The 144,179-nt window shown below is 35.2% G+C and overlaps 1 protein-coding gene and 1 pseudogene across 3 annotated transcripts; one reads left to right on the forward strand and one right to left on the reverse strand.

The window, feature by feature from the left end:
* Positions 1–1,991: 1,991 nt before the first annotated feature.
* UBE2E3 (ubiquitin conjugating enzyme E2 E3) lies at positions 1,992–83,917 on the reverse strand. Of its 3 annotated transcripts, none has more exons than XM_021668948.2 (6): positions 83,547–83,917; positions 82,278–82,496; positions 80,479–80,529; positions 7,648–7,780; positions 4,562–4,709; positions 1,992–2,622 (listed from the first exon to the last, which is right to left on the reverse strand). In XM_021668948.2, exons 2-6 carry the CDS (start codon positions 82,469–82,471, stop codon positions 2,525–2,527), a joined length of 624 nt encoding a protein of 207 aa, XP_021524623.1. In that variant the 5' UTR covers positions 82,472–82,496; positions 83,547–83,917; the 3' UTR covers positions 1,992–2,524. The 3 variants fall into 3 exon arrangements, with proteins under 3 accessions (XP_021524623.1, XP_012326876.2, XP_012326875.2); XM_012471453.3 differs by lacking the exon at positions 83,547–83,917 and adding an exon at positions 83,039–83,459; XM_012471452.3 differs by lacking the exon at positions 83,547–83,917 and adding an exon at positions 83,131–83,252.
* A 46,041-nt stretch (positions 83,918–129,958) lies between these two features.
* LOC105730332 (large ribosomal subunit protein uL15-like) lies at positions 129,959–130,408 on the forward strand (annotated as a pseudogene).
* The last annotated feature ends 13,771 nt before the right edge of the window (positions 130,409–144,179 follow it).

Consider the following 144,179-nt stretch of genomic DNA (forward strand, 5'->3'; position numbering starts at 1 on the left):
TTAAAACAAAGACTTGCTAAAATGCAATACTGTACTTTGTAATTTCCAGAAGTTATCATCTACGAATATCTACTTTTATAGGGAACAGTTATAACTTGTGTGTGTGTGTCTGGGTGCATGTGTTCAATATAAAGTTGTGACATTAAAAACAAAAGCTCTTTGCCTAGTGGGAAAGAATGGAGGTGCAGGGGGAGAGGGAGTATTGTATTGGCTGTGTAATATCAGGCATGTTATTTAAACCTGTCTACGCACACTGCCAGCTGTCAAGTGAGGATCATCAGTGTCTGCTCTCCTAAAGCTCTTTAGGTGTCTCCAATGAGGTAAGGCACATTTGTGACTGAACAGTGCCCTGGCATGCAGTGGCTCTCATGTCAGAGGTTCATCTATCAATTAGAACACCAAAATACTATTAGTCCATTTCAAAGAGTAGCCTGTTCCCTCTAGAGAATGCAGGACAAGAACAAGAAAAATTTACAAGATTAAAATTATTGAGCTTGAGGGCTAATAGAGAAGAAGGAAATGATCAAATTGATTCTTCTGTATAAACAAACTACAACTCAAAGAGTTAAAGTGTCTTATTTAAGGCCACAATGGTAGTTTGTGAAAGAGCTGCAAATCCCAAACCAGTACAGACACAGCCTACAAGTCAGCAAAATAGGTTGGTGGTGGTAATCGGGCTCATGGTAACTAAAGGAAGTCTAATCACAGCATTCCTTAACATCCTAACGTTCAGTATGATAAAAGTTTTTCTAGCACCAAGAGAAAAGTTTATTACTCTAGGATGTAGAATGTACAATTTTGGCAGTGGAGGAAAAACTACTTTCTACAGCTCACCCATGGTTGATAAAAAAACCTTACAGCTTAATAAAAGGTCTCCACTTGTATCACATTGACTTGGACTCCATTATAGATTATTAGTTAGGTTTAGGTTTTCATAGATGTAAAGTCTGAAGTATTCAAAATAGTTCCTTCATATGGTGTTCCTCTGTAATAATGCTGGGGGGGAGTTTAAGTGAAAAAGAGATATACAAGTGTAATTTTAATTTTACTCTAAGACTGCTGACAAACATTCAAGTAGGAGTCTATTTCTAGTGATGCACACAACTACACGTTTCACTTATCTGGAAGCAATTTTTATGTTAATATTTTCACTCTATACATTTTAAGATGATACTTCATTTCCATATTGAAGACCAACCAGAGAAGACACTGCCCCATATACCACAACCTTGGCTATATGACCAGAGATAATTACCTTAGTCATCAGGAAACAGAACAAACAAAACCACACACAATTATACTCTGTTTAGCAAATCTAAATACTGCAAAGTAATTCTAACTTTCCAAAAATCTAACACTTTACAATTACAACTAGGAAGAAGAAATTTAACCTCTAAAACATCTTACAATTTTGCATTTTATCCATTGAGAAATAATATCACATCTGTACAGTAACACACTTCTATCCTACCCTCAAGGCAGACAAAGATTTCTGTGTTCAACTCTGCCTCTGGCTATATTTGCTGGCCACTTGCCATAGTAAGAATGGTTATACACACCACGAAAATTCAAGACCAGGATTAGAAGTAAAAAGTGCACCATAAACTAGCTACCACATCAAAGTTACCATCTGACGATACTGCCCAATGCTGAACAAAAAACACCAATTTGGAAGCAACATGTTACATAAGACATTACCAGACTCCTAAGTGAGTGAACCAGGATTTCATGTTCTTTTTGGCTTAAACATTGTATTATCAAAGTACAGTTTTATGTGTTTGAGACTAATGGGTTAAAATCCATTTTTGAATATTTAAGGTCATTCTTTCAATAAAACGCATTTAATAAGATTTTAAATGTTTTCAATTTAAGAATTGGTTTATTTGTGCTAGTCTTTAGTAGTCAATCTTCATAGCCACATTTTTATTTCATCAACAATCATCTCAGACACACCTTCTAACAAGACTGACTTAAATATTACGACAGGAAACTATGCCTTCAGGAGCATGTTTATTGTGTTTGAGATGATACATCAGGTGCTCTCTGAGCTACAAAGGGTAAAAGGAAATCCTCTCATTACAAACTGACAAAGGTAAAAGGTAAAACATTTTTCACAACAGCATGAACCACATACTCAGATCTGGATTTAATACAAATGACGTAACTCCTAGTCATCTACAGCTACTTTTATAACTTCATACAGATAATGAATTAGGCTAAAATGCACTATAATATTTGGTAGACTTCAGGACCAGTATCCTTAGTACATCACAAAATACATTTTGATATCCCAAAGAAGCAAGACTTGCAAGTAGGCATTTTAAACATAACTAATCTACAGCTACAAAGTTCTACTCTTGATAGCATTTACCTTTTTGGGGAGTCTCCCAGGCTCCAAAGGATAAAAGCAGAGTAGAATCAGTATAACATATACACAGAAGTCCGTATTGTAAAGGCTATAAAGATTTGCAGCACAGTGAGAAGATGCCTTCTGCTCCTTCGCACTGCATACAAATTACGTGAATTATGTTGCGTATCTCTTGGTCCACTGTCTGGCTATCCTGTCGTGTTCTGCTCTGTTGGTCAAATACTGAGTGGCTATGCTTCCAACCAGAGGATCCGCTGGAAAAGTGAAAACAACATTAAAGCTATTTTGTGGTATCTTCTTCAAAGTACAGTTCTAAATGTCTACTAAAATGAAATGCTTATTTTTCAGCAGTATCTTCATGTTATAGCTAAATTTTCAAAAGAAAAAGCTTAAAGTAATATGATCATATGTATATTTTAATATTCGTTAGGAATACCCTCTTCAGCAAAAAAAAAAAAAAAAAAAAAAAAAAAAAAAAATTGAATTTTGAGCTGTATAGCTAGATTTGATTTTTATAAAAGATACGTCTTCAATAAACAAAAACTATTTTGTAATTTTGGCCTTTCATTCAACAATGGAAGTATGCTAGGTGGTTATATTTCTGCTTGTGAAAAGTTGAAAATGGTAATTTTTAGATAAAATCCCAATCTTACAATACAATGCTACTTCAAATAAAATGCTTCCTTCATTCTGTGCCCAATATGACTCTAATCACTATCCATAGTTCCACTTGAAAACTTACTTGCAATTTTGTTTTAAGTAGAATTATGAACTAGAGAATGAACCTGATATAAATTTTTGTTCTTATTTTTAAAAAGAAAAAAATATGTACATATGGTACAATATTTTAATTAACCAGTAAAAAGAAACTCTTCCTTCCTGACTCCAACTATCCAGAATTTTCTTTCCCCAGAAAATAATTGTTACAACATTACTTTCCACAGTTCTTACATGCATTGACAAGCATTTAGAATATTATGTTGTGTATATGCATTTTTCTTTTGAGACAGAGTCTCGCTCTGTAGTCCAGACTGGAGTGCAATGGCAAGGTCTCGGTTCACTGCAACCTCTGCCTCCCGGGTTCAAGAGATTCTCCTGCCTTGCCCCCCAAGTAGCTGGGAATACAGGTGCCCACCACCACGTCCAGCAAATTTTTGTATTTTTAGTACAGATGGGGTTTCACTATGTTGGCCAGGCTGGTCTTGAACTCCTGACTTTGTGATCCTTCCACCTCAGCTTCCCAAAGAGCTGGGATGACAGGCATGAGCCACCATGTCTGGCCGTGTCTATGTATTTTTTCCAGTGCTTTTCATATTTAATATATCTTGAACATATTTTCCTATTAGTTCATATAGAGTTGTCACATTCTTTTAAAAAGCTACATCTATTAATGGGCATTGAGGTTATTTCCAATACTCTGCTTTAATAAATGATACCACAATGAATATCCATCTCTATCTATTGCATATGTATCTCTGCTGAGCACAAGGTAACAACTCTAAGAGTCTTTAGTGACTTATCAAATATTTAGAAAAAGGAAGTGAATTAAAAAAAAATGGCCACATAGTGAAATAAAATGTGTGTGAAATTTCAGGTCTAAACATCACTTTATCAAGTCAGCTACCAGAGTTTCTAAAGTTCACATGTGGCAGTTAGGCATTTTTTAGAGTTATGAATTATACACAAATGATTTTATCTCTGAGTTGATATAATCATAACCTAGTTCAAGTCTCACTGGCTATCATTATAATATCCATTACTACTATGTCTAATATAACTAACCAATTCAAAAAGGAAGGGAGAATAAGAAGCCCTCCATTATTAAAGTAGTTGCCTAAAAGCATATGGCACCATGGAAGAAGCAGGAAAAGGAGGCATCGGTGTCAGAGACATTGCTTCACTCTTGTTAGACGTGGTCTGTGTACCTACATAATTTTAAAAGTAGAGAGACCATTAATGATGGTGACAAAATAATTACAGAGTACCATGCTATTAACAAATTAAATGAGGGTATTGAGAAACTTTTGACCTAGTCTACTTGAAATGGCATTGGTAATTTCCTCACAAAATGTTTTACGCTGATTTTTCTATCAATAGCATTTACCTCTCAATCTACATTTAAAGCTAACTAAAAAAAAAGTAATGCACTGGTTTTTGTAGTCTTAGTGTATGTGTCAATAAATATTTGCTTACCAGGGTTGCAGTCTGTCAAAAGGGAACAAATAGACAGCAAAACCTTTGAAATAGTCAAAGCGGGACTCCAGTTGTCTTTAAGGATGTCCAGACAGATGACTCCCTGACTGTTGATGTTGCAGTGATAGATTCTGGTGCGGAAAGTAACCTAAGCACAGTCACATTAAAAACAGAAGGAAAATCAATGTTTTATTAACAACTAAAACACTAAAAAAAATAATGAAGGGTAATATATTATAGATGATACTAAATGATTTAACTGGAGCTAACCTTAGATTAGGTTTAATAACAAAATTAAATGGTTTTATTTGACTCAGTTGAAAAAAGTTTGTTTTTACTCTGTATAGAAAGAAGTAAAGTGAGGAACTGATCAGTTACACTTAAAGAACTGATACAGTAATTCTATTTATGTGTGTGGGTATGTGTGTTAGCATACACACCCACATCATAAACAACTGTGTGTGTACATACACATACAGAAAGACAGAAAGTGAGGAAGAAGAGAAATGTTTTGGTGCCAAAGGTAAGAGAAACTGATGACAATTTTTTTAAAACATAAAAGTTACATCAGTTTCTTAGTATAAAAGATCAGTATCAACTCAGCTAATTTCTTACCAAACATTAGAAAATATTGGCGGATGTAGAAGAAGGTTAGTAAAATCATTCACACTACCTGCCTTTCTGTTTCTTAGCCTTTCATTTCTACAGCTGGTTCACTGTCTTGTTAGACTAAATTATTAAAATAAAATAAGCAAAGTTTTTAGCTACTGTATAAAGGAAACTAATATATCCCTGAAATGTGTGAGAAAAGAAGATAAATCATAAGAACAAACACTACCAAGTCCCAAAATAATCACAAACACTAACTGGATAGTTAATTCGTAACTGGGAGCTGCCGAAGAAAAAAACAGACAATTTCTGATCATTTGACACTAGCAGTGTACTGTGAGCACAAAAGCGGAATCTGGGAAGAAAATATTAAATGCTCTCAAAAGTGTCTTTCTGAAAAGAATGTATGATGGCAAGGGGTGGTGGAGCAACACACTAGTTTAGTAGAAGAGGAAGAGAGTATGCCCCTCTAGAACTGCTCTGACCAATATAGCATATACTAGTTACTTGTGAATATACTACTCTTAAATTGTGGTGAGGTGAATTGAGATGAACTAAAAGTATAAAATAAATACCAAATTTCAAAGAGTTAGTACCAAGAAGAAAATGTCTAAGATTTCATTAATAATACTCTTACATTGATTACATGTTAAAATGACAATATTCTGAATGTTAGGTAAATAATATATTATTAAAATTCCCTATTTCTTTTTGCTTTTTAATGTGGCTATTAGAAAATTTAAAATTATACATGTAGATTTTACTATATTTCCATTAATGCTGCTCTAGAATATAGAACTAATGTATGTTCAGATCACTGACATGACTACTCAATACACATGTGATTTACAAATACAGTATTTTCAGCTTTAACTAGTGAACAGAATAGCATTCATGAACAGATTTCTATTAAACTTTTACCCTTCAAGAAGTTCAACATTTTCCAAACTTCAAAAACGTTTAGCACTGTAGAGAAATAATTGTTTCAAACACCACAATCATACCAGAAATCTTATTTTTTACTTGTCCAACTATAGATCTTAATAATGCTTAATACTATATATCTTAGCAACAGAGTGAACCAACACTAAAGAATTAGAAGATTAACATATTACAATTTCAGCAGAAAACATGCTAAATTTATAATCATTAGATTAATCAAAATTATTGGTAATCATATACAGTACTATAGTGTGAAATTCTTATATTAGTCAATTTCCACTTTCCATTAAAAGGTGTCCAGAAAAACTTAAGAGTCATCTTCTGCAATTAATCTTCTGCCATATGCAAAAAGAATTTCAAGATCTTAGATTCTGATGGGACCACACACTAAAGCACTTTACACACTAACAGCTGTAACTGATAGTAAATACCTCCAGGTGTAAGGGACCTTGCCGTCTGCGATTTGGGGTAACTACCACTAGATGGAACTGTTGGAACTGTTGTTACCTTGTTAGACAATACCTTCTTAAGAAATAATCCTCTTTTATTCACAAAATACATTCATTTTTGTGCACATACATACACACAGGCTACATAAATTTTAAATGTTATAAATTGCAATATAAATTTTAAAAATATAGAGAGAACAAAAGTTACCATGTTGAAAAGAAAAATATTTTACCACTGTTAAGGGCTACGGACTTGAAAATACACTTTCCCCTGTATGTCAGACATCTCTGTATCAGGAGCATAATAATACTCCATGCTTAATTCCAGTGGTTTTTACCTGCTGGCTTGACCACTGTAGAAACAGAAGTTAGGGGAGGAAGCCATTCAAGTAATTGTTATATTTAAGCTTTGCAAAGTTGAAGGTCATTACAAGGCACAACTCATCCCGTTCTGTTATCCACCTAATTCATACTTCCAATGAACTCAGAGCCAACAAACAGAGAGAAGGTACTCAGGCACTCTGTTTCCATTACTACATCATACTCACAGAGGGTACAAAATGAGTTTACTAAATATTATTAGTAATATTATTTCCCTCTTCTTGGCTATGAAGTTTTTGCTTATCTATAAAGATAAGGTATTTGGCACAAAATTCACATTAAACCCTTCTGGAAGTTGTCAAACAGTTTTACTGTTTATCCTAATAAATACCTTCATTAATAATACCTTAATTAACTATTAAGATATTTTTATACATATGAGAGAAATTTTATACTTATAAGGGAAAATACCCTATGAACCTTCATTAATACCTTCATTAATAATACCTTAATTAACTATATTTTATACGTAGGGAAAATACCCTATGAATCTTCATTAATAATACCTTAATTAACTATTGATTACAAATTATTTGTGAAAGGAGTCAGTTACTCAGTTTTAAAATTCTTGATTACGTGAAAGTTTCCATATCAATCCATGAAAAACAATGAAATCAAAATAACTGCATTGACACACATTTAAATTCTAGAGTAACCAATTTTGAAGGAGAATAAATATTAAAGAACGCACTTCTAGCTTCTTACCTTTGGTGGCTTAAATGGATAATCTGATGAAAATGTGATATCCAGAAAAAACACACCACCTTCATATACAGAACCCGGTGGACCAAGTATAGTTGATCTCCATTCATAAATGTTATCTCCTTTAGGCCCAGCACTATTTAAAAGAAATTAAAAATCAGTATATACATATATTAGCAATGCATGTTAATATAACAAAACCAGATAAGTATTAAAGGTAAATTAGCAATCCTAGAGTAATAAGTGAAGTAAGCATAAAAGAAATAAGTCCCAATGTGTTTGCACATGCGTGTGTGTATGAACTTATTTGGAAATACTACAAATTTACCAGAGGAAACGCAAGGACAGTACAAAGGAAGTTGGTAAAACTTTGCCAGTCTCCATTAGCATTCTGCACCTTCTGCTCCTCTCTCCCACTGTAACACGCACCCCTCTAACCCGGCAAGCGTGTATAGAGACATGCTTTTTTCTGAGTCATTTGAAAGTTACACATATCATGGCCTTTTCCCCATAAATACTTCAGTGTGCATTTCCTAAAAATAATCTCCTATAAATCACAACACAGTTACAATTTCAACAAATACATTAATAGAATTATTTAAACTACAATTTGTATTATAATGTTGTCAACTGATTCTGTAATAACCTTTAAAAATTAATTTTTCTCCAAACACAGGACTCAGTCTTGGAACCATGTATTTCTTGTGTCTTTATTCTCCTTTAATATGGGTTCTTTCCACCTTTCTTTAAATTTTATAACATTAACATTTTTTGCAGAATCTAGTCTTTTTTAAAAAAAAATGTTCACCATTTTGAGCTTGCCTGACGTTTCCTCATGATTAGATTCATGTAATGCATTTCTGGCTGAAATAATATGTAAGTGGATGTGTCCTTCTCATGGTATCACATTTGGAGGCACACAGCATCTACCTGCCTGTACCTCATTGGTAATGTTAAATTTCATCATCCAGACAAAGTGCTATCCAATTTTGCTACTGCTTAGTTACTATCTTTTCCCTGCAACCAATAGCAATCTTTGGGCAGATACTTTAAGACCAGGCAAATACCCTGCTTCTCATTAAAGTTTCTTCCCAGTATTTAGTATCCATTTGTGATTGCTATGGTTTGATTTGTCCCTGCTAAAACTCATGCTAAAATCTGACCTTCAAATGTGGCAATGCAGGGAGGTATCTGGGTCAGAGGGGTAGATCTCTCATGAATAAATTAATGCCCTCCCTCTGGGATGAGTACTCACTCAAGCAAGAACGAATTAGTTCCCAAGAGAACTCGTTGTTAAAAAGAGTCTGGCTTTCCTTAAGTTTCTCTCTCTTGCTTCCTCTCTTGCTATGATCTCTTTGCACATGATACTTGCCTTTCCACTTTCCACTGTGAATTGAAGCAGCCTGAGGCCCTCACCAGATGTAGACAGACGCCCTTCAAATGAACCGAATAAACCTCCTTCCTTATAACCTACTCAGTCTCAGGTATTGTTATAGCAACAAAATCATGATTGTTCATTTCTAGAACTTTCTCTACACTTAATAGTTACCCCTTGAGACCTTTCTCCTGACTGTACATATAGAAGTGTTATTGGTATGGTCTCATTTTTTCCCAATGCTTTATAAGTCATTACTGCCTTTAATTATTTTGATGCCCAACTTATCGTAGATTTGGCCAATGGCGAACACTTTCAAAATGACTCCCTATACCATTGCAACATGCTAGAATCTTTTTTTTGAAGCATTTCCTTCCTTTGTCATAAAGAATCCCATCCTTGGAATCAGCCTTTCTCCAAAGAGCCCGGGTTCCTTTCTGTGGGAATGTCAGAAAAACCAAGAATCTGAGTCCTAGGTGCTACTAAGTCTTAGTTACATTTTGGTACAATGTGCTCAACATCATCGCTTTATAAAATACAAATGAGAGATGATTCAAATAAAATCTAAACTCACAATTACTTGTTGGTGACTCTAATATGCCTTAAACTCTTCTCAAATTCATTTTACTGCCAGTTGGTAGAAGAGCTTGGATTCTCCACACCCAATTCTTAGTTCTTAAATGTGCTCTCTTCTCACTTATCATACTATTTGCCATAGTGAGGGAATGTATTCTCTTACCCCTGTCCACAAGGGGTAGTAGTTTCAAAGGCAAGAACTTCTCAGCGCCATACTTCCACCCACGTCTCCATACAGGATCTTAGAGGTCTTTAACTTTTGTGCCCGCGGGAAGAAATCAAAGATCAATCACTCAGGCAGAGGTTTAAAGGAATTCCTTTCATAGGCCAGAAAACTTAAATGGGGCGGGAATTACTCCCAGGTTAAAAGTCCCCTTTTCTCTCATCCAGGCCGATATCTGGATCCCCTCCCACGACCTCGTGGGAGCTCTCGTGCGCGCGCCCCCGCTTGCTCGCTCTCTGCTTCTCTCGCTCTCTCGCTCTCTCTCTCTGCCTAAATAAATCACTTTTTGAAAAACTCTTTGGGGGTCCGATATTTACTCAATTGCTCACCGTGCGGTGTGTGTGTGGGGGGCGGTCCCTCCCTACCATTCTTGGGTAAGCGAGGGACCAAGAGTAAGAACACATTCTCTCGGGAAGCTGAGCCTCCCCTGCGACCGGAACCCAGTCTCAATAGGACAAAGTGTACATTTAACTATTACAGCAGGATAGTAAATAACTTTTCCTATTGTCTTGGATTAGACTAAACAGAGAAGCTATAGTATTGTGATTACTTTGCTATACCCAAAGACACTTAGCTTAAGGCAAGTAAGGGCTAAAAATCCAATTCTAAAATCCAGGCAGTGCTGGCTACCTGTCTGGAGTAAGGGGCCTCTTCTCATTCTCATAAACGTACAATCTGTTAGTGAAAACATGGAATGAGAAGGGAAGGAATCAGGAAATGACATGAGCAGCTGCAGGACTGAGTCCACTCTATTTTAAAGAAACCATATTAGAGGTTAGCAGATGACTGACATAAACTCTCTCTGTCTCTGCCTCTTTCCAATGTCTTGAATCATTCATTTTTCCTTCTCTGGTAAGTGATGCCAACAAGAATCCAACAATGCTGTTTCTCCCAACTTTATTATTATCATTTTTAAATCTCTATTTCTCTACCCCTTCCAGCTTCCATCTCAATCATCTTTCCTTTATAGCAAAACTCCTTGGAAGTCTTATCTACACCTCCTATCTTCAATTTCTCTCCTCCATTGTTATTTGAACTCTTCCAAACAGGCATTTCCTCCCGTTACTCCACTGAAGCAGCTCTTATCCAAGGTCACCAATGATCTACATAATCACTAGACCCAATGATCATTTCTGAATCTTCTTCTTATTTGACTGGTCCAGCAACATTTGACATAGTCAATCACATCCTCCTTGATACATGTTCTCTTTCATCCCTAGAATAATATACTTTAATAGTTTTCCTACATTTCCTGACCCCTTTCTCACCCTCTAATCCTATTCCTTCTCTCTCTAAGCTTTAAATATTGCCAGTCCTCCAGAGCTAAGACCTAAATAAACTGTTTTGTTATCTTATGCAGTTTTATGGTTCCCAATGGCACCAATATGCTCTTAACTTCCACATCTGTAACTGGCCTAGATTTTTTCGCGCTGCAAGACAATGTCAAGATAGTAAGAAGACAGGCAACAGTCCTAGAGAAGATATTTGTAAAAGATATATCTGATAAAGAACTGTTATCTAAAATATACAATAAACCATTAAAACTCAAGAAAATGAACAACCCGATTATAAAATAGGTGAAATACCTGAACAGATACCTCACACCAAAGATAAACAGATGACAAGTAAGCTTATGAAAAACTGTTCAGTCTCATGTCATTGGGGAATTTCAAGTTAAAACAAGAAAAACCTACCACTACACACCTATTAGAATGGCCAAAACCCAAAACACTAAAAACAAATGCTAGCAAAAATGTGGAGTAACAGGGACTCTCATCCATTGCTAGTGGACAATACATAATGGTACAGGAAATGCAAAATATCTAGATTCATTTTTATGCATCTGGATGTCCACTTTGGAAGACAGTTTGGCAATTTCTTACAAACATAAACATATCTTACCATAAGATCTAGTAATCACACTCCTGGGTATTTACCCAAATAAACTGAAAACTTATGTCCACACAAAATCCTGCATGCAAATGTGAATAGTAGCTTTATTCATAACTGCCAGATCTTGAAGGTGACCAAGCTGTTCTTCATTAAATGAATGGATACCTAAACTGCAGTATCTCCAGACAATGGAATATTATTCAGTGCTAAAAAAAAAAATGAATTATCAAGCCATGAAAAAACATGGTTGAAACTTAAATGCATATTACTAAGTGGGAAAATCCAATATGAGAAGGCTACATACTGTATGACTCTATCTATATGACATTCTGGAGGCAAAACTATGGAGACAGTATAAGTATCCAGTGGTTACCAGGGGTTAGTGGGGTGGGAGGGATGAACAGGCACACACACAGGATCTTTCAGACAGTGAAACTATTCTGTATGGTATGACATGGTGGATATGGCATTATACATGTGTAAAAACCCATAAAATGTACATCAAGAGTGAACCCTAATGAAAACGAGGGACTTCGCATGATAATGATGTATCAAGGTAGGTTCATTGATTGGAATGTAACAACTATACCACTGGAAAATAATAGCAGGGGTGGTTGTATGTCTGCATGGGGGCAGAGGAACAAGGGGTTTCCACTCAATTTTACTATGAACCTAAAACTGCCAGGAAAAAGCCATTAATTAAAAAAAATACAAATAAAGTTTAGAACAAGCAAATATATACATATATATGTATACATATAAATAAAACAAGCAAATATTTATATATTAAATATTTATATATTAAATCAAATATATATACTAAAAAAAGAAGTCAATGTTTCTCTAAGTATTGGTTTATAAAAAGAGTTACTAACTTGTATAAACAAATATGTTTCAAAAATTTGTTTTAAAATAAGGTACTTTGAAACTTGGAACACATTTTGACCACAGAAATAAGGTGGATTAAATCCTGGTCCACAAAATTTATATAAACTATTTCTTCCATAACATTAAATAAGGTACTGTATATCTGCAGTAAAAAATACTGAAAAGCAATGCTATATTTTATTTACCATGATAAATGGTTAGACATTTTAAAAATACATAACCCAGAGTGCCTTCAGCTTGACCACTCTGGCTCTCAAAGTTCATGTAGTTGGCAGGTAGTCACTCTGGGCTCTGATCTTTTCCTATTCTTTCAAACACATCTTTATAAACCAAGGAGAAAAGAGATGTAAAAACAAGGAAATTCTGGTCACAAAGAATGAGAGGAAAAGAAAAGGATTATTCCTGCAGACTTAAAGGGTGCTGAAATGACCAAGAAATGGAAGACAGAGGAAACACAATTGTAAAGGTGATGGTGAGGTGTGTCCTGTACACAGGAAGGCACATGGAAAGCCCACCAATCGGCCAGATAAAAGAGATATAAGTGACGGGATGAAGGCAGAAAACCAACAATCCTGCATGATGTGCACATGTATGGGAGACAGGGGGAGGGGGAGGTAAGAACAAAAGAAAATCAAGGTAGGAAAGTGACCAGCAAGCATTTCACAGCAGATAGGAAAATAGAGACTTTGCTGGAACAGCAGAGGCAGAAGAACAAAGGAAATAAAACAAGAAATCTACCCTGGCCTTAAAAAGTGAGCAGACCTTTTATCAAAAGTGGTAAGAACTAGATCTTGATATGATCAGAAACTACAAACCAAGAGGTAAACAGGAAAGGAGAATTTCTGTAGCTATTACTAGACAATAAAAAAACTGGCCAATGCTGATGGTGTTAAAATGTGTGAAAGTCAGGTGTTCTCACTGATAAGCGTCTGCATTGTTAACTTTCAGCACTCAACCATTTTCAGGTATTTTTAAAATTGAAAATTTCTGAAAAGCAATGAGTGTATACCTTGAAGAGTTGGGTTAACGAAGACAGTTAAATGCCACACAGACTCTAGCAAGCTTGTCTAACATGCCTTAGTTTGCTGCTGTTGTTGTTCTGATTTGTGTTATGCTTTTAGCAGTCTAAAGCCATGGTTTTTAGTTTCTGCCTAAAGTGATATGAGGAAACAAGGATGAGGAAGGGGCTTTACTGGTCTAACCAGAAACAGAAACTTCAAGAAACTATGACCATATTTTCTCCCCTGGACACCCCTGCCAAGTGTTTACATTAGTTCTTGACATCACCAACATGCTAATTAAATGTGAGAATTAGTTACACCTTAATGATTATAATTTAAGCATTACATTTTTTCATAGGATGTGACTGTGTCAGCCACCTTTCTTTTCTACAATCTTAACAACTAGATAAGATTCACTCAGATGAATAACATGGCTAATGAAAGGAGACATTTCAGCACTATGATTCAGTCATAATTAAGTTAAATCACACAATTTTTATATTGTGCCAAACTATATGGAAATACCTCAGTGATTCAGAAATATATCTAGTGTCTGCAGACTCTATACAAAATGATTTTATTTAGAAAATGTATTTTGACTTAAAAACAGAGATACGAAATTTCAGGTAAGATGCCATCCCCCATAAAAAAGAAGCAATCTAGAAACATAAAGAATAGCAATTATAAAATGAGCTCATCTATTCACTATAAATACATATTTAAAAAACAATTACATACAAAAGTTTACTCCATTAGGTTGGATTAAGTACTGTAATAGTCATAAGAATATGCATGCATATTCTATTGCAAAAAGTATGCTTTAGAATTTGTATACTTAAATTGCATAATGTTAAAAATTAAAAACAATCACTATTAATATCTGTAAAATAAGCAATAATATGACTTTTCCCACAATGAGGTTATAAACTTAGCATCTCAGTATGAGTACAGGGGGAAAGGGAGATTAGAAAGAGGAGCCCTTAAATTAGACCAATCTTTAGAAAAGAATGGAATGAGTTAGGTAATTGAGATTATAAATAAGTTCATTTATAAATGAACTTTTAAATAAATAAGTACACTATAAAATAAGTTCATTTACAAATAAGTTCATTATAAACGTTTGTAGGTCAGTAATGCACCTTTCAGGGATAAAGATGGGACTCAGTAAGTACACCTGAGTACTAAGAAGAATATTAAAAATACAAAGATACCCAACCTAGCATTGTTTAAAATACTGAAGACACACATAAAGCCAATGTCCACCAATAAGGAAATAGATAATTATACAGCAATTAAAACGAATGAACTATATTTTTCAGCAAGAGATCTGAAAAATAATGCTAAGTGAAAAAAGTTAAGTTGTAGGATTAAACATGTAATTGAATACCATTTATGCAAGTTTTAAAAACATAAAAAAGATCCCACATATTGTTTATGAATGCATACACACACAGTGGAAGTATGAAAACTTACACAGAAATCATGGACAAAAAATACAGGACAGTCATTGTCTCTGGGGAGGAAGGAAGAGGAATGAGACTGGGAAGAAAGTATGAAGAGACTTCAACTATATGTAGTTTTCATTTCCTTTAAATAATATGTTCAAGCTAGAATATATGAAAGGGTTATTGATTATTACTTAAGCCTTATCTACTGGTGTACATTGAAACAAAAAAGAAGGAAGTTTCAAAGTATACCAGAGTTCTATTTTACTATTAACATAACTAAAGAAAGAAAGAACATTTTATGGAGTGTCCACTCTATGCCAGGTGCTTTATATCTCATCTAACTCGGTAGTAGTAATCCTGTTCGAGTATTTTTACCAAAATTTCATAGATGAGAAAATGAGACAGAAAGGTTAAGTGACTTGCCTAGGGTCATATATGCAGAGCTAAGATTCTTTTCTAAAATGTCTTCATTACAAATTTTAAAGCAATAAATCCATACAAATATTTTTCATTACCCAGCTCCTGCCAAAAATTAAACGTTAACAGATTCAGAAATAAAGGTATCTAATGACATACTAAAGGTGATTCTGTAATGGCTTCTACTCTACAGACTTTTAAATGCTTCATATAATTTGGATTATTAATCCTCTGTTCCATCTCTGTTTTAAGTGTCTACTCTAAGAGACCCTCCTGAACTTGAGGGATCATATTTCTGAAGATAATCCTGTTGAACAAAACAGCAGGTGACAAGATGAGTTTTAGTTTCTTTATGTTTAACACTTAGGATGTGGGGATGGGAGGAAAAACAAAATGATATTAAACTCAACTTTTTAAAGAGTAGAAGAAAACCCACAAGGTATCACCTTCAAAGCAAATATGGTCATTTGCATTAAAACTCTATACTAGAATATAACTCTTTCCTGAAACATCTCCAGTAACTGTTCAGGAAACAGCGATCAGAGAGTACTGTCCTATAAAGAAGTGAACTCTTTTCCTAACATTCGTATTAAGTAGATTCTGATTCTTAAGTTTTTGAACCATCTTTTACCAGCTTCATATCTTTTACATAAAGTACTACAAATGCTTGTGTAACTTCTTGGCCCTTTTCTAAGTTATGTGATGTGGCCAGGCGCAGTGGCTCACGCCTGTAATCCCAGCACTTTGGGAGGCTGAGGCAGGCAGATCATGAGGTCAAGAGATCGAGACCATCTTGACCAACATGATGAAAGCCAGTCTCTATTAAGAAATACAAAAATTAGCTGGACATGATGGGGTGTACCTGTAATCTCAGCTACTTAGGAGGCTGAGGCAGGAGAATTGCTTGAACCTGAGAGGTGGAGGTTGCAGTGAGCAGAGATGCGCCACTGCACTCCAGCCTGGCGCCTGATGACAGAGCGAGACTCTGTCTCACAAACAAACAAACAAAATTACTGTGATGCTTCAAAGTATGATTTTTGAAACCTACTCTTCTTTTCATATATTGAGGGTATGGCAAATAAATATATTTTTTCTTTGTGTCCAGCCCTAATAACCTTACCACATGGTCTACAGAAAGTAAGTAGTATTTATTTTCATAATCTTTGGTTTAAAGGAATTAGATTGAACACAAACTTAAATTGGCTGGGTGTGTGTGCCATATACATACACAGAAATTCAGCCTGCAAAACCATCGTCATTAAAGAATCAATAACTATTTCTGGCAGTCAGGTGTACATATGAAAATACTGATGAAGTAAAAAAATTATTTAAGGCATCTGCCTAAAGACTTCTGTCTGCACAGATAATGCAATAATGCTTTCTTGATCTAGTAATTACCATCTAGTCTTTCTTTAAAACTACTATAAAGTTTGTGCTTTGTCTACCTTAAGGCCTATTAAGACGTTCATCATCCAAATGCAGTCAAGTCTATTGTGTATAATCATAAGAAACATTTCGTAAGAGAAGAATTCTGGTACAGGTATTTTTCATTGCAAAGTACTGTACACTTATCCAAGCATAGGTGAAAACATTTCTAAAAGTACAATCATACACAAGTGAAATAATTTAAAATATACACACAAACACACATCCAAGTAAGTCCAGTCAGTTAAACAACATTATAAACAACAACTATGGACCAGGCATTGGGATGCCAAGATAAACTGTGGGTGTGGTAAAATTAAACATCAACATCTATAAGTATATTGTCTTTAACTAATACTGTGGTCACAATTTCACACTTAAATCCCTTGTTTTTTATATTCACATTGTGGTGTATAACACCAGACTTAGCTAAAATACCTACACTCAAAAAGTTGTTCTGTTCAGAAGATCCTTGATTTCTCTGCTAATGGTGACATAAAGAATACCTTTATTCTCTGAAGCTTCTCTATTCCCTCAGCTGAAACCTCCAGAAATCTCAACCCATCACCCTTTCTTCCCCAAGTCGCCTCTATTCTCTCTCTCTCAACTGAGTTCTATCTTCACTGCCCAAGAGAGAGAAAAAAGGTAATGTTAAAAATGAGTTGTTCATTTTAACAACAGTATCAATGGTGGTTGGGGCTTAGGAAAATCCTTAGCACGCAGAACAAATTAAATTATATGAAGTACATCAAATGCTAATGGGCATTTGTCAACTAGGCTGAGAATGCAGGCAACTTCTGTAAATTTTTCTAAAGGAAAGCCATACCTCTATATTGCTTTCAAAACTTCAAAAACTGCTCATAAGTGAACAGTTGTTATTCCTGAATGTTTTCGAAAAAAATCTTATTTATTTAGTTTGAAAGCAATTAGGAGTTCACAATTTATTAGGGAAAGCTATAATACAGACAATTAGGGTGAGGGGAGTGGCTGGGGAAATAATACAGAAAAATAATTTTACTAACTAAAAGGGTAGACCTAGGTATGTGCTAGCAGGTCCAATGATTTTATCTTCCTATTCCTCTCCCCAAGAATGGCCTCTTTTTGGTAAACGTGTAAATTCTTAGGTAATCTCTATTACACCAACCAGGAAATGGTATTGCTTATTAATCCATACTGTGCCTTGTGAACATATGAATTCACTTTGAATTAAAAGTATTTACAATATACAAAATATAGTACTTGCTAGATTCAATAAAGAAAACATTCATTCATTAAAGAGTTACTGAGTGTGTACAATTTGGGGCTAGGGATCTGTACAAGAAACTAAAGATACAATGGAGATTAAAGCCTAGCTGAGGGTATAGATCTTAATCAAATAAACTCACAAAAAAATATAAAACTGAAAGTGCTACAAAGGCAAGGCATTCTTTGTTGAATGCCAGGGAAATGTTAGAGAGATAAGGGAAGAGTCATAGAAAGCCATACTTAAAAGATTACTTGAAATACCCAGTGGGGGTTAATCAGAAGAAAGTGAAAGGGCTGGGAAAGAGGACTTCACAACATATGCAAATGCCCCGAGGCTACTGGGAACAATGTAAGTAGCAGGGCCTGGAAGGACAATGTGGCAGAAGCAAAGAGAACACGGGAAGTACAAGGAAACATGACCTGATGAGGGAAGCCGTAACAAACGTCTCAGCAGGAACTTGTCAGGCTACATGAAAGATATTTGTCTTTAGATTAAAGGAATAGGCAGCTATCAAAAGATTTTAAGCAACGAAGGGGAGTATTAAACTAATATGGACATTTTACAAGGCCTCCTCAGGTTGCTCTGTGGAGAATGGTCTGGAAGAGGCCCGGAGGGTCTGTGGGTGGACCACTGCAGTAATCTAGGTGAAAGATGATGACAGACTAGACTAAGGCAATACCAGAGACAAAGAGGAGACACTTGAGAGTTATTTACGAAGTAAAAGGAAAAAAAAATTAACCAGACTTATGTTTTGAAATAGGGCAAGAATAGCTTACAGCTTTTGGACTGTATGACTGAGATAATGAATGTATATGCCATTAACTAAGATACGGATGTTGAAAAAAAAGTTGGTTTTGGGCACACTGGGACTAAGAATATTTTGAGATATTCAAAAGATAAATATGCCAGAGACAGACAAATAAGGTAGAGGGGCCTGGTCCTATAGATATAAATTTGTGAGACCCTGATACACAGGTCCTTAATGTCCTGCAGGTGGGATGGGCCAGGCTAGGCAAAGAGCACAGAGTAAGAAGGCGAGATGAGGCCTAAAATGAGACCACCACATCTAAGTCCCAATACTATATGTCAGACCTGTGACAGGTGTTTAACAGAAGGACAAAAAAGCAAATGGAAACAAAGCAGAGGAAAGATTAATTACATGAAGAGATACGGAAAGAAGTTGGGTTTGTAAAGTGTGTTAGAAACTAAAGAAGACATTATCTGGTGATGTGCGGATCATACCAATAAACTACAAAAGCTTAGGCCGGGCGCGGTGGCTCAAGCCTGTAATCCCAGCACTTTGGGAGGCCGAGGCGGGTGGATCACGAGGTCAAGAGATCGAGACCATCCTGGTCAACATGGTGAAACCCCGTCTCTACTAATACAAAAAATTAGCTGGGCACGGTGGCGCGTGCCTGTAATCCCAGCTACTCAGGAGGCTGAGGCAGGAGAATTGCCTGAACCCAGGAGGCGGAGATTGCGGTGAGCCGAGATCGCGCCATTGCGCTCCAGCCTGGGTATCAAGAGCGAAACTCCGTCTCAAAAAAAAAAAAAAAAAAAAAGCTATCGGCATGTGTACACCAGCAACATAAACTAACTTTTTCTGGAAAAACAGAGAAGGAAATGCTAATCATGGTTACCTCAAAGAAGGATGTGGTACTCTGGAGTGAAAAGGAAACCTAGTTTTCACTGTATACTCTTTGAAAAATAAGAGGGATGGAGGCCCAGTAAGTCAAAACTGGGGCTATGGCTGAAGCACTCGAGAACTGTTGTAAAGGCACTACAGAAGAAAATCTAAACCATAAAGGATTTTTCGTAGGCAGAGTAATTTCTATAATATGCTTTCTTGTCAAACTCCAAACTGGAGAACTCTGACAACACAGATTTTCGAATTCTGAAAAATCAAATTATTAAGAGCTTTTATATATCTTGGCTAAGATTACCTACCCCTTCTTAGGTATCTTCCTTCCCCCATTCTTTGAATACTGTACAGTTTAAGGGCTCATCCAAAATTGAAGCCATTTTGCCAATATATTATAAATCTGAATTACAAGTTAACCATATGTGACAGATCATCTTGTTCTCATTTTCTACCTTTAACTTTAAGACAGGCTATGATTAGGTAAAATAAAACTAACAGTCAATAAATGTGTCAAGCTCTAGTCCAGTTTATCATGAAGCTTAAACTAAGCATAGACTCTAAAAGCACCCATTTGTTCATTAGTTTTTTCTGTATGTTTTGCAGTTTGATATACGAGGGCTAGTATGGAAATATATCTTCTACCAGGAAGTATTTATGTTTTGTGCTACATTTTTGTTCAAACCCTTAACGCCTACACAGAATCCCTGACCTGCGAAAGACTCAAAATTCAACAAATCTATTTCCTGCTTATCTTTGGCTTTATGGAAGATCTTTTTCCTTGATGGACAATGTAATTACAAAGCTTCATAATATAGTTGGTACATATGTGAGGTACTCCCAAAACTCAGTGTTAATGATTCACTCTTCTAACATTTACTGATTATCCACCATGTAGGAGGCACTAATGGGTACTGAAAATACAGTGATGAACAGAACATACAAGATCTTTGCCCTCACAGTGATTATGCGAATACTGAACTAACAACACAAAACTATCCACATAAAATAATGCTGGATAAATACAAAGTCACTTAAATAAGCAGGCTATATTTCAAAGACTGTAGGAAAAACAGTACTTAACAAAGTGATTGTTGTCTTTTTTTTTTCTGTCCCAACTTGTGTGTGTGTGTGTCTGTGTGTGTGTATCTCCAAGGGGTGTGTGTGTGTATGCATTTCCATTAGTTAACACTGGTTTACTAAAGTAATAAAGGTAGAGGGAGCGAGGGAACAGTGTGGAGAAAATCTCCCAGGTTATTCTAATGAGCAACCTTCTTAAGAGGTACTAAATTAATTGATGTGTGGTTATGACATCTGAAACCATAGGTCCCAAACTTGGCTGATCACCTGTGGAGTTTCAAACCTTGCCCAATACCAGGTCCCACCCCTAGAGATTTTGATGTGTTAATCTGGGGCTGGGTCTGAGCTTACAGAGGTTTAAAAACTCATCAGGTGATAAAATGCTCAGCCATGATTCAAAACAACTGGAGACGGGCGAGAGCAGATGTGCAGAAAGAATGAGAAAAAAACAGACTGAAACTAAGAAAGTATTCCAATCTTCAGATATGACATAATTGCCTGGGCTCTGTGACTGTTACTAGTATTGTGCAGAAAGTTGTAAGAAGCTATTATAACTTTTGCCAAAACTCATTAACATCTTTAGATTGTGGTGAATTTATTAAGGTAATGCAGCTTTGTTGGGCTCAGCCAGGAGCACACAAGCCTTCTTGGAAAACTTCCCTATCATCACCTCAAAAAGCTGTAATGATAATCAGCATAATGTAATAGCTTTTTAAGACTTATCAAATGAGAAAATGTCTCTACAATCTTACTCATACACAGCACAAGTAATTTTGCCTATACATTTGTCTTTAAAAAGTAGATTATGACAGTTTTTCTCAGCTCTTCGTGCTGTACGCTTTTTTGCCATTTCCCTACACCTCTTTCTGATTATAAAGCAGCAGACTTAAAGGCATAAACACTAGGTATGCTATTAGAGAAAGGTAAAATCTTATTTTAGTATCCTGTGTAAACATTTAGTAAGTTCTCTGACTTTAAATTCTGGCATTTAGAAAATTCTACATAATAAGAAAATAGGTAAAATATTATTCATTATCATTAATTTTAGAACATTAACCAGTGCACCACTGACATTATATGACTACCAAGCTGTAAAATACTCTTAAAACAGAACTGAACAGTTCCTGGAGAGTACAGTAAGCTAAATCAGAAACTAGTGGGGTAATTAGGACTTTTAACATACTGGTTAATATAAGAACCATTCACAGGGACTTTAGGAATTACGTTATCACTTATAAGCATGCAAAAGATGCATTAAGAAGATCAATACACTAATCTAGTGACATAAAAAATTACATCGGCATAATAGTGGAATTACATCATAAATCTTGAAATTATAAAAAGTAGTTTCTACACAGTAAGTTAAAGCTGAATCTTCCTTAGGATAAAGCCTTATAGAAAATGTAATCTCCTATTAAAGTAAACCTGCATTCCATCACCTCTAATATTCTCTACTACCACTCAAGACTTTTTCTTTTTTTGACTTCTATCCCTTATGATCTGGGTTTGCCCTGAAGTTGTCTTTGGCATCCTTCTTGCTATACATAATGCCATAAATGATACAAACTATACATATTTATTGCTTAGAGACTTCATCCTGTTTTACATAAATGTCAGTTTCTAAGTCTTTAGTTGTAGCACTGCATATTTTGCACTATTCACTTTTTAAGAACTTTGAACATTATACTTTTCTGACCAACCATCACCTCAAACTCAACAAAATCAAAATAATCTTTAACATAAAACCTGGCCCTGCCAAAGACCAGAAACTATAGCACTTGGGAAAAAGGTGGAGGGACAGTCATGCTCAAATACTACTAGATCGGAGGAGAAATACTACTTTTTAAAGATTCCTAGCCACGTCTATGAAGAGCCATTTGATCAAGTAATCCCACATCCAAGAAGCTATCCTAGGACAAAAAATCAGAGATATGAATGAAAGTTTTTGTATAAGGAGGCTCAAAGCAAAGTAACAATAGTGGAACTCAAAATAGTTTAAATGTCCAACAAAATTATAATGGTTAGATCACTCATGGTTTTCAATCAACCATGATGTAGGCACTGAAAAAAAAAAATCAAGATTCTGAAGACTGTTTAATGACATGGAGAAATGCTACTGACAGATTAAGATGGAAGAGTAGATCAAAAAACTATACATACACAGTAGTAATTATATTGCATAAACAATTTGTATATGCGTACACAATATGTCTGTGTATTTTAAAAGAGAATAGGTTGAAGTAACGGTGGTTATGTCTATGGTGATTATCGTTAATTATTATATTTTACTTTCTTGTGTTTTTGTCTTATCAAGCATTCTACAATAATTCAGGTTAAGTATCCTTTATTGAAAATGCTTAGGACCAGAAATGTTTCCATTTTTTTTTTGATACTTTTGGATTTTGGAAGATTTGCAGATACATAATGAGATACATTAAAGATGAGACCAAAGTCTAAACACAAACCTCATTTATGTTTCATATACATGTTACAAAGACTGAAAGTAATTTTATACAATATTTTAAATAATTCTGTGCAGGAAAAAGGTTTGCACACACTAAACCATCAGAAAGCACCGTATCTCAGCCACCCATGCGGACAATCTGGTTGACTGGCATCACCATCATTCCTGACTCTTGAATATATATGCTACTGGTAAGTACTCATTTTCTTACATTTATTCACACGTAAGTATTTAGCAAAAAATAGAACATACCACGGATACAATGAAAAAATGTGCTCAGCTTAACTTGTGGCATCACGTTGGAACTCAGAAAGTTTCAGGTTTTGGAGCATTTCAGATTTCAGATTAGAGATGCTCAACCTGTTATACTTTGATTTAAAACAATTTTTTTAAATTGGTATTTTCTTTTTCCAGTTACACAGGCATAAAACTTGACTTTTAAGCTTCCTTGCTCACCAGGCATCCTGAAAGTTCTTCTGAATAATCTTTCTTATAAAAATAGAGATGACGCAATAAATTTTATTGAAAAGGCTTGGAAATCACACAAGATCTAAAATCTGGTTGCATTTACCAGATGTGTGACGTTGAGTGAATTACTCAATATTTCTCCATCCATATGTGATGGCACCTGCCTTGGGGGTTAACAGTGAAGTTGACAGCTCCTACTATTATGTAATTTTCTTTATCACTACCTTCCAACCCAGATACTTAGCGCATTTGACCTGGGATTCAATTATGGATGTTTAGAATTGACAGGTCTTTATATGTCATTTAGTATGAGTCCCTGGTTTTACAAATGAGGAAACTGAGGTCAGGTGCTTGCTCAAGGCACAGAGCTAGTATGTGGCAGAACATGAATTCTAACCTGTTCCTTGACTTCTAGTTCAGCACTCTTTCACCAGCATCCTTAGAAAACTCCTCAGGATTTTGCTGCCCATGCCATTTCTGAACTACCACCCTAATGACTACTGCCTTTTGCAATATTCCTTATCTGAACTCAATTAATAAATAGAAAGGTCTTCCCTAATACCAAAGGGATTTCTCCCTCTTTTTGAACTCTAGTACAGATTGCCATTTGGCTTTTAGACTAGGTCACACTAATGGAGAGCCAATCAGAAGAGCATAGACACTTAAAGTTAAGTCAGAAAATATAAAACATGTAAATAGCCCCGAAGGGGACAGGATATTAACTGAAGTTTCACAACCCTTGAATTAAAAAGGAACGACTGAGCTGAGCAATGCTCAGTACATATTCTCTGATTCCTAAGACAGGCAAACATTAGTTTTCAAGCATCTGGAAAGCTTAGAATGACTGATGGGGATAGGGTAGCCTTAAGAGATGTGACAATTAAATGCAATGTGATCTCCTGAAAGGGACACCAGTGAAAAAACTAATATAACCCCAAGAGTTTAGTTAATATTAATTTGCCAATATTAATTTATTAGTTTCGACAAATGCAGAAGGCTCCACAATAACATCCTCATTTACACTTGCTTTCCATTGTCTAAATTAGGATACATATTACAATAATGTTTATAATCAACAGTACTAAGGTCTGCTGACATGACCCTCCATATTCTGTGATGGCAAGGATGAGGTGTTTTGACTCACACTCCACTGCTCTTCCAGACCACACTGCCTCCTGACAGTGGTTTGGTAGTAATTCAATTCACCTAGTGAAAGTTGTATTTGACAAAAGCTTACCACAGTTTCTGTGAGCAGTGTGCAACATCACACCTGTAATCTCAGCACTTTGGGAGGCTGAGGTGGGCGGATCACGAGGTCAGGAATTCAAGACCAGCCTGGCCAATATGGTGAAACCCCATCTCTACTAAAAATACAAAAATTAGCTGGGTATGGTGGCGTGTGCCTATAATCCCAGCTACTGGGGAGCCTGAGGCAGGAGAACTGCTTGAACCTGGGAGGCAGAGATTGCAGTTAACCAAGATAGCGCCACTGCACTACAGCCTGGGCGAGAGAGCAAGACTCCGTCTCAAAAATATTAATGATAATAAAATAAAGAATCCTTATGTTGCACACTGCTCACAGAAAATCCTGACATCCATTTTAACAATTAAAATAGACCTATAATGATCATCTATATAAAAAGTAGAACGTTTTAAGCTTCTATTATTGTTCAATGCCCCCTATGAGGAGAGGTTCAAGTGCTATTTGACACTCTACATGAAGACTATAAATCTATCTTAAAAAGGAAAAAAAAAAATCCCATGGATCTTTGAAGCATTTTTATTTTTTGAGACAGAGTCTCACTCTGTTGCCCAGGTTGGAGTGCAGTGGCACGATCTCAGCTCCCTGCAGCCTCTGCCTCCCAAGTTCAAGCAATTCTCCGGCCTCAGTCTCCCAAACAGCTGGGACTACTGGCGCACAACACCGTGCCTGCCTAATTTTTGTATTTTTAGTAGAGACGGGGTTTCATCATGTTGGCCAGGATGGTCCTGATCTCCTGACCTCATGATCCACTGGCCTCAGCTTCCCAAAGTGCTGGGATTAAAGGCCTGAGCCACCGCGCCCGGCCCTGAAGCATTTCTTTAGAGAAAAGGAAATGTACTGAACCATCAGAAGGAACCTCTAAGAGTCTACTTAGGAAAATTCAAGTCTTCTTCTAAAGTAAAAAATTAGCTCAGTTTAACTCTCTGGATCTAACAATATAAGAGTAAAGAGAATGATTTTATAAAAATTCCAGGAACTGTTCTTAAATTACATTTTAAACTATGATTATTTTGAATGCCACAGCTACTAAAAAGTGATTTCCTTTGTCATCAGACTAAACCAGTTTTCCAGTATTTTACCTATGATCCATCTGAAATCTCTAGTGATTATCCATCTTCATCCTATAATTTATAGTATACCTTATACTAAATAGAAATTACATTTCATTCTAACCTTAAATGTTTAGATATAGTTCTTTTATATATCCCAAAGCAGCCAGATAACGCTTTCCACTTAACAGTTACTCAATAAATGCTTGTTGAATAAACATCAACCCCGATAAAATACACTGTGGCACAAAATTGATTCTATATAAAAAATTTTCCTATCCACTAATTTGTATTTTATGTACATCATAAGCCAGGCACTGTAGTAGGGATAAAAGGAATAAATGCCATCTAATCAAATTTATTGTTATGAAAATGGCTAAATGCAATACAGTATAACATGTGCAGAACTAGAGACAGGTCAATGTCCCGTGGAAGGATGAAGAAGGATGTATCAACATTAACTGGGTAGTGGGTATATCAGAAAGCTCTGTGAATGCATGACTATAAAGCAATCTTCCATTTACCCACTAAGAAGAACACAAACATTTTTTCTTCCCCAATTTAAGTATACAAAGTTTTAGGAATGTCAAGGAAACAATCAAATGGCCACTTAAAATACTTATTTGTTTAGATATAGCCATTAAAAATCACCCTGTATAGTAAGTTATAAATACAATAAACCCTCTGTACCACCCATAGGTTCTACATACACAGATTCAACCAACCACAAACAGAAAATATGCAGGAAAAAAAACTAATAAAAAAATACAAATAAAAAACCAATACGGTTTAACAGCTATTTACATATAATTTATATTATATATTGGTATTAAAAGTAATCTAGAGATTTAAAGTATACCAGAAGATACCACAATATACATAGATATTGTGCCATTTTACATAAAGGACTTGAGCATTTTGAGGATTTTGGTATCCACGGGAGTCCCAGAACCAATCCCCCAAGGATACCACAGGATGACTATAACACCTTCTCTATAATCACATCTTATCAAAATTTTATTCAACTCCGAGACATCAGTGTCTTTGTCATTACTAAATTATTGAGATGAATTTTTTGACTCTGCAATTGACACTATTAGAAATTTTATCATAGCCAAAATTAGCAGTTGTACACTTGTTTAGTTTGTAGTGATGGGAGTCTCACCATGTTGCCCACGCTGGTCTCAAATTTCTGACTTCAAGCAATCCACCCGCCTCAGCCCAAAGTGTTGGGATTCCAAGTGTGAGCCACCACACCAGTCCCTGTATACTCTTAAGACAATGTTTTTACATTTGATCTAAAAGTATATTCATTATATCTTCAATGTAACCATGTATTTTATTTTGCAAATGGTTTTAATCAGCTTTGTTGAAGTATAATTTATTTATAATAAAATTCACCATTTTCAAATAAACATTGGTAAGTTTTGAAAAATGTACAGTCCTGTAACATCACTACAACCATGATATAGAACATTTCCACCACCCTAAAAATGTTTCCTCATGTTCCTTTAAAGTCAATGTAATCCGTCCCTATTCCCTACTGTGGTAACCACTGATCTATTTTCTGTTACTATAGTTTGGCCTTTGCTAGAATGTTGTACTGCAGAAGCATATAGTACACAGACTTTTGCTACTGGATTATTTTATACAGCATAATGCTTTTAGACTTATATATGGTGTGTGTTTCATCAATAATTCATTCCATTATATGGATATAGCACCCAACTGCTCAGATGACAGACACTGGGTTGTTTGCAGTTTTTCACTATTATAATCACAACCATATAAACATTAAGGTACATCTTTGTGTGAACATGTTTTCATGCTCTTGAGTAAAGGCCTAGAGGTAGTACTACTGGGTTACTGGTTTCCTAAAGCTGTCATATCAAAATATCATAAACTAGATGGTTTAAAACAATCAAAATTTATTTTCTTGCAGTTCTAGAGGCAAAAAGTATGAAATCAAGGTGCCAGCAGAGCCATGCTCTCCTAAATCACCTAGGAGAGTCTATAGAAAAGAATGTTCCATGTTTTTTTCCTAGCTTCTGCCATTGCAGGGATTCCTTGGCAGTCCCTGATTTGCAGCTGTATAACAACAATCTCTTCCTCTGTCATTATGTGGCATTCTCTTTAAGTCTCTCTTCAAAAGGCCATCTCTTCTCTGTGTCTCTCTTAAGAACACAAATTCTACTGGATTAAGAACTCCCTACTCCAGTATAACCACATCTTAAACTATTTATAATGCAATGACCCTATTTCCAAAAAACGGGTCACATTCTGAGGTACTGCAGGTTAGGACTTAAACACACAATTCTGGAGGACATCACTCAACCAGTAACACTGAGTCACATGTATGTTTATAATAACAAACTGCCAAATTGTTATCCAAAGTGGCCGTCCATTTTGCCTTCTCAATGGTAATGTATGAGAGTTTCAATTGCTACATATCCTTCCTAATACTGCTTTTTTAAAATTATTTTAACCATTCTAGTCACTATGTAGTTGTATCTCATCGTAGTTTTAATTTGCATTTTTTTAATAACTAATGATGTTAAGCACTATTAAAACAGCTTCATCAGTAACATGTCTATTCAGATCTTTTGTCCATTTTAAATTGGTTTGTCTCACTATTAAGATGTAAGACTTGTATGTTAAGACTTGTTTGTTCTGGATACAAGTCTTTCATCAGATAGAGGTTTTGAAATTATTTTCCCCCTTTCTGTGACTTGCCTTTTCATTTTCTCAGCAGCATCTATATCACTACTGCCTTCCACCACCACATCTTGTTCCACTTAAGTTCCTCAGGAGCAATAACATATACATAGAGCTGTCATCTCCTTTGATAACAATGCCTTCTCCTAAAACGCCTCCTGAAAGAACTGCCTGAGGCTGTTTAACAGTTAACTTAAAATAAATAAGGAGTACACTCTAAAATAATAAAAAGTACAGTAAATACATAAAGCAGGAACACAGTTACTATCAATTATGTACTATACATAATTTTATGTGCTATACCTTTATACAACTAGCAGCACAAGTTTGCTTCCACCAGCATCACCACAAACACGTGAGTAATATACACTGTTCTACGATGCTACAATGACTACAATCTCAATTAGGTGATAGGAATTTTTCAGCTCTATCATAATCCTATGGGACCACCATCATATATGCGGTCTGTCGTTGATCAAAACGTCATTATACAATGCATAACTATGGATGATGTGAGGTAACAATAAAGGTTCAGCACAGTAAGGCTTCGCTTAACGTTGTTGGTAAGTACTTGGAAACTGCAACTTTATGTGAAATGACATATACTGAAACCAATTTAACCATATGCTAATTGACATAAATAAGACTTAAGTTCCTATATCATATTTCTGGTCACAAAAACAGCACCAAAATTTACTGAAGACCAAAATATTTCTAATATTAATAAGCACTGAAATAAGTGTGAGCTACACATATAGTTAAGAAAGATTAATAAAAAAGAAGACTATCGTTTACCCACTTATTCTAGTTCAAGCTGGAGGGCAGCTGATGAGTTCCAGCAGTCCAGGGCACATGGTGGAAACCATTCCTGGACAGGATGCCCCTGCATCACAGGGCACACTCTTGCACACCCCCCACACCCACTCATTCACTCAGTTGGGGACAATTTAACACACAAATTTACTTAACATGCACATCTCTGAAATGTGGGAGGGAACCGAAATGCACAGAGAAAGCCCATACAGACACAGAAGATGCAAACTCCACACAATGGCCCCTGCCAGAATCAATGTTTTTCCTCATGAACGTTATAACTACAACACAATGTTGAATGAAACATTATTCAAGAACCTTCTGTATATTGAGTATAGATATTCAGTTATTCTAACACTTTCTGTTGAAATACTTTCCCTAATGAATTACCTGGCATTTCTCCTGAAAATCAACTGACAATTTATGTGTGGATGTATTTCTGGGCTCTTTATTCTGTTTCACTGATCTATATGCCCATCCTATCCCAATACCACACTATTTTGATTACTGTATGTCTATCTAGTATGTCAGAATCAAGTAGTGTGAGTCTCCAACTTTGTTCTTTGCAAAAATTGGCATGTACAAGATGTTGCCTGTTGCCTGCTGTGATCCAGGTCCTTCACCTGTCCATTTCAATTAGAAATTAGACAGTTCAAACATACCTGGTAACTCAAGAAATCCAGATTATGACTCTACTATTTGAAGAATGTACTGTACTGACATTGCTTACCAAACTGGAGGCTTACTTTAATATATACCTATAGAGTCCAACATCAAACAAAATAAATCTTAAATTCTAAGACAGCTGGCCATTAAATTATGAATAAAATTCATCATCAGCCTATATTTCCTATTATGTGACCTTCCTCTGTTCCCATGGCAAAAACCCTTGGGAACATATGAAGTACGACTATATATCAGAGGTGTCTAATCTTTTGGCTTCCCTGGGCCACGCTAAAAGAAGAATAATTGTCTTAGGCCACACATAAAATACACTAGCACCAATGACACCTGATAAGCTTAAAAAAATTGGAAGAAAAAAATTACAAAAATATCTCATAATGTTTTTAAGAAAGTTTTCATATTTCTGTTGGCCTACAAAGCCATCCTGGGATGCATGTGGCCCACAGGCCATGGGTTAAACAAGCTTGCTATATATTATTACTAATATATTACTATATACTATTGTTAATAAGCTTAGTATTACATGTTTCTACCTGTTTATTAACATATAATATTACTACTAAGATAATATATAATGAATCTACTAAGAGTAATATACATGACTAGTAAGAGCAGTATTAGAAATAGCTATTACTATTTAAAAACTCATATTTTTTATAAATACATTTTAAAATAAAAATCAATAAAATGGTAATTATTTCCAAGGCAATGACAAAAGCTGCATTTAAGTTCAAAAAGAAAAATTAGTAGTTGAAAGAACTACTGCAACCATAAAAAGAATAGTTAAGAAAAAGTAATAGACAACTATAGCCCTGAATCATGCAAATCAAAGTACTACAGGTGTAGGTTTTACTTTGTTGGTTTCACTTTTTACAATTCAAAATGTTGTTGTCCTTTATATAGAATGCATATAAATATTAAAACAAAAGTTATTCTGCTATAACGTACATTAATTTTAAAATATGAACACTAACCATAAAGCACCTAAGTGATTTGAATAGTTTACAAATGACATGTACATTATATACATTATGTAGTTTTCCAAGGCAGATTTTACCATTTATCTCAATAGAATCACCTAAAATATTAGTTGTCTTTCTCCTTTCTCTAATAATTCCTAAATTAAAAAGTATCAAACTAATTCTTTCCTGATGTTACTATTTCATATTCTTCAAATATGTTAACTTTTTAAATTCTTCAAATTTTTCAGATTCTAATTTTTTCCATTACTCAAATCATTTCACCTGTTGAAAGCCACATTTTGCTCTATGAAACTTTTGTTCTTTTGAAATTTTAAACAGAAATAAAATTCAATGTATACACTAATGTACACACTAAACTTTAAGCTAGGTGTAAAATGGTATTGTGACATGCTAGTTCCAGAAAATTTCAGACAGTGTTTGATAATCCTCAATTAAAGCACTTGCCCATTAATTGAAATTAATTGAATCAGTTGGGAATAAGGAGGCATATTCCTTATTCTGAATAAGTTGTTCTGAATCAGTTGGGAATAAGGAGGCATATTTAAAAATTAAATTTTTTCAGCTTTGTTTTCTTTGCATGTCCAAGTTACAGTGGTAAAATTTACTTTTTCAAAGAGACTGCAAATTTTTCTTACTTAGAAACAAAAGAATACCAAGTTAAAATATCTAGAGTTAAGAATAAATGGGTCAAATGAGACACTAACAAATGAGAAAGTCCTAAGATATAAAGAAGATATTCAAAAATGCTAAATGACTCAAATGTTTCTTTGAAACTTCATGATCATATCCATACTGTCTACTATAGAGGTTCCTTTAAATAGGGGCCATTTGAATAAGTTAGTCAAATGACTTTTTTGTAATCCATATATATGAAAGGATAAAACATATTTTTATCAGATTGAAGCTTGCTCTCCAGAGGAAAAAATATCACAAATTAGAAGCTAACGCTGAATACATTTTATTTCATGCAATTGCTTCCAGGTGAATAAGACCATATTCTATTTTACGTTTCCTCTGAAATAATGATGTTCACTTTAGCTTTCATAATAACATAATACTTCAACAAAAAAAGTTAATTTTGTCCTCTAAACCCAAGGTAAGCTAGGCATAAAATTTGTTCAAAGCGAGACTAGAAACTTCTGCTTCTTCAGAGAATATAAACTTCAGAAGAGCGATCATCCACAGTTTTTGGTTTCTAGGTTTTCCTAACGTAGCACCGCCCTGAAGCTGGTTTTCCATTGAAGAAAAGGTTTAGATTATAAGAACAGGTCACAAGGCATTTCCAAAATGGCATTTGTGAGCCTAGCAAACTTTCTGAGTTAAACAGAAACAACTAGTCACTAGTCTGGAAACATTTAAATCAGAAAAGGAGCTGATTGAAATTAAACTGTTTCACAATCATTGTCATATAGGAGACTGAGTTAAGATATTAACTTAAGACTTCTTTTTAAGTAAGCACAGTAAAACTTCAGAAACACTAAGAATATAGAAATAGCGTATATCCTCCAAAAACGGGTGTAAAGGAAGAATGGAATTACAAGGAAAACAAAACAAAACACCAAAACTAATAAGCAAAAAGTCCTCAATCAATCATAAAGGCAAGGAAAGGAGGAGGGGCACAGAAAAAGAGAAAAACAGAAAGCAGTAATAAGTAAATGGTAATTAAAAACCCCTATCATAATGAATACAAACAGACCAAACTCTTTAAAGACTGCCAGACTAAATAAATAAAAACACAGAGTAATGTGGTATTTTAAAATGACAAAAACAGTGGTAAAAATAAATGCTACTAAAACATTGCAAGCTTGCTTTACATAATAAAATCACCTCAAGGGATAGTAACACAGCAAAGATTAGACAAATACACACATTTCTACATATCTTGTTTTGTTTTTGATAAGCAGGGGGAAAATAAAGAATATTTGAACCACACAACAAATGAACGTGATTTAATGGAAACGTAGAAAACTCTATATATAATAATTACAGTAGAGATATTTTTCTCAGGCACACAGGAAATAGGTATAAAACCTAGGAATACATTAGGTCCAAAAGCAATTTTCAACAAATTTTTAAAAAAATTAGTAAAAAAATTAAAAAATCAGTATTGAGAAGTAAATGTAGAGCTTTAAAGCTAGTATTACAGGAGAAAAGCTAAAAAGTAAGCACCGAATCTAAAAAGTTACAAAAAGAACAGCAAAATTAGCTCAAGCAAATAGAAAATGTAATAAAGGTAATAGTATAAACTAGTGAACACAACACAAACACAAAACAGAGTATCAACAAAGACTGAAAGTTTTTTTAAATTTTTGGGTCAAAACTAATAAAACATACAAACCTTGTGACAAGACTGAGAGAAGACAGAAACAACAGACATAAAAAAATAAACAAATGCTCTAATTCCTTGAAAAATTTAACTGACTGAAAGGAACAGACTGTGAATACTGGTTATACAACTTAGAAATAGACTGGTAGTTAATTTCTATCTCTTCCCTACCTTATACCAAATGCAAAACCACCAGGTCCAAGTAGTTTTATAGGAGACATCTATCAAATTTCACAAAAGAGATCATTCCACTCTTAAAACTCTTCTGAGAATCAAAAATAAAAAATAAATTTTTTTTTCCTCTGAAGTCAATATTTAAAACAGGCTAATTAGGTGTAAGAAAAAGTCAGAAGCCAATCTCAAGTCATGAACATTTATGTAAGACTCTTAGCAAAAAATCACCTCCAAGAGTGTTCATATTTAAAAAGGGTAATATATATTACCAAACTGGAAATGCAAAGTTAGTCTGACATTAGAAAAATATACACATTCTAATTTGTCATATTAATAGATTAAAGCAAAACCAAATGATTATTGCCTTAGTAGATAAAGTATTCGTTAAAATTTAATGCCCAAACGAGACTTTACATAACGCCACCACCACCAACAAAGACAACCGAAATACTTTCTTGGAAACATAGAAAAAGAAAGCGACTGAATTAACTGATAAAGAGTACTCCTTCAAACACCCACACCAAACATCAATATCAAGGACGACAAGTTTATACCACTCCATTTAAAATACGGAACAAGAAAGGAAGCCCAATTATGTCTTAGTGGCTATTCTGGACAGTACAGTAAAGTAAGAAACAGAACTGAAAAAAAAAAAAAAAAAGAAGACAGAATTGTCTACATATAGAAATCAAACAATGTATAAGCAAATTATAAGAATTAAAAAGAACATTTATACAAGGTTGTTAGATATGACAAAACATAATTTTTAAAAACTGAAGTTTTTAGACAGTAAAATTTACAATAGCATCAAAAATATTAAACACCTAAGAAATCTGGCAAAAGATGTATAATATTTATATAAAGAAAATTACAAAGCAAAATCAGAATTAAAGAAATCCTAAATAAATGGGGCTGATATATTATGTTCATGGAAAAGAATATCCAACATTTTTAAGAATTCCACTTCTAATTTCTCAAATTCAATAAATTCTAATTAAAACCACAAGAATACTTTTCAAGGAATTTGATAAGCTGATTATCATTTTATATGAATGAGTCAAGCAGTTCCTAACAAAAATACAGACACTTGTCTTACTAGATATCAAAGACTCATCAGAATTATAGTAAATAAAACTATCATATAGTATTTGTGCAGAGATAGACAACTTGATGAACACAACGGAAGAGCCCAACACAGAACCAGGCAAAAACAGAACCATGAAATGACAGATGGCACTCCAGCCACTGGACTATTCAAAAAGTTACTAAAACGAATAGTTATCCATATGGAGAAAATTGAGATTGGAATACTACCTTACTCTGTTCAAAGAATTAATTCCAAACAGATTTGAAATAAACATGAAGGGCAAGCCATTGAAAACAAAATAGAGGTATCAGCCTTAAGAGCTTGGGGCAGAGAATAATTTCTTAACCATGACACAAAAAGTGCTAATCATATCAGAGACTGATACATTTAACTACCATTTAAATTCAGTTCTTTTCAGTAATATACCAAAAAAAGAATCAAGTCATTAACAAAGAGAAAATTTTTGCAACATATATAAACAAAAGGCATCTGTGTCCACAATACATAAAAATTCCTAATAAAATCAGGGAAGGGGGGAGAACAAATAACAAAAAATAAGCATTTCACAGAAACAGGAACGTAAGATAAACATAAAAAATGTTCAGCCTCATTAGGAAAATGCAAATTAAAACCATGATGAGATACTATTTTTATACCCATAACTTAGGAAAAATCAAAAAGTCTGAAAATTGTCAGAGCTGATAAACATGTAGAGCAAAGAGAACTACTGCACTTTGCTGGTGGAAATGTGTATCAGTGTATCACCAATTTGGCATTATCATGCATGGTTGAATACACACATACTCTGTGAGACTCATCTATTCCACTCTTAGATATACAATGAAAGAATTTACTCACACATACTAGAGCACATGTTCAGTAATCTTCACAGTAGAATTGTTCATAACGACAAAAAATCAAAACAAACATGAACACCCAACATATCCTACTACAATGCATCCAAGTATATCCACATAATAAAATCATATAAAGCAATGACATTTAACTATAGCTACATGCCAAGACTCAAATAAATCTTAAAACAAGATTTAAGAGAAAAAAGTATAATTATATAATAATTACAATATATAATTACATTATGTCACATATAATGTTCAAAATTAAACAATATATACCGTTTAGTAATATATTCAGAAACTATTATTTTTATAAGAAGTAAGGAAATGAATGAAAACGTCTTAGAATAATGATCACATCTGAGTGAAGGGAAATAAGGTGACTGAATAGGGACAGACAACATATACAGAGATTCAATAATACCTTCTAGTTTTTAAGCTAGGTGAGAAATCATCAGTATTTGTGTTACTGTTACACTTTACAAGATGTTATATGTATTCTTTTCTATGCATTATGCAGTACATGATTGATGATAAAAGTATACTTATGTAATAAAAGGATGTACTTTTTCTGTACAATCAAATGACTAGGAAAGTAGAGTCATACCAATGTTAGTGTGACAGCTGGCTATATTCACTGTCAATACTTGATTTTAAAAACGACACTAGCAGAGAATGTGGGCTTTTCTGTTACTCACAAAGATCTATAAAAGATTCAACATGCTGCAGCACTCTTGCTTCTAACAATTATATACTGTTTTTAAAGGACCTTCAAATAAAAAACACACAAATTTTCTAGTCTCCATACATAATGCTTGAAAGACAAATTTTTAAAAAATTCTACCCATAAATAAATCATTATATTTTTAAGTCTCAAGAATTAAATAACTTCACATCTAAGAATTCCTGGTAAGATATTATTTAATGTGTCAAATAGTTCCTATTTCAAATTTATTTAGCATTTTTACTTATGGTTAACTATGTCTCTCATTTAAAACCAGAGGTTTGGATGGCCATGATGCAGCTACCAAGTTCCTTACAAAAAGTCCCAAGCAAAAAGCAGGATATTCTAACTATACCACTTTCCCACACTTGTTGTTGTGGTCCATCTTTTAGTCAAAGATTTAATTTATGCACATATGCACACACACAAATATACATAGATATATACGTTACAAATCCGAAATTCACTTGTTATAAAATAGAGACCCTTTATTTAAAAGGCTATAGACTACATTTTAACAATAGGTACAGATAATTTTAGAAACTAAGTAAATTTTTAATAAAGAAATGTCAACTTTTAGTGATTGATTAGAGAAGGCTAGGCTGAGAAAGACTGACCTGAGAGATTGGAAGAAAACAAAGAGGTTATTTGTCATGGAAACCTGAGGCAGAAAATGTTTCATAGGTGTGCCACGTAAGTTTGGGACTGGATAATCTTATTGATTTTATCTCTTGAAGGTGACTTCAGCAGAGCTGTTTTATTATTTTTTAAAGTTTTTATTGATACAGTTGTACATATTTTTGGGGTACATGTGATATTTTGATACCTTTATATGATTTGTGATAATCAAGTGGGGATAATTGGGATATCCATCACCTCAAACATTTATCTTTATGTTGGTAACATTACAGATCTTCTCTTCTAGCTACTTTGAGATATGCAATAAATTACTAACTATAATTTCCCACTGTATTTTTGAAGTGGAAGTGAAGTCAGTTTAGAATGGTATGAAAAGTGAGTGGGAAGGAAGAGAATGGTGATGTCTGGTGAGGCAGCAATTTTTTTTTTTGAGGCGGAGTTCTCTCTCTCGCCCAGGCTGGAGTGAAGTGGTACAATCTCGGCTCTCTACAACCTCCGACCCCGGGTTCAAGCGATTCTCCTGCCTCAGCCTCCTGAGTAGCTGGAATTACAGGCACCCACTACCACGCCCAGCAAATTTTTTTTTTTTTTTTTTTTTTTTGAGACAGTCTCGCTTTGTCGCCAGACACCAGGCTGGAGTGCAGTGGCGCGATCTCAGCTCACTGCAACCTCTGCCTCCCGAGTAGCTGAGACTACAGGCACACGCTACCATGCCCAGCTAATTTTTGCATTTTTAGTAGAGACAGGGTTTCTCCATGTTGGCCAGGACGGTCTCGATCTCTTGACCTCGTGATCCGCCCGCCTTGGCCTCCCAAAGTGCTGGGATTATGGGCGTGAGCCACCGCGGCCGGCCCAAATTTTTGTGTTTTTAATAGAGATGGGGTTTCACCATGTTGGCCATACTGGCGTCAAACTCCTAACCTCAGGTGATCCACCCGCCTAAGCCTCCCAAAGTTCTGAGATTACAGGTGTGAGCCACCGCGCCTGGCCGAGGCAGCTCTTAAGATGTTTGGTCAAGCAGGCGAAGAGAGACTGAGGCCAATAGCTGCAAAGAAAAATGAAGTAAAGAGTTGTTTTTTTCTTAATTAATATATATTTTTTTCTTTTAAGATGGAAGGGTTCAACATCTTTAAATGTTTATGGTAAGGATCTGGGAGAGAGCAAAAAGGGTATAATCCTATACATGTGAACCTACTGTAAAACTCAGGACATGCGATCGAGACTATCCTGGTTAAAATGGTGAAACCTCGTCTCTACTAAAAATACAAAAAATTAGCTGGGCATAGTGGCGTGTGCCTGTAATTCCAGCTACTCAGGAGACTGAGGCAGGAGAATTGCCTGAACCCAGGAGGCGGAGGTTGCGGTGAGCTGAGATCACGCCACTGCACTCCAGCCTGGGTAACGAGCGAAACTCTGTCTCAAAAAAAAAAAAAAAAACTCAGGACATGCAAAAACATATTTAAAAATTGTAACAGTATTTATGGCCCTATGTATTAAGTCTGCATATAGTCACATTAGGCTATTTTAATATGCAGACTTTATTATGTAGCTTATTTGTGCTCTTTGTGAACTAAATTCGTGACTTGCATTTTTTAAAAATTTCAATACATCTAGAACATTTTGTCAATAACTACAGTGTTTATTGAGACAAAAATGATTTTTGCAGTAAAGACTTAAGAAACACAAAAAGACTTTACTTATTAAAAAGACCAAGTGGTTAAATAAATGATAAAGTATAATCTAGAGGAAATGTAATATTAAAATACAATGTCAGAATTCTTGGAAAAATGAACAATTTTCATTATATGATAAAGTCAAGACTATTTTTTACTTTGAATTTTTTATAGTAACAGATAAGAATGAAATAAAAGCAAGTTAATTGGTTTTAGGAAGTCCCTAGGAAATAATCGATGTTAAAAAAAAACAAACCACAAATTCCATCAAAGCCGAATGGTAACAGAAAATTGAGATGTACTTAAAAGAATGCACAGAAGCCTGGACTATAGTATAATCACACGACCCTTGTCCCATATACGAGAGTTAAGACCCACAAATCTTAAGTCACTAACTCAGTAATTTACAGTTAATTATATTGCAAGTGTCCAAACTAGAAATTGGGTACTCTTCTCACCAGCAAATTCTGTTGTATAGTACCATAGAGCACGTTAGAGCAGTGAGACTGAGACCAGAGTAATTAGCAATGAAGATTAAAATTTGCTAAATTCAACTAGCTTTATAAAGTTGTAGCAGATTTTAGAAAGATAAAATAACCACATGCTACCGCTGGCATTCATATGGCAAACCTTGAAATAAATGCTAGTGAACAATGTAGTGGGCCTGGTGTCAGAAAACTGAGTTTTAACCCTATAACTGCCACTGATTTAACTTTGTGACCCTCGACAAGACACTAACCTTTACCTTCTTTATACCTTTTTGGGGATTTATTTGTTTGTTTGTTTGTTTGTAGAGACAGGATCTCACTGTGTTGTCCAGGCTGGTCTTGACCTCCTGGGCGCAACGATCCTCCTGCCTTGGCCTTCCAAAGTGCTGGGATTTCAGGCATGAGCCACCATGCTTGACTAATACTGTTTTGTCTTTATCAATACAATGATAGGTTTGGAGTTAGAGGTATGAAAAAACTCATGTTTATTGGGCATCAACTATGTGGCAGTTAGTGTCATTTTCTTAACATTTCTTATTTAATATGTAGCACCCTATAAGGCTGCCTGTGTCAGACTCATTTTATAGTTTAGCTTAGGTAACGACAGTTATTACCTTGCTTATAAGTAATGGAGGTAGAATTCCAGCTCAAGTCTACTGACCCCAAAATTTTTTGGGGTCAGTAGACTTGAGCTGGAATTTTTTGCACAGCACCAGTGTGTTCCAAACCTCATTTTTATACAGCTTTAACAACTGTCACCCTATCAGTGTCATGACTACTATGATTTACTAGAGATTTTTCTTTAAATCTGTATTCATATATTTTACTTGAATTTATTTTAGAAGGAAACTGCTTGATAAACAAGAGCAAAACTAAGCATAAAATGGGTATGAAAGTCTGAAAAGATAAGGCACTCTTTCTTCCTGAAAGGCAGTGGGGTGGATATGTATGAAAGATAGGAGGGACCAAGGGCCCAGAGAGAGGGAATCTCTTGGAGTTAGAAGCCAGAGCCTGGAAATGCCATAACTTCAAAGAATTCTGCTTGAGATTGGCAATTTGATCCCATCTGATTGAGAACTTCGTATCGCAAAGTATGAAGAGTGAGAAGCAGCTGGATTTGATTTAAAAGAGAAAACTGGAGGTGGCCACAGAATTGGGCTAGGAATGGAACCTGGGTTATAGAAGGGCCTGAGACTGAGGACAGAACATTACCCGGGAGTGAGGAGAAGGTTAGCACCTGAAGGAAGGACATAGGGATTGGGAAGTGTGGAAGAATCACAGGAGTTGGAAGTTTACATTAAAGTGGGACACAGTGGTCAGGACTTCTGGAAATAGATGTGTAAAGGTGAAGGCTGAAGTCTAGGAGGGGCCAGTGGGACAAGTTTAGAGCAGGACCAGTGAAGGGGGCTCAGAAATGAAGCCTTAGAGATGGGTGCATCTGAGGTTGAGATGTTAATTTTTGAGTTAGGGGCATGAGAGAAGGGGAACCAAGCATGACTCCCTCCTGGATTAAGCTCACACTTTTTCTTCTGAAACTGGACTATAGATGTGACAATCTGAGCAGTTTCTGTAAGGGAAGACTCTATGTGCACTGTCTGAAGTCACCTCATGGAAATGCAGTAGTATGCATACCATCCTTTTGCGAAATGTAGCTTTTTCTAGACTGGATTTATCTGTGCCTTCCTACTCTGGACTCTCCCTCGATCCATTTTTTTTTTTAAACATATATAGAAGTGTCATATGTTGCTTATTTAACAACAGCATAAAGTTTTCTTTTTCTAATTTGTTTAAGTAATAGTTAGATCTAGTATATTTTGGACTTGCCTTGTCTTTCAGCTCTGAACTAAAATGGGACTCTGCTAACTATAGGATAGGGGGTTTAAGATGCTTTTTTAAAGGGAATGATTGACTGCAGCCTTGTTGCTGCAGGACTTTTTGGTTAGAGGAATCTCAGCTTCATGTCAGCCACCATCTTCTAACTCAGTATTCTGAGCTTAATTCACTTTTGTCTGTATTTCTTTTCACAGTGTCTTGTCTTTCTGCTTTCTCTTTCTATCTAGAAGATAACCCTGATTTTGTTTTTGTTGTAGTTTTTAACCTAGCTCTACATTATGAGACTGCCACAGTGATTGTGCTTTGGTTTCATTTATGCCTTATGGACTTTCATTTTCTTTGCTCTTCTTGGTGTTTTGCTGGCTACCTTCTAAAATGAATAATCTCGAATATATAAAATGGTTATACTCTAGTAGCAATTTATGCCAATAAAATACAAAGAACACTACTTATATTTAGAGATTCTGTCCACCTTGGAGGAATGCATTCTGGTGATGTACATGTATACATAAATACACATGCACATATACAAGCACCTGCGTTTACTCATGTGGTTAATATTTTTATCTGTATATACATATATATTTGACCTAGGATTATATGGTATATCTATCTGGGTACAGAAACCTATCTACCTTTCAGTGAAGATAATCTACTCTTGATTAACTTTTGTGCCCAAGGACTCAGGGAAGTATAGTAGTAAAACTGTGTGCCCTTTTTATTTGCTGATCTCTCTGCATTTTGTTTCAAGTTGTTTTTTTTTTTTCGCGCGTGTGTGTGTGTGTTTTCACTAGTAAGCTGATTCTGAAGAGCTTAAAGGAAGTAATTTTAATTCAAAAAGTTAGGGCTTTTTCCTTACACTTTCCCAGTCCACCAGGACTTGTCATCTTTGATTTCACACAGTTGGTAACACCTTAACAAATGGCCATAGTATAATAATAAACATGTATAATTATTTTCTTCTGTGTCTGGAGGGTCTAGAAGAGCTCATACCTTTTATATAGGGGAGTGTTATTTTCCTCACAAACAATTATCTGGGCTGGATGTCAGGACAGATCTAGGTTCCATGCTCTCAGATTTTTCACTGTAAAGTAAGAAAGTTGGAAATACTAGAACTCTGAAGTTCCTGTCTAGCTCTAATTTTTTTTTGGCCAAGTTTTGGTCTTGTCGCCCAGACTGGAGTGCAGTGGTGTGATCTCGGCTCACTGCAACCTCTGCCTCCCGGGTTTAAGCGATTCTTGAGCCTCAGATTCCCAAGTAGCTGGGACTACAGGCATGTGCCGCCACACCTGGCTAATTTTGTATTTTTAGTAGAGACAGGGTTTCACCATGTTGGCCAGGATGGTATCGAACTCCTGACCTCAAGTGGATCCCATGCCTCGGCCTCCCAAAGTACTGGGATTATAGGCATGAACCACTGCTCACGGCCTAGCTCTAAAATTTATGAGAATATGAGTCCCTGAAATTCTTAGTTGATAGCCAGTGCTCAAAATGTGCTGTCCATAAATGTCACTCAGAAGCATATTAAGTTTGTATTAATCTTTTTTCTACCTATCAACTTTCAAAATCCAGTGTTCAGTGTCATTTTTAATTTGGTGGTTGTTTCATCTTGTTACTTTGGAAACCACAGTATGTATTTTACTTTCTTTTTGGATTTTGAAGGAATAATAGAAATAGAGAACTCTAAGGAGATGGGAGCTTCATTTGTAATTATGTCAAAAATTCTTTTCATTGGAGAACACAAGGTACCAGTGATTTAAAGTCTACTTACTATTAGTTTCTTTAAAACATAAAAAGTGAGCTTTATTGAGATAATTGACGAATTTAAATATATATGTAGTTAAGGTATACAGCTTGATATTTTGGTATACATATTTTGGTATATGTATATATTGTAAAATAATCACCATAGTCAAGGTAGTTAACATAGCCTTCACCTTACATACTTAACATTTTCTTTTAATTTTTTTCTTTTTTTGTGTGTTGAGAACATTTAATAAGATCTGTTCTCTCAGCAAATTTCAAGTGTATGATACAATATCGTTAACTCTAGACACATTGCTGCACATTAGATATTCAGAACTTACTCATCTTGCATAACTAGAATTGTGTACCTTTTGATCAGTGTCTCCCCATTTTCCCCTTATCTCAACCCCTGACAACTACTGTTTTACTCTCTGCTTCTATTTTTATTTCCTACAAGTTTTTGTGGGAAAGTGATGTATTGTTTTCCTGGGGCTACCATAACCAAGTACCACAAATTGGGTGAATTTGAACATAAATTTATTGTCTCACAAATCTAGAGGCTAGTTCTCCATAAGGTGTGGACAGGGCCATGCTCCCTCTGAAACCTGTAGGGGGAACATCCTTCCTTGTCTGTAACAGCTTGTGATTTTGACATTACTCTACATTGTCACATGGCTGCCTTCTTCCTGAGTATATCTGTCTCTCTTCTCTTCCTGTAAGGAAATAAGCCATAAAGATTAAGGGCTACCATACTCCAATATAACCTCATCTTCACTAATTACATCTGCAGTGACACCTATTTCCAAATATGCTCACATTTTGAGAAACTGGGGGTAAGACTTCACCATTATCTTTTAGGGGCATACAATTTAAGCTGTAACAGTTATGAAGAGATTTTGATCTTAAATAATAATAATAAAACTAGAATTATTTTCTTTCTTTTAAATTCATTGTCATTTCAATAATGCCACTACCACTTTTCTATCTGCTGAGCAAATGTTATTAAATACTTCTTTGTTTCCTGTGTCTAAAATTAAATAAAAGTCATAGTGTAGATTTAGAGGGAATGCCTAAACAAGTCTTTATATAGAGCTAAGGGAAAGAAGGTGGACAGTTAAAATGGGGTTCATATGTAATGCATAAGAAAAATCAGGTAGTCATAAGAAGTAGACAACTTTAAAGTCATCTCATTATATCTGGATTTCCCTGACGTGAGTAAATCTAGTGATATGGTTGTAGATGACTGGGAAGATTACATTTTTGCATTAAGTTTTTAGAGTTAGGGAATGGTAGAGGATAGAAAACGGGGAATTTTATTCTTCTTGTTTTGTAGTATTTTAGTTGGACATATTTCAATATTTGTGTATGCATTTAAAACTAATGAAAGGGTTATTACATCTTTGTCAGTGATTTCGTAGACTACCATATGTGAAAAGTAATAATTATTCAAGGGAAAGGTGTTTTACAGAAATAGGAGGTAATTGCTACAGCAATATACCAGTCTTTGTGGACCTTCACATATAGTTACATATGCGACTACAAAACATGAGATTAGTCAGGATTGTGTTGTTTTTGCTGACAAATAAGATATTAATCCTAATGGAGTATTGTTTTTCCTTGTGAAGTTGTATATTTATTTAAGTTATATTTTTCTGTCTTTATCCAGGTTTTGTTAATTTTTGAGTTAGAGGCATGAGAGAAGGGGAACCAAGCATGACTCCCTCCTGGATTAAGCTCACAATATGCAATCTATATTCGCTAAACAACTTAAAGTATTAGCTTCAATCATTATTTTCAAAATTTAACTTAATCTTCCAAAGGATTATTTTTTTCAGCTTTTCCTGCTGTTTTAATTAAAATTATTTAAGTATTCATTATCCCAACACATTTGATTCTATAGCAAAAGCCTCCCTGGATCTACTGTCATTGTATTAACTGCTCTGTTGATTATCCAGATAACCTCCCCATTACAATGTTCCTTTTTTCTTCTGTTTACAACTTTTCTTTTAAATATACTATATCTATTAATGTAAGTAGTCATGGAACCATATAAAGTAATTTAGTAGTTTTTGACGAGTGGATTTCTTAACACTTTTGCAGACTATTTGCTTTTATCTTTTTTTCAAGGATGATATGTAGGTTGGAAAATGTTTCTGGGTTTTGGTTTCTTAAGTGATTTTTAAATGCATCTAAAAGGTTAGAGTAAAAGTCCTCAGAATCCTTGACCTTAGTCTTCCCTTATATGTGAAACCACCAATTTTTCACTTTTAGTCAGTTTTTTACTGTTAAGGGTAAAAACTGCTCTCCTGCCTTACAACTGTGAAGGTGAAATAATAATGTATGTAATATTTTAGAAATTGTAAAATGCAGTACAGATGTAATAAAATAGCATTAAGTGTAATATTGGAATGTAAATGGAGCATTAAACTGATGTCCTCTGATTAATATTGTTATGGCAAACATAGTCTAAGTTGAGGAGTCATAGACTACCATTTTTTTATGAATGTTAATAGTTATTTTATAGGAAATTTAACCTTTTTGGTAAGATTCTTGAAAATAAGATTAGCATTATTGCTAGCTCTCTATTTCAGGAAGATTGATCAAACGTTTAGAAAAAATAAACACAGTTGATTCTCATTCTCAGTGGTGGTATGTTCCATAAAGTTGTCAAACACTGAATTAGTGAATACTGAACCATTACTCCTAAGGGAAATAAAGGATTATCTTTTTTGATCTTCTAGTCAGAGCATTGTTTTTAAAAAATTAATACATAACCTTTTTAATGTTTCTGTTGCAAGACATCTTACTTTTTAATGTATATTGTTGATTTTTTAACATTTAACTCACGGCCAACAGCACTATAACCATGCCTGAAGGAAGCTTATCTAACGTGTATTTTCTCAGTAAAGCATGTCACAGCCTTCTTGCACTTAGAAACAGTAGATAGCACTTTAGCACTCTGTTGGGGACCATTTCAAACAATGAAACTACTAATAAAAAGCACAAAAATGCAAAAAGCATGGTACTAAGTAGGCTGCAAAACACACACAGACACACAGACACACACAGACATGTTTACAGAATGAGAACTCAAACAGAGGGAGTGCTGCCTTGTTCAGCCCCAGCTGGGACTCAAATTTTTCTCTGCATATTGTCTGCAAGTGACTTCAAAAGCCCCTAGTATCGATTTTTGGTTTACAAATACCAAATGCCCCTCAACTTACAATGGGGTTATGTCCTGATAAGCCCTTATTGGAAGTCAAAAATGCCGTTTAATGCTGGTAATAGAGCAGATAGTCCCTCACCTACAGTGGTTCCACTTAATGTGTTTTATGATGGTGGGAAAGCAATACACATGTAGTAGAAACCACATGCATTCAGCAGAAATCATAATCCCATCATAAGTAAATTGTGGAAAGTTCCTTACTTACAGTGGGGGCTATGCCCCAATAAACCCATCATAACATCTAAAAATCATTAAGTAGAAACATCAGGGACCAACAGTCTCTATACTTTAGGGAGTAGGTCACAGACACAAAATCCCCAAATAATGAGAATTGGCTTAACGCTGAATAGTGAGAAAATGAATTGGGTTAAGTTACTATTTTACAAGTTAAAATAGATTTAGATCTATTTTATCTTGAATTTCTTTGTTTTGATTTTTTTTTTTTTTTTTTTGAGATGGAGTCTTCCTCTGTCATCAGGCTGGAGTGCAGTGATCTCAGCTCACTGCAACCTCCTACTCCCTGTTTCAAGGGATTCTCCTGCTTCAGCCTCCCTAGTATCTGGGATTATTAGGCACGTGCCACCATCATGCTGAGCTAATTTTTTTGTAATTTTAGTAAAAATTTTGTTAAAATTGTAACAGAGCTGTAAATTAGGCTTGGAATGTTTTCTAAATTTATTTTCCAACTTGACTTTTAATATCTATGATTATAAAGATGTAATGGTGATGTGCTGTGTAGATATGAATCAGTTACAGTAATCTGTTTTTCTCTAACGTTATGAAAATGTGTAAACATACAGTAAAGCTGAAAATTTTAGTGACTACTTACATGCTCATCATCTAGATTCTGTCCTTGAGCAATCTATTTTTATAAAGGTATCGATGTTACTATTTTATAAATGAAAAACTATACACTCTAAAAACCAAATATGTGATCTGAAGCATCACAGAAATGAAATAAGGATTTTTTTTTAACTTCGGGAGTATGTCTTGAACTGTAATAATTCAAATGTAGTAACTTCAAAGGTAGAATTTTCTAATATGTTATCATATTGCTTCACATCAACTCTATTAATAAAAGTAGAATAGTTGCCAAGGAACTTTTGTGATCTCTTTGCCAGGACAGACAACTTAAAAAGTTGTTAATAAAGGTTTTTAGAATTCACTATAAGCCTTTCATGTGGCTTTTGTTTGTCATATGGGGATAGGTTCTGGAATGAAAGTTGGAAGTATTCTCAAGAAGTAAAAAACACCAAATAATTTATAGGGTACGAGTTGTGTGAGGTAAGTTTAGAATTAGGATGGGTCTTGACGTTATCCAGAAATCAGACTACTTTGCACAATTATACTTGAATTCCTAATTATATCCACTACCCTACTCTCTTAAATAGACCACAGAAACCTTGCTCTTAATAGCATGTAAGACAGTGAAGTGTCTTGCTTTCTAAAAATGCTTTTATTTTTATTACCACTATGCAAATAAATGTAATTTTCACATTGTCATAACATTGATTTTGTCACTGAAGATATTACCAATTTTCCCATGACACTTCATGTTAAAATAAATTTAGCTTTGGTAGGTAAGATAACTTTGATAATTTCTTTTCATATTTATTGTGAAAACAGGTAGAGTTGCCTGGGATATATGGCATTTAAGGGCATTCTTTTAGAACAGTTGTCTAAGTGGTTAATAGTTGTTAACCATAAGTGTTAAATACCACACGTTTTTTTCCACATTTAAGTGACCATTGTCCTGTGTTACTAGACTTGTCTTGGAAATGAAGGACATATAGGGCCATTATATTAATTTGTATTTGAATCATATCATTGGCTATTAATGTCTGCAGTCACATCTACATATATTAGCAGTGAAGAATCATTTTAGTGACAATTTGTTAGACTTAAAAGAGAAAAAAAAATCTGAGTTCATACCTAGTCTTCTATAAGAACAATTCTAATGTCAATGTATAGCCCTTTTTTGATTTTAAAACTCTCTAAGATAGTTCTACTTTATACGGAAGCAATTTTCTAAAGAACAGGCGATGGATTTATGGAAATTTGCACATAAACATGTAATTACATTTTGTGTAAAAAGTGTAAAAATATTTTCTTAATGTTGTTCAAAAAATGTTAAATTTTGAATAATATCATGAAGCAATTTGATCTCATTTGCAGGGTCAACAGAGCAGTTAATACAATGACAGTAGATCCAGGGAGGCTTTTGCTATAGAATCAAATGTGTTGGGATAATGAATACTTAAATAATTTTAATTAAAACAGCAGGAAAAGCTGAAAAAAATAATCCTTTGGAAGATTAAGTTAAATTTTGAAAATAATGATTGAAGCTAATACTTTAAGTTGTTTAGCGAATATAGATTGCATATTCTATAGATTGTCTTGGCATTTTCTTGTAATCTGATTTTTTTTTTTAATTTCAATTTTTTATTCAATAGTGAATAAAACATTGGTAACTTTTTGAGTTCCAGTCTCTTAAAAAACTGTAGTCTCTCATAGACCATTTTGATACCTACTGGCTTCTCTATCTTGTTTGTCTGAAGGTAGAGCAGAGACACCTCTGTGTATTGAATTTTCTGTCAGTTAGTTCTTAGATCTTTCAACCAGTTTTAAAAAAAATAATCCTTGATATATGATTTCCAAAGGCTGAGGAAACAAAGTGAGAGAGGGATGAAAGCAGTATATAATGGGGATTAGCTGGAGATTAATGTCCTTCAAGTTTCAGTAATGCCATTAATTTAAATATTTGACTCTGGCCCTTTTGTGTATGAGATTTGTTCCACCATTATAGATTTCGTTATTTCAACTGGACTGCCTGAATACAACTTTCCTGTCAGTCAGTATGATTATGTTTAATTTACACATGCTAATGGCAATATTACATCTATTGAACATATATCATGAGTAAACTTGTATTAGTTAATGATTGCTTTTCATTTCCAACTTTGATTATTGTGCATATAATATTTTGTGTAATTTCTATGGTGATTATAAAGATATGATTGATAACCAGTTACTCAGGCAATTTGCATTAAATTTTTTTTTAACGTGGATTTTACTAATCAGCTAGAAATGTCTCTTCATGAAGGTAAATACTAGTAAAAAAAATTTGTGCAGAGAATTGCGTAGAGTGTTATTTATTTTTCTAATTTATTCTAATCTAAATTATTTATTCTAATTTACCTATTAGGAATATTCTTAATGTTCTCAAAACATTTTCCCCCTCTTTTCATCTTCTCAGTCTACACTCACCTAAGTAAACTTTATTCATACCTATTGCCATCTATACACATAAAATTCTCAACTAATTTCCAACCCAGGCTGCTTCTCTGAGCTGTATCAGAATATAGCAAAACCAGCAACATTCCATTTCCACTGAATATCCCTCAAGTACCTCGAACTCACTTTGCTTGCAAATGAACTTAAAATGTTTCCCCACCCACCACAACCACAGAAAAGAAACACTTCCATCTTCATACCCTCTGGAATTTCCTATCTCAGAATATGTCACTGCATCCATTTATACTCATGTCAGAAACATGGGGATCATCCCTGACATCTCCATCTCCTTTACCATCCACATCTTTTCAATCAATAGATGCTATCCATCCTCTGGCACATCTTTTGTGGTATCTACTTCTTACTACCTCCACTTCCACCACCATCAAATCCTTCCTAGGCTACAAGAAACATGTTACTGATCTCCCAGCATCTGCTCTTGCTCTCCCTTCTGTAGCAAACAGTATTTTCCAAAAATGACCAAATCAATACTATTGGTCCAAATGCTCTTCCAGCACCTGCCCATTCCCCATTAAGAAACACGGTCTATTTCTCCTCCCTTTGAATTTTGGTGGAACTTTCTGACTACCTCCACCAACAGCAGCAGAAGTGATGGTGTATGAATTTCAAGCCTAGGTCAAAAAAGGTAATGAGGCTTTCAATTGCTGCACACATACACACACACACGAGCTCCCTCTTTTCTTCCCACTTCCCCTGCTTCAGAATACTTGTTTTTGAAACCCAGCCATGAGGTTCAGAGAAGTCCAGAGTACATGGAAATGTCCCTCCCTCCCTCCCTCAGATCACTTACTCTAGAGGAAATTAACTGCCACTTTATGAGGACATTTAAGCAGCCTACAGGTAGGCCAACATGGCAAGAAACTAAGGCCACCTGCCAACAGCCAGTGAGGAACTGAGACCTTCTGCCAACAGTTTTTTATATGACTGAGCCACCTTGAAAATAGATCTTTCAGTCTCATCAAGTCTTCAGACAGCTACAGCCTGCTGACACCTTAACTGCAATTTCATGGAAGACTCTAAACCAGAACCACCCAGCTACCAGCTTCTCCTCTCCCAAACTCTTGTCTTACAGAAAGTATGAGATAATAATGTTTTCTATTTAAAGTCACTAAATTGTGGAGCAATTTGTTAAGGTAGCAATAGATAACACAACTCCTATGGATCGCTATCAGAGTGCCCAGTATTTTTCCTTTGTTGCACTTAACATATTTGCAATTTTAAAAAATTACTGTAGCCAGCCAAGGTGGTGCATGACTGTAGTCCCAGCTACTTGGGAAGCTGAGGTGGGAGGATTGCTTGAGTCCAGGAATTTCAGGCCAGCCTAGGCAACATAATGAAACTCCCATGTAAAAAGAGAAAAAATTAATCTGCATATCTTCCTGATTCCTTGTTAGAAAGCAGTATATGGGAATAAATAAGACCTGACTTTGTCCACTGGTATATTCTAAATACCAAGCAATGTCTAACACATAGCAGGGAATCCATAAATATTCAATATGAGAAATATCAATACACACACACACACACATATATATATATATATATATCCATGTCTATACATGTGTTAGATAATAAAGCTTTAGTCTAATGTGTGATGTCACCAAATGGTTTAACACCATAATTCAAAACCTAGCTTTTAATTACAACTAAATATCTATATAATAACAACTAGGTATATGGGACATACGTATATTTCAAACTATTAGTTTACACAGAATATACTGCACTTATTTTACTTAGTCAGACAGTCCAAACTGGCTTCACACATAACAAAGAGATTACTTTGTAGCCATTACATGTTAAACCTCTTGTGTGCTTATATGACAATGTGTGGTTGTCAAATAAATGACTCAAAATCATTTACACTCACACACCTAAATCCATGAGTGACCTCATGTACATGTGAGTGTGTATGTCTATACCCACCTACCTACACACATCCCTTGATCTTTTTAAAAAATTTAAAGAGCTATTAAAATACCTAAAATACATAACAATCCAGAAAATAATGTAAATAAGACAGCACTGATTCAAATGGCAACTGTAACTGAACAAATACCCTGTCAACTGCGTAAGACAAAATATTTGCTTGAGTTTTATATTTGAAAATTTACAGTATATACTAGTACATGTATACTTTCTTATATATATAGATTTGTTGAAATTAATTAGTGTTGCTAATCTATTAAGTGTTGATGCAAGAAAGGAACATGTATACAATTCGAAAATGTTATCACAACCAACAAAAATCTGGAATTGCTGACCCACACATTGCCTTCTCTCAAAAGAAAGTATCAATTAACTTGTTTCTTCCCCACCTAATACCTAAGCCATCTACCTTGCAGTAAAGCAAAGCAAAGCTGTGTTTCCACATAAAATGATGGTTTAATTATGAGACACTAGAGTGACAGGAAAATATGATACATTCTATGGAGTCCATTTTGTCTAATAATTCTCACTCAAGAAAATTTAAAACAAATAAATAAAAATCACCATAATTAAATAACTGGAAAAAATGTTACAATCCATCCTTATTATGTGCTCTTCCTAAAAGTAGTTAAAAGGAGGACACATGGTTCATTCATTTTCAAAGCCAAAATAAAAACAATAAATAATGATATGATCCAATTTCTGTAACACTACTTTCCAAATGACCTCAATGATTAAACTGATACAGCTCACACAAGGTTGGCATTAAGCCAGAAGTTAAAAAATGGAAAGGTATTACCTAGCAACTAACAGTTAAAATGGCACTTCTATACTATCATTCTTGTGCAGCCAGTGCATTATTTTTCTTAAAATTTTTTGGCTTCGTTTTGATTTCGGTGCCCTGGGAAGAGCACTAGACTTATTATATGGGTCTCTCCCTCCTTATCATCCCCCTTTATGCTCATCACCTCTCCCTCTTGAACTTTGCCATGGGATAAGCAGCATTCTAGCTCTCACTAGGAACTTCTTAGGTCCTGCCAGCACCCTGATACTGGATTTTCTAGCCTCTAGAACATAGGCCAATTAAATTTGTCCATTATAAATTACTGTTTCAGGTACTCCATTATATCAAAACAAAACAGATTAAGACAGGACTGAAGCCTAGAAATCTGAATTTTTGTTCTGGCTCTAACTAATTAAAAAAAAAAGAGTCAAGACCCTGTACCCAAGTCACCTAGACTCTCTTTAATTTTATTAAGTGAAGGGTTTATATTAGGTAAGTCTGTGAAAGCTCTGGCTGTTGTATGATGTGAAGTTGAAGCTGGCAAGTCTTCAGCAGGAAGTTTTAATTCAAGACACTCACTAGTAAAGAAATCAGCAGGTTCATTTTTGCAAAGAGGTATTCAACACACACAAAAAAGTCCGAGGCAGATTTGAATGTTGTCAATAAACACAACACATCCATACATCCATGTAAAATGTTTAAAAAAAAAAAAAAGGAGGATATAACAAAAACAACCAACAGTAGGTAAATATTTTCAACCTTCTGTAACATCAGACCTCTTCTTAGCAAAGATTTTTGTCCCTAAATTGATTTCATCAGCCATAGGCTGTTTTAGTTATTCTGAAGTCCCACCAGAAAACACTACAAATGTAGAAAAAGTAAAGTATAAGATGACATTTGGAAAAATTCTGCTAGTTACTGTTTTCCTTTTGTACCTGTGAAACCCAGTTCATATGTAACTTCTGAATCCACTTTTGGTAGCCATAAAACAATTACCAAAATCTAACTAAAACAGTGCCAATCCTGCTAGAATTTTTACATCATAGTAAGGAGAATTTTCAATCTGATAGAAATATTAAAAGCCTGCTTAGTCTCTGCAGATCATCTTTCTTACATAAGAGAACACAGACTCAGGTAGATAGGCAGAACCTAAAAATATGCAAATATCCCTTTGATTTCTCTGATTTCTTCTACAGCTAGGAATATCAACCACTATTCTTCATATTATGAGACTGACATGCTGCCTGCTGCACTAAGAGGGTGACTTGTACACCCACTACTCTTATCCGCTAAAGTGACCACCTTAAAAAAATGATCCTTCAATACAGAATGAGACTGACAAGAAATAGTATCACAGTAACATATTAACCCTGTAACCAGCTCTGACACATGTGAAATTAAGCCTTCTGCTGATTTATCTGAATAAAAAAGAATTATATAGAGAATGACAATAATATTAAATAAAAAAGCCTAGTACAAATATATATTTTCCAATTATTACAACATTACAGTAGGAGAAGTAATATGAGGAGGACTTTCATCTTACTTTGCCTTCTGGTTGGTAAAACATTACTGTAATCAAGAATGAGTAAAAACCGCATGTGACCAGACTCTGTTTATACTTGCAACCACCGATCTGGCTAGCATAAAACAAGGCAGAAATAGTATTTAAAATATCAAAATACAAATACGTTTGAAAAGAATAAATGGAGAGTAAAAAAAGTATTTAAAAAACTGGAAAAGTTAGCTTATCAAGAAAAATAGGCTATACATTAATAATAGGAAAAGTATTTATAAAGTATATAGCTAAGTGCCAATGTGCTTTATTAATACCACCTTGCCATTCTAGTTATCAACAAATCCATAAAATAGTACTTTTTACATTTCATAAAGGAATAGTCTTAGCTTGTACTTTACAGTACAGGAGTCGGAAGGAATTGCCACAATTACCACTTAAGAAGGAGTTAGAAAAACAAATACTAAAAGAAACAAAATAATATGTTCACTGACCCCAAGCAGTGAAGTGTTTATTTTGGTGTATACACCAAAATAAATAAAAATGATAATATAATTTAATAATTCAAAGTTGGTTTTATAGCTAAAGGGTATAAAAGGTCACTTATTTTTCAGTTATTTGTTTTATAGTGTGCCCAATCTCTTAGTATCAAAAATATGACATGCCTAGGGAAAACATCATACTAGCATTGTATTAACAGTTACTAAGGAAGAAAATCTGAGACTAGATAGAACATTCTCAAGTAGAAAGACAAGTGACAAAATGTAGAAGAGCTGACTAGAAGAAATAACTTCCTTTACCTTTTATTGATTTTATACAAATGGCATCTGTTTATGTTGTTTTAGAATAACTGTCCTTAGCACAGATATAATATTTAATGCATTAAGATCCAATGATGTTTCATTCAACTAATTTCACATTCCCATGAAAAATAAAACAAATTATAGCCTAGCCTGATAAAGAAAAAGCACATACTGCAAGACTGACTTTGTCAAAGACTGCAAGGGAGAATCATGCTCACAGTTTATGAAATTATTTCAAGCTCAGCTTTAAAGAAATCAAACCATCACTCTCAATAACTATTTAATGTTTGCTTGTGGGATGCAGATCTGACTTAAGCACATCCAGTGCTCTTTGACCTGCTTTAAGCATTCCCACTGACATTCCCTTTAACCCAAAACCCAAAGCCACTAAGGAATTCCTCCATCCTCCTCTTACCACTAGAGACTCCGCCACAGCCAGGCCTAATTCCTCTCTCTGCTAGAACCTGAGGCTGTCCCCAACAATCCCCTGAGCATGGCTTGGAACAAGGAAACCTTCCCTTGCCCAATCAGGACTGGTATATATCCACTTGGACCTCAGCCAGAACTAGGAACGCATTTTCCCCAGTAGTCAGCTTCTATGCATACAAATGAAACATCTATGACCACTTTAAGAACTTAAAAGACTAGTGCAGTATAGCAGTTAAGAGCATGAACTCTGGAGCTAGACTGCCTGATTTCAAATCTTGCTTCTACCTTTTACCAACCATGAGATACTAAGGAAGAACTTCTCTCTGTACCTCAGTTTTCTCACCTCAAAGTGAGGATAACATTCATAAGGCTGCTTTGAGACTGAGAATATTGCCTGCCACATAGTAATTGCTCAGTAAGTATTAGCAGAATTACGTGCACAGCTTCCATCCAAACCTCATGCAGAAGAAACAAAACACCATAAGCAAAATAACATATCCTGATTGGCATACCCATATTTGTCTATACTGCAGAGACCCCACAATGTCATAACTGGCTATTTTATCACCAAGGCCAAAGTTTAAACTGATTAAACCTCAATACTTTTCAAGTTCTACTTTGTAAAAAGCCAGATTAAAAAGACAGTTCAGAATACAAAGTACTGTATTTGTTTGGCTTTAGTTTGAGCGGATGCTTGAAGAACAATTAACAAACTTTTCCTGCAGAAACCTTCCTTGATAAGTGTTCAAGACTTCATCCAATATATTAGCTACTAGCCACAGGTAGCTATTTACATTTAAAATAATTAAAATTGAATTATAAATTCAGTTTCTCATTCACACTAGCAATATTTGAAGTGCTCTATTTCCTCATGTGGCAGATATCAAACCCTTCTACCACTGTGGAAAGTTCTCCTGTCCAGCACTAGTATACACAGAAACCTGCAGCAGCACCTTTGGCTCTACTGGCCTTCATTCACTGTTGTGTCCCCTAGACAGGGGTGGCAGAAAGAACACATTGATGCTCTGCCCCTTCCAGGATGGTAGAGATGGAGACCAAAGTTCAACCAATGGAAGGTTAAATGGACCAATTAATTCCAGCTCCAGCTTGCATATCGTTAGAGAATCACGTTCTATAGCTATTTTCCCAGGTACTTCCAAGCACAGAGAAAGAAATAAAAGATAATCAATTATACTTAGTTCACAGTTTTACTTATTTCCACTTCCTCTTCTTTCCTTGAGTCCAGTCTACTCTCTTATATTTATAAAACAAAAGTACTCACAAGGTCTGATTATCATTAGGGAGCAACATGTAGGGCTAGGTAATTGCGTGGAAAACATGCTAGCCATCATTCTCCCCAGGCCATACCACCCACTGTACAGATGAGAGAAAAGGATAAGGGAGCAAGCTATCTTAATGAGGCTCAAAAGTTCTGAAAACCTGAAGGGTCACTTCTTTCTTTCAGCTTACTCAAAGGGGTGGTGGGCATTAGGATCTGATTTATCCAAATTATAATCTCACAGTTAGGAAATCACTAATAAAGTCACAACAGACTGCTGGAAAAAATATGATTAAATTTGGGTCAAAGGAGTTGGAAGACCTTTGAAGGACTGCGGGATGAAAGAGACTGAGAAAGCATGGTTCAAAATATTATCTGCTCAGAAATGCCTCAAGCTAAATTATTCGTTTCCTAACATTTCCAATGCAGTACCTTGCTAGGAAGATTAGAATATTAACTATTTGCAAAACACAAATGTTTTCGGGTTGGTCTGCTTTACAATGAAAAATACCCAGAGAGGGTTGTCAAATTTAGCAAATGAAAATAGAAAAAAATCTCTCTGAATTCTTTCTTACAACTACATATGAATCTATAATTATCTCAAAATCAAAAGTTTAAAGAAAAATAGAAACTAGTCAGTTAAATCTGAATTTCCATTAAACAAGGAATATTTAGCATGTTCCTAATATTTAATATGCATATAAGTATGCTCCATGTACATTTAGGACAAACTTATAAAAAATTATTGTTTAACTGAAATTCAATTTTAATTAGGTATCTTCTATTTTATCTGGCCGTCCTAGACCTAGAAGTATTATCCTTCATGGAATCTGAAAAGGCAAAAAGTGGAGGGCAACAAAATCTGAAATCACAAACAATATGGATAGATACATATACAATGGAGAGGGAGGTGTGCCTTTAAAACAAGTCAAAATATGTCTATTTATGCAAACTCTGTGCCCTTAAATCTAATGCCAGCACAAGGGAATCTTGACAGGGGAATTTTTTCTGCGCTATTTGTGCTCAATTCTAGCTCTCACTGTTTGTTCATTTTATCCTGGTGACACGAATCTCGACCTCACAGACTTCTGCCTCCTTTCCCTCTCCAGTTCTGCCTTGCTGTCAGAGTAAGGGACTCTGGAAATGCTTCCAAATTCTGTTCCTGCAGAAAGACTAGGCTTGGACCTCCTCTGCTCCAGCTGTGACAGCCTCCCAGCCCTCAGCCCATAAACTGGTGTTTACATCAGTAGCTCTTGGCTTAGCTATAACTATACGCACGAGCCAAAATCTGGGCTACAGCCTCTTCTAAGAAATTGCCAGAAGCAGTTCAAGACTACCAGCTGAGCTTTAACCAACACATAAACCTGTGTTTGATAAAGCCATTTGAAAAAACTAATTAGCCCAATGCTTTATAAACATCCTTGCCACTTCACAACTTAAACAAATGTAGCTTCAGATTCATAAAAATATTAAATACACAGATATACAAAAGATAAAAGCTATAGGCATAGGTCTGTTAAATAGAAAAAAATATATGCAACTATATAACTGTAACAAAATATTAAATAGAAAACAGGAAATTATAAACCAAAGGAATCAAACCCAAATGTCAGTAAGGTGCCACACAGGTAATGTAAATTAGTTAAGTGAGCCATCATAATAGGAAGAGGTAAGGATTATGGAGAAATAGATAACGCCTATTACTACAAAAAGATACTGATTTTGCTACTCAGCTTCAACTTCCCTTACTTAACTTATGATAATCCAGTTCACCTTTGTACCCCTTCTCATAGTCTATATGCTTCCAATGGAATTAATGTCATTCCTATCTTGGGGACAGAGCAGTAGCCTAGGCAAGCACTATATAGATATAATATACCCAACTGGAGTTAATGAAATGCATTAGACTTCTGACAAAAAAACTAGGACCAAGATTCACACTATTTCACACTGCATCTCAATCTGAAGGACATAGTTGGAAGGTACTTCCAGTTATCTTATGATCACAAGGAGAAAGTCTGTCTAATCATGGAGTCAACTAAGAGGAAGGAGAGCAAGCAAATGGAAAGGTAAGTGAGATGCTGGCAGCATGCCAAATGCCAAATCTACTCTGACTTTATCAGTTATGTGAGCCAACAAATTCATGTTTTGCTCAAGTCAATTTGGTTTGAGTTGTATGCCACTGCAACCAAATGAGCTCTAATACAGGGATTCAAAGTCAATTTTTAAAAGTAACTTACACACACACAGTGTTGAGTTTGTCTTTTAGGCTGATGGCATGCAAAGTATATGCAAATATAAGTTTTGGGTTTTACTTAAAATCCTTTCAAAATATTTTCTTGGTAAGACATTGTCTGTCTGAAGATTTATCATACAAACACTAGCCTTCAAAATTGCATTTGGCAAAAGGCCAAGAAACAACAAAGGCCTTGGTTGTCACTTACTACATTATATATATATTATTTTTATTCACAATATAGGAGGCTATGATGCCTTGACCTCCTTAAAAAGAAACAAGCTGTAAGCACGTGCAAAGGACACATACATAAACTGACAAGTATTCCTGATATTAAACATATTTAGCCCCAAATCAAAAGTTACTTAACACAACTGTATTGTTTCTTAAGCTACAGCTAATCAGGTAATTTTTTGCATACAAATAAGAAATTTAAAATATTAACATTATGTTATCAAGTTTTACAACTAAAACTACTACACACTACACCACTGGTTTCAACTCTAAAAACTAAGTTCTTGAAAGTTGCTTTGAGTAAATTAATCTCAAACTCCGTATAATAGAGAGGAAAGTGAAGAGAAAAGTAAAGTATTATGCTGTACTGATTAATTTAACTTCACAGTATTAGGTTTTTCTTAACTCCCTACCCCAACCTCACAAAGACCTTCCTGCACACACATTTACACTGAATGCAGGCAGTGTGATGAAGAGCATGATCTTTTCAGACAGACCTAAGTTTGAATCTTGCTTCCATTATTTACCAGTATGTCTTTAGACTAGTTATATAATTTCTGAAGGACTTATTCTTCTGATTGCTAAAAAGATGATAATATCTTCCTGAGAGAATGCAGAAATATTAACCATACATGTAAATTACCTAGAATAGTACCTACCACACTGAACAAATAATGCACTTGAAATTATATTCAAATGGACATATATAGCTACAATTAAGTGACACTTAAAACAATTCATCACATAAGGAAAAAGTGGCAATGAAAATGTCCATGGCTAGAAGTCTTAGGAAATACAGTCTGATTCCATAGCATACTATGTGCAAATTTTGTTTTATAAAGTTTAATAATATTCAAATTCAGTGTTCAAAACCAGCAAACCGACTTACGACATTCGGGTACTGAGTAAAATCACAATCCAAAAATCCAAAAACTAACTACATCTTAAAGTTTCTATCAAATAAAGTCCAATTGTACTTAGATTGTTTTTACTTCTCAGGACAGTCATCCCTCCTGGAAGTTCTTCAAAAGTAGACATAAATAGTTAGACTTAAAAGTTATTTACAAAGTACTTCTAGAAATATCTCAAGAAAGAATACCACATTTGCTCATTAGAGGTCATCTGAAACATAAGTACTGCTAATGGTAAGACTGTCTATAATGTGATAAAGCAGTTAGCTCATGTTTGCTTAAAAGCTGTTAATATAAAAAAATTAAAATCATAACAAATAACATTTCATCTTAGAACACCAATGAAAATATACTTAGGTTAATATAAGTTCCTTACTAAATAAACTCCATCTAGGAATACTAATTAAGCCAAATATATTATACTTCTTGTCACAAAAGTGATGTTCAGGACATACCTTCCATTCTCAAAAGGAATAGAGAGACTCTCAAAACAAAAAGCATACATGTTCTTCATAAGACACCAATAACAAAGACACATGGACAGAGAGATGTGTTTCAAAACAAAAGCTTTTAAAAAGAACTCTCCATTTTTGTACTGGGTGTTGAGTTTTCTTTCAGACCTTTCACATCTAATTACCTCTAGCCAATAGGAGTTGTCCATCTTTTTACAAACTAGGGTGTGTCCCAGTTCTTGAAATCTATGCACACTTAAAAGAAAACAAAAGATAATCCATGATAAGTGGAAGAACACAGAGCAGCAATTGTAAATCTCTGCTGTCCAGCACAGTACTCACTAGCTACCTGTGGCTATCTTAAGCCCGTAAAAGGTGGTATATATTTTAAGTATAAATATACACTGTATTTCAAGAAAACTGTAAAATAGCTTATTAATTTTTATATTACTTATGTTAAAATTAGTAATTTTTCTTATTTGGGTTTTAACATTGAAATTCACTTTTTCATTTCAATTTCTAATGTGGTTACTAGAAAACCAAACATTACATACGGGGTATGCATTACATTTTTATTGGAAAGCACTGTTGTAAATCACGGCAATTAAATCTATGAATGTAGAGGATTTTCTTTGTTTGCAATCGTTCCTAAATGTGTCTTTAAAAAAAGTATTGTGAATTGACAGTCTATCAGTTTAAATCCCTCTATACATTTTCATACAACCTGTTAGGATGCCTTACCTACCACAGTGAGCAATAAAAAATAAACATATTGATGAATAATATAGACTAAACATGAAACTAGATCAAAGGGCATTATATTGTTGGGTACTACTTCTTTTATCATGCAGCCAACAAGTGATATACATATATTTTCAGTAAAACAGAAATCCATTAAAACAAATCCATTTCAAAATGTGATTGGTAGGCCGGCCATAAAGTCAACCTCATCCTTACTATTTCATTTGTCAGCAAATGCTAGGTGTGGAAGGTCATAGGTATTTCTAACGCCAACTAGGCTTCTATGATACCATACGGTCAGCTGCTTGAGATATTCAAGCCCTTCAATCTCCATATGCAACAGTTGGAAAACTACAACTTCTTTGTAAACTGTCATTATTAAAGAAAAGACATGAACAAACACATTTCTTTAAGTAACAAATACTTAATTGTAAAGACAGTCTTGCCATTTTAGAGAATTAAAAAATAATAAGAATTTAAAATCCTCTCATCCAAACTTGAAAACAGTATGAAAGGTGAACTGCATCCAGACTGTTTTCTCTCTCTCCTCCCCCTCCAATATGTTAGTTAACCACGTCTCTTTAACCACCACAACTCAAGTTATGTCACCTTCTAAATCCCAGCTCCTCTTTTCTATACCCTATAAAGATTTCCTATGGCCTGTACATGTCAGAATCCTTACATTCAGTTTTGAGAGACCTCTTAGGCCATTTCAGGCTCCTAATCTCCTTTATTTTTTTCTGCACTTTTCTGCCTATTCCTTCTCTTCGGTTTAAGCAAACCTACTTATTTGGTGTTATATGAATCCACCCCTTCTCCAGATTTTCTCTTTTGTTGTACTTCCACTTCTTGATGCCCCAACTTCTACATTCACAGCTGGTGGTGGGGAGGTGAAGGACTTCTGGGACTTAAGGTAAAACATAATTGTGTTTCTTTTCCCCGGCCATTTAAGAAGCTCTGATAATTCTACTTTCAAAATGCAAGCTCTCAGCTTTCTGGAGGCTACTCTGTATTTCTCTCCCACCTCTCGTTCCTGAATAAGTGACATATTTTACCTAATTTCATTTCCTCACTCCAATTTACATTAAATGTAGTAATTCATGTTTATAAAACTCTAGAGCTAGAAAGGAACTCTGGAGTCCAGAAAACCAAAAATTCTTAAGCATTCTTCCGAAGCAGTGGTTCAAAACTTTCAACAGGTTTTTGAAATAGTCCAAGTAATGCAATCTCTCCCAAGTTGTTTCTAATTTTTGCCTCTTTAACAGTCAGTGTGAATTCATATTCTCCATCCCATCATAGTGAATCTTAATATCTTTATTACTGATATGACTTAACGATGCATAACATATTCTTTGTAATGTTGATGCAAATTACATCAACATTACAGTATGATCAGTATTTGATGTGTGTTTAAAATTTTGTTCCTTTTCAAAGCACAAGAATTCTTACTTTACATAACACAATTTCAATCAATGCCTTTATGATTTTGCTTATGAATTTAAAAAGTTATTCTTTAAGGTCTAATCCTGGCCACCACACTATACAACTCTAGGGACACCATTTATATTATACTTACTCTGTGCTGTGCTATGCTGGATACGGAGTACAGTGTGAATGGTACCCCTAGGAGTTGTACAATGGTAATGTTCTAGATTCAAACAGTAATATATATGCCCACTCTGCAAAGTTTTTCAATAGCTTGACCCCTTACAACATGTAAGATTTTCATCCATCTTGAGCTTAAATTATAAAAGTTGTGATTAACAATTTTTTAAATCACTATTCACGTATTCCAATGTCACTTAAATAATCTTAACCTCATGTTTTAGAAAGCTACTTTAATAGATTTTTAAAGAAGTGTTTTACAATATATTGAGTCATTCTGATCACCTAGTGAATGAAATTTTTAAACTATATATATGTATGGTATCTAGTATGCCTAGAAATTGGGTGAAATGCTAAGAACAAAAATTGCAAAAGGCAGCTGAAAACACAAAACAATTATCAAGCTGTATTAATATTCTTTATTCTGTACTACTGATCATTGCTATCTGTGGGCCAAAACCACTTTCAAAAATATGTTTGTATTTTAATTGGTTCTAATACTTCATTTTTCAAAATGTTCTTTCATAAATATGCCTGTTTATTTGGCCATAAAACAACTGCTTTTTATATCATTATGTGTAACATATACCAGGTACATAATATCTAAAACACTTAAGAACAATGAAACAGGATTATTATTCACATTTCTAAGGAGTCAGAGGAGAAAACTTGCTCAAGCTTTATAGTTACTCAATTGTGAAGCCAGGACTTGAACTTCTATTTGTCTAACTCCAAAGCCCTTTATCTGAGTCATGTGGATTTCCTGAATGTACAACAAGGTCTGTTTTGGGTTTTTTGTTTGTTTTTTTGAGGATGGGGGCAGGGGTACCTGTAACTGGAAAACAAAAAACAAAAAACAAAAAAAACCAGAAAATAAGTATGGCACAGATGTGGAGAAATTGGAACCCTCATAAGCCGTTGGGAAAGTAAAATGGTACACCTTTTGTGAAAAGCAGTTCAATGGTTCCTCACAAAGACAGAGAAATTATATGACACAGCAATTCCACTCCTAGGAATATACAGTAAAGAAATAAAAACACGTATTCAAACAAATGTGTATTCATGAATCCTTCAGAGCAACACTATTCACAGTACCAAAAAGGTGAAAACAACCCAAATGCTCACAACTGATGAGGAGATAAAATATACCAAATGCTTTTTTTGGTATTGTGGTATTTCTTGAAATGCTCAGTTTTTCTTCGTTAGCCTACTGTGTGGTATGTCAGAGTACTGGGAACTAACTTTCTTTGTGGTCTCGTAATACCCTTAGTGGAGGAGTATTATTTTGCTTATCATAAAAAATAAACTTGACCTTTAAAATTTTAATATTCTTGTTCATCAGTGAGATTAAATAATTGTCATTTAGCAGTACTGGAATTATGCTTGGGGATTCATATCACATTTGCCTCAAAACAAGCTTGAGGTAGCTTCCGATCTTTTCTTATGCTCTAGAATAAAAAATACATGGGACATTTATACCACTTACACATTCAAAACATCTCATCTGCAGATCTATACAGAAACTTTAATAAATATTAAAAAGCATAAATTGAGAAAAGTTATTTTACAAATAACCTAGTTAATGTTTTCAAATGAATTACGAATCATCTGTTGATTAACTGAAGGAACTGCTGTTGAAGATTTTTTTGTTTTACTCTTTTTTGGATAAAAATGTATCTGTTGCTTTGAGCCCCTTCAAAGTTGCATCTTATTATGTTCTGACTTATTTCTACTTTCAGCTGTTTGCACTAAAATCTGATGCTTTCTCATTAAGTCTTTAACTACACACGTGCTCTTTCTCATTAAGTCTTTAACTACACACGTGCTCGCACACAGGGCCTTAATATTCTTATATAGACTCCTTCCCCACACATTATTACCAACGGTTATTTTGCATTATGATGTAGGTAAATTACAGGAGATGCTTAGATTAAGAAATGATTAGCCATTAAAATCAAGTACGTGGCCAGGCGTGGTGGCTCATGCCTGTAATATCTCAGCACTTTGGGAGGCCAAGGCAGGCAGATCATGAGGTCAGGAGATCAAGACCATCCTGGCTAACACAGTAAAACCCTATTTCTACAAAAAGAAATACAAAAAATAAGCCAGGTGTGGTGGCACGCACGTGTAGTTCCAGCCACTTGGGAGGCTGAGGCAGAAGAATCACTTGAACCTGGGAGGTGGAGGTTGCAATGAGCAGGGATCGCACCACTGCACTCCAGCCTGGGCAACAGAGCGAGACTCAGTCTCAAAAAAATAATAATAAAAATTAAAACAAAGAAGAAAACGTGATCTTAACTGTTCTTCTACACCTTCACAGAGGATAAATGGTATTTCATCATCTCCCCCTGCCCCTTCCCTACTCTCCTTATCCCAACTAAGACCACTGGTCTCAGTATTAGAAAGAGAGTACTGTTTCTCACACTACTACCTCAATCCTTTTATGTGCTTAAAATGCACGTTGTCAGGCCACCCTTGGCTAACTAAATCAGAATCTCTGCTTTGGGTAATTGTTGATTGTAAGAATCTCCTGATGCACCACGTCCAACCAGAACACTACCAATTTATAGCATGAGGGTAAAGTGAACCTATAATTTATCATACAAACTTGGGTATTTCTAAAAGTGAAAGGAAATGCTATTAATATTTTTGTCAAGACAACAGATGTCAGCCAAGGTGTATGGTCAAGCAGTGTTGCTGCTGTGCTCTACACTTTGATAATCTGGCTAGTTTCAGAACTACTTTCAACTAAGTTAATTAAAATTATTATCATGGTTGGTGCTATAGTATTTTGCTGAGATAAAAATATAAAGTAACATAAGAGTTATAACAAGTCCTAGTGCCTAGTTCAGCTTGGAAGAAAGTGCACATGACAAGAGGCAGTAAGTACCAGTGAATTAAATAGTAGTACAAATGTCTCTCAAAAGACATATGTGCAGGAAAGGCTTCACAAAAAGGATGTAACATTTGAAATAGGCTTTAAAAGATCACTACTACTCAAAGGATGAAAGCCATCCTAGGCAATGAGAGAGGTAAACAAAGATGCAGAATCTAGAGAACCCAAGTTATACTCAGGTAATAGGAAACAACACTTTTGCTGCAACATAGGACTTTTCTACACAATGGAAGAAAAAATAAAGATAAGAAAAAAATAAAGATAAATTAGGAGAGCCAAATTCAGGTAATTTTGATGGACAACCACTGGGATTCGGAAGGAAATCCATCACCAAAAAGCAGCTGTGATACAATGTGGCACGAGAGCCTAGGGGAGATAAGGAGGGATAAATGTCACGGGGGAAAAAGAATGGGTATCACAAACATGAAGAAATAATAAAGCAGAGTGGGTTAAAGAAGAGACATTTCAAGTACATCAGAAAAGAAGATGAAACTAAAGAGAAGGTGGGCATATAAAACAAAAAAGAAACTAAGAATAAGTCATATGAAGAAATACTAACAGCTAATATTACCAAATAACCTTTCTAAAATAAAATAAGAGGAAAAGCCAAATAACAGAAAGATGAAAGAAATAAAAGACACAAAAGTGAGATGAAATAAACAAATACAGGTGACAGATAGATAAATGGGAAGCTGGATAGTGGATAGTAAGTAGAGAAAGATAAGAGAATTAAACGAGCATAAAAAAATACCTTAGAAAAAGGAAGAGGTTAAATAATTGAAAAGAGATTAGAAATAAGAGTAAGGAAAAAGTGTAGTTTGAGGCAATGGGCTAACAGAAATCCTTTTAAGAACACAAGTTTTCCTGTAAGTGAAAAAAATTTATTAATAATATAAAGACAAACAGATACACAGAGTCATATATTTAAAAGAGCTATGTGTACATACGTACGCATTAAGCTCATGCACAAAGTTCAAATTTACTATGAGAGTTCAGAATTGTGGGTGGTGTAAGAAGCAAAAGCCTGGAGGAACAAAATTTTTTTCGCATATTACACAATTACATATGCAGTAAAAATTACACAAATTTGGTCATGATACATTTTAAGTAAGAAATAAATGTATTTATTTATTTCTTATATTCAACCATTACAAATTATTATATATTACTCAAAGTAATGCCATATAAAATTAGTTTTTTACAGCATTATGATTTGCTATCACTGCAATGTGTAATCCAGACCCGTAATTTGCAAGTCCAAGTGATAGCCCCTCCCCTCCAAGACATGTGGAAATGGGAGGAAGAGGCAGGTTTTGGTGGCCAGAACATGGCATTTAGTCAGCAGAGCCCAAGGATGTTCAACGTCTTCCAAGTCAAAGCACAATCCAGTCAAAAATAACTAAAATGCCCCTGATGAGAAACGCTAAGCAGACAAAGGAGGCTGCTTCTTATATATTTAGATAACAAGGTTAACTTTAAAGTTTAATTATTGTAACAAATTAATTTGATTCTGATAAAGATTTGCATTCTACCTTAATCTAGCCCCTCAATTTAATTCATAACTTAAAAGAGACCTGTAGTTCTAATAAACATATCCGGGTTATCCTAAAGCCAAGACTTAATTATCTCTGACAACTGATAAGGAAGTGGCTTGGAGAATGTCATGTTTGAAACAACAGCTTTAGCAAGTATTCGGTTTTCAAAATAATACCTAGAGCAATGGTTAAGTTGAATGCATGCACTAGCATTGTTTTACACCAAATAGCTCCATATGATTTTTATCATCTAAGGTTTCCTAGAGCAAAGCAATTTCAGCTGAAGTTTTTTTTTTTTTAATTAAGAAGTTCTATAAAGATGATAACAGCAATATACTGAAGTACTAAAATGGATTGAAACACAATTATAAATTGACAATCATTCTGAAAAGGATACCAGGACATCAACTCATTATTTTGAAAAAGAAAACTGGTAAACAAGTGAAAAAATTAAGCACATATCCTACCTTTACCATGTAACTTACATGATTAGGTAACCAAGTAGGAGATGAGAGTAAGTTTCTGCTTAGAGCTGTATTACAATGGCTGCTAACATCACAAAAAAAAGCACAACCAGATATTAGGTGTCTTTTGATAGAAAAGCACACCACCTGGACTTTTGTTTTGTTTAAAAAAAAAAAAAAAAAAGTAGTAGTTGTTAGAAAAAAAAATCCAGCCTGAATTTGATCAAGCCTCTTAATCTAACTCCCAAATATAAAAGAAACACTAAAGATGAAGAACTATATTAAACTACACCACAAAAATCCAATAAGCAAAGGAGACTCTAAGAAACTCAGCCCAGTTTCTTCAATAAATAAATTGTAAAAATGAAGAAAACACTGAGGAGAACCTTATGGATTAGAAAATATTAAAAGACATAACCAGTCACAACGTATCTAACACTTGATCATTGAACAATGCAGAGATTATGGGCACTGAAAACCTGAGTATAAGCCAGACCTGGTGGCGCAAAGGAGGCTGAGGCAGGAGGATCACTTGAGCCCAGGAGGTTGAGGTGGCAGTGAGCCATAATTGCAACACTGCACTCCAACCAGGGGAACAGAGCAAGACCTTTTCTTAAAAAAAAAAGAAAAGAAAACCTAAGTATAACTTCTGATGCCCCCAAAATTTAACTACAATTAGCCTATTCTTGACCTGAAGCTTTACCAACAACAAAAATATTTTTTATGCTACATGTATTACATACGGTATTCTTACAGTATAATAAGCAAAAGAAAATATTAAGAAAATCATAAAGGAGATAAAATATTTACAATACTGTATTTATCAATATCGTAAGCTTGTCTGAAACAGCAGGCACTTGCAGCTGCAGTCCTCAACCTACAGTACACGTCAAGCAATTCAACTTTTTCTTGTAAAGTCATGACTTCTCTCTGCTTCTTGGGAGCATTTCCAGAATCACTAGTGTCACTTCACATGGGTCCCATGGTGTTATTCAAGGGTTACAGTACTGCACTAAACATGATAAAATACATACGAGAACCAAATCACTTTTTACTGCAATATACAATTTACTGGAGTGATGAACTGCTTATATAGAAATGATCCACATCACATAGTATTTTAAGCAGATACTTGCAACACTAGAGTTCACTGCAACAGCAACAAGAGGTGGCTATAAAATTATTGCAGTAATACAGTATGTACTATGGTTAATTTTATGCAGTTATGATTTAATAGCATCTTTACATTTGTTTACATTTCTCTTAACTCCAAACAACAACATGTATGGTCTGAAAATGTTTGTGTTAAGTTTTGATAAATTATTTTGATAAAAGATTTGTGTATATTTCATAGTAGTAATGATAAAACAGACTAGCATCCACACGTATTTTATGCATTCATGACAAGCTTAACTTTTTCTTAATATTTTTCACGATTTCTAGGCTATACCATTCATCTCCAAATTTTTCAAATTGTAAATCTCTAAATATTTTTCCAATATATTTATTGAAAACAATTATGTATAAATGAACCCACTCATTCAAATCCATGCTGTTCAAAGGTCAACTGAACTTTATTTGGATCCTCATTCAAATAACTGTGGGGAAGGAAGGACAACACCCATTTGTAAACCTAAACAATGACTGATGAGGGAGCTACTGAAAATTTTTAGGCATGCTGACTGTACAACGTTAAGTTAAAAGGAGTCTTATTTTTTGAAAGTGCATAGTGAAATACTTGCAAGTTTTTAGATATAGATGAAATGATGTCTGAGATTTGTTTTAATGTAATAATGGGAAGGTGAAATGGATGGGGCATAAATAAAGCCAGATTAGCTATCATTAGGTAACTACACATATATGTAGGTTCATCATACCAGCCTGTTTACTTTTATGTATGTTTCAAGTTTTCCAAAATTAAGAAACCTCAGCAGAAGGGAAAAGTGATAATTGCAACATGCTTATTTTAGGGTTTTCAAAAGAACAAAATGAGTATTTGGCAGTCTTCTAATGGAAATGGGGATATTAAGCATCTGGAAAGATGAGAAAAATGTCTTTTTACGTTTACAAGGAAATTGGTGTAAATATAAAATGAAGAAAAACTAAAGGCACACTAGTTAAAACTGCCATTGAATTCCATATAGATTACATGCCTCTGAGTTTGTGTTCAGAGCCTTCAAATGCCAGGTTTCTGATACCAGGTAAATTAGTACAAGCATATATATCACAAATCTAACAAATAACACCAATACCCTAAGAAACAAGTATGAAGCAAGAATAAATCATAAAGCCAATGCCTTATGGTACCCTCTATATTCTGTTGTTGCTACTGTTTAAATTGAGAAGACTACAGAAAGCAATAGGAAGCCATAAAAAATATGTAGCCACAATCTTCTGAGATCGATTCTCCTGGGGACCCTGAATAAATGGATTCTTGACCTACTAAAATTTAATGTGAAAAAATGATCCATTTGTAAAGGACTTATAAGATTGTAAATGGCCAAACTAACTACAAATAACCACCCTCAGAAAGGGAATGAACAGTGTTTATAAAAACTGAGACGCATGGATGTAAAGGGAGGATCATCATGATGATTTATAAGTGAAGGAAAATAAAATAAAAAGGTAACAAAATTCATGTTTCCCTAGGCCTTTCACTGAGACCAAAAGATGTGGAACTATACTCCCAAAAGCAATTTTGGACTAGAGATGTCTTTATTTTTCCCCAGACTAGCTGGAAGTTAAACAGAATGACAGAGTATATTTGCTCTGGGACATTAAAGCAACAAAAAAAAACTCTGGAATGGCATAACTAGTCCAAAAGCCTCCAAAAAAGGCAGACTAAACCTCACACAAGGAACAAGCACGGCCATATGGCAGTTCCTTTCAAAGCTTCATTTGTTGCAAATAACCATAAAGTTAAAACAATTATTATATACATGAAGGACCAAAAAGAAGAAACTGGGATATTAAAAAATTGAATAACCTGAAGAAGCTGATCCTCACTATTGATATTACTCTATCACCACCTATTGACCAGCACATCCAAAACAGAAGTGATAAACACACACATTATGTTATTTCCCCATACACCCTTATAAAACTGATAAAATGTCAACAGAGATAAAAATCTCAAAGAGTTAGAATTTAACTTTAATACTGCATTTAGACAAGATGTAAGGCACAGATTTGATTCATAAAACTCAATAATGTCATCAATTTAAAATGAAACACTGAAACGTAGCAGGTCACCCTGGGAACATTAGTTCCGATTTGCAAAGTGGGCCAGCCCCTCTTCTAAAGAGACTCATTGGAAAAAACAAATCCCAGCCTGAACAACATAGTGAAATCCTGTCTCTACTAAAAATACAAAAAGCCAGGCATGGTGGGGGGTGCCTGTAGTACCAGCTACTCAGGAGGCTGAGGTGGGAGGATTGCTTGAGGCCAGGAGGCAGAGGTTACAGTGGGCCAAGATCATGCCAGTCAGTGCACTCCAGCCTGAGTGACAGAATGAGACCCTGTTTCAAAAAAAAAAAAGAGAGAAAGAAAAAGCCAATTCCCATACTAATGATCACAAGTTTATATAATTCACAAGTACAAATTCACAAGTTTAGGAAAAACAGTTTAAATAAACCATGAAAATATATAAAATAAGACAAAATAAAGAGGGATCTAATATAAATCCGAATTGCTGCAAAAAAAAAAATCAAACCTGGTATCAATATTGAAAAATAATACATATTCACATTACTGAGATATCAGTTTTAAAAATCCCTTAAAATTCTATGTGATTGGAGCTTTTTCTCACAAAACACAAAAATTCTTATCTGCAAAGAGATTTTTTCCAACTTCAAAGCAATTCATAAGCATGGACTGCTTCACAATACCCCAGAGAAAAAAGTAAAGACAGATTTAAAAGTTACTCCTTTGCCTATAAGAAAGCCATACATAAAGAACTACATGGCAGAAAACAAAGATTTACCTTTTCCATTATGACCATATTCAATCCCTGACCTTCTTCTTACAAGGAAAGAGAACAAGACAAAATAGATGACTACTTGCAGAACGCTCCCTGAAAAGAAAATGCTTCTGAATGATAATTTAAAAAAAAATAAGCATAGGAAGCACCTGCCATCCCCAAGCCAAAGAAGGAAATTCTTTCCAATTCACTGTCTGGACCTTACTTGCCAGATTCTAAAACCCTACAGGAACACTATTTTGGATCCTTTGAGAAATAGGCAAATGAATGGGATATACTTACACTAAGCATGTACTTACATATCAAAACTCTGTCTTCTTTTACCAGATTTTTCAAACAGCACTATACAAAACTAAAAATGCTTCATTTCAAATCAACAACTAGGTTTTTGCCCTGGATCTGTCATATATACACATTGCATGACATTTGGCAATTTTCTCAATAACACTCACATTCAGTTTTGAAATCTAAACAAGAATAATGATATTTACTTCATAAAGTTGTTTTGGGAATTAAAACAAAATATTGTTTATTAGGTTACTGTACAGTGGAACCTAGTACAGTGCAAAGCTGGTACTCAATTATTTCCTCTTTAAGCTTTTGAAGTGAGAGTGAAAGTCACCTATGCATAGAATAGAGAGTGTATGTGTATGTGTATATATCTTCTTTGTGGCACAGAAACTGATTTCTCACTGAATATCTGTATATTCCTCCACATTTTTTGGCTACTTTACAGTTACTTTACACTGATGACTAATTCATGCCTTGCTTCCAGACCAAAATACTTGAAAGTTGCCACATGACTCTCCAGGTGTATGTCAGAGCTACAAGATACACAGATCCAAGTCAACACAGAGAAGAGCTACCCAAGATTGTCCCTGGACCCATAGTGGACTTCATATGAATGAGAAATAAATCTTTATACAGTTGAGCCACTGAGCCTTCCAGGTTTGTTTGTAATCACAACACAGCCAGCAAAATTTAACATCTCCTTTTATAGCCTAATTGCACTTAAATGCTGCAAGGCAAAATGCGTACATAAAAATGGCAAGTCTTGTATTTAAGTATTAAGGATTATCTTCCTTTCAGTGCAATATTGTGTATCTAGAATGAATGGAATGATTAAAAAACAGTATTTGAAAGCAAAGTGGAAAAACCCAGTATACAAAGAACTTAAAAAGAAATGGATATTGATAGTTTCATCTTAAGATAGAAGAACTCTTAAGAGTCTAAAAATTTTCTCTAGTTAAGCATACAAGTTACAAAACAAAAAAAAGCAACAATCCAAAAATAACAACTGAGAAACCAAAATCAGCTATTAGGAAACAGGTAAAAAAGAAAGCAAAGCAAATAAAAACACCCTTTCATCATGAGTAGTAAGCAATCGCAGTCGTGGTCACATAACAGAAGTAGCAAAGCAGTCCCAGCTTATCCGCACAGTTTCACTTCCCACAATTCCAACTACTCTAGATCAATCACAGTCTGAAAATATTAAATGGAAAAATTCCAGAAATAATTCTTAAGTTTTAAATTGCACTTCATTCTAAGTAGCATGATGAAATCTCACATTGTCCTGCTCCATCTCACTTGGACTTGAATCATACTTCCGCCCAGTTTACCCAAAATGTATATGCTCTAGCTCAGGAATGTCCAATCTTTTGGTTTCCCTGGGCCACAGCAGAAGACGACGAATTGTCTTGGGCCACACATAAAATACACTAACACTAACAATAGCTGATGAGCTTTAAAAAAAAAGGCAAAAAAATCTCATAATGTGTTAACAAAGTTTATGAATTTGTGTTGGGCCACATTCAAAGAAGTCCTAGCCAACCATGTAGCCCACAGGCTGTGGTTAAAACAAGCTTGCTCTAGTCACTTAGCAGTGGTCTTGACTATCAGACTCTGCTATAAGAATCGGGAATCGGTTACCAACTATCTCAGTGCTTATTTTTAAATAACGCTCATTTACTTAATGATGTCTCCAAAGCCCAAGAGTAGTGATGCTGGCCATTTGGGTATGCTAAGGGGAAGTTGTTAATCTCTTACTGTGCCTAATTTGTAAACTTTATGTAAACATAACATAAGTATGTATGTATGTATGTATGTATGTATAGGAAAAAACACAGTATATAAAGGGTTCAATACGATCTCAAGTTTCAGGCATCCAGTGAGGACTCTTGAAATATATTCCCCACAGATAAGGGGGAACTATTGTATAGGGACATAACTGCTTATCTACAATTCTAGAATCCCAAAACCCTGGAAAAAAAAAATTAAAGGTTTTTTAATAAGGTTGTTACGAAATAATCTGGTAGCAACCCTAAATCTGAACTGACTTGAAACTATTTGTAGCTTCTATTTATCCCACTTGTATGAAAATTATTAACACATTTTTGGTGTGGAAACAGTAATGTATAGAAACAGTAATGCTGTAGAACACAGTACACAAAGTACCACAAACACATATTACCTTTCTAAAATGTGAAAATTTCTGCATTCTGAAACACATCCAGCCCCAAGGGTTTGAAATAAAGGACTGTGGACTTGTAAAAATAGAAGTAACTTCTGTATTGTCATAATGATGAAAATAAAACCCACATGAAGAGCACAAATTTCTAACCTTTGTGTAATTCAATGTCAAACAGAATTTTGATGATTGCCCAATGTTATTTCTCCATGATGTTACTTTAATACTCCTAGTAGAACATAATAGATATAACCAGCCTAAAGCTAGATCATGCCGGGATATAATTAACTGGCACCAGACCTAAAAGAAATAAAAATACTGCTGTAAGCATTTCTGGTCTCAGCAGACCATGATTTAGCAGGTACTCAAGGTAGCCATTCCTGTGGTTTCGTATGAAAAATAACACACACATATGTCAAATAACATAAGACGCATGTAAACTATGCATATAAGTAGCAAAAAGTGGAGAATTAGCTCTGAGGAAGGTGTAGATGAATATATTAAGGAGGCATCACTAATAAGACAGGAAAACAGTCAAAAGCAAACTATTCAAAATTTCAAGAGGCAAAGTACAGGAACAAATATCTATAGCAAGATCTCTCAGCTTCAGCACTAGACATTTTGGCCCAGATAATTCTTTATTGTGGGGGGGTCTGTCCTGTGTATTATAGGGTATTCAGCAGCATCTCTGACTTCTACCTACTAATGTCAGAGGTAGCCCCCTTCTCCCTCAGTTAGGAAAAGCAAAAACATCTCCAGGCATTACTAATTGTCACCTAGCCTGGGGGCTGGGGAAGGACAAAAATTGCCCCAGTTGAAAACCACTGATCCAAATGCAAAAGAAACAAGAAAAGTTTGAAGATGTTTCAGTTTTGGGATTCCAATAAAATGCCCAAATATACTTACCTGTCAAAATTGGTATGGGAAGAAAAAAAAATCACTTTCTATTTCTCTAGATTTACAAGTGATTTAATTATGTTTTTATCTCATACTGATAAGAAAGAAGAAACTGAAAGGTCAAGTTCTTCCTTCTCAAGTTGAATGTCCTTGCAATCTATGTAACATTTGTTGATTTTCCTGACAATTAAATATATCCATCTGTTGTTACAGCGACTCATTTAAGTAGGGAATAAAGTACTAATTGGTTAGAAGAGGAACAGGATTTGCAGCATGTAGCTGCAAAGTAACCACGTAACTTTTTTAAAAGCACACGCTGTTTTCACCCACCTTCTAATTACATTATTGGTATTGAACTTAATAGATTCTTAATAAAAATGTGAAGTTTAGAGGGAAGAATATTATTTTCAGTTGGTCACTCCTTTGGAAAATGTTTCTAGTCACATAGCGTACTAAGTCTCTCTGCTACACGGGCATGTATGGAGAAAATAACTAGGCCTACTGTGAGTATCAATTTCCTTTTATGAGCAAAAACAGTACTCCTAGGTAACCTCTGCATAGGCTATTAAATATTAAGTATCATACTTATAAAAAAGGTAAAGAATATATCGGATATTTAATAAATTTTCTCTTAAGTCATTGGTTTGCCTGGAATTGCTATTTCTATGTCAATTTGAGAGACGTTAATTTATTAACAGACCTTCACATGCGAAGCACCATGTGAATGAAGCAAGAGATACAAAAACTAGTAAGACAATCTCTCCCTTCAAGGAACACTCACTCTTGCAGAAGGTAGACAACTATTATAATACAGCATGATAAAAGTACTTTATTACAGTTTTGTTGAAGAAACTATTGGCTTATTGAAAAATAAAACATAATTTGCTTTGATCACAAACCATTTAAAATTATCAGTAACACCCAAGTCCCAAGAAAAATCCTCATGATTTTTGAGGTCTATGCTGACGCCAAAATGAATTTATTAACAATAAAACTAATAATAAAACTATGTATCTGTAGATGATCACAGCACAGTGGGATGAAAAATACTTTGTCAGAGTAGTTCTGTACTTATCTATTTTAAAATCGAGTTTCCAATTAAGATTTAATTTTTATAAAGAAGGGGATCCAGGATCTTTTTTGTTTTTTTGAGGAGTTGAAAATAAAAGGACTAGAGAATTAATGAGACACAATATTGTAGGACACACTAAGTAAAACAAAAACAATTAAATGTATTAAGAAGAAAAAGCAATCTATCTATATGTGTTAGACAGTTTAAAATCAAGTACTCTATAAGCAACCAATAATGCTAATATAAGGATCACATGTTATTTCAATTATTACCTGCTTTCATATGCCAATTAGAAAAAAGCTTTCAAAATTTCTCCATAGTTCACAGACAACGAAAGAATGCTTTGGGGTTAGGTAATGGTAAGATACAGCAATCCAGAATGTGAATTGTAACAACTACTGATATAATCCCATTCACAGTAAAATCACAAATTCTTATAAGATACTTTAAAAGGGAAAAACATAATCATTAATCTAAAAATGGTTTATTATACGTTACTGGATAACCATAGTATTCTCTATTGAATTAAATATCATTAACCTTATACATATTCCTTTAAAAAGGAAACAGTATTTGTTCATCTATGCCCAAAGTTTTTAGACTAATTTCTTTTTTTATACAAGTTCCTAGGAACTGCTTTTACTGACAGTAAAAACCAAATTTCTTGTTATTTACTTGTACTCAATAATCAGGTGATAAATTACAATAAAATTATTTTTACAGTAAGCTGTCCACGCACCGGAGAAAATGCCAGCAACAGTAAGGGCACAACACTACACTGTCTCTACACTACACTGTCTCTCCCGTGCTTATCTTGCTGTGGCCACTTTACTGACTCAATTTACACTGCTACAAAACTTATACATATTAATTCATTTAATCCTCACAATAACCCTATAAAGGGGGGTATCATTTTAATTCCCACTTTACAACTGAGGAAACTGAAGAATAGAAATATTTCAAAGCACATCTAAGGTAACATAAATTAGTGGCAGAACATGGATCTGAATACAGTCTTGCTCCAGTATCAACACTTTTCAAACCTACTTATATATACAATTCACCAGGAATCTTGTTAAATTCAAATTATGGGTTGGGGGTTGGAGGAAGCAAGAGTCTGCATTTCTAACAACCCTATTTCTGATGCAGATGCTGATGGTCTGCAGATCACTCCTTTAAGCAGCAAAGCTCTAGTCTACCCTAGAAAATGATGGAAAGTGGTAGCAACCCTCAGAAGAAAGCAGAATTTATCCTCAATTCAGCTTATAAGGAAGTTAAAGATTATCAACTACTGGTTTAGAAACAACTGCTTTTTTTATGATTTCACTTTTTTTTTATTTTTAAAGAAGTTAACAAAATTACCTGATCTCAAGTTTTGCTAATCAATGTATTAATACTATTAACTTGAAACTGTAATACATATCCCCCAATATGGCCTTTCCACATTAAAAAACTATTTATTAATACAAATGCCCACAAAAATCTTCAGAATAGATACAATCTGACATATTGATGAATATTTTGAGAGTGTATATTTGTGCTTCTTTCTATATGGAAAGAAATTAAGGGATAAGTTAGAAATCCAATACCTTTCTAAACTTTTGCTGTTGCACAAGTGGTGACTATGGGAGGACAAGGACACCCTCTGGGAAACAGATGGAAAGTAAATGTCTTAATAACACATCACTGAACAATTCTAGTCAATAATGCTCTCTAAATACAAATAGGGAAATGCCCATAACACAATTCCCCTTCACTCTCAATGATGTATCAATTATTTATAATCTAATCTATGTAAACAGCATAAACTAAAACCAGTAAATAAATATATCCCTATGTTTAGTACACTATGGTCCATGGCCCTCCAATACCTAAAACCTGAAATAACACCAATCACCGGAAATAACGTCATTATCAAAATTTTACACCATCGGGAAAAGAAATATCAACACTATCAAAATACGTTAAAACATGCATAAAGCCATATAAAATTCAATTAAATCTATCCTAAGATCACCCTGGGTGCTATGTACTAGACTGAACTATATACTAATTAAAGAACATTTCATTAATTAAAACAAAGGAAAGGATTTTAGAGAAATCATCCCACTCTGAATAATTTTGGTTTTGCTGAGTTTTCTTGTATTTCACTCAACTTTTTCCTGAATGTACAGATATGCTTTACATTTCTTCCCTGAGGAAGAATTAAATCTGTCATGTACTTTGACAAGCTTGTAAAAATCATATTCAAAACTGTAATGGAATTCTGCTTAAATAACTACACATGAAAGCCAAATGTATTAGGTTTCATAGATCTCAGGCAATACGAAATCACATATTCTAGAATTTACGAATACAGATTCCATTTTTAATTACAGCATAAATTAACAAATTTAAACTGTACAATCACCATAAAGCTAAAATTCTCATTTACGCACTTGTGAATTAAAAGAACATAACACCACAATCTGTCACAGATCTGACATGAAGGCAAAAATACAATACAAATTCAGGCTTCTTATTTGTCAAAATTCTAAAACACCTCTATTAAACACTCAGTATTCCAATTCTTACTCAAGGACAAAAACTAGGTCTTCTTCCACCCAAAAGAATCTGAAGACACACAAAGTATCCAGATATTTTACTTGTGAGGCATATGGAAAACCAATGCCTCCAAATAATAAGAAAAAACTTATCCTGGTTCCCTACTAAGACATATTTTATGTTTGTTTTTCACATATACAGCCACACAGAAACTCATCTATTAAAACTTGAGAATTGAAAGATGGAAGTTAATAATCATCACAAGGCTGTGACAAGGGAGTGCAGGGATGAGGTGTTCCATGTTATTGTTCACAGAAAGCCCAAAGTTTTGATGTTTCACTAGTCTAATCACTAAATGAGAAGCATTATTTCAAGGACTTAAATGAAATCTGGTTTATAAAGAGAAAGACAAGTGAAACCTCCAATCTCATTGAAAGAGTTTACTCCCTCTAAAATAATCCTCAGTGACCTTGAGGAAACATTCCCAGGGTTAAACATGTAAAGCAGATTTCTTTGGCAACTGCAACATTAGGCTACCGCTCTGAGGGCACTCAACACATGTCTACTAGGCTCTCTAGATTTATGCACGTACATTAGTTTGTTCCATTTGCAGAAAATCAACAGAAACCTTTAAAAATGTTTGACCTTACATGCAATTTTAAAACATTTAAGAGTTCTGAACTGATAGATCTTTACATCTTTCATAATGGGAAATATCAGAATACACTCTGCAAGTTAAGTGATTCTTCCAGGGAGCAAATTTAACTTGACCTCCCTAAACGGCTACAGATTTGACACACCATTTAGAAGGCTGGAGGGAAAATACTTTGATTTACTTGTTCTCTAAAACAGTACTGTTCAATAGAAATATAATGCAAGTCACATTTGTAATTTGAAATAATCTAATAACCATATTAAAATAGTAAAAAAGTGAAATTAATTTTAATAACATTTTATATAGCCAAATATATCCAAAATATTATTTCAATATGTAATGAATATATTTTTTAAGTCAATTTTTTTTTTTATACTAAGTTTTCAAAATCCAATGTATATAAATTTTACCCTTATAGCACATCTCATTTTGGACTAGCCACAAATGAAGTGGTCAACAATCACATGTGGCAAGTGATTACATTACAGGACAGCACAGCTCTTAATACTTTGAGATCTGACATATCACTATCTCCTTAAAATTAGTTTACATTCATGCTTCCTATTTGAACTGAAATTACAAATACAAGCAAACTGTTCATTCACTGGATAAATCAGGATCAAATCACCTTATCTGAGGATTCAGTTAACATACACAATAAGAAGCAATTGGATTATACCCTATTATATCACAAGTAGACTTCAGATAGGGTCTGATCATCCCAAGTGAATACAACTTGTAGCAGAAATACAGGTTAAACACAAAAACATGTTCCTATCAAACCATAAAACTGCCTTATTTCTTGCAGCCACTCGCATTATTGAGCACATATCTCTATACAAAGTATCTATAATATTGTTGTCTATGTGTGTTGAATTTTGTAAGCCATATAGTCGTCATTAAAAAGAACGGAGCACTATAGAAATGAAATAACAAAAATTATTGGAGAAGAAATTATCAACCAACTACTTTCAATGTATCTTATACCAACCAATAATCTTAAATTCATCTACCTGAGTTCCACTGAAATGAATTCCCCCAATTCCAATTCATTTACTGCTTTTCATACACATATTCCAACTACCAAAATTACTAAAAATTTCCCGAAGCAATTAGGACATTTGCTTAAAACGTAAATAATTCCAACAATACACTCTAGAAAACGAGGACTAAAACCATTAGCTTAGCACATAAAATCTGTCCTGAAGGCAAGTTACTGAATAAATCAAACAGAAACAACTATATGCTCGTTTACTGCATTTACATTTTGTAACACCACATTCAGCAATTTCTAAATGTGGAAGGTCAGTTCAGATTGCACATAAGCAGTAACTTTAAAGCTTAACAAAATTTTAGAAGTTTCTTCAGTATACTTCTCAATAAACATGCTCTGCAGAAATACATCAGAACAAAAATCAGCACCATTCATAGGAATCTCAAGCACAAAATCAGTATATTCATAAATCCACAATGTATACTTATGCTAAAAAGTATTTTTTCTCCCAATTTTATCTAGTTCACCTTCTACAATTTTTGTTTAATGCACTTGCAAAGCTGTAAAGAAGCAAACGTTGTCTCCTCTGCTGCACACATATCCGCAGAAGATACACCAATCTCTTCATATTTTTTCACAATTTTAAACCAAAACAACAAAATTCATTTCTTACCTGCAATTAGGAGGAGGATCAAGGGTTATTTCAGCTAGCTCCTTTTGAATTCTGTTAGTGAAATGAGAACAGACAAAAAGGATTTGAGATAGTCTACAGAATAACCAGGGAATTACACTGCCCTCTACCACCATGCAGTTAAATGCAAGGCTGGCTCTGCCTTCAGTAATGCTAACATGGCTGCTTCCTCTTTGTTCTCAGAGGCATAACCCAAATCCCTTAACAGAAACTTTGCAGCTTTTTTTCTCACTTGCTACTGCAAATAAGTAAGTCATTTACACTTGATTTGAGAAATACTCATCCACTAGTACTCAGTAAAGGATATAATATCTATTTCAAAACACTTTTTACCCAAGAAATTCTCTTTTCAAGCTTATATGCAAATGAGACAAAAAGGGAGGAGGGAAAGCACTGGAATATTTGACAAGGACTTCAAGTGACTTTTACTGAGGTAAAAATTAACAGGCTACTGCAAGAGCACATTAATAGTTCTTACAACATTTTAATCTGTCAAAAAAAGTTTAAAATTTACAAATATCTTTATTGGTGAAAAACTTTCAAAGACTACTTCACATTCTAATTTAACCATTTCTGTTTTCCCTGATCTTAGGTACAGCACTTAAGTTTAACAAATATTGAAAGAAAGAGGAGAAAATATATAGGTCTGAGTTAAGGGGGAGAAAGGCAGTTTTCTGATTTGATTCAAATTTAAGATGCTTTCAAAACTTTAGATGTGAAGGATTTTAAATTAGGTCAAAGACTGCTGTCATTCAAAAATATTCTCAAGTTATTAATACTTCATTACTGAAACAATGGTGAAAATCCATAGAAAAATAAGATATTTCTGAATCACCACAGAATGCAATACTTGATCAGTTTTTATATTCTTTCCTTTAGTTGTGACATCAAAAATGGTTAATGCTGTAGATATTATACATTTTACCTATAATTACTAGAGTTTGTGGATATTCCACTACTACTATCACTGATGGAGTCTCATTGACAGAATTTTTTTTTTCTCCAACAGAAAATATAAATCAACAGGAAACAAATGATCTTTCACTTACATCCAATTAAATATGCTTCTCCTGCTGTTGAGTATTAACTTGTCAAACACATCCACAAGTTTCAGAGTGAAGAGGCCCAAGGACAATAAAAGTTTTCTATCACCAAGTGACATCTCAAATTGTAAAGGGCTACTTTTCAGTTTGATTTGCCCTCACAAGCACAGGGAGGAAGAATCGTAATTCAACCACGAAAGTTACCTGTGATGCACGATTTAAAGTCATGTTTTGTAAAACTGTAAGCAGATTTGCAGCACAATTTTAAATCTGCTTTCAAATATAGCAAAGCCCTGAATTTGCAAATTTCCTAGCAAATATGATCATTTCTGATCATTAAGTTTCATGAAGAGAGGCATTGCTAATCTCTGGACGTGTCAATTTCATTAAAGAAGATTATGACTCATAAAAGGAAATATCCCCAAAGTACCATCTAATTTGGGTTCACCAAATTTTCCTTACCAGCTCTTTAAACAATGTGTCAATGTTAGTCTAATCTCTACTCAAGGACACTCTTATCTGAAGTTACCAAAGTACAGAATAAGTTTGCTTAAAAATATAATTCTAGTAAGGTTGCTTACATACCACCTAAAGAATGACAATTCATTCAAGTACAAATGAACTGATAGTGAAGTAAATATTTCTGAACTATTGTTATTGATGTAAAACCAACAAAAGCGTCCAACCACCTGGAAGACAATCTGACAACGTGTGCTGGATCCTTCTTTTACACATTACCTTTTAGCACTAGTGGATAACTTAGCAGTGGTTTTGCTAGAGAGTTTGGTGTTTTTCTTCTGCTGGGTGGCAGAAGGTTTTCTTTCTTCTTGTTCTTCAGGCTCTGGAGCGGCTGGGTCTCGCTGGTCCGCATCTGAACTGCCACTGCTGGTGCTGGGGCTCTCATCATCGGACCTTTGCCTATCACTGGACATCTTGGTGAAGTTATCTCTTGGAAAACTTTTAAAGAGAACGGGGGAGGAGGGGGAGAAAATGTTAAATCTAGGAAATAAACCAACAGCATTTTCTTTTATTCATCTAAAATCGCATTGTTGAAAAATTAAAAAGCTTCAAAAGTGTTCACATTTATTTCATCGTACAACAAGGGTACAGTGGAGGTGATGTGTCTCACAACGCCAGCGTTGAGGGATTTGCCAAACTCAAGTTAGAAAACCCACTCACATTTTTTTTCCATCCCTTGGACAATCTATCAATTGTCTACTTTCTCAGAAGGCATGAAACAGATTTGCCAGGGAACTTAGGCAACAAGCATTAATAACATATGACACGCTGTAAATAACAGATCTCGCTGAAAAATGTTAAAAAGTCACTAATAACGTCTAAATATTTACACACTGACATTGGTCAAAGCTACCAAATTCCCTTTCCGAAAGGAAAACACACCCTGTTAATCGCCCATATGCTTATTTAAGGTGGCGATTCCTCCTCAGTGCACGTAAAGCCTTTAAACACAACACTTGGAAATTTAAAAATCAACTAACGAGCTGCTCTAGCTGTTTCCACGGCCAGCAGCGAAGATTCATCCGGCCAAGACCGAGCTGCCACCCTGGGAAAAGCAGAATTCAAACTGCACCTTCTGCAAAGCTCCCAATGCCACCAAGGTTCCTCGCTCAATTTTTACATCACGGGCCGACATTTTGTCCAAAATAACGAAAAAAAATTAAAAACCCAAGGGAAAAACAAACAAACAAACAAAGCCCCAAGAAGTGCAACAAATTTCCGCGCCCGCGAAGGCGAGCCGCGGCCGGCGGCGGCGGCCACGCAGCTCCGCGGCCCTTTGTGGGGAGGGCCGCGCGGGGGCCGCGGGCAGCGCTCGCCGTGCCGGGCGCCAAGTGATGCGAGCAGCCCGGCCGGCCCCGCCGCGGCTCGCGGACACCGGCGGCGCGGGCGCCCGGCGCGAACAAAGCTGCCCGCCCCCGCCCCTTCCCCCACCGCCGCCGCCGCCGCCCCGGCCGCCCCCCACGCGGCCCCCCGGCCCCGCCGCCTTACCTCGGCCGCCCGCCCGGCCCGCTCGCGCGCCGCTACGGTGTGGGGGAGGGAGAGAGAAAAAAACCCTTCCTTAAGGAAATGGAGGCAGCTGTGGGGGGGGGAAGGGGGGGGAGGGAAAAAAAGAAGCCGAGGAGGCTCTGGCCGGGGAGTGTGGAACATTGAAAGTCGGAGGGGGTTGTGCAGTGCCGGGCTCCGGCCGGAGGGTGGCGCCGCCCCGCGCCTTCGGAAAAAAGGGGGGGGGTGGGAGCTCGGCTGGGCGAGGGCGCGAGCTCCCGGCGAGGCGGAGGGGACGCGGGAGACCCCCGCGCGCTGTGGCCTCCCGCCGCCGCCGCCCGGCTCGGCTCCTCCCGGCCGCGCAGTCAGCAAGTTCCGAGGCAAGCGCGGGGGGAGGGGCGGGCGCGGCGGCGACGCGCGTGCTCGCTGCTTGCCTGGCGGAGGGACGCGCGCCGCCGGCGTCCGGCGGGCGCGAGCTGTTCCCGCGCGCTCCCGCGCGCGCTCTCCGCGCCTCCCCTCACCCGGGGGGTGCACGCGTCCGCCCGCGCGCGGCCAGGACAAAGAGCGCGGCGGGGACCCAGCGGGCTGGCCCCTGCCGCCCTTGGCCGCGGAGCCCGTGCCAGAGAAGGCGGGGGCGCGGGCACCGTCTCGCGGGGCCGCTGTGCCGCGGGGTGGCTTCCGGCCTGGGCCCGCCTCCGGGGCGAGGCTGCCCATTGCGCTACCCGCGTCCCCAGGGCTGGCCTCATCCCCTCCGCCTGCGCGGGGGCCGTCGTGGCTCCCGGGGCCCCAGTACCCGCGCAAGGGCCCTAGCGCGTGATTGGGAGTCCCCCGCCGCCCCGGGAGACGGGAGACTAATGGGTGTTGTTGAGGAGGCCAGGCACGCAGGCGGAGAAGAGTTGCCACTTGCCCCTCGTGTGAACTGGAGGAAGGGACAAGTTGGGGTCCTGGGCATTGAAAATGGTAGAAGGCATTTGGAGATAGGAGACCAACCTCTGTTTCTTTTTGGCTCACAGCTTGCAACTATCGCTGCGAAAGGGGACTGTCCTTCCGATGCTTTGAAACGTTAAAAATCCAGCACAGTGATTAAAATGTCCTGCTCAACATTCTAAAAAGTGAACAAGAAGAGTTTGGGGTTGGGGGGTGGGGACGAGAGCTAAAACATAACACTTTTTGCGGGACTCTTCTGTCTTGCCCATGAGGTGCCAGTTCTGGAAAGAGAATTCCTGAGTGATGTTGGGTCAGAATGTCCACCCAGAAGAGCTTTAGGTGGAGATAGTGACAGTTTTGTTTGTTCTACCATTCTTTTTGCTGTCTCCAGGTGGACTCTGGTTTTTACCCCGCGGCGCAAAGTAGCTAAAATGCAAAAACTTCCTGTTTGCTGCCCGGACCTTCTCCAGCTACTGATAACTTGTTCCAGTGATGGAGCCTCAAAGGAATTTGTGGATTCCTCTCCCACAAGTGTCCAGGGGCAGGGGTGCTGTGAGAACGTGCAGTTCACAGAGGGAGTGAGAATGGCAGAGTCAAAACAGATGTACCAGTTAAGGGAAAGAAGAAAAGACTGAGTGAGCCAACGTATTTGCTTATTATTTCTCCTAATAGAAAACTTTTGGTAAAGGCTTGCTTACAACTCTAAAGAGTAAGTTACTTTTCCATAATTTTCGAAAGACACAGTCATTCAGTTAACTTTATTGAGGGCCCTATGTTGCTAGGTACTGGACACACTCTCATTCAATTGCTGTGTGCCTAAAGCCAGGTCTCTACTCTGTGCTAGGAGCTCCTAGTCCAGAAGGGGAACAGTTCATTAAAGTTCAATAGATTCATAAGGTGTAAGGATATTCCACCCAGAATGAACATATAGAACTTCTCGTGTCCCGAAAAAGAGCATGGTCTATGTGTGGACAAGCATTTTTATTTGGCTGGGTCAGAGTGCTTGTGGGAAAAGCTTGTTAGTGAAAATAAAAGCAGAATTTTCCCCCAGCTTTACACGATGTAATGTTACAGCAAAAGCCAGCCAATTTGGAGTTGAGCTTTGCTTTGTTTGGAATGGGGAGACATAAAAGGAAAGCTGTATGTTAAACGTGGGTTCTTTCAGGAAATTTAAGAACACAGAAATAACCTGAAAGTCCAAAGGCCAATTGCTAATAGGATTTAGTCGGGTGAGGAGCTTGAGGGAGAAAGACAGTTAGTTGTGTTTTGGTAACATCTTCTATTATTGGGTTGAATAGCAAGGAAAGTGTGTTCTAATTTTCATTCTACCAAGTTCATATGACCTCAGGCAAGTTAAGTTATTTCAGTTACTCTTATGTAAAAGGAGATTGTATTAAGGGTTCTAAGTCCTTTCCTGCTAAAAGATTCCATGATTTTTTGGTGAGTTGAAGTCATGGAGTTTAATTCAACATTCACCCAACAGAATATTTAGGACCTACTAACTGCTTGGGAAATTGGAGTGAAATATGGGTCATGCTCTTACCAAACTCAATTGTGTAGTGGGGCAGCCAGAAACCTAACCTACAGACTGAGAAGTGCTATGTTAAAGAAGTAAAGAGAATGAGAATAGAGCATTATTAATCATCAATTAATTAATGATGGAACTATTAATATTAATTCAGCTTGGAGTTGTGGGGCACGAGGTAAAGATCAAAGAAAGAAACATTAGATTAGTCCCGGAGAGATCATTAGGGCCAGTGATAACGTAGACAATATAAGTAATACTCTTGGCAAAATACCTGGAACTTGAGTGTTCAGTAAAGAATACCTATTGTTAAAGTCACCATAACGAAGGGCTCCATAAGGTTAGGGACAGTAGTGGCCTGCCCCCACAATGTGAGAGGTGCCTGGCTGCCTTCATTCAGCTGACTGAAGGGATTACTCAAATGATTCCAGCTCACAGCTCCTCTCCCAGGTGATATGACATCACCTCCATCAGAAGTAACTTGTAGTTATAAATTATTTCTAATGTTTAGTTCTTCCTGGCATGACAACCTGTTTTGTAATTATTTTCTCTCTCTCATTCTCTCTCTTTCTCTCTCTCTCTTGTTTTTGCTATGTCAATCCTTGAAATTAGGAATCATGTTTCACAGGCACTCTTGGAAGCATATAAATTTGACCTAATGTAATTATTTCATAAAATATTTAATAAAAAGGGCCCTTTTCCCATAAGGTCCCTCAGAATAGTTCCACAAGCAGACACCAGCTACTACAAAGAAGATCGTTTCCTCTCAGTCTGTTTTCTCTTGTTGGTACGGGGTCCTGCCAGCCTCTCACAACCCTGAATCCAATTGCAATAGATACTACAATGATTATCTCTTGTCCCCTTATCCACCAAATGTTGTGACAAAAAGAGAGCTGCCTAAGGGCAGATAAGGCAGGCCCCAGAATCCTTTAGACCTCCCTAGTTTGGGAGATGCTTTTCTTGAGCCTTTCAGTGAGTCTCAGTGTTATCTGTTTACATAACTGAGAGTATGTATAACCAAGACTTTCACAGGATCTATCACTGTGTTACCTAAGAAGTTTCTAAACTGAATGATTATATAAGCTGGGGTACAGACCTCAATTCATCCATCATGGCCAGCAGCATCCCTCACACATAAAAGATGTAGAATAAATACAAATTTATTTTGTTGATTTTAAGGTGCTTTGTTTCCTTCCAGTCGATAACTTTTCTCAGTATCCCTTCATTTTTACTGGTGGTTTCTGATGCTTTCCAGTTACTTGTATCCTCAGTCACCTGGCTAAGAATTTTCCTCTTTCTACCCTTGAAGACTGGATTGGTTTACTAGGAAGGCGTTTCTTGGCTCAGCTGTAGTTTACAAAGCCTTGTTTGTCATTGTTAGTCCCAGTGCCTTTGGACCTCCAGAATCCAATGTGCTGCTTGACATCTAGGTGTGCTTCCACTGCATCCTGAGGGGAAAACCTGCTGTGTGCTAGACCAAGCTCTGGGCCCTGGAGACGGAAAGAGGCATAAGCCTTGGTTTGACTTCAAGTAATTCAGTGATTATTTTCTGTGTTTCTCTTTTGAGATAACTCTAAGGAAAGGTAAATACCAAAAAAAGCTCATGTCATGGTAAGGAGCTTGTACACATGAGACAAAACCATGAGCACCTTAGTATATCAAAAGGCATTACAAAAAAAATTTTTAAGAAATATTTATCTAACGTTTTAAAAAAAATTTAGCCTTGCTAGTTATCCAGAAGGTTGAAATGAAACATCTATCAAAATAACAAAAACAATTTTTAGCTATCATAATCATTTCTGGCAAATTGGCTCTTTAAAAAAAAATCCCTTTGTCCATTTCCAGTAGCAATGAAAGTTGGTACAATGTTTTGAAAGCAATTTGGAAGTTTTTTCAGGAGCCTTAAATGTGGCCATACCCTTTGACCAGATTTCTCCATTTCAAGAAATGTACTTTAAGGAAACATTCTAAATGTGTGAAAAATGATATTGAAAAATTGGAAATGTCCAACGATATACAAATTATTATACAAACTGATTCACCCATATAATTAAATTTGCAGTTATTAAAATAACAGTTGTGAAAAGCAAGCTAAAATACAAAAACAGATTATGATAAAATGCACTTGAGGATAGATGTTTGTCTATTTTAGTCACTGTGAAATCAGAGTCTGTCTCAATATCCCTCAAGGTACCCAGCACAAAGTAAATCCTCTATAAATATTTATTGAGTGAATATGCACCATATTTTTACAATAAGCAAATTTAAAATGTCTGAAAGGAAAATATTCCAAAAGGTTGACCAGTACCTAGATTTTGGAGGGTCTATGAATGTGAACAACTTTATTTTCATTTTACTATATTTAGTATTTTTCTAGTTTTCTTTAATAAGCAAGTAATACTTTTACGAGGTGAAAAAAGATGTGAATAAATGCAGAAGTGTAGATTTGGCAAAAGTACATGCTGTTTTGTGTTAACAGTTTTTTAAAGTAAGTTCTTATATAAATTAAAAGAAATGATGAAAGTTCAAGCAGACTGTTTTAGAATTTGTCAAGATTTTAAAGTTGATGTAAAAAAAAATAGAGAAAACCGATTTTAAATCCTGATAAAGCCATGTGAAGAGACTCCACACTAAATAAAACAATAAGCTCTGGCTCAAGGACAGATAGATCACTGAAAAAGAAGTAACTAAATATTAGATAATTTAATTACCTAACAGATGAGATTTTACCTAAAACATAGAAAAAAGAAGTATTATCCAATAAATGACTGAGATAACTAGTTACCAATATGGAAAAAGTTAAAATCATGCCTTATATCATACATCAACATAATTACAAGTGAGTTCAAGAGTTAACATTTTTAAAAATCACTAAGAAAATTAGAATTTGAGTACATAATACAGAGAGAGTTATGATATACTATGCTAAAAAGCAACAAAAAAAATTACAGGAGACAATGCATTTGACCAGGTACAAAAATTGAAGCCTCAATATGCCTCCCTAAAGGAATCATGTACGAGTACATGTACCAAGTTGAAATGACAGACTAGATAAAATGGTTTGGATAATACTATGAATAATAACTAATATCTATCACATATAATTCTGAATAGGCATATAAAAATATCAAAAGTTAAAGAACATATTAGAAATTCAAAGTTATTAAGCTGTATGTAAAAATATTTATCTTTGCCTTAAAAAATTCTAAGAAATGTATATTAAAATGAAGCACTACATACTTGCCCTCAAAATTTTCAAATCTAAAAACTATGTAATGCCAAATACCTGGAGGAGTATTATGAGAAGGGCACTTTCCTATACTGCTGATGGCATTTTAAATTGATATAACCTTTTTGGGAAGCAATTTGGCAATGTGTTACAAGAATCATAAAAATGTTCATACTCTTTTAACCTAGTAATTCTACTTCTGGGAATCTATCCTAAGGAATAACCCAAAATATTTTTTAAATGCTGTATGCTTGACAATGTTTATCCCAGAATAATTTATACTATATAAAAATGGAAACCACTCAAACTGTCCAACATAAGGACTATGCTTGGTAAATTATGGTCCATTCACTCGATGGAATATGATACATGAATATAAAATAATTATAACAGTTTATCAGTTCCTCCTTGTTGATAAATCCTTTTCTATGAACTCACCTCATGTCCTGCTTAGTTAAAAAGACTAAGAAAAGTGTCATGCATCATTTTTTTAACTTATATTTTTACTTAACATTGTCACTTAAATTTTTCTCAGATGCCTTACAGTATCTTCTGTAAAATCAGTTTAAATAACAAAGTTGTATCCATGATGGTTGAAAAATTTATAAAAGAGATTTGGAAGAAATGTGCAAACAATCATTTTCAAATAAGTAGACTGATTGCCTGTGATTCTGGCTACCTCTTCCATGTTGCACAAATGGTTTTCTAATTAGAAAAGACTCAATAAGGAGCAATGTGCTTTCTTTTGGGGCTGCAAATAAAGTAGCTTAATTTGACATGATAATCAGGCTTATGTGCCAGTTGAATATCTATGTAACTAAAGCAGTAAAACAAAATATTTTTACAGAATGTTTCTGTATCAAGAGTAAGACTTTTAGGTTTTTTTAAGGTCCATTCTAAAGTCTCGTTATAATTTACAAAGATCTCAGAAATTTTTTATGCCTAGTAAAATGTCAATGTGTATATGATTTTAACTTCTCTGGATTATAATATCCCAAAATAACTCAGACAAAGTAAACATCCCAGAGTAATCAGAATGAGTTAAAAAAAAAAACAGTGATAAATAATTTTCAAAAAGAATATATATTCTGTGCGGTAGAGTTAAGGAACATCTCCAATTTAGATTCATAAATTAATGACCACTTAGTATCAGTTCTGATAATCCAGAAAAGGATGTTGCGGTAATAGACTTTTTCTACCAATGAAATTAAGGATTAGAGACACTAAACAACTTCCCTAAAGTCTTAAAGGTAGCTCTTGACAGAACTGTAGAGAGCAGTTTGGAATTCTGTGCCCATTCTGCTATACTGTCATATCCACCAGGGCAAAGAGTCCAGTCTCCCATGTCACCAGCTCCTGTAGAGATTGTCAAAAGACTGTCGTCAGAAAGTTGCTGTAACTTTAACAGTCTTTTTGCACCTTTGTTCATAAACATGAAAGAGACCTTCTCTAATATGGCAGTATAAATTCAGTAATCCTGTTATAATCATTCATAACATCTTATATATTTTTATAAGACTTACCATGATTTATAAGTAAATATTTATGTGATTATTTCTGCAATATTTATCTCCCCCTCCTAGAAGGAAGGAAGGTCCCATATCTATTTTTTGTGCCTAGGACAGTACTTGGCATATAATATTTAGTAAAATAAATCCTGAATGATGACCAAGTTACCTTCATTCACAATCAGAGAGAGCCAACTGAAGGAAATGTTGTGGAATAATAACAGCAAGAATAATTATCCTTTCACACTGCTAATATATTTATGGAACTAGTTTCATTAAAGACAGCATAAGCCAAGTATACAAGAATTGAAAGATATTTGGAGAAATTAAAGAACAATGGTTTCATACAGTGAAATAAATTAAAGATGTTTGGTGTATGGCTCTAACCTCTGAGATAAATGTCAGGGAGAACATTGACCACATTTTCTCACCCAATTTCTAATAAGACCATGGTCAGAGAATAAGTACTGGACTATAGGCTTATGTTCTTTTCTAAAAGTACAGCAGGGCAGCACAATTTTTCTAACCTGCTTAATAAAATGTCTTCACAGAAGAGATCAAGTTGTGTGTTCTATAAAGCTAAATTCTGGCAGTTAAGATTAAAATCAATCACCTCAATCAATCTCAGACTCATTGGCAGAGCAATTTAAAAGAACTGATGGAAAATAAAAGTGTTATATATTTGGTCCAACTTTCTCTACCACTTAATCAAAACATCATGGTCATTGACCCAGAAGCCCAGCATCTTAAGTTTAAGTCTTAGTTATAATGCTTCAGCCTTCTAGATGCCAGTTTCTTTATCAGTAAAATAGAGTCTTAAAGTCCTTTCCAATTCTGGAATCCCTATGATTTATGCTCTTATTTAAAAAAAAAATGTTGAACACACTGAATTAACTAACATGGTTGTTAGCATCTTTAAAAACAACAACAACAACAACAAAACTAACTGTGCTTGAAGGCACCACTTATGCCAGTGATGATTTAAGGCCACATGTATTCACGAGTCCATTAACTGTTAAAATTCAGTCTAGCTTTTAAAAATTAGGATGTCTTTCTTATATAAAGGATACCATAACCAGTGCCACATTTCCCCCATTATTTTGGCTGTATGAACATATGTGTGTCCAAACCAGCTGTCAATTTAAGTGGGGAAAAATATGCCAGCAATTCAAGTTGTTTAGAATTTTGTAAAGAAAATAACTGATGTCATTTTTCATTTTTAATAAGGTTGTTTATATCAGGTGGGATTTCCACTGTCTGGTTAGATTAATTCTAATTTTTTTTCTTCTTCTTAGAAAAATTTCTTTTTTTTTTTTTTACTTTTTTTTTTTTTTTTTTGAGTCAGAGTCTCACTCTGTTGCCAGGCACCAGGCTGGAGTGCAGTGGCACAATCTCGGCTCACTGCAACCTCCGACTCCCAGGTTCGAGTAATTCTCCTGCCTCAGCCTCCCAGGTAGCTGGGACTACAGGCGCACGCCACCACGCCCAGCTAATTTTTCTGTATTTTTAGTAGAGACGGGTTTCACCATGTTGGCCAGGATGGTCTTGATCTCTTGACCTTGTGATCTGCCCGCCTTGGCCTCCCAAACTGCTGGGATTACAGGCTTGAGCCCCCGCGCCCGGCTCCTAGAAAAATTTCTTAAAAAACAAAGTTATGACTACCTTATGGCTACTCTTGCTGTATGTACAACAACACTCATAAAACTGAACTTAGGAAATACAATTATGTATATATCTGAGACTATTTATTCATATAATAAATGTAATAAAGTCATTTTAAAGGACAAAGTACAGTGCTTGAGGAAATATGCCAAACAAGATATGATGATAGTTTAAGAGGGAGGGCCTCAAGATCTAAAAACAGGGGCTTCCTACCTAAAAAACAATGGCTGAATTTCATTCACCTATTCTTTAGGTAATAAGTACCCTCTTGGAATTGTGTTTTGCTGCCTTCAAATGCATTAGAGGGGAGTCCAGAGGATCTGAAAAATGGATTTATATACTGATTGAGCAAACAAATATTGAGTAACTATTCAACAAATGGAAAAAACTGTATTTTGTAATACCTAGTCCTGCAGAGAGAAAACTGTATTTTTGAATGTAGGTGACATGTCCATCAACACCCACATGTGCATATGCATGTATACACACAAAGCAGTCTCTGAGAAATAGACACTAGTTGAGTAGATGGAAAACAAGTTCTATCTTAGGATAATTATATGGTTAAATAGTGGCAGTTGAATTATTTTCACCTTGTGGTAGGTTATCTTCTTTAAAAAAAAAATAGAATTCAGAATTCAGCCTTTCAGCTGGGATACTTCAGATGTTGGACTCACTCATTCACTCCCATCATCACAGTTGTATCCCCAGTGCCTAGCACCCTGTTGGCGCTCAGTAAACATTTGTTGAATATATATAGCAAATACTTCTATAGCAGTTACTGTCTTTTGTGCTGTCTTTTATATACATTGACTCAGGTAATACCCCCAAAAACCAAAATTATTATATGTTAATAAATACAGATGAGGAAACTGACGCACAGAGAGATAAAGCAACATGCCCAAGGTCACATTACGTGACTAGTAAATGTTGGACTGTGACATGTTGGATTGTGCCCCAGAACAAATGCTCTTGGCTGCTATGCTCTGCCATATCTGAAGAAAAAAGTGGCATTCAAAGTGAAGGGATGAGAAAGAGGGGAAGAAATTAACAGTATCATTGGCCCCACAGGGGCACAAAAGGATTGAGATGTCTAGGACAGATTGGAATTGTTGACAGTCAGTGAAGAACAGGGAAGTGCTGTGGTTTCAGGCATCCCCAGGAGGTTCCTTTTGGACAGTCTTTGGAGAGTGGGATTGACAGTGACTGTCCAGTGAGAAAGAAATGTGTAAAGAAGCTCCTGTAAAAATCAGAAACAATGTGTGGTCCTTCTGGGCAATTTTTCTTCTACCAAACTCTCTCTAGTTCATTCTCTTTCTTTATGACATTCTCCTTTTTTTGTCCCCTTTCTCTGCTATCCCATTTAGCCTGTTATGTTGACCTAAAATTTAAAATATTTATTAAATCACATGTATATATCATCACACACTCTCCACTCCATCAGAAGAAAACAACTTAAGTGAATTAAAAATGATTTCTTATTGGTGAGAAACATGCAGGCCAGTGACTCTTAACAGAAGAATAGTGTCCCCAAGTGGACTAAACTTTAAAAAATTAAGAGATTATGAAAAATAAATCGTGGTACTCTGTCACTTTAATATTAGAAGAGATGGCCAAATCTTAGATACGAACCATTTCCTATCAAAATTTAACATTTTATTTTACATTTTTTAAATCCCCAAATTTAGATTTAGGAACATTGATTACACTCTACACTTTATAATGGGGATAAGTTCATGTGTGCCTAATGTAGGCTGAGGGGTAGTTTATAGAATGCTGAAATCTCTGAGTTTCTGTGAAGAACACTAAATCACTGATAAGCTGTATTTGTGCATTTAACGGTGAGTATATAAAAATAATTGTTAGTTATTTAAAGGTGTTATCAGGGGAAAATTCCCAGCATCACCAGGCATCATTTGTGCCTACTGTGGCACAAATAGTGTTTGGACTAATGATTTAATCTCAGTGTACTTACTCTAATTAATCAGAGTGCAAACATACATATATATGTAATATATGTATAAACATAAATATACATATAAGTGTGTATGTGCACAGATAGTCAATTTGGTAGAAGAACAAGCACTTGTTTGTTAAAGACACTACAGATGAGAACTAACATTGCAGCATTCTCAACCACATAACTTGACAAACCCAAGTAACTTGAGTGCTACAAATAATAAATAAGTTAAAACCAATATCAGGGACTGACATTAGGAGCACATTCACAGGCTCCATGTTGCCTAACTACAATGTGTTTCAGTGTGGTGTTTGCAATGTAAAATCCAGACAAAAAGGATCCCAGTTTAAAGAGATTGATTTGGGGTGAGGAAAGGTGATACGGTACTCATCTCCGCACAGCTTCTTAAAACTGATTTACTGCAGTGACTTGCAGAAGTAACAGATGTTTATTTGAATGAATATTCATCTGCTGTCATTAAGTCCCAGTAGATGACACTTTCCTCTTAAGAGGTCATATATTCCTTTTGCAGAGTATTTGCTATTGTAGTTGCCAATTGTCTATTTAGAAGGCATAACACTAAAGGAGCTAGTAAAGTGGAGTATTGATGTATGATCTGAACCACGGGTAAATGTACTAATTAGAAACTGCAATAATGGTAGATATAAACATCATAGTGACTTACCTTACTTAACTTTCTTGACAGCATCACGATAGCTTCTCATCAACCAATCATGACTTTTCTTTTAAATTATCTTATTAGTACACCACTTGAGCTGGAAAAATATTTATTTAAGAAAGAACATTACCAGGAAGTCAAGTGACTTAGAAACCAAATAAATAATTTTATTGTAAAGAAGCTTTACTAATTATAAAGTTCTATGTGAATAGAAAGTATTATTTGGGGGCCTAGCTGCATTTCTACCACTTGTTATACAAAATCTTACTTTATTCTACATATATTTTTCAAGAAAACAGTAGTATCAGAAGTACAGATAGCCTGTTACAATTGTTTGTTTCATAAGTTCATGCATTGGGGCCAGTTTATCATACCTAAAGTTACTTTGGCTCTGCAAAAGATTACTTTGGCAGAAGTTTTATTAGTGTATCAAATTGTCTTTTAAGAAACTTGGCCAGGATTACTGCCCAAGTTGGCAAGTTATAAATTTTAAACCTTTTTACTACACACTTCCACCCTTGCCCCCAAGACAGTAGTACTATTGGATTTTATGGTCCTATTATCCAAACACAAATTTGTTATAGAATTCTAAAAACAAATAAGATAATTTTAGGAGCAAAGTTATAATAAGATAAAGATCTAGTTATATTTTTTGGTTCACGAAATGCCTAGAGTATTTGGCAACATAACTAAGTCTCCATTATCTATGGTGTTATAAGAACATATATAATATATACAAAGAAATCTGTAGCTAATTCAAAAGTATCACTGTTAAGCTATTTGAGTCAGCCTTCTTTCTCGAACTGACAGATGTGTTTTTTATTATCTAACTCTTCATATTAGCGGTTGTCAACTTTGGCTGCACAGTAGAATCATCTGGGGATGATTGAGGAGCTTTTAAAATCCTGATGCAAAGGCCATACTCCCAATCAATTAAATCTTAATCTCCGGGGTGAGACCCAGCCATTAATATTTTTTTAAGCTCTCCTAGATTATTCCAATGCATGGTCAAGTTGCGAATCATTGCTTTACAGAACTTAGTGGTAGGGATGTGAAGAATCAGTGATGGAAAAATAGTAAGAAAATAATATCTACGTGTTAAATTAAAGAATGAGCATTAGTGATTGTTCATAGACCAGTGATGTATATATAGAAAGAGATTATTAGGCTGGTTTTTGCTGATTCATTGAAACATCCTAACTTCAGTTACATCTATTGTATGAAAGAATAAATTTAGATTATATGTGTGGTCTACTTACTGACTTAAATACTCCAGTAAATCACTTGCCCCTGTATTTTTATCTATAATAACTATTTTGTTTTCTGTAGTTCTCCTCTGTGGTCATATAAGAACTATTTTTCCACACTGGGGTCTGTAGGGGGGAAATAGGGGAGGGACAGCAGGCGGTGGGGAGTTGGGGAGAGATAGCATGGGAAGAAATACCAGATATAGGTGATGGGGAGGAAGGCAGCACATCACACTGCCATGTGTGTACCTATGCAACAATCTTGCATGTTCTTCACATGTACCCCAAAACCTAAAATGCAATAAAAAAAGAACTATTTTTCATTCGTTTAGTTCTTTCTCAAAAAAGTGGTTTTGAAGTATAATATACACATTATTGTGTAATCATGAGGCAGAAGGCTGAATGAATAATTTTCAAATGGGTAATTGGAGTGGCAGGTGTCCTTGGGAAATGGATTCTTAAGCCATTCTCAATTTAGGGAAAAATGATAAATCTATGTTTTGTGCTATTATTCATTAAATTATGTTCATTTTCACAAAGTATGTTTTCCTGAGGTATCTTAGAGTTATCCAGTAGGAAAAATGAGTTATGGTAGAAATACAAATATTCTCCCCAACTTTAATGTAATTTTAGTAACTTGGAAGCAGGTATTTATTTGATTAGATATAATCAGTGTAGAATATAGAAGACTGTCTAGTACACTGATTAGACTCAAACAAACCAGGACTCAAAACCTAGCATGTTTTGCCTCCTCCTAGCATGTTTCCTGGAGCATATCACTTATCTAGTCTAGGGTTTCACTTTTTTCATCTGTAAAAGATTGCATTTATATCTTCTGTGTAAGGTTGTTAGTTGTGGGAGATTAAATTGGGGAAATGTTGACAGTGTCCTTACCATAGTGCCTGGCATGTAGTAAGCCCTGAATAAATTGTAGCAGTTTTTCTGTATGCAAACAGATTTTTTGAAAACCTGCTTTTTTTCCCTTGGGAATATATGTCTATTTTCTATAGCTACCCACGGTAGACCTTTGCCATTCATCAGGGCTATAGGAAATCTTTGCATATACTTAAATTTAGGCATCAGGTGGCAAGGAGAGTGTCTGTTTCTGTATCAGTGTGCACTCATGGCTGTGTGAGTTGAGTGCATAATACACCAGGCTCATTCACTAACAGGAGCCCTCTCCTGTGCAACAGACAGGAAACATGTGCAATGTGTTTCCCAGCAAAGCAGAAATCATCTCCCATCACCTACCATCTCAGTTACTACTGAAGAATGGGAATCAAGAATCATCATTTTCTAACAGTCTCCTTAATACATAATGATATTGCTTCTAACATGCACATTTTAACATCTCTGAAATCAAAATATACTGTCCAATCAATGATGTCTTAAATCACTCTCAGTCAGGCAGCATTTGTGATGTAGTTGTCATTGCTTGTGACTGCATGAACTTGGCCATAGCTCTTCATTATTGCTATGATATATGATGAAAATATAAGTCCAAGTAAGCATAAGAAAATTCTTTCAATAAACATAAAATAACAACTCTAGTAAAAAAAATATAATTTAACTGGCTGTGACTTTTCTTCCATAGTGGCACATAAAATGATAATGCATCTTAGAATCTAATTTTTAATTTCATTTAATAGTGGTCTATTTTTTGACAATTTTTCTTAGAAGTTTATAAAATAATGATGTGTTTTAGAATCAAATTTTCAATTTTATGAAATAGAGTAAAAGCACATAATTTTTAAGATTAGTCATATTTATCTAACTGTTGAATATGATTGTTAAATAAACTCAGAATCAACATTTTAATTTAATAATAAAATATTTAAAAATGGAAAACTAAAGTAGAAGTATAGAGTCAAAAAAGATGTGTTTCGAGAAGGACTCGCTTGCTGTTGCTGGTGTTGAAGATGGAGGAAAGGGCTGTAAGGCAAAGAATGTGGGAAGTTTCTAGAAGCTGGAAAAAGGAAAGAGACAGTGTCTCCCCTAGATCCTCCAGAAGCAAGTGAACTTTCTTCTGATGAGACCTATCTCAGGTATCTTAACCTGCAAAACAGTAAGATAATACATTGTTGATGCAAGTTTGTGGTGTTTGCTACATAAGGAATAAGTGACTAATACAATTAATAAGGTAGAAAAAATCTTGTGATTATCTGTATTAGGTAAATGGTTACTAAACTTACAAATTTAATAGACCAATAAAAGTTCCAAAGTGCTGGAACCAATTACTGACTTTTAACTTTACTGCCTTATTCTAAACATATTGCTTAAAATTATAACACAATAATGGCATATATAATTTTACAAGACAATAATAATATAAATATAAAATATAAGAGCAAATACATAAATATATTTAATTTTGACAAAACTCATTACATTGTCTTTATTTTTCTCATTTCATCCAAGGACCAATTAAGAATATCCTATACCAATCTCATTCTATGGTCAGGCATTTGGAAACTATATACTAACTGTATTTTGTTGATTTTAGTGTGCAGATTTTGGAGTTGCCTAAGAAGAGGGAGATTACCGTAAGAACAACAACAAAACATCCTCAGATTATAAATTCCTAGTAAAGAATTCCCAGGGGTTTGGGTAATTTTATTCAATGATAACATTATCATTACTTGCATGGCAACTATTTTGATTCCCCCTATCTTTTCTTGCTATGTATCCAAAACAAGTTGTATTAGTTTCCCGTCGCTCTTATAACAAATTGCCATGAAGTTGGTGTCTTAAGTAAAAAATACTTATTCTCTTATAGTTATGCAGGTCAGAAGCCTGAAACGAGTTTCACTGGGCCAACATCAAAGTACTGTTGGAGCCAGGCTCTCCCCAGAGGCACTAGGGCAGAATCTGTTTCCTGATCTTCCAGCTTCTAGAGCTGTGGTCCTTGCGCTCTTTGGCTCATGACCCTGTTACTCTTTCTTCAAAGCCAGCAGCATAGCATCTTTATTTATTGTTTTTTTAATTTTTATTTTTAGTTCTGGAGTACATGCTCAGGATGTGCAGCTTTGTTACATAGTAAATGTGTGCCATGGTGGTTTGCTGCACATATCAACCCATCACCTAGTTATTAAACCCAGAATGCATTAGCTATTTTTCCTACTGCTCACCCTCCCCTAACCTCACCCCAAGAAGCATCTTTAAATCTCTCTCTCTGTTGAGATGGTCACATGGCCTTCTCTCTTCTATGTCAAATCTCTTTCTGCCTCCCTCTTACGAGGATATTTGTGATAACATTCAGAGCCCACTCATATAATCTAGGATAGCATTCCCATTTTAAGATCCTTAATTTAATCCTGTCTCTAGTTTCTCTTTGGCATATAAGTAACATTTACAGGTTCCAGAGTTCAGGAACTAGATATCTCTGGGGACCATTATTCAGTCTACCACTTATGCTTAGTTTCTGTACATATTACCCAGCTGTTGTATTTCGTTTACATTTATTCTGAGTTATCCATTAAAGTTGTGACACATTCTAAGGTGTCTAGATTCTGGAGAGCCATGTCTATCACTACCAAAAAAAGGAAGCTCATAACATAAGTAAGAGATTTTGATTAATATAATAACCTATTTCTTGTGTACAGTGTCTTTTAGAGAAAGCCTTCTAGGTAGTTAAGTAAGAGCTACTGGCGATTATGCCACATTGATTTTGGAACATTCTCTGAAAACCCTAGTGTAAAAATGACACTCAGACTGCTAGGGCAGAACAGCCTACTGAGAACTCTCAACAGATGCTCAGGCACCCCTCCCCCCATTTCAACAGCTTATTCCTGAGATCAGCTGTTGCTGAGGCATATACAAATATAATTTAAGAGAGCTTTGAGGGCCTCTTCCCTTCTCCTAAATTGCTATCAGGCAGCTGGAGGATCATTTGTACTGTGAGGAAAAAGTTATAACAAAACAAGTTGGCAAAACCAATTCTGTGGTGGACATTGGCCGTTCTGTTCAGGCCATTGCTGTTGTGGTTTGGTAAACAGTGTCTGAGTGACTCTCACATACGCAGCAGCCAATTAACTGCAATGGCGAATGTGGATGTAGGGAGGATTTGTCTTTAAGTATCAATTCCTATTAAATAAGACAAACAGGCATGGGCCAGGCACGGTGGCTCATGCCTGCAATCCCAGCACTTTGGGAGGCCGAGGCGGGCGGATCATGAGGTCAGGAGATCGAGACCATTCTGGCCATGGTGAAACCCCGTCTCTACTAAAATACAAAAAATTAGCCGGGTGTGATGACACGCGCCTGATAAGCTACTCAGGAGGCTGAGGCAGGGGAATCGCTTGAATCCGGGAGACGGAGGCTGCAGTGAGCCAAGATTGTGCCACTGCACTCCAGCCTGGAGAAAGAGCAAGACTCCATCTCAAAAAAATAAAAAATAACTCAAGTGTCTACTTGTCTGCCTAGAAAAGAAGAGATACTCTAAATCGATGGTTTCAGATGCAGTTTCAGGTGCTATGGAATTCATAGGCACCTTAAGCAAGGATACCAGGGTGAATGGAATAGACCCAGCTCTGGGTCATGTATCCCAGGTTTAACCAGAGCAATCTCACTTGTATCTGTTTTACTTATTTGGGTTCCATGTAAGTTTTTGTTTTTAAAAATGATTCAACTATTCTTTTTTTAGAGTAAAAAGAAACTCTAAAGGAACATAGGTTATTTTAGCTCCTGGTTTTGTAAATATACAGATTCATGCATTCAGTGAAGGCATACTGGGAATACAGTGGTTAAGAATGCAGGTGTTTGAATCAATGGACCTAGATGAAAATTCTAGCTCTTAAACTTGAATTGCATAATACTGAGCCTGTTTATTTCAACTCTTAGTGACAGACTGACCCTTGCACCTCTACAATGGGGCTAATAACTGCCTACTTTCTCACAGGGCTTTTGTGAGGACTCAAATATATCTTACCAATAAAACTTAGTCCATTTAACTTTAGGCACAATACAAGTTTACATGCCATCTCAACTTGTGTTCAATATTGGGTTGGAGATTGTATTAGTCTGTTTTCAGGCTGCTGATAAAGACACAGCTGAGACTGGGCAATTTACAAAAGAAAGAGGTTTAATGGACTTACAGTTCCACATGGCTGGGGAAGCCTCATAATCATGGCAGAAGGCAAGGAGGAGCAAGTCATGTCTTACATGGATGGTAGCAGACAAAGAGAGAGTTTGTGTAGGGAGACTCCTCTTTATAAAACCATCATATCTTGTGAAACTTATTAACCATCATGAGGACAGCATGAGAAAGACCTGCCCCCATAATTCAATTACCTCCCACTGGGTCCCTCCCACAACATGTGTGAATTCAAGATGAGATTTGTGTGGGGACACAGCCAAACCATATCATTCTGCCCCTCATCCCTCCCAAATTTGCTGTCCTCACATTTCAAAACCAGTCATGCTTTCCCAACAATCCTCCAAAGTCTTAATTCATTTCAGCATTAACTCAAAAGTCCACAATCCAATGTCTCATCTGAGATAAGGCAAGGCCCTTCTGCCTATGAGCCTGTAAAGTCAAAACCAAGTTAGTTACTTCCTAGATACCATTGGGGCACAGTCATTGGCTAAATACAACCATTCCAAATGGGAGAAATTGGCAAAAACGAAGGGGCTGTAGGCCCCATGCAAGTCCAAAATCCAGCAGGGCAATCAAATCTTAAAGCTCCAAAATGATCTTTGACTCCATTCTCACATCCAGGTCATGCTGATGCCTGTGGTAGGTTCCCATGGTCTTGGGCAGGTCCACTCCTGTAATTTTGCAGGGTACAGCCTCCCTCCCAACTGCTTTCACAGGCTGGTGTTGAGTGTCTGTGGCTTTTCCAGGTGCACAGTGCAAGCTGTCAGTGCATCTACCATTCTGGTGCCTGAAGGACAGTGACCCTCTTCTCATAGCTCCACTAGGCAGTATCCCAGTAGGGAGTCTGTGTGGGGACTCTGACCCCACATTTCTTTTCTGCACTACCCTAGCAGAGGTTCTCCATGAGGACTCTGTGCCCCTGCAGCAAACTCCTGCCTGGGCATCTAGGAATTTCCATACATCTTCTGAAATGTAGGCAGAGGTTTTTAAATGTCACTTCTTGACTTCTATGCACCTGCAGGCTCAACACCACGTGAAAGCTGCCAAGGCTTGGGGTTTCCTCCCTCTGAAAGCAGTTGAAGAGAGAGTTAGGGCAGGGAAGCTCCTCCTTATAGAACCATCAGATCTCGTGAGACTTATTAACTATCACAAGAACAGCAAGAAAAGACCTGACCCCATGATTCAAGTACCTTCCACTGGGACCTTCCCACAACATGTGGGAATTCAAGATAAGATCTGAGTGGGGACGCAGCCAAACCATGTAAGAGATTATAGCAGCACAAGAAAAAAATATGTAAGGGATAAGATAAGAAAGAGGAATAACATTGTCCTTATTTGCAGGTAATTATCAACATAAAATGCCAGGAAACTCTACAGAAGAGGAGTATGATAACTTAGTGAATGAGAGCACAGACTCTGGAGCTAGGTAGCTCAAATTCAAATATTGACCCTGTTCTTATTACCTGCTTGATATTGAGCAAGTTTCCTAAGTACCCTATGCCTCCGTTTTCACATATTTATAATGATAACAATAATAGAACACGTCCCACAAATTATTCGCAAACCCAATTAAAATCCTGACTTTAATCATGGTGTACAATCTGATAAGCCAACTCTAAAATATGTATGAAAAAGAAAAGACCTGGAAGTCGACAATTTTGAAGATGAGCAAGTTGAAAAACTGTGCTATACCAAGTATCAAGACTAAAAACTATATTAAAACAATGTGGTATCACTGTAGGGATAGACAAATAGGCCAATTGGATAAAAACAGAGCAAGGTATAAACAAGCTAGTTGCTCAGATCAGTGGGAAAACGATAGACTTCAATAAATAGATTGAAATCCTACCCAATAAATAGGCATAGAGCCGCAAGAACAAAAGCCAGACTCTGTATTACTTAGTAGCAGTTCCCAATTTTGGGATTTTGTGTGGGAAAAAATAGTATTATCGCTTACCTTATACACAAAATTAAACTCTAAGTAGATTAAAAACCTAAGTGTGAAAACCAAAACTTTAAAACTTCTTGAAAAATATTTACAAATTCAGTTAAAATGAAAAACTTATTTTATCAAAAAAAAATCACAAAAATTAAACAGGTAGCCCACAGCCAGGTAGAAGATATGTGCAACAGCTATAAGAAATAACTTGTATCTCTACTATCTACAAGTCACTGAAATCAACAAGAAAATGACAAACAATTCAATGGAAAAATAGTCCAAGGTGATGAGCAGGTGATTCACAAAGGAGGAAACATATCTGAATAATAAATAACAAAAAAACTTCAGTCTCACTAATAATCATGTCCAATGTTACATATGTGGAAAGTGGACCATTAAACCTGAAGCATATGCTTGTGTAAGTAACAAAGACTTGTATAGAAAGATGTACCATACCATTAGAAAATGGTCTGAGAGATACAGTCTTGCCTATTTTGCCTGTTTCATAGAATAATTCTGAAAGGAGAATGAAATAATAGACATATAAAAATATTTTAAAGACTTATACATGCTATATAAATCATTTATTACAATCTACATCATAATGGAAATAAAATTAATTCTTGGCTCTAGTTCTAAGGGAATGGGTTTTGTGTAAATTCAGAAGTTCCTAGACTTATGTCTAGAAGGAAGTTCTACAGAAAGAGGTCCTTAAACTATGACACCAGAAGACTCAGTCTTGTCAGGCATCTATCCTTGCCTGCCATTCATGGGGACTAGCCTATTTTGAAATGAACTAGTCAATAAAGAGCTAACTAACACCTGGAAATAATATTAACAATACACAAGATTTTAAAACACTTTACTCCTATTTTTAAAAGGAGGAAGGGAAGTGAGGATACTACTTATATTCTTTATCAGATAACATTTCCAGGATTATACTAGAGTCATGTATTGTCTAGTATAACCTAAATTCTTGTGTTTGTTTCATGTTTTCCATGTGGAGCTTATTTTTTAACTTTTTAAAATTATAGAAGTACTATTTATACATGGTAGGATAAAATTATTTACATAGAATGAAGGGGCAAAGATAAGCATGAATTTTTGTGTCACCTCTTTAGTTCACCCACATTGAGTCCAAATAATTCAGAAAATTTAATAACATTTCTATATTAAAAAGTATAATATTGCAACAAAGAATACTGATTTCTATATTTATTTGAAATGGGAAACGATCACATTTCTTAACAATATCAAGTATCTGAAGTCCTAGGAGTAAATGGAGAACTTGAAAGATCCTAAAATTTTGAGCTTCCATGGCAGAAGACATATCTTCAGTTGCCTGACCTTTTTTCTTGGTGTTTCCACATTCTTTTTTTTTTTTTTTTTAACCCTATGTCCCCACCTCAAACACAGAAAAGAAACAAATCTATCTTTTATGGTTATATGAGAAACAGCAATACTAATTGGAAAAAATGTCAGAATATTGATGATTTTATAACCCAAGCTATCCCACGGTTTTTCAGAATGTTCTCACAGAAAAAGCAGTTACTACTACTATGACTGGCTACAGCTACCATTATTACTGATACTCATAGTGATAAGAATAAAAATAATATTCTGAGGAGCTGCCATTTTCTAGTTGAGCATTTGCAATGTGTCATAGGCTTTGCCTGCATTTTCTCATATTTTTCTCACTATACATATAAAGGCTTACCTAAAGCAAAAACTGAGATGAAAGATTGTAAGTAACTAACTTATGGTCACACAGTAACAGCTGAAGCCTACGTGTGGAACCAGCTAGGGATCCCAGGATTCAGTGTTTTTTTTTTTGGAGACAGAGTTTTTTTTTTGGAGACAGAGTTTTTTGGAGACAGAGTTTCGCTCTTGTTACCCAGGCTGGAGTGCAATGGCACGATCTCGGCTCACGGCAACCTCCGCCTCCTGGGTTCAGGCAATTCTCCTGCCTCAGCCACCTGAGTAGCTGGGATTACAGGCACGCGCCACCATGCCCAGCTAGTTTTTTGTATTTTTAGTAGAGACGGGGTTTCACTATGTTGACCAGGATGGTCTCGATCTCTTGACCTCGTGATCCACCCGCCTCAGCCTCCCAAAGTGCTGGGATTACAGGCGTGAGCCACCGCCCCCGGCTTATTCAGTGTTTTTTAAGTATTAGGCTTAACTGCCTCGCAGTCTCACAGACTTACCAAATGGAAGTTCTAGAAGCACACTATTCTCCATTAGCAACAACTTTTGTGGTTAATATTATAATTTAATGAAAATTACTCAAAATTATTTTTAAACCCTGTACTGATGTAAAAAAGTAACAGATTCTCAGAATAAAATTAATCCACAAAGATGCTTTGAAAATCTACTTCAGAAAGCCGGCGTAATTGACGATTTGATAACCTTACACATTTCCTGAAATCCAAATCTTTAGCTCCAGTGCTACCTTCGCCTTCAAGTTTCACTCTCACTTTAAAATTGTGCTGGGACTTTTCCAAGGGACTACCCCATATGTACCTAAAAGTATGTCTAACATGAAAATCACTTCCTCTAACAATAGTGTTATAAATCCCTACTGTTTCTTGGTGTTCTGGTTTTTCTCTTTATTCAACTTTACCACAATTTGTAATTTTCTATTTATTAGTTCATGCGTTTTTTTCCTCTATCATTGAAGTGCTAGCATCAAGAGGGCCGGCATCGAGTTTATTCACACAAAATTCAAAGTTTTAAACTCTATCTCTACTTTGTGCTTTGACACACATCTTGCTTCTGCTTGAAATATTAATAATTTTCTCGCCGGGCGCGGTGGCTCACGCCTATAATCCTAGCACTTTGGGAGGCCAAGGAGGGTGGATCATGAGGTCAAGAGATTGAGACCATCCTGGTCAAAAAGGTGAAACCCCGTCTCTACTAAAAATACAAAAATTAGCTGGGCATGGTGGTGCGCGCCTGTAATCCCAGCTACTCGGGAGACTGAGGCAGGAGAATTGCTTGAACCCAGGAGGCGGAGGTTGCGGTGAGCCGCGATCGCGCCATTGCACTCCAGTCTGGGTAACAAGAGCGAAACTCCGTCTCAAAATAATAATAATAATAATTTTCTCATGTTTTCCTTTATTTGACTAAATTCTATTTATCCTTCAGTATCAGGCATAACTTCTAAAGGTAGCTTTCCTTCCAAAGCCTCTTCTCTGTGCTAATAGCACCCAAGGCCAACTGCTATTTCTGTCAATTATTTCCCTCTATTGTAATCGTTATTGGTTTGTCTATCTTATTAGACCTTAAGTTTCTGGAGGGCAGAATTAGTAACATTCCACTTGTTATGTCTATTCTATCTGGTATAACCAGGTAGAACGCCTGATCATAATAAGGGCTCAACAGATGCTTTCTAAATGCATTGAGAAATTGAATGAATGAAAGGGTGAATGAATCATGTAATAGATTTCAAACATATGGTAGTTTTTGATACTTTAAGATATAAGCATGTAAGGGATATTACACCTAACAGATACTAAATTGCTAATGTTTTCACTTTATTTTATTTTATTTGCATTATCAGGAATTCCATCAAGATCTTTGAAATAAATTTGCACATGCCACACAGAACACGTTGGGGCATGGTAGTCTACTCAGGTTAATTACAGAAATCTCCATTGAAAATAAGACATAATGATATATTTCTCCACTTAAGGCCAAACTTAGCATAGCAGCCCCATACTTAATCCCCAAAATATGGTTGGATAAATTTCAAGACAGAGAGAAAGCTGATATACTCAATGTCTTAACATTTATTGCTGGGTAACATATTACCACAAAACTTAGTGACTGGAAACAACAAATATTTATTACCTCAAATAGTTTCTGTGACTCAGGACTCTGGGAGTTACTTAGCCAGATGGTTCTGGCTCAAAATCACTCATGGGGTTGCAGTTCCGCTGTCAGCCAGGGCTAGAGTCTCCTCTGAAGTATCCACTTTTGAGCTCAGTCACACAGCTGTTGGCAAGCCTAAGAAGCTCTACTTCCAAGATCATTCACATGTGCCTTTTCACAGAACTGCCTACAATATGGTGGCTGGGTTTCCTAAGATCAACTTAACAGAGGGCAAGATTTAAGAAAGAACGAGAGAGAATAAGTGAGAGTACCAAGAGAGAAGTTGCAGTCTTTTTTTTAACCTAATGTCAAAAGGAATGTAACATTGCTTCTGTCACACTGCATTTGTCAGAACTGAGCCACTGAGGTCACCCTATACTCAAGGGGAAGTGCTAAACAAGGTGTGAATATCAGGAGGTGAGGGTCATGGGGGCCATCTCACGGGCTGCATAACAGAAACATATTCCCTGTATTTCAGATATATTTTAAACAGAAAAATATAGCAGAATATTACAGGTAAAATTGCACAGACATTTAGGTAATGAAATCAAATGACAAAGAGGAGGGACCTTAAAATTATATTAAAACTCCATGTTTAAAATGAATTCATGTTATGTAGAGGTGGCTTTTGAAACAGCATATTGAGGGTACAGCCCATCTAATAGTTATTAAAATGATTATTGCTATGCTTATTTTGGAATTAGTGTCAGGTTAATGCCCTAGTTGTCAACATAATTCAGATTCCTCACCAACAAAATATAACAAATGAAAACAGTCATTTGCTATAGTTATTGTCTTCCTTTTTAAACTATTACTGCTGGCATCATTTGACTTTTCTTTTTAACTAAAGAGGAAATAATGTTATTTTAATTATTGAGTTAACCATACTGTACTTACAAACTAACATATGTCTCTAGGTGGTTCAATGTGATTCCTTAAAATAAACTAATAGTTAAGTTAATATAACCATGAAAATTTAACCTTCTACCTCTGTTTTGCTTTAATGAATAAATATTAATTTTGTTAGGAAGAAAAGATTTTACATCTATCATAACTTGAAAAAACAGCAAAAAAAAAAAAAAAAAAAAAAAAAAGAGATTATTTTCCATGTCTGAACCATGGCAGAAATTTCCTATCCTGATTAAGGCAATTTCATGCTATTAATTTAATTTTATTTTCATTTGTATATAATAGCAGAACTAGACCTATAATAGGAAAGGCACATATTCATTACTTATTGTATCTTTTCTTAAATCATGGTTTTTAATGGAATACCCTTTAATATATAACCATCTCAGGCTAAATTCTTTAAGTCTTTTTTACAGAGATCGATTTTTAGTTTTCCAGAGCTCTGAAACCCTTGGAAAAGGGGTGTTGTGATGGGCAGAGAGGAATGCTTAAGGTGAAGAAGGATCTGTTCCAGCCTCTTAGCTGTTGGTAGATCCTTGGCTTGTGGCAGCATAGCTCCAGTCTTCACATGGCATTCTCCCTTCCTTCTCCTCTTCCCCTCCCCCGTGTGTGTGTGTGTGTGTGTGTTTGTGTGTGTGTGTGTGTGTGTGTGTCTTTGTATGTGTCCAAAATTTTGCTTTTTATCAGGGCACCAGTCATACTGGATTTGCAGTCCACTTTGCTCCAGCATAGTAGCCTCATCTTAACTAATTATATCTACAACAACTGTATTTTCAAATTGGGTCACATTCTGGGGAACTAGGGATTAGGATTTCAATGTATGAATTTTTGGGAGAGACAGTTCAACCCATACCAAAGCCCTAGGAGTCTACTTGAGTCCTTTGGCAATGATGAGATGGTAAGTAAAGATTTTTTGTGCATTGTTACTGGTTTTTCTGTTTTCTTTTAGTTAGGAAACTGACATGTTTCAACAAGTTTTTTAAATAAATGTGTCTTAGTTGCTGTGGGTAATAGTGACTGAAGGAGCTCTAACCTGGAGGCAGAGAGGCTAATTTTAAGCTGTTTGAGGGCTATAATCTAGTACATAGTCTACAAAGAACTTCATGATCAGGGCACCTATCTTGCCAGCCTCAGGGCAGGCCATCCTCTGCCCTCTACCCAAATTGGCTTTGCCTCAGCATCATGAATACCCCAGGTCCTTCCCTCCTCGGTTTCTTTGAGCACTTTGTTCCTTTATGCCTGGATTGCTGTCTCTCTCTGCTTCACTTAATGCACTGCTTCATAACCCAAGGCAAATAGCACTTCTTCAAAAAATCTTCACTTGAGTCCTCCAGACTAGATCTGTCTCTCTAGTTCTTTGGTGTTATAATCCTTCTTTCATCTGTGAAACTACCACAATTGTAGTTGTATGATTAATTTTACAACTTGTCATTTACTCTCTGTTTGCTTTGTTAGACTACAGAAGGAGAGACAGTATTTATGCTAAAATGTCAAAGTATAATGCCTTGTGCAGAGTAGGTCCACAATACATATCTGTTGTATGAAAAACTGTGCTAGGGTGAGAGCTGTGGGAATGGCAAAAAAGGACAGAGGAAAGGTTTAGGAAATGTTCTCACTTAGCAACTGCATGTGGTGGGCAAGGAAGGAGAAACCAAAGACGGCACCAAGATTTCAAGTGGGAAAGAAAGATAGCACCACTGATAGAAATGAAGAGGCTAGAGGAATTAGGTTGGAAGCCCCATTTTTGGCATTTTAAACGTGAGAGACAAGTAAGTAGAAATATACACCAGTTAAATATGTACCAGTTTCTACTTACATGTGAGACAATTAAGTAGAACTAGGTACCAGTTAAAGAAAGAAAAGTAGGTATTTGGTTGATATGTGGTTGTTATGCTGGTTCCAGGAAACTCTCACGAATCACTGTTGAGGGAAGTGACATTATAACTTATTTGGTCTGCATTTCCAATACATATTTACAGTCATTTTTCATATGTATAAGTATTCTTATTTTTAAAACATTCACATGTAAGGTAGATAATTTGGACAATAAGAAACATAAAGAAGACCTGGTAAGACAGGTACACATAGTAGAAGTCGGCTTGCCTACAAGGAAAATATGTAAATTGATATAACAATTCTGGATGACTATTTGAAAATGCAATATAAAACACTTAAAAAATAAAAATGGCAATATACCTCATACTGGATCATTTACATGGTTTGGAATTCATTCAAATGAATTAATCAGATTTGTGTACATGGTTTGCTTAGAAGGATGAGGTCTCTATATAGATGTGACTGCTGCATGGTTAAGTTTGCATTCAGTAATTTTTAAATGTTGGGTCTTATTCTATTAATAATTTGAAAATTCAGGTCATACTATATATACTGTTTCAAGCTCTGCTTTTTTCACCCTATCTTTGACCATAAACATATATTAGGTTATGTTTCAATAACTTAATAATTAGGTTATTTTCATTTCTCTTTTATAATTTTGCTGTCATAAATAATTCTGTACATAAAGCCACTTTATCCAAAAGTGGTGATCAGATGTGAGCACAAAGTCAAATTGCTATGCCTTTTTAAGTCTCTTGTTACATTACCAAACTATCTTCCAAAAAGTTGAACCAACTTATACTCTCACAAGCAGGATATGACATTTTATAGTGTCACCGAATTCTGGCCAAGTTTAATGATATTTCTGGTTAGATATTGGTTACTTACTGAGTCCAGTCAATGTCAAACAGGCATTTGTCTGAACTTTCAGAAAAGAAGGAAAGGAAGTCATCCTAATCACATACCTATCATTAGTGAAACCAAGTTTAGGGTAAACAGACTTAAACCCATGTAAAACATATTTGAGTCTATTTATGCTGAGTTAATTTGAATTGCATGTAAGTATAGCCTAAATATAGAACCAACATATCTCCTAAAAATGTCTTGTTAACTACACTTTTATTTTTTTCCTAGAGAACTGTTTAGTTTTTGACTGAGGCATTATAAATATTCCTTGTGCTACACTGAGATATAAGCATCTCAACTGTCTGTGTTGATCTCTATCTGATTCTTCTCCATTCGTTACCTCAAGAGGAGAGAATTCAGCAGTATCAACAGTTCATCAAAAGGAAACTATTGTGAGAACACTTTTCTTCCAAAAGCGGAATTCAGATTAAATAATCCAATGCTCAAACATTCTATGAAAGGGTTATTCTCCAATAAACTCTTACATATTATTTCATCAAAGATGTTTTTAAACTGGGAGAATAACTTACTGTATTGGATTTGCTGCATTTGAACCTACAAAAAGCATCTTTTCAGATAAATAAAGATTCCATTTTCTACAATACAGGCATATAATGTGGGGCAATTTGGAGAAAATCTCTCTACCACTCTTGTAAAAATTATGTTCTGAATAGGAGAAGAAATTAAGCACAACAAAAATAGAGAAAGACAGAAGGGAAATTGAAGATTACCTTAGAAAAGAAGCAGAATCAGGAAGAACAAAAAATAACTACGTTAAGGTGGTTGATAACTCTGAAATTAAAATTTAAGTTGAAAATTTCCTTACCTTTGATTGCCTCATCTAAGTTTAAAATTTTTTAAATTATGCCCCTTCCTTCTCCTTAAATGCTACTAAAGTTAATCTTATATTCATGAACAGATTTTATGGGATCATCAATGACAAGTGTTTTTTGTTTTTTTTTTTTTGCATGGATAGAGAAATTTGGCTTAGAAATTTGATTATACATGTTTGAAAATGGCTTGTAAGTGATACATCGGTTTCCACTTAAACATGAGGTTGTGATTATGTATGTATTTGCAGATGTGAAATTTAAATATAAAATCTACTGAGTGACACAATACATTATGTTAAAACCCATAGCAGAGTGAGCTTTACCATTTTGAGACTTTGTCATAGGCGTTAAGAATTCACCGGCAGAGTCAATTCTAGTTTTTGATAGAGTTTTAGATTAGTGTGGTATAGTCTTAGTTGTTTAGAGCTGTTATTAAAAATATCATAGACTGGATGGCTTATAAACAAGACATTTATTACTCACAATTGTAGAGGCTGGAATTCCAAGATCAGGGTAGCAACATGGTAAGATGCTCGTGAGGGTCTTCTAGTTGCAGACTGCCATTTTCTGTATCCTCCCGTGGTGGAAAGAAAGCAAGCTAGCTCTCTGGACTCTTCTTATAAGTGCATTAATCCCATTCTTGAGAACTCTACCTTTATCCCAAAGACCCAGCTTCCAAATACCATCACACTGGGATTAGGTTTCAGCATATGCATTCTAGAAGGACACAAACATTCTGTTTATAGCAGGTGTACATTGTTACTTACCTAAGTAATATTTATTTTCTTCTTCATCATTAATAATAAGTTCTCATTTTTTTTCAAAGCAACAAAGTGCATCACTAAAAATAGTGACCTCCTGATACTACCTGGCATCTAGAATAACTAAGGTAACATAATTCTGCCAGAGAAGCAAGTAGAAGTTTGCTGTGGATGTATCAAAACAGAGAGACATTTGTTTCTCACAGTTGTGGAGGCTGGAAGTCCAAGATCCGGGTAGCAACATGGTAAGGTGCTTTCCTAAGACAGGTAATTTACTCCTTAATTCTTCAATCTTATTCTTTCTTGAAACTTTGGTGTGTAGTGAACCAACTCATGACGGGACTTAACAAACATGATAAGGATGGGTGGGGTGGAAGATGCTAGGAGCTTGGGTCCCTAATGATGTCAATGTGCAACTGCCCAAGTCTACACTGCTCCCATCTAGATTTTTTAAAAAAGTTATTTAAAAACCCTTCTATTTAAGCCACTATGTTAGGGTTTTCATTATTCATAGCTATTTACCTTCATAACTCATATAATAACCAATTCCCTTATAAATTCAGTGTCCTTTGACTGCTTTGGTGGACAGTGCCAAGTACTTATGAGAGAGACAGTGCTTTATTGAAAATAGTGAAATGCTTCTGTACAATTTGTAAATTTCCCAGGTTTTCCAAGTGCCAGACCCCTTCCCAGTGCTCCTGGTTACTCCCCTGAGGCCAATTGCACTTCCCACAGTTCAGCAAGGAATAAATCAATGACAGGCACAGGAAGGTGCCTCCAAAACCTTACTCTACATAGATATTTCCCAGGCCTTAATTTTGTTAAATATCTTAAATGTTATCCCAGATAAAACAACATTTACTCATAAGGACAGCATCAATGATACTTTATATACTTTAAACTGTAATAAGATACACTATGTTCTGAATATTCATGCAGAAAACTTTCAGAATTTTCCTCTCTTTGAATTTTAACCAGATATCCACGAATTCATTTTTCTTTATGGCACAGAATCTAAAAAATGAATGTCTTTTGTTCAGCGATGGATCCATCAATGCTTTTCTGGTTTTCTATGTCCAAGGTTATTTAATCCTGTGCTCCAGGAACTTGTATCTTGGTCAGGCCTCCTCATCTCCTCTCTTCCATCTTCTTACTGTCTTAACCAAGGTACAGAGAAAAACTTGGATGCTAAAATGGGAAAATAGCTCTGAGTCATCTGTATTTAATATACTCATCATCATAAAGCAGGCATTTCTTACTCTTTCCAAATTCTCATTTTATGTGGCCTCAGCTCTTTCTATGATAACTTCAAGCCAAAGAACATGTACTTGGCATCCTTTCTTTATCCTTGCAGATGTTACAAGAAGGCGGTCCTGAGGCCTGCATTTACTTTTCTTTTTTCTCTTCTTTTTAAACTTTGTATGCCTTCATTGGTAAAGAAAAAAAATGTTTATTTTACTTCTCCGCCTTTATTTTATATCTAGTCTCTATTTTCCACTCCCAAATCTTAGTATTCTTAATTTGATCAATGGAAGAGCTCATCATTGCCTTAAGATTTTTAAATATTTTAAGTATCATCTTAGACAACACAACATTTATTCATAAGGACAGCATCAGTGATATTTTATATACCTTAAACTGTAATGACATATACTATATATTTAATATTAATTTACTTCTTTTTCTTGTAGAAAACATTCAGAATTTTTCTCTTAGTTTCACCAGATACCATAGGTATCTGGTACTTAAAACATAGGTATCTGGTTAAATAATAGAGGATACCATTATATTAGAATGGAAATTATCAGTCACTGAATATATATACAGAAGGGAATTTCATGATTGGACAAAAATAGAAAGAGCTTACTAAATTCATTGAGCTACTCAGTTAGATAATATTTGAAAAATTATTTTAAACTGTACTATAATATATATGTGTGTTAAAAATAGACTTTCTTAAAAAGGATAAAATAATAGCTTATACAAACATGAAATTACCCCATGCAGAGATTTTGTTTAACTCATTAATTAATGGAAGAACCAGTAGACGTTACAATCAGTTCAACAGACAACTTACAGTCTGAGGAATACTGAAATGAATATATACATGGATGGAAAACTGGCAAAAAACAAAAAGGCAATTGTCCACACACAAATAATCAATTGCATTCTACCAGATACAACGTGCATTTCTATGGACAGGAATTACTTGGATTACGATCAGTTATTTATGTTAATTTCATCTCTAAAAAGTTGTAAAATAACCCAGTCAAAGACAGACAGAGATAATCAGTAGGTGTATTAACTAGCTAGGATACATCATATGTTTCAAAGTCTTTTATAATTTTTCCCTTACATATATGACCTACTGAAGTATAGCCAAAAGGTGGTGCTCTTTCTAGATTGGAATCCTGGGAACTGACTTAGTGGCCTTTTCTAGGAGAAGATAAAAATGAAAGTGGGACAGAGTAGGGAGGGAGGACAGCTTTAAAGGACAAGACTAGGAAGAGTAAGAGTGAGGCAAATTGTTCTTTCCCACCCTACTTGGGGAAGTGTTAAGAGCTTGATCCTTAGAGCCACACACATGGCTCAAATTCCACTTCTGCCGCTTAACATGTGTGTCGCCTATTGGACAGGTTACTTAGTCTTTTGAGACCTCAGTCTCTTTATCTATATAATGTGATTATTAGTAGCACCTAATTGATAAATTTGCTGAAGGGGTCAAATGTGATGACCTAGTAAATGCTTAGCATAATAATTAGATTGACAATGTGCCGAAGAATATTACTTATCATCCTTAATATTTTTGTCACCATTATAGTTGTCTTTTAAATGAAACCGATATGTTCAAGCTAAACCAGCTCAGAAATTTATGATATCAAATTAATTTTTGAAATTGCTTTATTGAGGCATAATTGGACATACAATGAACTGGATATATTTAAAGTGTGCCACTTGGTAAGTTTTGATGTGTATGTACTGTGAATTATCACCATAATGAACATATTCATCACCCCCAAAAGTTCCATCATGACTTTTTATAATCCTTACCTCCCATTGCTCCCTGCTTCCCATACCTATTCCCAGACAACTAGTTATCTATGTTTGTCACTAAAGTTTGCATTTTCCAGAATGTTTACTAATGGAATAATATAGTTTGCATTCTTTTCTCATTAGTTTCTGTCACTTAGCATAATCATTTTGAGATTCTTGCATACTGCGGTGTGTATTAATAGTTCATTTCTTTTTACTGCCATGTAGCATTTCATCATATGTTTATACCATGGTTTTCTTCTTTTTTTTTTTTAACCCATTCTGCGGTTGGTGAACATTGGAGTCCCATTTTTGGCTATTACTAATAAAGCAGACATAAACATTCATGCCTAAGTGTTTGTATAGACAAATGCATTAATTTCACTTGTGTAAATACCTAAGATTGGAATGGTGGAATCATAAGTTAGGTATATGTTTAATGTTTTTAGAAACTACCAAGCTATTTCCAAGTTGGTTGTATAAACTTTTCATTCCTACCAACAATGTATGAGAGCTTCTGTCACTCCACATCCTTGTCAACACTTGGTATGATCAGTTTTTAATATTAGCTATTCTAAGAGTTGTGCGGTGGCATCTCATTGTGGCTTTGACTTATATTTCCCTAATGACTAATGATATCAGGCATCTTTTTATGTGCTTATTGTCTACTTCTGAGTTAATACAAGGTGTTTTGCTAAAACTATTGTTGGGTTGTGTTGGGTGATCTATTCATGTTTAATATACTTCATCTAGTCCAAACTTATACCCCAAAAAGATAAAATGTAAAAGCCATAGACAGAATGCAAAACATGTAAACATCTTCATGGCCTACAAACAGAAAGATATGTGAATGAGTAAGCAGGACCGAATTTGTAGCCCTGACAGATGATGGGCTTGGAAACAGAGGTAAAGGAGGCAAGACATTTTCCTCAGAAGATGGGGAACCAAGCTAACAGCTTGGAAAGCGACATCTTCTACTTAGCCCTGTGAAAAGAAGCTAAGGAAAGAAAGCTTGTTGTTGCCCTCCTCCTTGCTGCTGACCTACTGCCTGGGGATCACAGGAAGCTGTAAGCTAAGGAGGCAATAGGACTATGATTAGGAACGGAGTCAAACCGCTTTCAGGACCCAAGGCCTGAATTTTTTATAAACCCACAGGTCACAACAATATAGGAAACTCAAAACACACTGCAAAACTCAACTCTGGATCTGAGGTCTGAAGGAGTGAAAGAAAAAATATAACTGGGATGGGTAGAGGAGAGAAACTGAGAATAAATCCAAACCAAAAATTCAAACAAAACCCACCTCTCAAAATGAACTTCATGAAAGAAGTAATAATAAAAAAGACAGCCAACAGAGAAAATGAAAAAAAAGTTATGAGAAAACAAGACAATGAGGAACCATGAAATAATAATGATAACAATCACCATGATAATGTTTAGTATGTTTTAAGCACTTGACACTTACCTAAAAGAAAAGCCAGGAAAATCATCAGGATATAAATTCACCCCAGATAAAATCAGTTTTATGGCACAATATGACAAAGACTACTTTAAATTTTTGATTTTTTAAAGAAAGAAAGAAATGAAAATCATTGCAAAGAACAGGATGGCATGAAACAAAATACGCATATAAAAGAACAGATGAGGCCAGGTGTGGTGGCTCACGCCTGTAATCCCAGCACTTTGGAAGGCAGAGGCAGGCTGATCACGAGGTCAGGAGACAGACCATCCTGGCTAACACGGTAAAACTCCATCTCTACTAAAAATACAAAAAATTAGCCAGGTGTGGTAGCATATGCCTACAGTCCCAGGTACTCAGGAGGCTGAGGCAGGAGAATTGCTTGAATCCGGGAGGCAGAGATTGCAGTGAGCCAAGATCACGCTACTGCACTCCAGCCTGGCCAACAGAGTGAGACTCCATCTCAACAACAACAACAACAACAACAAACAAATAAACAAACAAAAAACCCTTGATAGGAAAAAGGAGAAGAAATATTTGAAATAAAAATCTATGCTTGCAATACAAAATACAGAAGACAGATAAACTCTAGCAAGATATGGCAAATTGTGAAGAATGGCCATACATCCTTTGTAACTCCTTCCATCAAAAGGTGGAGTCCATGTCTTTACTCCTTTAATCTGGGCTAGGCAATGTGACTAGATTTAGCCAATGGATCACTAGTGAAGGTGATGCAAGTGGAGACTTCAAAAGCACTTGAGCACTGGGGTCTTAAATACTCTTGCTGCTGGGAACACAAGAACCATCCTGACACAGAGCCTGGGTTAGTCTCCTGAGTGGTGAGAGATCATGTGGAGTGAGAGGTTAAGTCCCTTCAGCTATATTAAAAACTCAGCAAAGCATAGACGCTCGCTGACTGGAGGGTGAGTGTAGTTGTATGAGCAAGTCCAGGCAAGACTAGCGGAGAAAACACATAGGCAACCCACAAAATCTTATTTCAAACCACCAAAGTTTGAAGGATTTGTTAGGCAGCAATAGATAATTGTTACACTGAGATAATAAAAGACAGAATTAGCAAATGAGAAGATACTATGAGGAATTCACCCCAATCACAGATTAAAATATGAAAATGTAATGAAGACATATAGAAGGAAGATGTAGATATTCTTAGGTATTTCTAACAGAAGTTCCAGAGAAAGAGGATGGAGGGGACAGTGGAGAAGTAATATTTGAAGCAATGAAAATTTGGAATTTTCCAAAACTGAACAAAGTCATCAATAGTTTTAGTTTCAAAATAATAAAGGAACACTTTATAGGTTTAATAAAATAATTTATATATAAACAAAACTTCACTATTCTTATAAGCTGTTTGCATATTAACTTGAAAAAAATGTGAATTCTGCTCAAGTCAAACTGAAAAAGGACAGTTTCTCTTTTTGTAATTCAGGTTTCTTAAAATTTGACAAATAACCAGTATGGTGCTGGGGAAGGTCTCCTTGTAGCAAGTGTCTGCATGTTAAACATGCTTTGTTTTTGTCTGTCAATCTTCCCTTCTTTTAGGAGTTAATGCTCCCACAAACCACATGGTTTTGATGGTCTCTACAGCACAAATCCTCAACTTCTACTCTAGCAGGGGAGGACATATGAACCACGATATTCCAAACAGGGTTTTTCCCTCCTAGAAATTTTAAACTTCAGCTAAATTCAATATAAAAATGCCTTATATTCTTGTGTTGCACATCTATAACATATGTTTATTTCATTTACAGTACTTGGGGTGGGAAGAATAGGCACGTGTGTACTCAGTCCACTATTCTGTTCTAATCTTCCTTATGTACTCTCATTCTGCTTAAGTTATCCGGTTTTTAAAACAGCAGCAGATAGTCATCGTGCTACATATTAGATCTCCAGACTTTATTTATAACTGAAAGTTTGCACCCATTGACAAAATTTTTGCCATTTTCCCCACTTCTAGCCCCTGACAATCATTCTACTTTCTGTTTCTATGCCTTCAATTTATTTAAATTCCACATTAAGCAAAAACCATGCGGTATTTGTTTTTCTGTGTCTGGCTTATTTCACTTAGCATAACATCTAAATTGGTAAAATTTTCTTCTTTTTATAAGGCAGAATAATATGATATCATTGATATTTTTTAAGAGAGTAGATTGTAAGTGTTCTTACCACATACACACCCCCCAGTGGAGATGATTTGTGAGGTGACAGATATGTTACTTAGCTTGATTGTGGTAATAATTTCACAATGTATACATATATCAAACATCACCTTGTATATCTTTTGTTTGTTTGTTTGTTTTTGAGACAAAGTCTTGCTCTGTCACCCAGGCTGGAGTGCAGTGGCGTGATTTGTGTATCTTGAATATATGCAATTTTTATTTCTCAATGATAACTCACTAAAGCTGGGGGGAGAAACCAGCAGCAGATAAAAAGTATATTTAGTATGAGGAAAAAGGCTGCTAGAGATAGTCCCATGTGCTATTAGCAGTATTTAAGAATGACAAATTGGAGTCTGATATTAAGGGAAAAACCAAAGAAACCACACACACACACACACACACACACACACACACACACAGAGCTTAAAATGGAGACACTGCTAGTCAAAACACACATCAATGGGATGCTAATACAGGGTGATATGTATTTGCGTTAGCAGACTCTAAGGGCATCAACTTATATATGCAACATAAGTTGAGTATAAAGTGATAATTGTATAGGTTTTTCAGGCTTTTTAGTTAGCATATTATAGCTGTGTGGGTCATCATGCCACTTTAAAATGTTATTTTTGTAGTCTGTGTCTAATAAGGCAGGAAAGTGACAAATCTGCCTATACATTTGTAAAAATATTTCTATCAAAACAAAACTTTCATTGTTTAAAGTAATAAACACTCATGTGTAAAATTTATCCCTTACAGACCCGGTATTTTATTCCATTAGCTAAATTGTGATGGTTTAGATATTTATAAATATTTTTTGCTTTTTTTCTCTTTGTCATGCTCAGGTTTTCATAAAAAACACTCTAGAGTCCCATGCTGATAAAAATAAAATGTTTTTCTCTTCTTAATATGGTATATAATGTCTTAAATTTTATCCAAGGGAAACTTTTCTCTTTGTAATTCAGAGTAGTTTTGTTTTTCAAAAGGGAACTGTTTGTCCTAGTAAGTTGTTTTTATTTAATGCATTGACTACTGATTTTTCTGAGTTGTAAAAATATCAGAGCCTAATTATTTTTGCTGCTAGAAAATTTTGTATAAAGCTTTCCTCAAATATCCTCTTTCAGAAGTCTCTAGAGTTATGTTTAAAATTGTGCTGTGTATGGACTACTTTATTATATTAAAAAATAAAAAGATAAATAAAAGCCCAGAGATCCCAAATTAGTTACCTACCCAGGCTAACAAATTTGTTATTTGGTACTGCCTTTCTTTTAAAGTAGGAATGAAACTCCTATATGAAACTCTAATGATTTTCATTTTGTCTCTGCTTGAATATTTCCAGTTATGAGGGGTTCATAATGTCATAAGGCATCCCATTTTAACTTTATCAAGCTCAAATTGTTAAATATTATGTTGCATACATATATTGAAGCAAGTTATGTCTCCCTGTAGTTTATACTATTGCATGCACAATCGTTGTTTTTATTTGTTTCTATAGATGAGTTCTGAACCTATTTGAAGACAATAGTATTGTTCCCTTTGTATCTGTCTTCATTTGTGTAAAATAAATTTTTCTAATTTATTACATAGCTGTCTTTAAAAAATAAAGCAGAAAACTAAGCTTTCTTCTTTCGTCCTATGTTCATCCATCCTTTCTTTCTTTCTAATTCTTAATTCAGCCCAAAAGCCACCAATGGAGCCAATTAGGGTAGGGGTGTATATGGTAGAGAGAAGAGTGATGACCTAACACAGGTGTGAGAGCCTGAGTGGGTGAGGACACCCAGGCTTGGCTACAGATGCAGGGTCAAATGATGTCATAAGGCCTCCCTCCACATCTTGGCTTCCAGGCAGTAGCAACATGGCCACTCTCACTTCAAGCTTAAATTCAAACAAATGAGTGGGAATTGACTCTTAATTCCATCCCTTAGTCAATATTTGTGACTGGGAATACAATGATTCATTGTTGATCTTGGATTTTAATTAATTTTATCCAATCAGTGGACAGAAGATAAGAAAAGGATCAGAGGAAGGTCTGGATCTTGTTAAAAGGAGAAGGAGAAATAGATCCTGGGTATGCTAAAACAATAGATGCCCACTGTGGAATAATTTAAGGTTTTGCATAATGATATTGTATCTAGACTTAAAATAAATACATATTTCTTACTATAGGATCATTCCATAAATACTCTATTTTGTGACTTGTTTTTATCTTACTTAAGACGAATAATAAACATTTTGTCAATGAATATCCTTTTAGAAAATCATTTTGATGGATACAAAATATTAATTTTAGTTTCCTACTTTTGAACATGTAAGTTCTTTGCATAGTTTACTTTGCTAAACAACAACACTGCGAAGATTCTTTGCATACAACTCTTTGTGTACATTTCTAAGTATTTTCTCAGGATAAATTTCTAAAGGTAGGATTATTAGGTCAAAGAAAATGCCTGTTTTCAGTTTTTCAACCATTTGTAACTACCATTTTTCACTTGGCATTTGATAAACACTCAATATTTGTTGACCATCTCTTGCCTGCCTACTCCAGTTTACCAAGGCCTCTTTTTATTAGTGTCAGAAAGGACTATATTACTCCCAATATGTATGCAGATGTTATTGGCACCACTACTTCCTTGTTCTGAAGAGTATTTTTTTCTACTGTTCAAGATTGTGTTAATTTGTAGTTAGCAATACTGATATTCGCACCTTGTATTGTGCCCTCCCATTTTGCCAGAGTTGCTCTGTGTGACCAATAGATTACAACAGAAATTATAGCATGTCACTTCTGAGATTCATTTATGAAAGACACCATGGTTTCTGTCTTGGTTATGCAAACTCTCTCTCTCTCTCTCTCTCTTTCTCTTGGATCACTTAACTCTGCAAGAAGCCAGCTGCCATGTTATGAGAACAATTAGGTAGCTCATAGCGAAGCTCATATGGGAAGGAATTGAGGTTACCAGTTTAAGATCAGCAATGTCCTGAGACCTGCCAAAACCCATATGAGTGAGCTTGAAGTGGTTTCTCCTTCTGCTAAATCTTCAGATGACTGCAGCTTCAGCTGACAGAGTAACTGAAACCTCATGAAAGATTCTGAGTTACAACCACCCCTGGCCATTCAGCTAAGCTGCTCTGGGATTCCTGACCTACTGTGAGTTAATAAATTCTCATTCTTTTAAGCTTCTAGGTTTTAGGTATGATTGCCACAATGCAATAAATAACTAATATTCCCCATATCAGATGTAAGATTGAATTTTTGATAAAAGCCTTCCCAGAAAGAAAACTCCTGGCCCAAATGGTTTCACTGGTGAGTTCCATCAAACATTTAATTACAAAATAATATCAAACTAACACAAACCTTTTCAGAAAATAGAAGAATAAAAGATGATTCTCAATTTATTTTCGAGGCCAAATAATGCTATTATGAAAATCAGGTGAAATTACTACAAGAAAAAAAATTATAAACCAATTATCTCTCCAACCATAGATGCAAGAAATGTTAATAAAATATTATCACATCAAATTAAGTAATATACAAAGACCACACTATATCCTGACCACGTGGGATTTAACATATAAATGCAAGATTCTCTTGACATTCAAGAATCAATGTAATTCAAATTACATTGTAAAAGATCAAAACAGAAAAGAACCCCACAAAAATTGTATTTGATAAAATTTAGCACCTATTCATGTAAACAATTCATAGAAAATTAGGAATAAATGAAAAAAATCGTTCATCTGATGGAATGCACGTATGAAAAGCCTCCTATTTAGTGTTGAATTATTAAAATGTTCCCCACCCCCAATTCTATTCAATATTGTGCTAGATAGAAGTTCTAGCCATTGCAGTGAGGCAGTAATAAAAATGACACAGGATTGGAAAAAAATATTAAAAACTATTTTGGATTATATGATTCTGTACAGAAAAACCTAAAAAATTTCCAAAAACCAACTAAAAATAAGTAAATGTAATATGCTGAGAATCCAACATCAATGTACATAAGTCAAGTATTTTTCTCTAGAATAGTAAAGAACAATTGCAAAAGAAAACTAAAGAAATCTAACATTTGCAGTAGCATCCAACAACATAAAATTCTTTATGTTAACAGAAAATGTGCAGAACTCTGAACTAAAAGCTGCTGGACACTGTTGAGTTCAATTAAAACAGACCTAAATAACGGAAAAAGATAGAGCATGTTCTTGAATAAAAAGACTCAACACTTTTAAGGTATAAATTCTTCCCAAATTGATCTGTACATTCAATGAAATCTCAATATAAATGATGGCAAGACTTTTTGGAAAACTGACAAGCAGATTCTAAAATTTGTATGGAAAATTTAAAGAACCTAGAATAGCTAAAATCATCTTAAAAGTGGAAAAGTTTACACTACTTAATTTCAAGACTTGTATAAAAGTACAGTGATCAAAGCAGTGTAATATTGGTCAAAATATAGACAATTGATTAATGGCACAGAATAAAAGTCCTCAATATACTCATCTGTGTGGTCAAATAATTTGGTGCCAAAGAACAAAAGCAATTCTATAGGGAGTAATGTTTTTCAACCAATGGTGTAGGAACATTCGGATATTCACATAGGAAAAAAATGAACATGCCTATTTCTACCTACCCCATGTCATACACAAAATTAATTCAAGAAGGAAATGGCCCAGGTGTGTGTTAGCAGCAAAGTATTAAATTAATGGCACAGTCTGCAATATGGATGCATCTCAAAAACATTATGCTGAGTGAAGGAAGCCAGTGTCTCCAAAGTGCATATTGTATGTTATATGAAGTTCTAGACCAGGCAAAATTAATCTATGTAATAGAAATCAAAATAGTGTTCTTTTTGGGTGGTAGAAAAAGACTGGGCAAATGCACAGAGAGAACATCCTCAACAGATATAAATACTCTACATTTTGAGAAGTGTGTGGGTTACATGAGGTGAATGCATTTGTTAAAACTGAACAGTATCCTTAAAATCTGTACATTTCACTAAATCTTAATCATACATCAATAAATTTTAAAATATGCATACATTTTAATTGTTGTTCTTCTTTAAAAGCCTTCTCTTTATCAATCCATTAATCAGTACACTTTGAGCAGAGCAATTCAACTTCTAGTCAGAATCTCTGTGCAGTCAATGTCTGTCCACTGTCTCTAAGAATCTCATGAGTTACCTGATCATGTTAAACAAAGCTGTTATGTATCTTTTAACACTTCCGAATATATTGGCCCAGTAATTCTAATGTTACTGATGGAATTAGATACAAGTTAATTTTAAGTTTTATAAATATTTAAGTGTCCCATTTTTCATGCTTATTTTCTCCTCATTTCTTATATTTTGTGCTATATATATGTAGCTTATTCTTTAACATATCATACATTGTCTATTTCCTGGCAATTTGAATTTTATTCCAAGACGTAAAATATAAAGAATGACTAGAATAGGAGTAAACATAGAATTCTTCTAAACTGAATGGCAGTGAGTTTGATGAGGAATATTAGAGGGGTGAACTGGACAAAAGAGATAATAAAAGGAGTTAGTTAGGGAGTCAGTCATTGGCTGAAAAATTTAGAGGTTGTGTCAGGAGCTGTCCGAGGTCTGAATCAGAGGCCTCAGGCAACCACTTTTTCCAAAGTGGTCCCCCAAATGACACAGGTACTGTGGGAAAGAAGTCTTTATTAAGTCTATGACAAACCTCTTTGTCTAGAGAGGCAATTATGGTAAAATGTTATCTAAAATATTTTGGTAAAATTATGGCAAAATATTGTCCAATTATTCAAAAATGAGAAATATTTTATGGAAGGGCCTGACTTAATTAAAGTTATCTTATTAAAAACATTTCACTCTATAATTGCTGTATAGGTTTCTTTGTTATGATGGTTCATAAATTAATGAGAAGCCTTTAGTTCCATCATTATCTGTTGGAAGCAAGTTCAAGGGTATTTGCATACTATAGACAATGCTGTTCAGGACTAAGCAAGGGATGTTATTTTATAAACTTATTATTTGATGATGATGGTGTTTATGATGACAACACTCAGTGTTCCTTAAGTTCTTAATATATGCCAAGTAGTATGGAACTATTTTCCATCGATTTATTTAAATAAATCTTTACAACAACACTAGGACATGGTATTGTTGTTATTACTGTTTTACAAAGAAGGGAAGAGAGTTTCAAGAGCATAATAATACACTTTCAATGTTACTCAGCTAACAATGGCTGAGCCTGAAGTGTTCCTTTTAATCAACATGCTGTGATCCAAAGCATTCAACTGCAAGTAATTGAATGCTTATATAGTTAGTCTTTTTTTTTTAAAATATTCCACTCATTACACGTTGCTACTTTTAATATCCTTTTTTCATGAGGCTCTTTATTGTTTATTTGTGACAGCATCTTCAAAGAACACAGGCAGAAATCTTATTTCTATGTTCTTCAGTGTAAAATGAAGCTTTTACGAGAGCTGGATTATCAGTGAAAATAAACGACAACATTCTCTGGGAATAAAAGTAATGAGATAGACAGGACAAAAGTAATGACATCCTCTAGGATAATCTTGGCAGAAAATAACTAAAGCACCTTGAAGGAGATAAATTGTTACAAAACACTATTCTTGTCTAATATGGATTGACAGGGAATAACAGGATTCTTCAAGAGGATGGCAGCCCACAGGCCCACATGCTTTCAAGGGATCAAAGGGACTGACACTTTCTGCCAGCCCCAGCTAAGTAGAAAGCAACTCGATTCTCTCCAGACAGATATTTACCCTAAGATATTATTTCTGGGAAAGAGCGTTTATTTGGGAAATATGACAGCATTTTTTCCCTACACATTCTATCAACTGTTAGAATGAAACTAGGATGAGGGAAAATCTACCAAACCTGTTCTTGGAATCCGAATCATACATAAATCTTTAGCAAGCTAAGGAACTTGAACTATTCCATAATACATTTGTTTTATGTAGGCCATGCTCAGCATTTGACTTACAGATTATTATCATTTTTTTCTATTAACATAAAACTTTAAAAGAGTTTTTAAGTTTTAAAAAAAGTCATATAAACCCAGTTTATCATCTACCAAAATAGATTTTAATAACCATCTAGAAAGCAGAATAGATAGCTTTGGCAAATTTAAATGTTAAATAATAATGAAAAAGTCCAGGAAAAAAACTATAGGAAAAAAATTTTATATTCATGGGGATGAAGAACACTTTTCTAAGGATGACATGAAATCCTGAATCCATGTGGAAAAGATTTATTTGATTACATAAAATTGTGAAACACTACTAAAAAGTCAAAGAAAAAGGAAAAACTAATGGAAACAACTTTTACATCCATTATTAATTCATTACTTACTGTCCTTAATATAATAACTCTTGTAAATGATTAAGAAAAAAATGACATTTGAAACGGTAAAGTGTATGAACAGGCATTTTAAAAAGAATGAGATTTAAATGGTTATTGAATATATGAAAAGATGTTCAGTCTCACCACTAATCAAAGGAATGCAAACCTAAACATCAGTGAGAACTCATTTTTTAGTTATCAGACAGACTTACATTCAAAAGAATGACAGTGTTTTTTGATGTTGAGGTGTCAGAAAATACACTATATCCTGTGTCACACTATATCCTGTGGATTGTCAAATGATACATGGGGGTAAAAGAGAAGAATTTTGTCAGTGTCTCTCAAAATCTAAAGTATGTATATTCTTTGATTCACTAATTTCACATCTTGGAATTAATCTTACAGTAACCACTTTAGAATGATAAAAATATTCCTATACATTCTTGTTCACTAGAATACTGCTTACAACTTTTATGGCTGGAATAATCTGAGATTTATAGAAGAGTTTCAAGAATAACTCAAGAATATACCTTTTACTCAGAATGCTCAAATATTAACATTTGGTAACATTTGCTTTATTCTTCTCTTTCTACACACACACACACACACACACACACTCACACACACACACTTTTGTTTCTTACACAGATACTCTTCATCCCTAAATACTTCATTGCATATTTCCTAAAATATCTAGGATATTGTCACATATTCTCAGTACATTTATCAAAATTAAGAAATTAATATTGATATGATATTTTTCTAGAAAACTTACAGATTTCTTTAATTGTCCCAGTAACGTCCTTTATAGCAAAGAAGTCTACAGATTGTATTCATTGTCTTGTCTCTTTAGTTTCGCTTAATCTAGAAGAGTTCTGTGTCTTTTTTTGTATGTCATAACATTGCCATTTTTTAAAAAGTCCAGACCAGTTATTTTGTAACTTTTCTCTACCTTTGGGTGAATCTGATGTTTTCTCATGATTAGGCTCACATCAGGCATTTTGGCAAGAATACTCCAGAAGTCATGTTGTGTTTTCCTCAGTCCATGATACTAGGAAGCACATGCTACAGTTTTGTGCTTTTACCAGTGTATTACCTGTGATCACTAGGTTAAAAAATTGCTCAAGAGGTTTTTCTAGTGTAAACATGTCATTTTTCTTTTTATAATTTATGAGTATTTATGGGTATATATTGAAAGATACAAATATTTGGGTATCTCTCAAACTTTCACCTTATCATTTTAGTATACTATAATGATATATACCTAAATCAATTATTAGTATAATTGCCAAATACAGATTTTCTAATTCCACCATTTCTTCTACATTTATTTGTTTACTTTCCATAAGAAAGATTTTAATTTTTATCTATTTATTTTTTTCTTTGTGTTAATATGGACTAATGGATTTTAATTTAATTCAAGAAAAAAATCTTTTATGAGAATTTATTAACATAATATTAACAAATACATTATTTATTAAGACATAACTTTTTGGTGCTCAAATTATATCAGACTTGGCAAATGTAGTCTGCTTTAAGCTAGCTTATATGTCCTCTGGCATATCCTGATAATTTTTAGGACACTTTCCTGGTTTCTGATGCAACAAAATGGTCCAGGCTCATTCTCATTGTCCCAGCTCTGGAATCAGCCATTTTCCTGAGGAGCACTGGCTTCATTTAGTGGAGAATCATATTTCAAAACCAGGACCTGTGTAGTTTGTATGTGGAACACTGCACTTTGGTTTTTATAGTTTTGATTTTTGAGTATCATTCTTAATTGTAAAGAATTAGAAATAATTTAAATGTTTATTAAATACTATAAAATTGTTAAAAATAATGAGGACTCTCTTATAGTGATGTGGAAGAGGACCTAATATATATATATTATATTTGGGAAAAACTAGTTAGTGAACAGTTAATATAGTTTATTTCAAATATTATATATAAGTAAATGTTAATTCAAACGGAAAAAATTTAAAATCTGAAAGTTTACACACTAAACTACATTTTTTTTTAACTTATGACAGCAGGATAAGAAATATGGTGAAGTTTTCATTTCTTTATAGTTACTATAACTTTTTTTTATATAAGGCATTTACCTTTTAAAAATTTAAACACATAAATCTAAAATAAATAATTCAAAATAAAACAAAAACAGTTCAAGTGGCAATGGCTTACAAAATAATCAAAGTAATTTATGAGGAAGTTAGGGAAATGGCCTTACTGTACATTAGTAAAATTTCTAGAATTAGTCCTCATTAATCAATTAGTTTGTAGTAATTGCCTCAGTAAGTCAGTTTTCTCCAAGTCTCATTTAGTAGCCTCATCAGTTAATTGCTTTCATCTGCAAACAAATGTTCATTTAACTGGGCAAAAACTTGTCATCATATCTCCTTGTGAATACTAGTCAATGCCTCTAGGGTGTGTTTCACATCCATGTGGCCCACTCCTGATTTCAGCTGAAGCTCTGAGGGGTGGTTCTGTGCCAGCTGAGACTCACCCTGTCTTGGCAGTGGCCAGCCCAGATCACATGCAGCATGCTTCCACACTCAGCCAGGAAAGAGTAAATGCTATTTGGTATAATATGTCTAAGGAAGGGCTTTCAGTAAGGTAATATTTCAGTAGACACTTGAATTAAAGTGTGCAGATAGCTTGGGAATAAGCTTTTCCAGGAAGAAAAGCAAATGCAAATGCCCTGGGGTGGCAGTATGCCTCTCTTATTTGAGGATCAGGAAGGAGATCAGTTTGGAAGGTAGTAACCAAGGACAAGAGTGAGAGATAAGGTCCTGGAAGAAGAAACACATGAAGGAGAACAAGAACTTAACAGAAGGGGAGGATGATGAACATGGAGTTTATCTTGTGAGATCAGATGAGAGATGATTTAACTTCTATTTTCAAATGATCCCATTGGCTCCTATGTGTGGAGTATACAGTGCCTAAAAACCAGGTGGAAGGGTTTCAATAGGAACCTATTGCAATAATCCAGAGGAGAGACAGATATGATTGAGACTCTAGTGATAAAGGTGGTAATAAGTGATAATCAGCCTCTGAGTATGATTGGAAAGTGGAGTTCACACAGTTTGCCAATGGGATATGGCTCATGAGAAAAGAGAGGAGGCATGGATGACCAAAAGATATTTATGTAAACATTGAGAGAAAGGAAATTTCCATATCAACATAAAAATGATGAGAATAACAAAAAAAGACTCGAGAAATTCACATGGTGGGTTTTGTCATGTTAGGTTTGAGACCCTTATTTGACATGTAAGAGAAGATGTTGAATACATGAGCCTGGAGTTCAGAGGAGAGGCTGATGAGGAAGATAACCTTTATGAGGTTCATGAGTTGTTCGCTTGTGGTTTACAAGTTGTTTGTTTGTAGTTAGTATTTAAAGTCATGGGACTGAATGAGATCACCTAGGATGTAATTGTAGATAGTGTAATGGAGAGGGGTCCCAGTATTGACTCAGGAATACTCTATTATTAAGAGTCAGCTTTTTCACTTTTGTCTGTGCTGCTGACATGCCATCCAGACTGAGGAAGACTCAGAAACATTGGGGCCATGTGAGCCATGGTCACAGCTGCAGAGTAAAGCACCGGAAGCACCCAGGAGGCTGTGGTAATGCTGGTGGCATGCATCACCACAGGATCAACTTTGGCAAAATAGCACCCAGGTTACTTTGAGAAAGTTCGTATGAGGCATTACCACTTAAAGAGAAACCAAAGCTTCTGCCCAGCTGTCAATCTTGACAAGCTGTGGACTTTGGTCAGGGAGCAGACGCGGGTGAAGGTTGCTATAAACAAGACTGGAGCTGCTCCCATTGTTGACATGGTATGATCAGGCAACTAAAAAGTTCTGGAAAAGGGAAAGCTCCCAAAGCAGCCTGTCATCGTGAAGGCCAAATTCTTCACAGAAGAGCCAAGGAGAGGATTAAGGGTGTCAGGGGTGGGGTTAGAGTCCTGGGGGCTTGAAGTCACATGAAAGGGTGTCCACTAAATGCCAACAATTGAAAAATAAAAAATTCAACTTTCTGATAAGACTGATCTGCCAAGCCTTAATTCATAGAAAATGCTAGCTCCTAAAGATACCAAGCCTGCATACACTGGGGCTGCTGCTGCTCAGGATGTTGCTGTTCTTGAAGCAGAGAAAAGACACATGGCTAAGCATGAGCTGGCTCTCAAAGCTTGCACTCAGAACACACACACTCACTTCCGTTCTTATTTCATTCAAACCAAGTTTCATAATCACTTTCAAGTGCAGTAGGAAGGGAATGTATAATCTTCCCACAGGAAGCGGCCTGCAGTGAGGAACATCGCAGGGAGGGGAACTAGAATATTTGGAAACAGAAATGTAGTTCACTACAGGAAATAAAAATATGACTTTGGAAAGCTTTTGTTTTTCTTGTCTAATATAACAACTGTAAACTACTGAATATTTTTTTTTTGCTTTTCTTATCATCTGATATCTTTCTCCATTTACTCATAATGCCCAATGAAGTATGTCTCAGCAGCCAAAGATCCAAATTAACCTTTTAAATTCATCTGAAGGTTAATCCCAATTGAGAGTAAAGGCAATTTCTAGAGCTGGAGCCACTGATATTTCTTGTTATTGGAGAATTCTTATCATGGGATCCTTCTGTACAATAGTTCTTTAAATTTTTTCCAGTTGAAGGCCTTGCTATTAGCTTTACCCTCATCTAATACCACGTATTCCAGACCTAAGCTGCCATTAACCTCTGCCTCCATATCTTCTTTGAATTCTTCTGATAGAATTTTTTTAAAAGCCACAGATTTTCTCATAGTTGTAATGTAATTAAAAGAATACATGATGTATTTAAAATGGAAGGAGATCTGCCTGCATTGATGTTCTGGTTCACTGATGTCACTACCTAGCCTTTCACTTGAAGGAAGTAATCAACCCTCTAAGAATAATCTCATCTGTACAATTGAAATAGTTACACCTACTGTATTAGTCTGCTTTCACATTGCTATAAAGATCCTAGTTGAGACTGGGTAATTCATAAAGAAAAGAGGTTTAACTGACTCACAGTTCCTCAAGGCTGGGGAGGCCTCAGGAAACTTAGAATCATGGTAGAAGGGGAAGCAGGAACATCTTATGTGGCAGCAGGCGAGAGAGCTCATGTAGAAAGTGAAAGAGGAAGAGCCTCTTATAAAACCATCAGATCTAGTGAGAACTCACTATCAGGAGAACAGCATGAGGAAACCACTGCCATGACCTAACCACCTCCCATCATCTCCCTCCTTTGACATGTGGGGATTATGAGGATTACAATTCAAGATGAGATTTGGGTGGTGACACAACCAAGCCATATCACCTGCCTTGTAGCACTGTTCTGAGGATTGCATTAGATAGCACATGTAAGGTGCTTCATAAATTCTAAAGGAGAAAAAAGTTGGTTCATGTGGTTGTGGCTATCATTCCAGGATGAGTTAGGAACACAGAGTCGTGCATGTTATTGATTCTGGAATGAGGGAAATAAGAACAGGTCTTATGAGGCCCCAATATGTTGCTTTTATTAATATTTTTCAGTGAAGGTACTATATGATGAAACAAATAGAAAGATTGGAATCTTCTCACAAGCTTGTCTGGGATCACCATACTGAGTACACATAGGATCTGACAATAAAATAAATTTCTTCTTGTCAAGGTTCTAGTTCTGTAATAGTCTACCACTGGGCAGAGTGACTCTGGTAGAAGCAGTCTTTATGTTGGCAACCTAGTCTCTGGTTAGTATCATAGTAACTGGTAAGCTTCTGAGGTAACTAACCTACAATGATACGGACTTATTTCTTCATGTTAGGATTCAGCTTTCTGATAAGACCAATATGCTAGGCCTTAATGCATAGAAAATATCAGTTCCTAAAGATTCAAGTCTGTATACACTTGGAATTTAATAATTTTTATACATATCTTCAAAATTTCCACCACATGAAATAATAATTCTAAGATACTGGCATGCCAGAAATAATAGTAATAAAACTTAACTGAACAACATTTTACTTTTACAAAGACCTTTTCTATCCCATTTGGCGCTGCTGTCAAGGCTTTATCCATAGGAAATGTTTATGGACTGGGAAGAGCATTTCTCCAGTTTTTTTGCTTAAGCCAAAGAGGAAAACATCTGGTCAAACTCATTTATAATTTTCTCTGTAGTAAGAAGGTATTCTTGGCTAATTTGTTCTTGCCAGTAACTCAAAAGGTACAAAAATATAATAAATTAGGAACGCACCAAAATTCTAAAATTTCAGTAAAAACACAGATATATCTCTAACTTAGAGACTCTAAAAATGAACTATGGTATGTAATGGGTAAGAGATTTCCTTTTTTTTAAAACAATTTTTGAGGGTTGGAGATCTGTAAAAGATGTAATTGTAAAGAAAATAACTCAAAGAAAAAGGAATATGAGGAAACATTATTAAAAAACCTCAGTATTGCTATATAAAGAGCTTTCTGATTCATCTCTTTAAAAGATGCAAAAAAAGAGAAGAAACTCAAAAATAAGCACTAATTCAAAAGAAAAACACAAACATCTGGAAATAATGTCAGAAAGATTAAAACCTAGAATACATTGAGAGTTTGATAAAAGTTACTAAATGTAGCCTAAGTGACTTTTTAAGTTATGTTTGCAGCTGGAAGAAGAGTAAAAAGACCAACTTAGACTGAATATTGAAGACAAATGATCTCAGGTCTCTAGAAGTAAAAATATCCAAAATCTGTTTTATTCCATATTTGCTACAAAAGGGCAAGACTTCCGAATAATATGAAAAATCGACAAGTTAGAGAAGCAGTCATAGACCAATATATGTAAGGAAGTAATCAGAAAATAAATAAAAATGAATTTGAGTTTCTATATGCAGATGAAGATTCCTGTCAAGATGTCGAAGAAACTTTTATCAGCTACTATCTCCTGTTTAGCAATATTCCAAACCATCATAGAGTCTTGCAAAGATTTCTGAAATCTTGGCAGCTAATAATGTCTTTCTTCCAGAAAAATACAAACCTATCTATCATGAAATGGTAGAACAAATTATTATGTAAAGGACTTATATTTAGAAAAGAATATACATTTTTATATATCTTTTAGGATAAAACATTCAAAAATATTTTATCATATTTCACCAGTTATTAGATTGGTAGGAGTGGAATGTTAATATTGGTGTTTAATATTTGTAGAAAAAAGAAATATCTATCATAATATCTTTGTGGGTATGCTGGTTATGTAAGTGGGATAATAGCCCAGAGATTACTTTTAAATGTTGGCTAGCTTTGTTTATCATGGACACAGTGTATGTCAGGTTAAATGATATTTTCCTTTCTTCCTAATGCTGTCTGGATTTCAATGGTAGCTTCTATTGATGAGACAGAGGCTATGTTTTTCCTCAAGGTAAGCATGGGTCCTGCTAATAGATGTAGTAGTACAGAGGGGGAAGAATTGGGCTATGTTCTAGTCTTAACTGTGCTATTTGTTAGCTGTATGACCTTGCAAGCATCCCAATCTGTAAAACAAAGATATAATGATGGCTCTAAGTCCATCATATAGGTGGCTATGAGTTTACATAAGACCATAGTATTAAAAGGCTTTATAAAGAGTATCTAGGCATAAATATACAAGATAAGGATATCATTCATATCTCTGTTTCAATCTGGAATGTAGGCAAACAAGAAAGGCTAGAGGGTTCCCTTCCTCAGTCCCTACTGATCAATAGTTTCATCAGTGGAAATAGTAGACATAATTATTAGATTCTAAAAGCTTGGCAATGGTTGACTCCAGATTCAAAACTTTATTGCCCAACTTTATATTTCCAGGCAAAAATATCAGACCAAAACAACAAGATGAAATTTGGCAGGAATAAAAGTCTGCAGTCTAGACTTGGAAATGCAAATATATAAGAACAAAATGGGAGGAAAAAGCAATCAGACAGCAGTTCATGTGAAACAATCTGGAGTATTTAGTTGACCACATGGTTAATAAGAAAATTACAGAAAGTGTAAATCCCTTCATTCTCAGATAGTCAGCTCATGTTGGCGCAGTCTCTGGAATGTACTAGATACATGGAAAAGTTACTTTGCTCAATTCAAACCCGCTTCCCCTTTAATTCAAGAGAGACATCTACAATCTGTTATGGGACTAGCAGATGCTGGCAGTGTCAGAAAACTATGATCTATAGGAAATGTTGAAGGAACGGAGACAGGTTAAACTTAGGAATCAGACTAGCGGAAAACCTTAATAGCTGTCTTCAAATATCTAAAGGACTGTCAAGTGTTGTTATAGGGATTATTTTCACTGTGTCATTCCAGAGAGCAGAGCAGGAATCAGCAAGCGAAAGCAAAAAAGAAGGCATATTGTTGGCTCAAAGAAACAACTTTATAATAACACCTCAATCTGTACAACAACCAGAAGGACTGCTTGGTGAGAAAATAAGATCTCTATTGTTGGAGGTTTAAGCCAAGGCTGGCTGCAATGTATTAGGGAATCTATAGAACACATTTCTGCTTTGGGCTGGTCTCTAAGGTCCTTACCACTCTCAGGGTCTATGATTTTATTAGATATTTGTCTTTATTTCCAAGACTATTATATATCCAAATGTTTATTTTCACTTTTTGCATTACAAAGATATCAATAGACAATTTGCAGTGGAAGTATATTATTTTTCTGCCCACAGGACATTTTGAAGAAGCTAGTCAACCCTTAAAAATTGCTGATTTACCATCTTAGTGGTTTCTTTACTCCACGGAAGTAATTTATTGCACACAATTATGATATACAATATTTCTGGCTTATTAAGCATGAAAAAGCCATATTTCTGCTCTATTATGGTTGAGTTTTCTACCTTAGAAAGACTTAACATTCATAGTTAAGGTTACTATAGTAACTAAAACTCAATTCCTTGTCGCTATAAATTACTCTGTATTCCAATATGTTAATTTTAATTCTTTATGTCCATATGATATCTAACTATTCAAAGTTACAAACTGTAGTCTCTTGAAAAAGGTAATAAATTAAATGGGTTTAAGATCTGTTCACTTGATGATTAGGAAAAGAACTGTTTGAAGTAGATAGTCACAATAAGCAAAAATAGAAAAACTAGTGTTTTACTTCATAACAAAGGGCAAACAAAGGTTCTTGGTATATTATAGTATGGATAGTAGTAAAAAATAAAGTGAGCATAAATTCACACAATTATATGTAGGGAAAATGTGTAAACTGTATACTCTTCAGATTAAGGATAAAAAATAATGAACAACATGTATCCAACCACTTCCCCTTTCTATTCTCATGGTAAACATCAATAATTAATTATGGCCCCTTTTTCTACTCTTCTCAGACATCTCCTCAGAATCCATCACAACACAATATTGTTGGCAGTCACTATTAATTGATCTCAATTCTTTTAAATTATAATTTCTAGTAGAAGTCTCTTAATTATGAATGTAGAAAAGGCAGTATTTTCCATATACTTTGCTCTAATCAGAGTCTATTGTTCCTATAGCTAGATCTGAGATGTTTGGAGGATTTACGATAGGAACAATTATTCTGTTATTGGTGATACAATAGGGGAACATGACCATGTTTTATTGAAAATATTGGACTCAAAAGGATTCTAGTTGTGGCTCTTGAGGAAAGAGCTTAACCTCTCTGAGTCCCACCTTTTTATTTTTAAAATGTACATAATAATGTGTATCAGCAATGTTTTTTGAGAGGAAAGCACTTAGGGCATTTTATGGCACATGCTCTAGACAGGACTGAGTAATGAGGGAGAACAGGTTCACTTGCCCAGCCCAAATCAATACTGATGATTAATAGAGTCTGAACTGTTGTACCCAGATCATCTTCATATTCAAACACTTTTGAAGTTTAGATTAAGCTCAGCTAGTAACCAATTTTGGGTTATTATGTTTCATTTTCCTAGCTACACTGAAATTCCCTGAGGGCAGAGATAACATTTAGCTTGACTTTGTGTCTACAAAAGAGCTTTGTGTTCACAAGACTTGAAAAAAATTTAAAATAAAAAGTTAGTGATAAGATATATGAAGGATCATTTTAACTTAATAAGCCTTAAAAACTATAGATAAAAATACAGATAATTTCTACTGGCTAAAGAATATCATTACAAAGGCTTAAACTACAACATGATAAATGTAGCTGAGGTGCAAAATAATAAAATACCACTGTAGAATTATAGGACATTGAAGGAAAAGTGGTTACAACCCAGTTCTACAAATTAATAAGCTAGTGATATTTCTACTATATTATTCTGAATTTTCTGAAGTTATTAAATGTCATAGTAGGCTACCTATAGAATTGATGCACTATCCCTTAGATTATTAACAAAATAAGAACGTTTTTCCTGATATAATTACTTAGGTCATCCTCAATATTACATGTATTGTTATAATACATACCCCTTTTGGCCATAACCACTATATTGCACATAAATATGTCTGCTATTAGGGAACCTATACAACACATTTCTGCATTGGGCTGGTCTCTAAGGTCCTTTACCACTCTTAGGGTCTATGGTTTTATATGATATTTCCCTTTATTTCCAAGACTATCATATATCGAAATGTTCATTTTCACTTTTTGTATTACATAGCTATCAATAGATGGTATGGAGTGGAACTTTATTATTTTTCTGCCTGCAGGGTATTTTAAAGAAGCTAGTCAGTCCTTAAAAATTGCTGATTTACCATCTTAGAGGCATTACTAATATTAGAGTTATTACTATTATGAATTAGTAATAGATTACTAATCGTCATAATAATAATAATATGAATCATATGAAAATATGTAGAAAGTTATTATTATCAGATTAATAAGGAAAAAGTAATTGTAAAAACAATGATAACAATAAGAACCATGTTTAAAATGCCAATCAGGTGAAGTTCATGTTAACATATGCCTATGAATGATTTGGAAGTGTTAATACTTATGAAAAGAATATCAGAAAGGAGAGGAAGAAAAATGTGATGAGAAAGAGTAATATTTGGTTGAAAAACATCACTACAAATGTTAGAAGAAATTTCCAATTTGCTCAAAATAGGTCCTTGGTCAAGGAGAACTTCTAAGGCAACAAAAGTGCATGATACGGAACTAAACAGAGGACAATAAACAATGATGAGAACAAAATTTAGCAAGTAGTAGGCAGTGTTATGGAGCTCTTGGAAAGGATTTTGATAGTATGATGGGCTTCATCAGAGAGGTTGCTCGAGTTTTAGATCAAATCTATCATTATATATAGTACTATAGGGTTTTTACTATGGGGCATAGGGCTACTGAGGTTTGTCCATAAGAGTTTACTTTTAGAAGAAGTACCCTCTGGTTATTTTATGACCACAGTGCTTACAAGAGACTCCTAGGTTTCTAGATGGGGTCTGATATTGTAAGCAGGCTGATGTTTCTCCCTCAGGTCCTCTGGTCAACTGGCTACAAGCATCTAATATAATAATGGATCAGCAATAAAATTCAAACAGCATAAAACTCAGAAATCCCACTGCTTGTGAGAATAGATTTAAGCAATTGTTTTACTTTTGTTAAAAATCCTGAGGTCAGCAATCCATTATTGTGTATATACCAAAAGAAACATAAATTATTCTACCGTAAGGACACATACACGTGTATGTTCATACAGCACTATTCACAATGGCAAAGTCATGGAATCTACCTCAATGTCCATCAATGGTAAGTGGACTAGATGGAAGAAAATGTAGCACATACATACCATGGAATGCTATGAAGCCACAAAAAGAATAAGATTATGTCCTTTGTAGCAACTTGGATGGAACTGGATTAGCTAACTAACACAAAAACAGAAAACCAATACCACATGTTCTCACTTATAAGTGGGAGCTAAACATTGAATACACATGAACACAAAGAAGGGAACAACAGACACCAGGGCCTACTTGAGATTATGGGGTGGGAGGAGGTTGAGGATAGAAAAATGACTTGTTGGATACTATGCTTATTACTTTAGTGACAAAATAATCTGTATGCCAAATCCCTGTGACATGCAATTTATCCATATAACAAACCTGTATATGTAACTCTGAACATAATATAAAAGAAAATAATCCTGGAGTCATTCAAGTTCTGAATATTCCTTTTTGTACTATTGTTTGTAAAGTTAGAGTAAGACTATGTGATTCTTAAAAACAGTCGAATTTTTAAAAATAGTAACTTTCTTTTACTTCAATAGTATTACATGTAGCACTCCAGAAAATGAGATTAAAGAAAGACACAAAATCGCACTGCAAATTTGCCTCCTAGAGATATAGGCACTAGTCTATAAACTCCATGAGGGTAAGATCCAGGCCTTCCTTGTTTTTCACTGTTTCCATGACAAAGGGTCCATTACATGCCATGAGGTAACAATAACATACACCTGTTAAATAAAATACAGGTTGACATTTTGGCGTATATGCTTCTAGAATTTTTTCATATGTAAATATTTCTTAAATATGAGTATAGTGTGTAAATTTTAAATCCTGGAAAGCAGTTAAATTTTAAACATTAATCTTGGATTGAAAACTCATTCCCTCAATATTATAAGATTTCGTAGATTCATATAATATGAGTATTGGAAGAGAATGAAAGTGATTTAGTCGAAAGCTCTCATTTTATATATAAGTGAAATTTAGAATGGTGAAGACATTTGGTCAAGGTTAGGGCAAAAATCCAGGTCTCTGACTCAGGTAGAATTCTTGCTGCCATATAATATCTTTGTTAAACTATACTCTATCTTATTTTAAACTTTTTACAAGTTGAGATTGAAAAGTCATGCTTCTATGAGAATTGTTGTTGCACTATTATTGTGCATATAACAATTTATACAATGTAACAATTGTAAGTAATAATAATATTAATCTTATTTTTGTGTATTCCTTTGAACATCTCTCACTTTTTCTGATGAAAACTTAAGCATTTGCCCAAATTCTCTGTGAAGATATTTAGTATTGATTATCATGTCTAAGTAGTTGCTAATGTCCACTTTATTTTTTGTTATTAAATAAACTGTACTTTTTAAAAATGTTTAACAGCCATCTTTAGGATATATACATAATTATAAAATGTTCATTTTTTTTCCAAATCAGGAAATATACATATTCCTTATAATTTGATTATGTTTTGAAAGCCCAGGAGTTCTTCTTCCATTGTCAAAAAAAAAAAAAAAAAAAAAAAAACCAAGGAATGTGTACAATTAAAGTTAGTTGCTATCCTTAAGAGCAAATGTCTTTCCACTAAATACCATTCATTAATTAGATTTGTTTCCTCTCAAATATTTTAGTTCTTCTTATACACTGTTTCTTGTGTTATTCATCTTATTTGACCTAATATGATTTCAGTCAGGTCTTTAATGCTGAGATACATGTTTAAAGATGTTTGAAGGTGAGTAATTACAACTATGCTGGAAAATTTCCTGTGAACATACCCCAGACTAATGCCTCAGACTACTGTAATGATAGCCTCACAAAAGAAAACATAAAATTAAAATAATAAACATTGCAACATTGTGTTTTTTGAATATCATTGTACAATATATATAAATATGATCAAAATAAACAATAATGAAACAGTTCTGCATCTTTTCCAATGTGCTCCTCTTATTCTAGCTAAAAGTGATTTCTTAAGCTAAGAATTTCTTGAACATATACCTGGTAAATTTATAAGCCATATTAAGCCCTTCCCTCTCATGTTTCACTCAGTTCTTCTAGACTTTCTGAACATGAAAACAATTAAATTTTAGTAGCTGATCCCCTTTCATCTCATCCTTTTCACCATCAGTTCTTTTTCTCTCCCCTTTATCACTATTAGAAGATTGCAGTTGTGAGAAAACTTCGCAGCCCTTTATGACAAAATGAAGAAAATGATAAAACTATAAAACAAATCCTGACTTTTGGTTAAGAAGCAAATAGACTGAAGAAGAGCAGGTGAGGGAGGGAGGTGGGAAGAAGGGGAGAAAGGATAAATCACACAGATACTGTGAATCACAGATGACTGCCATTTACTTTGTTGCTTTCTATCTTATTTTTTTTTTCTTAGATGTAAAGGTTGAACAAGAGCTGGAGTAAGCAATTTCTTCTTTTTTCTCCATCCTCCCATACCCAGGCTCAGCTCATCTGCTCTTCTCCAGCCGGGAACTATTTGTAGTAGTGCTTCATGCTTAGCATTCCCTCTAATTGCTATCCATCTGTTTCCATTAACCCCCTAAGCCATTTGTCTCATTTAAATATCTTGTTCCTTTTTCTCAACACTTGAAACCAAATTCTGACCTCAAATATTTACATAGCATTTCCCAAGATTTCTGCATCTGTATCACTACCACTGGCCATTTTCGAAAGACTGTTATTCAACACTTCTCATGCTGTGTTACAAATGCAATTATTATTGCTTTGATAATATGGTAGTAAGAAGTTGAATGGGGCATTAAGTTCATCCTTTTATGATACAGTCCATAATTTAACTTACGGACAGTATCTTCCTCTGATCCAACTTCAAGATAACTATCTTATCAAATTCTTTGAAGTTATAGATTTCAGAAATATGACTAAATAAAACCATTTAGTAGTTGGAGGTATCACAGTAGTCTTAGAGTGTTCCTTTAATAATCTAAAACAATATATTCAGAACATCCGTACTCTTTAAATTGTCTGGTTGCATATGAAATAAAGGTCTCAATAAAAAGTAATGAGTAAACAGATTTCATTCCATATTTACAATGATGGAAGTGGTAATTGTTTTCTCCAGAGGTAACTTACTGGATGTAATATTCTTCCCTGAAACAACAACAACAATGCAGCAGCAGCAGCAGCAACAACGCTCACACACACACATCCTTATTTCACAATATCTGCATTATATTGGCTGCCGTTTCTTCAGTGTGAAACAAATAGTATAGAAACCTCCAAAGCATCTTACGAATGTTGCTTCCCCACCTTTTTTTTTTTTTGAGAGAATCTCGCTCTGTTGCCAGGCTGGAGTGCAGTGGTGCAATCTTGGCTCCCTGGAACCTCCACCTCCCAGGTTCAAGCGATTCTCCTGCCCGAGCCTTCTGAGTAGCTGGGACTACAGGTGTGCGCCACCACACGCGGCCAATTTTTGTATTTTTAGTAGAGACAGGGTTTCACCTGTTGGCCAGATGGTCTCGATCTCTTGACCTCTTGATCCGCCTTCCTCGGCCTCCCAAAGTACTGGGATTACAGGCAGAAGCCACTGTGCCCAGCTGCTTCCCTGCTTTTAAACAGACATCTCTCTCTAGAAATCCTGGGTGTCTGTATATCTGTATAAAGCCACAAGGGGGAAAAATAAATACTGTTTTCATCACACCACTTTCTTGGCTCCTGAGTTTATTTTTTAAGCTCTTTGCCTTATTTCATCACCGTCCAAAGTCACTTTTCTTTTCCTTTAAACATCTCTTCTACCATCTCTTGATCATTATCCCTTATAAACATATTTTACATTTTTCCCTTCGTACTTTTGCTGGTGGAGTTCCTTTCTAATGAAGTACCTGTCAGTCACTTTCCCAGCAGACAGTAATTCAAGACCTGATTCAAATTTAATTGTAGCCAATGATTTACCTTGCCCCCACCAAATTACTCTCTTCCTTGAATGTTTTCTGTCTTTGCTATGAACAGAAGTAGGTCGAAGTGGCTACTTTTCTTTTACAGTCTTCCCATTTCTGGCCTCACTATTTCGCACTTGTTTATGTGTGGTTGTTTTGTTGTTTTTGGAATTTATCTACAGAGATACATCCTTTATGAGAAGAGTCCTGTTTACTGGGAATTTCAATTCACATATACCCTAGAACTTAATTATGATGATGTCTTCAGAATCCACTTATGTAATTGCTTATAAATCAGGATGTTATAGATGAGGTTTTTTATTGTATTTTATTAGTAAATATCTCGGGACAGGGTCCTAGATTGTATTAGTCAAGGTTCCCTAGAAGGACAGAACTAATAGGAGATATATATATCTCCTATCAATACCTGTATGTGTGTGTGTGTATATATATATATATATATATATAAAGGGGAGTTTATTAAGTATTAACTTACACAATCACAGGGTCCTGCAATAGGCTGTCTGTAGGCTTGAGAGGCAAAGAGAGCCAGTCCGAGTCTCAAAACTGAAGAACTTGGAGTCTGATGTTTGAGAGCAGGAAGCATCCAGCATGGGAGAAAGATGTAGGCTGGGGGAGTAGGCCAGTTTCACCTTCTCAGATTTTTTTTTACCTGCTTTATATTTGCTGGCAGCTGATTAGATTATGTCCATCAGATTAAGGGTGGATCTGCCTTCCTCAGCCCACTGAAATGTTAATCTCCTTTGGCAACACCCTCACAGACACACCCAGGATCAATACTTTGCACCCTTCAATCCAATCAAGTTGACACTCAGTATTAGCCATCACATAGATGATTCTTCCCTATAATAAAACTTATCCTAAAACCAATAGTATTATAGCAAGACTACAGAACCCACCCATCCTTGCCCTCCAATATTTAAATTTGCCATGTAGATTTCTACTGTATTCCCACTTAGCTAAAGCCTGGTGAAGAAGGGAGTCTTGCCAGAGACTTGGCCTCTTAAATAGTCAGGCTCAACAGTGGCAATTCCAGTAAGTACATTTTTGGCTGTTTTTTTCCTTCTGATCCTTCTTTTCCTCCAACACCACGGCCTTCTCTAACTCATTATCCTTTTTTCTTTCTTGAGCTCCTCCTCTCTCTCTTCGTGTTTGGGAGCTACCTCTCCACATCTGTTTTTATGCACTAGTTCAGTTATTTTTAAATTTGGGAACTGTTTGTTTCTGTACATTAAGGTATATTTTTGTGTCTCTGTCTCTGGTGATCCTGAAAATTTCCCGCATGTATATTATGCTCACTCCTTTTCTCAGTCCCCAAATATACATTTCTCATCTTGTTCTGCAAAGGTTGGGCACATTAGCTGGTTCAAAGTTCACAAATACCGTCAGAGAGTAAAGGCCAATTGGTAGCTGGCACCTGCAAGGAAAGCTGATAGGAAGTCATCTTTTATCTCTGCTTTTTCCTGCTTTACTTACCTCCTCTTGAACCCTCTTTATCTTCCATTTTCTGTCTCAATCTTCAACCTTCTTCCATTCTCTCTCAGCCAAAAGCAAAGAGAATTTTCTTACATTCACTCTTAAGTTTTAAGCGAAGTCCATTACATGCCTCAGTGATTTTTCTTGGATACTACTGGCATCTGATTTAATTGGCTTTGACATGAATTAATCCTGAGATTTACCTGTAGCTTTCTTTTTCTTTGTAACTCTTTGTTTGGCTGGTACCCAAGTCTTGATCTTCTTGGCAGTAAGTTTCTGAAAGGAAAAACCTGGTTATCAAGGTAATACATAAAGACCCCCTAGAATCTATTCACAATATTAGGCAAGTAGATTATACAAACTGATCCAGGTCTTCTTTCTTCCACGTTCCAATCAGCTTTCAGGTTCTGATAATAGAAACAGGCTAAGACAAGTTGGGTGCTGAGGGGAATAGTGCAAAGTAATTATTATTGGTAGTCTATGTATAGACATTTTAGTATGTGTTTGTAAATACTGATTTTTCTTTTTTTAGATAATTTGGCTTTGTATCTCAAAAATCCAGTTAAAAGAAATGTGAGCCTTTCCATTTATTTGTGGACATTCATCTCTTTCAGAGCTAATGTAAAATTTAATTTGTATTCATTGGCTTTTCTTCTCTTAT

This window comes from Aotus nancymaae, unplaced genomic scaffold, assembly GCF_030222135.1.
Source record: "Aotus nancymaae isolate 86718 unplaced genomic scaffold, 86718_ANA_hifiasm-v0.15.2.pri h1tg000008l, whole genome shotgun sequence".
In the NCBI taxonomy this organism is placed as follows: domain Eukaryota; kingdom Metazoa; phylum Chordata; class Mammalia; order Primates; family Aotidae; genus Aotus; species Aotus nancymaae.

Coding starts and splice junctions, on each gene's coding strand:
- UBE2E3 (XM_021668948.2), bottom strand. CDS start 82,471: ATGTCCAGTGATAGGCAAAGGTCCGATGATGAGAGCCCCAGCACCAGC. Junction 80,530..82,277: donor TTATCCACTAGTGCTAAAAG/GTAATGTGTAAA, acceptor TTTCACTAACAG/AATTCAAAAGGAGCTAGCTG. Junction 2,623..4,561: donor TTTGACAGACTGCAACCCTG/GTAAGCAAATAT, acceptor TCACTTTTCCAG/CGGATCCTCTGGTTGGAAGC.